General features: G+C 35.3%; 4 protein-coding genes and 2 long non-coding RNA genes across 8 annotated transcripts; 2 read left to right on the top strand and 4 right to left on the bottom strand.

Annotated features, from left to right (window-relative positions):
• Positions 1-20,277: 20,277 nt before the first annotated feature.
• LOC141380505 (uncharacterized) lies at positions 20,278-26,726 on the bottom strand. The gene is made up of 3 exons (XR_012398571.1): positions 25,310-26,726; positions 20,972-24,277; positions 20,278-20,886 (listed from the first exon to the last, which is right to left on the bottom strand). It is a non-coding gene; the product is annotated as an uncharacterized lncRNA (long non-coding RNA).
• Positions 26,727-29,831: 3,105 nt separating this feature from the next.
• Positions 29,832-41,178, bottom strand: LOC141380504 (uncharacterized). Its single transcript, XR_012398570.1, has 4 exons — positions 41,096-41,178; positions 35,955-36,031; positions 32,496-32,621; positions 29,832-32,306 (listed from the first exon to the last, which is right to left on the bottom strand). It is a non-coding gene; the product is annotated as an uncharacterized lncRNA (long non-coding RNA).
• Positions 39,561-41,490, top strand: tac3a (tachykinin precursor 3a). Of its 2 annotated transcripts, XM_005162221.6 has the most exons (7): positions 39,561-39,724; positions 39,972-40,087; positions 40,176-40,275; positions 40,389-40,418; positions 40,486-40,539; positions 41,114-41,186; positions 41,304-41,490. In XM_005162221.6, exons 2-7 carry the CDS (start codon positions 39,986-39,988, stop codon positions 41,320-41,322), a joined length of 378 nt encoding a protein of 125 aa, XP_005162278.1. In that variant the 5' UTR covers positions 39,561-39,724; positions 39,972-39,985; the 3' UTR covers positions 41,323-41,490.
• Positions 41,491-44,322: 2,832 nt separating this feature from the next.
• c1galt1la (core 1 synthase, glycoprotein-N-acetylgalactosamine 3-beta-galactosyltransferase 1, like a) lies at positions 44,323-91,675 on the bottom strand. 2 transcript variants are annotated; one of them, XM_005162255.6, is made up of 4 exons: positions 55,017-55,382; positions 52,399-52,658; positions 49,462-50,126; positions 44,323-44,926 (listed from the first exon to the last, which is right to left on the bottom strand). In XM_005162255.6, exons 2-4 carry the CDS (start codon positions 52,631-52,633, stop codon positions 44,600-44,602), a joined length of 1,227 nt encoding a protein of 408 aa, XP_005162312.2. In that variant the 5' UTR covers positions 52,634-52,658; positions 55,017-55,382; the 3' UTR covers positions 44,323-44,599.
• On the top strand, positions 60,968-87,032 carry b4galnt1a (beta-1,4-N-acetyl-galactosaminyl transferase 1a). Its single transcript, NM_001080570.1, is given in 11 exon segments — positions 60,968-61,014; positions 72,485-72,702; positions 72,922-73,101; positions 73,546-73,652; positions 74,135-74,175; positions 75,319-75,499; positions 77,342-77,434; positions 77,514-77,701; positions 77,790-77,930; positions 85,638-85,875; positions 86,426-87,032. Coding segments are annotated over 10 exon segments (1,599 nt in total). The 5' UTR covers positions 60,968-61,014; positions 72,485-72,490; the 3' UTR covers positions 86,644-87,032.
• Positions 91,676-92,009: 334 nt separating the features above from the next.
• On the bottom strand, positions 92,010-106,079 carry slc26a10 (solute carrier family 26 member 10). The gene is made up of 18 exons (XM_001921731.9): positions 105,541-106,079; positions 104,136-104,246; positions 103,745-103,902; positions 103,494-103,658; positions 103,265-103,417; positions 102,913-102,995; positions 102,290-102,437; positions 102,077-102,190; positions 101,793-101,870; positions 100,635-100,730; positions 100,419-100,525; positions 97,641-97,710; positions 95,910-96,089; positions 94,430-94,484; positions 94,258-94,346; positions 94,124-94,178; positions 92,968-93,074; positions 92,010-92,890 (listed from the first exon to the last, which is right to left on the bottom strand). The coding sequence occupies exons 1-18, from the start codon at positions 105,803-105,805 to the stop codon at positions 92,852-92,854; spliced, it is 2,073 nt and encodes a 690-aa protein (XP_001921766.4). The 5' UTR covers positions 105,806-106,079; the 3' UTR covers positions 92,010-92,851.
• Between the last annotated feature and the right edge of the window lie 8,876 nt (positions 106,080-114,955).

Below are 114,955 nucleotides of genomic sequence, written 5' to 3'. Positions count from 1 at the left end.
CAGACATGAGGGGTTTATAAGCTGTAGAAAATTAACACACACACAGGTGAACACAATTAACTAATAATGGGTTAACAAGTAGGGTGGGACTAGACAATAGAAGGGAGAGCACGACACAGAGAGACAACACAAGCCAAGCGCTCATATAAAACGAGACTAGAACACGCAGCTAATGAGATAACTCATTAACCGCGTGTTCATGACAACACAAACACATAGTTCATGTAAACACGCACCATGTGCTAGACACAACACCAACAGAAGACTGAACGCAAGACACGAGTTTTATGTCTGACACAGTTTTATGTCTGATTTTTATGTTTTGTGGTAAGTAGTCATTCAAAATGTAGCATTAAAGTACATCCAGTAGGTTGTACTTTATCCCTTACTTAACTAATGGAACCTTATTGTAAAGTGTGACCCTTTTATAACTCTAAATAATAAATATTCATTTTTGACATTCAACTAATTTGTCACTAAACTGTTAGTACAGTATTATTGTAAAATTGAGGAAAAACAACAATTGTCCATGGAATCTAAGCATTATCAGAGCTATAATCTTCTCCATAACACTTGAGAGTGGGACGCAGCTCTGCTAAAATACACCTACTGGATTATAGATGATGGTTGAACGGAAGAGAGGATGTGGCAGACGCGCAACTCAAAAGGACAATGTGTCAGAGTTTGAAAGGTCCACGCGTCGCGCTCTGCAAATGGAGAACTCCATTAGCTCAAAAAAAAATGTGCCTGTGCTTTTACCAAAGATTTTAGCACCATCCTAACAGGTCTTATGGGCATAATTACACCGCAAAAAACACATTTGTTCAACAACAGCAAATCAGCAAGACATCCAGAGAAGGCAGAAAGAAAACAGGGCAGAGTGATTAATGTGGTATTACAGACTTGACACCTACGAAATATGATGATCCTGACAACAAAACTAAACACAACAGTGACAGTGCTGAACCTGATGAGTTCTTTATGTAAGCTTATTCATGAACATAAGGAATAATGAGAATTGAATGCTTTCCTTATGATAATGGCACAACGAGGGGATTTAATTAGTTTCTTTCGTTACACATTCAACAACTAACAGGAAATTGAGTCCTCACGGTGCACCACTGTAAAAGGCTTAAATTGATTTTATGTCTTACTATGGTCCACTGCGGCCCTCGATTAAATGTAAAACCCAAAGTGCAGTACTGGCTAAAAGTTTAGAGAAATTAAGGCCACGCACACACTAAGTGAAGTTTATTTGTAAACTAATTTCGAGAGGATCACGTGCTTATGATTGAACATAGCTGGTCATGCAATAGCCAATTCATCATTCACCAATTACACGATTCCTAAGTCACTCTAAATTCCCTAAGCTCCATATAACAGAAATCATCATTCTATAGAATCCCCCTTCCACCCCTACTACTCCTCTTTTCCTAGATGGGTGGCACGGTGGCCCAGTGGTTAGCACGTTACTGGTTCTAGTCTTTACCGAGCAAGCTGACGTTTCTGTGTGGAGTTTTTATGTTCTCCCTGTGCTCACGTGGGTTTCCCCCAGGCCCCGTTGTGTTATACACACACAGTCTGCTAACTTACAGGAGTGACAGCTTTCAACATTTAACACTAAGCATTCAACATTAAACACTAAAACCTGAACCACACTGTTCCAGTTACTGAACCACACTGTTCCAGTTACTATGACCATTTATGTGAAGCTGCTTTGACACAATCTACATTGTAAAAGCGCTATACAAATAAAGCTGAATTGAATTGAATTGAACATTTAATTAACTATTCAACAAGCGAATTAGTTGTGTGTATTGAGCTAAGCTCATCATAAGATATTTCAATGCACCTCAAAGATTTTATTTCTTCAGTATGCACTCAATAATTAAGAAATGTACAGAAAAAGAATACACAGGAAAGATAATGGGTCTACCTATTTTTGTTGCCAGATCCTGTAAGAAAAAAGGCTAACATCTAACATCTAATATCTTGTCTTACCCTTATGATTTCATATAATTCAAGTCACTCATTTCATATATCACTCTGCAAGAAATAATTAAGTTATATTAAATAATCAAACCAATTTAAATAATAAAAACTATTTTGGTACAAAAGTTGCTGTATTAGAGTGACTAATTATTTTTTAAACTTTTTCTTTAATAGCTACTTTCTCTGCAAAGTTTGCATAATCATGAATGCTTCATATTGAAACCTTAAATCACTAATCATTATTTAAGAAAGATTTAACATGAGCGGCCCAGATAGTAATGCTTTAGAAATGACAGACACTTTTAGAAGAGTAAATTCCCTAAATTGTTCAGTGTTTGCAGCCTACAGAACGCAACAAAAATGCATTGTTTGGCACCGTGGTAACTGACTGTAAGCATGCTTGGTATTTGCAAATTTTGGCCAATTTAATATTACAACAACAAACCTGCCAAAAGATGTGTCATGATTTGTGCATGCCTGCAGTGTTGTCATGTCCACTTACTAAAAGCATATGTTTGTTCTTCAGACTAGGCTAATATATCGATCATGTTTGTTAGAGTTATTAGCTGTGTATAGTGATATATTGATTTAATTTTCCATATTAGGCATTTGGATATATCTCAGTCTATAATGAACTGGAGATGTTTGCTTTACAGTATATTATTAAAGAAAAGGCAACATGAATGAGTCACATCTGTATTATTTATTTTTTCTCAGTTGATTAATGCATGTGTATTATAACAAGTCACTAACCATTTATTGTTTAGCCTGGTTAAGTACAAACCGTTTTACCATAGCTGTGATTTATTTTTATTATTTTTTATTCAGAATCATAGATTTATTTACTTGATATTTACATTCCTTTTCAGTATGGTAAAAACTCAAAGAAAATACACTTAACCGGCCACTTTATTAGGTACACCTTGTTAGTACCGCGTTGGACCCCTTTTTGTCTTCAGAACCGCCATAATCCTTCGTGGTATAGATTCAACAAGGTACTGGAGATATTTTTCCGAGATTTTGGTCCATATTGACATGATAGCATCACGCAGTTGCAGCAGATTTGCACCCGGTGTGGTTTTTTGCTGCTGTAGCTCATCTGCCTCAAGGTTCGACATGTTGTGTGTTCAGAGATGCTCTTCTGCATACCTCAGTTGTAACAAGTGGTTATTTGAGTTACTGTTGCCTTTCTATCAGCTTGAACTGGTCTGGCCATTCTCCTCTGACCTCTGGCACTTAAATCACCTTTTTTCCCCTTTCTGACAAGCAGTTAGACAGGTGAACCTAATAAAGTGGCCGGGGGTGTATATAAATATTAGGGAGAATCAATAAATAATGAATAACCTGCTATTGTGTGAACATATGTAATCGATACTCTAAGTATGAGTACTTAACATTATGATTACATTAACCAAACTGCATGTAAACAGTTACTTCCCACCTTTGCTTAAGCTCAAATGTTTCCTGTATTAAATGTGCAGTTGATCTCAAACCACCTCAATTCTAACAAATTGATTTTTCCCTTAACCCACAGCTCTCATCATCCCCATAGATATGTGTTTTCCTCTGCTATGATGCTCTGTTTGCTTCATCCCTGTAAAAGTGAGCCTGGCTTTATGTACCCCATCCAATCCCAGCAGTGGCATCAAACATAGAACGAATGCTGGAGGCTGCACTTCTCTGGAGCTTTCAACCTCTCGGTTTGACACCCATCCGAGTGAGAGAGAAACAATACAGAGATACCTCGCATCCCAGAGGGGTCGGGGGTGTTCTGATGGCTGTTTGAAAGGACATTTGACAATATTTTTTTCCCCCAGTCACGATTATTTTGGACGCTACCTCAAACACCAATGTGGATCATGTTTCTAACTTGCTTGCAGACCGACTTCAAAGGAAACCAAACAATGATAATTGGAGAGGGTGTAATTTGTTATATAATGAAAAGCAAAAAGGTTCATTATGTAATAACAACTCTAATCATCTAAATGAATTAATATCCTAGACTTGCGCTGCCTCAAGTGGTCACTGCATGAGGGTCATATAAAAATGATAAACACAAATGTAGGTTCATCATTAACAGATACAAAAGGGGTTGCAGCTCTTCATGTAAATTCATCTGAGTACATTTTTGAGTGACTTAAAAAGAAAAATTTGAAGTGTAAAAAAAGCAAATAAAAAAATAACTAAATCTGAAGTATCTAACTTTTCCTGTTCCAAATTACCCAAATTTATTTAATGAGCTAATACATAATGAATATATCTCCTGAACTATAGTAATGTCTTCTCCTGAATTACTCTGATGAGCCTATAAAAAGTTTTCTAATTAGACTACAATATCAAAAACAACCATCTGCACAAATAACACATTTTTAAATTCAGTGAAGTCAAAGGCCCCTTTTACACTAATACATTTTAGTTTTAAAACGACGTTTTAGAATGAAAACGATCCACGTTCACGTTCATGTCGGACTGTTCATCAAGGATCTACTGCTGGATCTCATCTAACTATATTTGTTAAACGTGATATTTAATTCATCTTGTCTCTAACAACATATTCCTCAACTTTGGTCTTTTGAATCTGTTACTTGTTCTCAGGTACCAGAGGCTGAATATAATGGTGCTTTGTACATTGTATAAATGATCAATTTTTGCAATAAAAATTCCTTATATATTTGTGTTTTTGATATTTAGAAGATCTGATATAGTGCAGTAATGTCACACAACAATATAATTCTATCATATTAAGTGTTCTTGATTTTAAATATGTGACAGAAAAAAATGGTCTCTGGGTACATTTCACTTAATCATTTTGTAAATGAATATCACTTCAGTTTTAATTTAAATGTGTATTCTCATTTGCGGTAAACCAAATAACGATACGCAAGTACTGTAAAACATTTGACTGGCTTCTCTCCTGTGAGATTTCACTTTAATATTTTTGAAATGTGAAATCTAAAAAAGTGAAATCTAAAACCTTGTCTAGAACCTCTTATTGAATCTGTGTGGTTTGAATTATTTTCAGAAACTTTAACAAATAAAAATGGCATAAATACCACAAATAAAAAAACAACTTTAGTTTTGATTGTTGTGTGTTTGTGTGTGCCCCTATTGCACCAAATGTCCCCATAAGTTTAGCAATACACGCAATATTTGCCTTTCTGGGGGCATTTTTTGGTCCCCATGACAAACACTGCACAAAAATAACACAGAATTAAGTAGTTTGAAAATGTAAAATAAAGCAAATGGTTTCCTTTCAGTGTTGGATATAGGGGTATGGGTCTAGAATATACAGTTTTTTTACAGCATGAAAATCATTGGGCCCTATCATACACAAGGCGCAATAAGACATCATGTCTGGCACGATTTGTTGCTATTTTCGGACCAGCGCAACCCTAATTTTTACATTTTGCGTCATGTTGTTTAAATAGAAAATCCATTTACACCACTTTGTGGACTTGTGGGCATGCTGGTCTAAAATAGAGGTCTGTTAAGCTGGTCTAAAGTCCAGCGCAGAGCATGTTAGTTATGCTTATATGCGGGCCCAAACGACAGACATTGCCTGATATTCACAGGATGTACAGAAATACACAAAAATCTTTACATATGAAAAAATTAAAGGATTAAAATGTTACAAAAATGACTATTTTCGACATAAGTATAAAAACCACTGCCTTCATGCCTTCTTCATGCCTCCATGCCTTTTTTTTTTCAATTCATTCATGACCATTTGCATCTGTATAATGTTATTATTATTAGCAGTATTATTTATTATATGCATATTTATATTTGTTTTAATAAAAACAAGTTTAGATTTGTCCATCTGTAAGAATTGTAGAATTTATTGTCCACCTATAAGAATGGGACATTTGTTTGGACCACACTTTGTAATAATTGTTCATTTATTAGTTTGCTGGAGCTGAATTTAGGACTGAATTTAGAAATAGTTTCGAAACAAATCTTTGCGCTTAAATGAAATAAAAATGTCGGCTCATGGATGTCTTCAGTAGAGTGCGTACAACAGCATTTCCTCATTCCAAAGAAGTAAAGAGGAAAAGTAAAAAGAAAGTAAAGAGGCTGAATGCAAGAGGATCATTCTTTATCCTCGCGCTGCAGATGATCTGTTAAATTGTTTTCTCGATATTGAAGCGTTAAGTTTATTCACTTACAAAATCCACCATGTGAATAGCATATACTCCATTGCGTGACACAACTGATTCTTAAAGGGAATGAGAGATGAAACTCTGATTGGTTTGATGAAAGTTATGCTCAAAACACACCCATAACTCGTCGTTGCCAATAGCCTAGTGGTTAAGTGTGCCGACATATAGCACCATGGTGCTCATGGCGACCCGAGTTCGATTCCCGGCTAGAGGTCCTATGCCGACCCTTCCCCTCTCTCTGTCTGTCCTCCACTATCCTATCTTAATAAAAGTTGAAAATACCCTAAAACATAATAAAAAAAAAATCACACACACACCCATAACTCATTAAGATAATAAGCACAACCCTGTTAGACCATGTGCGAAAGCGCAAACTGTATTTTTCCATCCTTAAAATAGCAAAAGTGGATTCGGACACACCGTTATTGCTATTGTGCCATGTGCTTTATACTTTGCACCTAGATCGTTAAAATAGAGCCCGTTACGTCTATGATAAGTGTGTGTGTGTGTGTGTGTGTTGTGCAACCATAGAGTACTCTTTCATACTTAAAGTGCAAAGATTGGGCTGATTAAGCTATTTTCAGAGAAGAGGACTGCATACACACATTTGTGTTCTAGATGGCTAAATAGAGAACGCATAATAATCTCGCTCAGCTTTCCCAGGATGCTTCAGCCAAACAAAAGATGGCAGGTTCAGGTGTTCGTGTTACATTCTGATAATTCCACACATCCTCTCACAAAAGAAGCTTCTGACAGACACAAACAGTTGTTGTCTTTTCTTTCCAAAGCCTCTGATGGATCAGCCTCTAATAGACTCATTTGCAGGCAGAATTGTCTATTTGCTTCTCAACAACTGGTGGAGACAATGGACTACAACCCAAGTGGGGCTTAAATGGAAAAATTGATAGATGTAGAGACAGATAGCTGGAGGGATGTAATCGCATACTGATAGATCTGCTTCAGCAATCATAGGTTTGCGGTGTGCAGCTTGCAACAATGCACCTGGACTTGCAAAATGAATTCTCAGAGCTAGATCCCATTGCAAATATATGCTTGAGCCTCACAGGACTTACTGTACTGTTATTGCAGTGTAATGTAATTTCAAAGAAGAGAGGTGAGTTGATTTGGTACTGTGCACACTCTCAATCGCAGTGAACATCTCAAGGACATTCAGCTTTTTCCCGGCATGCATTGTGGATGAAACCACAAAAGCACACAGGAAAGAAGAATAGTGTCTCTCATGGATGTCATCTTCTGTATGCAAATGCATGGAGTTTGAAAGAAACATTATTCTATAAAAAATATTGTTTTACTATTGATAAATGCACATGTGTAATAATCACATCGCAGGATCGGCAGTGTCGAGCCAGGTTTATGTTTCGATCAGGCTCCACAGTTTAGAAAGCATACCAATTGTGGGTCATTAAAGAGTTTCATCTTAATAGAGTGAAAGTTCATGATATTTATGTTTTTAGGGCCTGCATCTACTGTAGCATTTCAAACGCCTTTGTAGCTTTAACAGAGATTCTGTGTATTTATCTATTTATTATGAAATGTGTTTTATAAGATTATTTGCAAGATTATTTCACATGTGATTATTACATTTTCTTACCTAAAAATTATTAGACTTACCAAAAACCATAAAGCTCTATTTATTTCAGTTGTATTTTTGCTCTGTTGTATGTTTCTATGTTTGTGATTTTGTTTATTATATTTTATGCAGATTTACTCTTGTACACATTAAACCAAATCAATATATAATTGCAAATTCTTTCCAAATAGAGCAATTCATTTGATTTGATGAAATTGTATCCATATCCTATATTGCAGGAAAAGTTGCTGACAAAACTGCAAATTATTGGAAATAGTAAGAAAAACTAGAATTTAAGCTCTGGGTTATAAATGAAAATAGAATAGATTAAATTCAGTAATAATTCTGCAAACATTAAAATTAAAAAATATATATATAACATGAAACATGTGGCGACGCAGTGGCGCAGTAGGTAGTGCTGTTGCCTCACAGCAAGAAGGTCGCTGGGTCACTGGCTCAATCCTCGGCTCAGTTGGTGTTTCTGTGTGGAGTTTGCATGTTCTCCCCCGGTTCCCTGCGTGGGTTTCCTCCAGGTGCTCCGGTTTACCCCACAGTCCAAAGACAAGCGGAACAGGTGAATTGGGCCGGCTAAATTGTCCGTAGTGTATGAGTGTGTGTGTGATGAGAGATGGGTTGCGGCAGGAAGGGCATCTACTGCTTAAAAATGTGCTGGATAAGATGGCGGTTCATTCCGCTGTGGTGGCCCCGGATTAATAAAGGGACTAAGCCGACAAGAAAATGAATGAATGAATGTGCCTTGTTACATATTAAAGGGGTGGTCCAGAGTGTATTTTTAAGGCTTGGTTGTGTTTATAAGACGCAAAGCTATGTGTGCTCATGCTTCATTTGTAGAAAATTAAGTTTTTTGTTCATATGCGATTCGCGGTTCAGCTCCACGTCACCAGTAAGCACAATGCCTCTACTAGAATGTGTCTTGCCTCTGTTGTTTAAATACTGTCAGTCAGCATATCCACAGCAATTTAAACCTAAATCAGATCGAAAAGATAAAATGAAGAGGACACAGCTGAACCTTGTGCCTGCTGTCTAAAAATCTGAAATGTGTCTTTCACATATTTTTCTTTGAGCGCATTACATTCAGAGATGTGTTTATGTTCACGCAAACATTACACATTACAAAGTTTAAAACATGATATCGTAGTGGAGCATCCCTTTAACAAACCAAAACTGCTCCCTAATTATTTGCAACCTTGTTAAAAATAGAAACAAATTACACAAACCTGTATTTTAATATATATATTAAGATGCATTTTCTATTTTTATTATTATTAATTCACTTTAATTTTAATACATCTTTTTTGTTTAGTGAAGACTTTTACATTATGTTGTTAGTATTCTCATGGTCACTTGTATTAGTATTTTTATTAGTATGTTTATTTGTTATTTGAAATGAAATATCTATGCCATTTTATTTTAGTTAGCGTTTATGTTGTCAAGAAACTGATAACATTAACTCTAATAACAATCCATAGAGAGTTCAGCATTCAGCCTCTAGTTTCACATTTAATTTTAAAAAAGTACTTCTTTCACTGACTTTGACTGAAAAATACAATTTTTCTGAACAATCCATGACAATACTTTGGTGTTCTAGGTGGTCTCTGATAGATGGATAGAGGAAAGGCTGTTTACTGTCATGGTGTGCGTTATGACAATAATCAAATCATCATGCACTGGGCAGCTCGTATGGCAGTTGTCCATTATAAAGGGACATCCATTTGGGAAGCCAATGGTCATCAATCTTGTCTGTGCATTTGCGTGTATTAATGTATTGCATTTGCATACATATGCGCATGTAGAGCGTAGGCGATGGAATAATGAGATCAACAACTTGTCAGCCTTTCCCCTGGAACATTCTACACAAGAAAACGAATGTAAGGACACAGAAAAAAACACAATGTGCCGATAAAGATCTAGAACAATGAGCGCATCTGCTTAAGAGTATCATAGCGAGTAATGAATAATCCGAGAGCTGCGAATGCGCACCAGATAATATAAAGCTGTCATCATCTCTCATAATGCACAGTAATATGAAGTGACACAAAGGACATCGTTAGCTACATCTCTAATTGAAAATTTAACTCAGCTAATGAGGCAGAGGACGATCAGATACAAACTGCGTTCGTTTCTTTCTGTTTGCACAGACAACTTAATGAGACATTTCCAAGGCTCTTACAAATAAAACAAGCTGCATTATATTTTATAAAATTAGTCAATTAGACGTTTCACTCAGGCCATGGTAACGCATCATCACCGCACCGTTAATCTCACTCCCTATTTATGCATCTTAGCCATGTCAAGGCTGTTGACAGACTACATTCACCATGTTATTTATTTATTTTCCTCTATCTTTCTCGACCAGCGTGACCCTACAAGTGAAAGGCATCAATTAAACTCGAATTTAGCCTAAAGCATCAATATCTACAGCCCTACAAAGGCATCTATTCACACGCTGGGCATCTTTATCCTAACTGACAGGCCTCCAACCAGTGAATACAACAACAACAGTGTGAGCCAAAACCAATCACAGCCACTTCAGATGCGAGTTTTGTTAGGAAAACTTCACACTCTTCTATATACAGAGAACATAAAGCTTCAAACCATGCAGCAAGCTCAACAGAAGAGAGACAGATTTCTTAATGGCGTATTCATGGAAAAATTTTATTATGACAGCTCCCTCGGTGGACCATAGCTTACTTGAAATCTGTATGAGCAATATGACCCGCGCTTCATTGCAAAAGCTTAATGAGAGATTTGAAGGGCAGAGCGCGAGGAGAAGTTCTCCACTGTGTTCTGTCAGAAACCATTAGGCAACGTTTTCCAAGCAATAATCATACCTGTGTGTACGTAATGGATCTGGAGTCCATAGAGCTGCATGAATAATGTCTTTAATAGGCACTCAATTCTTTTGTCCTCTTCCAAAAAGGAAACAAAAGAGAAAAATGTCAAAAGTAATGAGCAGGTGAGAGCTGTATTATTGCTTTGGAAATTACTTTTACACCCATGGCCTTTACCCCTAGAGAAGGCGTGTGTTGCCTTAGCAATAAATCACCTTCCGGAGTGCCGCGGGGCCTACTGGTTATTCACAAGTCTGACCACGTTGTTTATTGGTGCATTCATCGTTCAGTCTCGGAGACGCATTCAACTCAAAGCTAATGTGAGCCTGGAACAATGTTGATCATCACAAAATGGTACGATCTGGAAGCGATCGCTCTTGAATAATTGCACAATTGAGAAGCATCTTAATATTTAATGGACGTTGCCGGCTGCAACCGATTGGCCGCCGAAAGGAATGCGGCCCGTAGGTGTCAAACAATGTGCAACATCAGAGCTGGAACAGATTGAGCACGCAGAAAAAGGGACGAGAACAAATCTGGTAAAGATTGATCTCCCTCCTGCAATCAGCCAATGCATAATGGCAGTCAGATAAGTTTAATCCCTTCCAATCTGACTTGCAGTTATTGCTTGGCCTATACTGATCCCTGTCGTATTGCAATTTCCTTTAAACATTTTAGATGAGTGCTGAAGGAAATAAAAGAGGTGTAGAGGAGTTGAAAGCGTTGAGGCCCTCTTGAAGGAGCCGGTTGAGAAAGGATGGGTCAGTCATGGATGGTGTAATATGACTGGAATAAGGCACTGGGTTATTTTGCATCTTAAGAGCCCTTTGCACTTTGATTGAGCCACAACACCATTTCCTGTCTGAAGGGGTAGGAAGTATGTACCGACATAGGCGTTCCAGCATGAAACATCCTTTTCAAATATGGCAGAAACCCGACATGTGAAAACTGATCACCCGATGAAAGTCATCAGTAACCTAGTATAGATAATAAGTCTGAATTGATGGAAGTGGTATTAAAAGATGCTGACCTCATTATAACATTGAGACATTTCTACATCTAATGGGTAATGTGGGCAGTACATTTATTTTTGAATGTAATTTTCAGTTAAGATGACAGAACTGTTTAATAAGACGTAGGTCTAGGGGGCAGATGCAATTTCGAAGGAGTCCTTGGACCAGGCTATCGTATAACATCACAAAGACACAATGAACAAACTAATGCGCCTGATGTGGATCACAAGTATGTTTCAATTGGCATGATGCATATGCAGGGGACTTTGATAGGAGACAAATCATTAAAGTATTCTGGGGGCGCTACTGAGCAGGCGATGGAGTAAGGTAAAAGTCGGGTGAGCTCTGCAAAAAACGTAATATAACTTATAAATTTAAGGCGCTTTAATCGAAAATATGAGATGCTACATCTATCTAAGACTTTACTACTTCACATAAAGCAGCTGGGTTCTCTATAAATCCAAATGGCGGGCAAACTACGTAAATATAAGTACACGGGGAAAACCGCTGCTAATCAAGAGGATGCTAATACACCTAGCATGATGTCCGAGCCAGCCGAACACACTGACATTTTGGAGATTAAAGCTGAGCTGATCTCATCGATCAAAACGGAAATAACCTCGCTCTTTCAAAAAGAACTGAAAACTGCACTGTCAAACGAATTTGAAATGGTCAAAGCTGAATTACAAGCAGTTAAATCCGAGATAGCAAGCAACGCTTCGGCTGTTCGCTCAGATCTTGAGGCAATTAAAACGACAGTGTCAGACATGGAACGAGGCTTATCCAGCTGCTCAGACGATGTTACAGAACTGCAAAACACCGTGCGCAAACTGGAGAAAAATGTAGTAACCCTACAAGAGAAATGCTTGGACATGGAAGGGCGAATGAGGAGGTCAAACATTAGAATACTGAATGTAGCCGAAGATCCTGGCGCATGTACTCCAGCCTCAGTGTCGAAGCTGCTCAAAGACACCCTCAAAATGGATAAAGATATACTGATCGATAGATCTCATCGCACTCTCCAGGCAAAACGTGCAGATGGTAAACCCAGGGCCATTGTTGCAAAATTGCATTACTACCAGGACTGTGTGGAAATTCTACGCCGGGTTCGTGAAACCGGACCCCTTCATCATAACGGCGCAACTATATTCATCTTCCCCGACTACCCGCCGAGCGTGGCCCGTGCAAGATCGGCTTTTAACGAAGTCCGAAAACTACTACGAGGAAAAGATGGTGTTCGTTATGGCATTCTTCACCCGGCCAGGCTCCGAATCACACACAACGGGACGGAAAAGCAGTTCCAAGATGCAGCGGAAGCCCTGACTTATGTGAAAAATAATATTCTTTAAGACGGCTCGACCGTCTCTGATTGAGTAGTACCAAGCCACTTCAGTGACTTTGTTTTTTTTCATACACTCACACTCCCATCTAAATGACCATGTTTGAGTGAGTATATGAACATTACATCTATGCAGAGACTGACTGAATTCCTATTTCATGGATGAGGAGTGAAAAACAATATTACTGATACAAAATCACTTACTATTTTCAGTTAAACTTAAAAGCAGGAAATATAATTGGGACAGTACAATTACTGAGTTTATTATTATCATTACTATGCTGTTATGTAACTGTCACCCTTGTTTTAATAGGTGATTGTTAATAATATGCGCCAATTTAATTTATTATTTTTTAATTTCATTTTTGTTTTCTTTCTTTAATAATGTGCAGAGCAACTTGTGAGGTTAAAACTCCCCAAGTAAGCACTTTATGTGTGGATATTGTTGCGAGGGGTTAAAGTTGCACAATGTTCTATTTGGTGTTTGGGAATGGGTAAATGTCGCACTTCATTTTATACTTCTTGTTTTGTTTTCTACAATCTTATTGGAAGGGTCTTTTCTGTTATATTTAAACGAAGCGTTTGTATGTAAGCTTACATTTTTAAAGACGTATGGTTAAACCACACAATGTTAACGCATCAGGCGTTTGCCAGGTGAATCTTATAAGTTGGAATGTTAAATCTTTGAATCATCCAGTGAAACGTGGAAAGGTTCTCTCACACTTAAAACAGTTAAATACAGATATCGCTTTCCTACAAGAAACCCACCTGAAAACTTTTGATCACTTTAGACTAAGAGGAGGATGGGTGGGACAACTCTTTCACTCGACTTTTCACTCCAAATCTAGAGGAACAGCAATTCTCATTAGTAAAACGGTTTCATTTGAGGCATCAAAAATCGAAGCTGATCCAGCAGGCCGTTATATAATGGTAGTGGGTAGACTAAATAATACTCCGGTAGTTATGGTAAATGTATATGCACCCAATTGGGATGACAGTGCATTCTTTACGGGTCTCTTCTCACGAATACCTAATATAGATACTCATCATCTTATATTAGGAGGAGATATTAATTGCGTACTATCACCCTCACTGGATCGCAGCTCTCTCAAACCAATGATACCAAGTCGTACAACTCAAGTGATTAACCAACTTCTTAAAACCTATGGAATGATTGATGTTTGGAGATTCCAAAATCCTGGGTGTAGAGGTTATTCATTTTATTCACCAGTTCATAAGACATATTCACGTATAGATTATTTTTTTCTGGACAGTGAACTACTTCCTCTAGTTAGTGAATGCAAATATAATGCAATAGTGATATCAGATCATGCGCCATTATTAATCACTCTAGATATGCCAATTACATCAAACAACTATCGGCCATGGCGATTTAATACACTACTTCTCTCTGATGTGGAGTTTGTTAAATTTATATCATCAGAAATTAGAGAATATTTAGTGCACAATCAGACTCCAGGAATATCTTCTAGTCTTATTTGGGAATCTCTTAAAGCCTATCTTCGAGGCCAAATTATATCATATAGTGCCAGATTAAAGAAAAAACAACATGAGCGGCTTAAAAAAATTGAAAATGATATTTTAAAACTTGATGAAATTTTGGCACACTCATCTACACCTGACATGTTTAGACAGCGTTTAGCTCTTCAGTCTGAATTTAATTTATTATGTACAAAACAAACAGAAAATCTTTTAATTAAGTCCAGGCATAAGATGTATGAACATGGTGAAAAGATAGGGAAGATCTTAGCTCACCAACTTCGACAACAAAATGCAGCACATTCCATTATGTCAGTTAATGATAACACTGGCACTAAATTGACGAATCCCTTAGAGATCAACCATCGGTTTAGAGAATACTATTCACAATTATATACTTCGGAGTCTTGTAAAGATGAGTCATTATTTGATTCTTTTTTTAAGAAAATTAGTCTACCCACTATTGATCAAGAGTTCGCTCTAGACATGGAGAATCCATTTTCAAAAGACGAATTTATTAGAGCAGTGTCATCTATGCAAAACGGAAAATCACCAGGCCCAGACGGTTTTCCAAGTGAATTCTTTAAAAAGTTCTCTGGCGATCTTGCCCCTATTCTACTTTCCCTATATGAAGAATCCTCAGTCACGGGCTCCTTGCCAGAGACTATGAATCAAGCAATTATTTCTCTAATCTATAAAAAAGATAAAAATCCATCAGAATGCAGCTCTTATCGACCAATTTCATTGCTGAATGTTGACAGTAAGATATTCGCCAAAATATTAGCGCATCGGCTGGAAATAGTGCTACCTACAATAGTTTCTGGTGACCAGACAGGCTTTATTAAAAACCGATATTCATTCTATAATATACGCAGACTTCTAAATATCCTCCACCATCCCACTCCATCTGATGTCCCGGAAGTCCTTCTCTCACTTGATGCTGAGAAGGCTTTTGATCGGGTGGAGTGGGACTACCTCTTTTACACTCTTAAAAAATTTGGATTTGGCACAAAGTTCATTTCATGGATTAAAATCTTATACTCATCACCTATGGCAGCAATACGTACAAATTGTCACATTTCTCCTTTCTTTTCGTTAGAAAGGGGAACCAGACAAGGCTGCCCTCTGTCCCCCTTATTATTTGCATTGGTAATTGAACCTCTGTCCATTGCGATACGAAATGATATCAATATCAAGGGTATACAGAGGGACAACTTTGAACATAAAATTTCTCTCTATGCAGATGACACCCTCCTATATATATCTGAACCACTAACAACTCTACCACAAATTATGACATTACTGACTGCCTTTGGGAAAATATCAGGTTATAAAATAAATATGCAAAAAAGTGAGCTTATGCCCATTAATAATGCTGGTAGAAAGATTATTTTTACCTCACTACCATTTAAAATAACTAAAGACAAATTCAAATATTTAGGTATATGGATCACTAATAAATACAAACATTTGTACAAAGTTAATTTCCCTCCACTGATAGATTCCATAAAAAAAGACCTTGAACGTTGGAATCCGTTACCATTGTCACTGGGAGGTAGAATAAACACTATAAAAATGAATATATTACCCAGATGTTTATATCTTTTTCAGTGCATACCCGTATTCTTAACAAAATCATTTTTCTTACTTTTAGATAAATTAATATCATCTTTTATATGGAATGGAAAAAATGCACGTATCCGTAAAAATATTTTACAACGACACCGAGACCATGGAGGATTGTCATTACCCAACATTCAGCAGTATTACTGGGCAGCTAATATTCGAGCAATGCTACACTGGTCAAATCCATCATATGACAGTGGCCCTAATTGGTTATCTTTAGAAAACACATCAAATTTTTCAACCTCTCTCCATGCTCTGCTATGCTCAAATTTTCCGACACCTGAACCTTTATCTAAATACTCTTTAAACCCAGTTGTCAAACACTCACTCAAAATATGGGCACAATTTAGAAGAAGTTTTGCACTTAAAGGACTATCAGCCTATGCCCCCATAGCAAGAAATCATATGTTCACCCCCTCTACTATAGACAAAACTTTTGACATCTGGTCTATGAAAGGTCTTAAGATATTAAAAGATATGTTTATTGATGGGCAATTTGCTTCATTTCAACAAGTAAAAGTTAAGTTTCAAATTCCAAATTCCCACTTCTTTAGATACCTCCAGCTGCGAAGTTTTGTGTCCTCCTCAATGAGTCACTATCCCTCACTGCCTCCCCCCTCCCTGCTTGACTCTATTATGGAGCTAAGCCCATATTCAAAAGGACTTATTGGCAAAATATATTCTATAATTAATTCCCACAATCTGGAACCCCTAGTAAAATTAAAAAGAAAATGGGAGGTGGAGCTAGAGATAGAACTATCAGAAGATATGTGGCAATCCGTTTTAGACAATATCCACTCATCTTCAATTTGTTTAAAACATAGAGTTATACAATTTAAAGTAGTACATAGATTACATTGGTCCAAAGTGAAACTAGCCAAATTTAAACCAAATATAGACCCTAACTGTGACCGGTGTAGCATTGAGCCAGCTACTTTATCTCATATGTTTTGGGCTTGTTCAAAATTAAAGAAATTCTGGCAGCTAATATTCAAATTCCTCTCGGACGCATTAAATACCTATGTAGAACCTGAGGCCATAATTTCAATTTTTGGAATCACACCACAGTCCTTATGTTTTAACAAAAGCAAGATAAATGTGATTGCCTTTGCTACGCTTTTAGCTAGAAGATTAATATTGCTGAAATGGAAGGAAAAACTTCCTCCAACCTTTAAGCAATGGCTTATGGAACTTCTACACCACCTGACCTTAGAAAAAATACGATACACTTTAGGAGGCTGTACTGATATGTTTTTTCTCACCTGGCAACCTGTTTTAGATCACGTAAAAAAGATGGACCCCTCAGTCATTTCAGAAGAGTAGAACCTTTCCTTGTTTGTTTGTTTGTTTGTTTGTTTTTTTTTTTTTTCTCTTTTCTCTTCAATTTTTTGTATTTTCTTTTTTCTCCCCTTATTAATGAGAGTAACATATGTTTTACTTATTATAACTATTTATTTGTATTTTTTCTTAATATTATTTATTTATTTTTTTTCTAGAACCTAAATGTATGTGCGGCAGGTTTTGTTTGTTGTGTAAAAAAAAAATTTAAAAAGCTATTTTGTAATGTATGTTTCATATCTAATATGTTCAATAAAAATACTTTTGGAAAAAAAAAAAAAAGTATTCTTCAATGCTCAAAAATATCAACTTCAAAATAACTACTACGGTCACAAGTAGGCATGGGATGATAACCGTTTTCAAGGTATGCTGCAGTTTGGAAAAGTCAAAGTTTTAAAACTGCCAAAATTGTCTGCTATACTGTTCCTAAGGTACTGTATGTGTAAGGTTTTTTTATTTACATTTTTTATTATTTTTTTTTAGTTTTAGGACAAAGGTATCTCCAGCAGAAAAGATATCCAAAGAAACCGTTTTAAATAGTAAAAAAATCTAGGAAAATGAATGAGTGAATGAATTAATGAAAATCTCTTTGTTTTAAGTATGTACAGATAGGTGGAGATGAGGCATCTCATTTTGGTGTCAACAAGTACAAAAAAAGAAAAGAAAGCAAGCAAAGCATCTACTTTAACATTTCAAAAATGTTTGTGAAATGGCAAAATATCTTAATGTTCCATATGTTTATGCAGAAATTAAACATACCTAATGCACTGGCCTGTACTTATTAAAACACTTAAAAAATAAGTGATAATGCTAAATAGTATTATATTTTAATTGATTTGTGTGTGTTTAAAAAAACTTCTTGCAGAAAAGTGGGTAAAATCAATTAGAATTTTAGGACTGCAATGTGATCTTTAAATTTTCAAGGCAAGCTGTATTATTTTCATTCCTATAATAAAGATTAAATAACATTTCCATCTAAATTGGTCGACTCAAAAAAATGTTTGCTGCTTGTTCAAACTACTTATTTAAAATGAGTTGAAACAACACAATTTTGGAGACTTTTTTGTGTTCAATCCACTAAAATTTTTACATTAACTTAATCGATTTGTGTTGGGACAACATGAATGAACTGTGCTTTTTAAAATTGCATTAAAAGTTTATTTATTAATAAATGTATGTTTATTAATGCCAACCACTGTGCAACAACAGCTCTTGGTCAAGGAATGATGACATAAAAGTGCATTAAAGCGTTTATAATGATGGTTAATATCTCCCTCTCTTTCACTCTTCATTGCTCCAATGCCCTCAATTTGGAGGTATTACGAAATCCGGCAAAGGAATTATTATTTCTGTACAGAATACAGCCTGCAAAGACTGAAAATGTAGAAAAGTAACCAATAGGTTATGTTAAGCACAAACTTTGTCAACACGACTATGAAAAGTGTAGAGATCATAGACTGTAAAAAAAAATTAGAGACGGGCAGCACGGTGGCTTAGTGGTTAGCCTCAAATCAAGAAGGTCACTGATTCTAGTTTAAAAAAAAAAACTATTCAATTAAAGGTTAAATAAAAATTGCCATCTAGATTGGTCTATACACATTAAAAAATTCTGAGATATACTTTACAATCGAAAAAACTTTCTGTGAGAAGTTTGCATGTTCTCCTCGTGTTTGTGTGGGTTTCCTCCGGGTGCTCCGGTTTCCCCCACAGTCCAAAGACATGCAATTTACGTAGGTGAATTGAATAAAATAACTGGCCATAATTTATATATGTTTGTGTGTATAAGACTGTAATGTAAGAGCGTGTTTTCCCAATACTAATAGTAGACCAATCTGACGAAAAATGAATAAATAAAGAATAAAGATATTATAAAAAGCTTTTCTATGATCTTTTCTCTTTTCGTCCTCTGCCACAATTTCTGCACCATTAGCTCTATCAACAAAGGTAAATCCACAAATGTATTTATTAACATAAAATAGAGCAAATTGGAGGTAAATAGGGTCAAGTGGTACACATTAAAAAGCACACACTTTAAAATGTTTATACAAATTAGAATGAGATTAGAATAATTAATTAAAAATTAATACTTAAAAAAGTACAAGCTTCAAGTTTCAACATTTAAATTCCCCAAAGCGTTAGCCTCATCTAATTAAAATGTATTCCTGAAGGACAAGTCAAAATTATTTCCTGAAGTAATCAACATGCCAGCATCAAAAAAGCTTTCAGAAAATAATAAAAGAATGATTAATCACAGGATAATTTAAATTCTTTTACTCACCCTTACCCATTTGATTTTCTCCCTTCCTGATAAACACTAAAAGAAAAAGTTAAGCAAAATGTCTGAGCTACCCGCTTCCATACAATACAAACAAAATATGTAATATTACAAAAAAAACTCTATAGTTTAAATTAAAGTATTTCAGTACCAATGGTGTAGTACTAATAAAAAAGTGGTGTACTATTACCCACCCAATCCAAATTTTAAAAGTAGGCAAAGAACGACAAAAATCTGTTTCTTTGATTTATCAGCTAGCTCTATATATATATATATATACACACACACACACACACACACACACACACACACACACACACACACACACACACACACACACACACACACACACACACACACACACACACACACACACTAAACATCAGTTATCTGTACCTATTGACTTCTGCAGAAGAAAAACAAATACTATAGAAGTGAATGGTTACAGGTCCAGCTTTCTTTGAAATATCTTCTTTTTTGTTCAACAGAATAAACAGAATTTAAAAAGACAAACCGATTTGGAACAAGTAAAGGTTGAGTAAATGATGACAATTTTCATTTTTTTTTTGTGAACTATCCCTATAAAAAGGGATTTTAATCCCAATTCAATGATTTATGCTTAGCTAACAGTGACCGCAGCAGACCCAAAAATTGTCTGAGTATATACAGTTAAAGTGAGAATTATTAGCCACCCTTTCAATTATTTTTTCTTTTTTAAATATTTCCCAAATTAAGTTTAACAGAGCAAGGAAATTCTCACAGTATGTCTGATAATATTTTTTTTCTTCTGGGGAGAGTCTTATTTGTTTTATTTTGCCTAGAATAAAAGCAGTTTTAAAGTTTTTAAACACCATTTTAAGTACAAAATTATTGGCCCCTTTAGGCTATTTTTTTCCCTCAAAAGTCTACAGAACAAACCATCGTTATACAATAAATTGCCTAATTACCATAACCTGCACAGTTAACCTAACTAACCTAGTTAAGCCTTTAAATGTCACTTTAAGCTGTACAGAAGTGTCTTGAAAAATATCTAGTAAAATATTATTTACTGTCATAGCAAAGATAAAATAAATAACTTATTAGAAATAAGTTATTAAAGTTATTATGTTTACAAATGTGATGGAAAAATCTGCTCTTTGTGGCACAGAAAATGGGAAAAAAATAAATAGGGGGGCTAATAATTCAGGGGGGACAATAATTCTGACTTATATGATATATATATATTTATATATAAATAGATTTTTTTTTTCTAGAAAACAAAAGCAAAGCACACTTCTTCAAAAACCCGAAATCTAGCCAACACTCAAGTACATTTTTTCCATGTATTAAATAAAACTGCCACTTTTTAAAATCATAATGGCATAAATATAAACATATTAAAATCGTAATAAGTCATAATAGGAAATAATTTTAAATATGATACAACATTTGATGTTTGCCACTGATGTCACTTGAATGCAGTTAAAACTAGTACATTCGTACATTAAAACGAGTGGTTCTGTCACTGTGTTTAATTCTTTGCATGAATGTATGATATAGTTAATGCCACATGCACTGTGTTTTATTTTCATGGTTAATTGTGAAATAAACAGCAACATGTCTGTTAAGAGTTACATTTTCGCTGGAAAAAAACAGCTGTGCTAATGAGGAGAGCGCCAAAGAAAAAAGTGTTTCTATAGCAAAGAACTGCAAATATGCAGATATTCTAACAATCTTTTGATAAACACACCTTGTGCTCACGGTCTGCACTGCTGTGCTTTGCTGACTAAATAAAAACCAAGTTGAAAACGGAGTAGCAGAATTCTGCCTTCGTTTTTATATCAAATTTAAAGGGGACTTAGGCGATCATTACTACTATACAGTTCATGAGATAACCACAAAAGTTTTAGGGGGGGCTGAATGAAAATATTGGAGGGCTAAAGTGACGTCCATTCATGCTGTTTTATAATTTTACCTGAGCGTTTCAGTGAGACATCATTCAGTTGATTTGTTGTGATTTTCGAAAAACTCACAAACTGTTCTCACAGCTGCTGTGGTTGTCAGGGGTGGGAAATGGCACAAATTAAACATAAATGGACCAATTGCAAAAAAATTAAGATGCGAGTTAAAAAATATTTGGTATTCAGTTAAAGGAGACGCGAATACACATAAATTAAGGAAGTCAAATCACCAAAACAAGCGAGTATACAGAAGGTATATTCAATTATTGATCCTCAGAAGTCATAATACCCAAACAGCTCATGGAAAAAAGTAGACATACTGAGTATACGTGCGTATAGCAAGGACTACAACACTGTTCAGTACCACATCAACTTACTTCAAGAAGACTTCAGACAAAAGATTTAACCTTATTTGTGCTTTTTAAATCACATAATAGAATATTTCACTGCACTTTCAGGAAACTCAAGTCTGCTGGTTGTAGAAAACAACCTAAAAGTAACTTTCTTAACTCTCCGTGCACATCAAAAACTTTAGTTGAATCTATTACACATCAGAACATTGTTCCCTCTCCAAAATCCATGTGTTTTATATTTATAGAGTAGTGCACCCAGGTGATGCCTGTGAGGAGCCTTGCTCAATACACAGGATCTGTTTACTGTGACAATCACTGTGACTGAGCTTGTCCCTGCTGCTCTAATCAGCACCTAAATACCTTAATTACAGATCACTGAAAAAATACAGAATTTAAAGGGCACCATCATCTCAGATCTGCACAAAATTAATGTGAATGACATCTCTGATTTCGTATTGTTAATTCATTTTGGGACTGCATTCTTCCTATGAAAAAAACAAAGAAGACACAAAAGGCTTTTATTTTTTGCTTCATGTGTAGATGCATTGAAAACAAATGCATCAATGGCAAAACATTATGCTTATGCAAGGAATAATTGAAGATGAGCTTTTGAATAATTTGAAAAAAAAAACAATGCAGTGTGCATTATTTTAGATGGGGGTCAAGTATTTCTGTGCATACCACACCTAAAGACACTGTTCAGATGTTGTATTTCAAAATATTTGTCAGGCTTTTGTCCGATGCTGTATTGATCTTTTTCTGTAATCACTAGCTTACCATTATAACCATTTCAGAATTATTAAGTAAAAGCCTGACAAGTATAGATATGTTTACAAGATGCGCTAATTTAAATGTTTCCTCCTGTGCATTTTTAAAAAATTGTTGTAGATCCCTGATTCTCACAGTTTCATGAATTCAATATTCAGAACACCATATACATGCACACATAATGGTTTCATGAACATGGAAGTAAATACAAACGATCAAGATTGGCCATTAAGCAGCATAACCACCACATATAGCTCACCATTGTTGTTTTGGTTGACATTAAAATTTAAAGAATGAATGACCAAAAACGTGCCGTAAAAATAAAAAGGATCTTATTTTACTTAAGATGCCAATTTTTCCATCCATACACTATAAAACAGGGGTCTCACACTGCCGGCCATTAACGGCCCGCCCTCCCTTCTCCCTCCATCAAAGGGAGACGTCAAAGCTATAATGAGATTTAGCCTGCCAAAACATATATTTTTGAACCTCTATCATTGTTGTGCAGTCGCGTCTTGCCACTTGTGGTTTTGACCCACCACCTAGTCGACATTTAAAGCACTGCATTCAGACTAGTTTTACTTTCATTTTCTCTCAGTGTACGGTTGAGAGTAACACGAGTTTTACTTATGGGGATGATTTAAATATTAAATGTATGTCCATAAGTGCTTTATTTTTACTAAAGCTATATTTTTGTAAATATTCAAGGGTCGTTTGATGATTATCAGTTTTATACAACTAGTATGTTGTTGTACAAACACTTCTTCGTGGCTTACGCATTAAGCTGCTAGTGGTGTAATAAATATGACAATTTTGCTAATGTTCGATTCAAATGGTCCTATTTAATAGATTTTCCCCATATGCTTAATAAGATTTGCATAAAAACTACATACATTAGCAAAAATGTACTGCTGGTTGAACTTGTTATAGTAAATGTGAATATGCACATACTTTTCCCCTCTTTGTTGTAGTTTTACAAAAAGGAAAGATATTGAGAAGAACGATTTCCAGTAAAGGCACTTAAGTTACCAAAACTGCTTAGTGCTGTTCTTACGCTATTGGGACAATACAATTGGTTGGGACGGAAAAATTACTTTGCATATTATTTGTAGTATTTTCATACACTGTAAAACCCAAAAGCCAACTTAGTCAAATGAAATGAGTGTAGTTAACTCAAAATTTACTAAAAGTTAATTCTACTCATTTGAAGAGTTTGAACTATTTTTAGTTTGAGCATTTCTGTTTAAATACCTCTTTACTTCATCTTAAATTGAGTAAGTTCACAGTACTCAAATAGATTAGTCTTTTTTAACTCAAATGGTTTGTTGCAATCGGTTTCTTCAGATGGTTTGAGTTGACTTAACTTATTGAGTTTTACAGTACTGGAGATCGTGGAGATCACTCACACACACTTCTGTGCTGAGTCTTGTTATAGTGTCATTGTGAACATTATGATGCTTTTTCCTTGCGTTGCTTTGCCGTGTTTTTGACCCTTGCCTTGTTTGCTTGTTTATGTTGTCTGCTGCTTGCCTGGGGTCCGTTCTTCGTACATGGATTTCTCACTTAGCTGGATTTGGATATTGACGATTTGACACGATCCAGGATCATTTCGTTCTTCAAAGCTGATCCGAGAGTTGTTGTTATAGCAACAGTTCTGCTAGCTTAAACCTGATCGGGAGCAGGTTCAAATCATATAAACAGGATTAGATCGGCTCGGTTCAAGCAAAGAAAATAGATATATATATATATATATATATATATATATATATATATATATATATAAAGTTATAGTTATTAATAAAATAAATAAAGTTATATAAATATAAAACGTATGCAATCTGCACCCTCGAAATGAAAGTGCAAAGACTGCCACCTCGTGGTGCAAAAAGAAAACTTATTGATATGAACTTTTTAGATCGCTTTAGTACAAATTGTGTGTGATAATAGAAATGTACAACATAAAAAAATAAATAATACATTAATGCAGTCGTAAAGATGTTTTAATAATTAATATGCCATTGATTTGATGCTTCACGAAAGTTGCAGACGCCTTTACCAATATCAAAATGCTTTTGTAAACAACCAGTTATTCTTTACACCGATTAAAAAACGGCTACTATAATAAAGAAAATCTTTTCTACATGTAGAACTAAATACACTGATATGCACTGAAACACATGATGAATACTCTTGACACGTGAAAGTGTAAAGCCTGCAGCTCACAACACATGTGGAAGGTTATTGCGTGTCATATTTAACAAGCCGTTTACTGCTAATTTGATGTAATTTTGCTCACATGGATAATTGAATATTAATCAGATGATGTCATTAAGCTGCTGTGGCATCAGCCAATCGCTGCATTGCTGATCATGATTTCGAGGATCGATAGATCTGTCCTTCACAACACACGCAGCGATCTCAGATCAGTTTATCCAGACATTCTAATCTGATTCGCGAACTTGTTTGAAGAACCAAATTAGCGAGAGATCAGTTATCAAGATGAATAGATCCAGGATCTGCCAAATCATCTTAGATCATTTAAGCGAGGTACGAAGAACGGACCCCTGTATTGACCACTTGCCTGTTATTTGACAACAACTCCAGATTTCCTGAGTACATCTGTTTGCCCATGTGTTGGTTGTTGCCTGCCTAACCATTCTCATAATAAACCTGCGTTTGGATCCGCACTCAGCGTCCCGCTTCACATTACAATAGTATTCTATGACAGACTGAACAGACTGAATATATATCTCTAAACAGCATTCTTAAGGGTTGAACGCTACGCACAAAGACGGATCCATTCTCTGCCGTAAAACTCTGTGATGAGGTGATATGCATGCAACAGATGGGCAATGCAGCTTAACGACAAACCACGCTGCCTAACAACCCTAAATGCCTTTAAGTGCAGAACGTTCAATTCTTTCGATAAGAGAGGCCGCAATCAGACTTAAATTAACATTTAGATGACCATAAAACTCTGAAAGCTGGCAATGTGAGATCGCAGTTTGTCCCTCAGACCTGTGGGCACAAGCAGCTCAAAAGGGGGATATGACTAAGTCTCACAAGTTATTCCAGCTAATCAATCAAATTAGCGTAACGCCTGTGTGAGGTCACACATGCAGGGGAAAGGACTGGGCTTCCTCTTGTCTGTTTTATTTATATCTCTGCCGTGTCGCCTCTGGGTGACATGAGCAGCGGGGGATTCTCGGCTACATTGAGCTCACCCCACTGTCAGACACGTCCCTTACACACCGCAGCCACCATTGGCCATCAACCCTTGGATGCCCCGTCGAAACCTGTCTTCACATTTAGCTCCCTTAAGCCTCAATACTTTGTTGATCCTCCTCCAGTCTGGCTTTTAATAACGCTCTAGTTTTTAATCGGCTTTCTTCAACACTCTCTTGCCTCTTTTTGACACTTGCTTCTTTGCTGCTTTTCCTCCGGTGTGCATGAAAAACCTGTGAGGGGAAGCAAGGTTGAGGACAGACTGTCATTCTGTCCTTGAGCTCGAGTCCATTCTGACGCTTCAATAGACACGAGGCTTTGAACTGAAATATGTGGAAAGTCCAATACAAAGTCTCAGAAATAGGGGTTTTGTGGCCTTCCGTAGTAACTGCCAACACAGCAGAGGCGATGGACAACAGCCCCCTGCCTCCATAATTTGATACATTATAGACGCGATCTGCACAGACGTGAAGGTCATGTTGTTCTTCTTTATTTGTTATTGGCAGGTCAAGAATTTAATTTATTGAGGTTGCAGTTAAGAACACTTACATTACATAAAATGTTCTTGAATTTAGCTGCATTTTATGACTAGGCGTAAGGCAATTCACACACACACAATAAAAACATGATTAGATTTATTTGAAAGCATTATTACTTTTTATTTTTGGTTGTAATGTGTTCATTGTTCTTACGTCTGAATGAGAGTCATGCTTACTGTTTTAAGGCAGATGTGAAGGCGGCATTATCTTTAGGTGTGCAAGGCTGTTTTTGACTCCACCTCTCTCATGTCAAGTCCAATCGGAAGTCTGATTGTAGGGTGGCAATAGAACAAATGAGGGCAGCATTGCTGACGTAAGGGGACGCTTCTGACAGACTTCACTGCGTCATGTAGAACAAGTGTTTTTTTTCTTTCTCTCTCTCTCGCTCTCTCTCATTTCAAGAAGTCATAAATATGATAATAATCCCTTGATGGACAGTTTTCTTAATCTATAAAGTTTAAGTAAAATGTTTTACAAAATTGTCAAAAATAACAATAATAATTATAATATTAATTATACCATTTTTCCTTAAAAATTAAATATGGCTATGGTAATTCATCTTGAACATTATGATCATTTTAACACACATTTGTTAACTATAAAAATAATAATTGTAAAAAAAAAAAAAAAAACAACAGCAATTGTTGCACATCAAAATCCTCTGAGTTAAATTTACAGAGTTTAGGGAGTGTTTGGTCCCTCTTTATAATAAGGCTAACAGATTAGTAATAAGTAAAGCTGCTGTTTGTGGAGTTGCTTATTAGCTGAGTTGATCCTTTGCTGGAATTTTGAGAGATTCAATTTATTATATTTCAGCTGATTTCAGGTTGTAACTAAAGACAGTAGTAGTTTTCTGTTTCTCTTCCTTGTTTCTGCTTAATAACAGCCGGTGTTCATCATCAGTCCTCTATCATCAGCTAATTAATCCTTTCATTGTCTCATTAACTCAAGTAACATTAACTCAATTTAGAGGTGCACCAAATTTACTAAATAATACTAAATAAACTAAATTTAAAAAAATTACTAAATAAAATAAACTGACTAAATTTTACTGTGTGCCAATTTCATGATGTTTGATCAGTTGTTTGAACTTAAAATGAAATATTATTGCCACGTTTGTCTATAGTGAACGTTAAAATAATTAACTTAATCTAACTTTATTAATATATTATGTGCAAACTTTGACTTTTGAATACCTAAAGTCAATACCAATAATTAAAATGTACTTTTTTTTAATTGTCAATGTCAATTTTATTTATATAGCACTATTAAACACAACCAGAGGTTGACCAAGGTGCTGCACAATACACATCACAACAAAGAAAAATATAAAATTTTAGCTAAAAGGAACAATTTTCACTGATAAAATGCCAAATTAAAGAGGTAAGGTTTTGACCTAGATTTAAAAACAGACAGAAATAAAACAGATCTACAGAGGGCCAGAGCATTCCACAACCTAGGGCCAGCTACAGCGAAGGCAAGGTCACCTCTGCATTTCAGCCTGAACTTAGGGATGCATAACATTCTCTGGTTGATGACCAAAGAGACCGACCAGCCTGATACTCAATCAACATGTCTGACAGATAAGAAGGTGCCAGGCCATTTACAGATTTAAAAACCAGGAGAACAATTTAAAAAGTGACCAGTGCAAAAATGGGTAAAACTGGTGTAATGTGGTCATGTTTCTTAGTACCTTAAAAGCCTTGCAGCAGCATTTTGAACTAATTGCAAGCGGGATATGGTTTACTGATTAATCCCAAAGTATTATGAATTACAATAACCTAGTGGTAATAAAAGCATTATTTTCAAAATGTTTTCTAGATAGAATAGATTAAACTGTTTTTAAGAGTCGAAGCTGAAAGAAGCAGGATTTAACCACTGCATTTATCTGATTGTCAAAGCTCAAGCCATCGTAAAGAATAACACCCAGATTTTGTACATAGGGCATCATAGAAAAGCTTGATTTTTCAAGATTAACTATAAGTGCTCTAGAACGGACCGAATTATTAATGTAATCCGTTGTAAAAACAAACAACCACAAAAAAATGCTATGTTTTATTATGTAATTTTTATTCCCAAAAATACATATAGTAATTGCAATTGTACTAACATAATTTGTCAAACACTATCTCACAAAAGTATCTACTCATCATTTTCCGACAAGATTTTGGAAAGCAAAACACAAAAATCACACTATTATCCAATTTGTTCAATGCAAATATTCAAACAATTATGTTAAATATATTTCATCAACTTCCCTAAACATACATTAATTACGCTAAGTATGTTTAAATGCTAACTTGGTACCTGGTGAGTCACTTTGGCCAAAAGCGTTTGCTAAATGATTATAATGTTATAAACAATTAAACATTTAAATATTTAACTGACCTTTTGCAGTGGACCGGGCTCTGATATAGTTCTCTATACAACATTACAACTACAGGATAATATTAAAACATAGATAACTTTTTAACAGGTACATGCATCTTTAAAAACCATTTGTGCCCTGGCATAACATACTTTTTCTATAGCAAATCTAATCATCACACTTCATTTTTCCTCAGCAGTGTTTATTGGTTCTCATCACTCTTTGAGGCTCCAATTAATACATTTCTTGCTATGTTTTTGACCAGGTTTGCAACACACCATCTCCAACAGCCTGTTGTTCCAGTGCAAGTATGCAACCCATAATTTGACTTGTCAGTGACTATCCCATCAGGTGTCAAATCTCATTTACTTCCCTCTTAGACAGACACGGGTTTATAAAACAATTCCTGTTAGTTATCTAAAAGCCATGACAGTGATCAAACAAGGAGCCTAGCCCTAGACCATCTGAAAAACCATGCCATATCGAACATCATCAAATCTTTTTGGAGTTCATAATGGGAGATCGAAAAAAGCAATCTTTTCTAAACATACCATAGAACTACCATTGGTCTGTGGTGAGAATTCCTGAACTGTGAAAATTATGTGATCTTCACTGGACCTGCATGTAGTTTGTGCCACTGTAAAGAACAAAAGTCAATCCCTGACAGCCTCGTTGTTGTGCGTGTTCAATTTAATTTGCCATCTAAAGATCTTTTCACACTGAACGCAATTAAATTCTGTAAATATACAACATGATGACGCTCTTAAATCAAAACAATAGATCCCTATGGAGCTATTCACACCATGCGCTGCAAGATTAAGTGATTTTTCTTGTTCAAGCAGTGTGTCAATAAAATGTGCCGCCCAGTTAGTTTTCAGCTTTAGATCACATGTCTGCAATTGCACAAAAGGTAAAGCAGAGACTGATGGGAATAACTCGGATAGATTTTTTTCAAGTAAAGTTTTTGTTATCTTTGGTGTCTGAGAAGTGAGAAAAATACTATATATAGTATAATACAAAAACAAAGTAATTAAATTAAGGGGATATTAATTGCATGGTCTATTACACAATCAAATACTATCGAAGATTTTATTTTAAAAGTTTAGCTGTTAAACCTTACTCTAAAAAATCATTTTAAAATAGATAATTCTTTAAAAAATAAGTCTTTACTAATATTTTTCGTGCAAATGCTAAAAAAAGAAAAGATAAATACATTTAAATTGTGCTTTGTTATCATAGTGTCACTGTACTGAAGCAAACTGATAAACTTTATAAAAAATATATATTTTTGTCCACAGATGTTTTTTGTTTGTTTGTTTTTTAACATTATAGTTCCAAGTAATTGCTACTAGATTTTCTGACCTGAAAGCATGAATGGAATTTTATTATTCTAAAAAAAGAACTAATTAAGCTAATTTTAAAACAATTGTGATTTGATGTCTTAGAACAGGGTCTACAAACACATAAAAAGTCAGGAAGATTGTAAGAATGACAGGTAGTTTCAGGTGTTTCTGTTGTTAACCTCATTCTATTTTAATGTAATATATTGGGCAGTGGCAGTGAAAATGCATAGTTGTGGTAAGCAAAGATTTAGCCGTGGGCAATCTGTTGTTTGAAGTGTGAAAGTGCAGTCTGTCTGCAATTAGCCTCATTTTATCACATCACCCTCAGTGTAATGCATTTACATTACAGAATTATTATTTTTCATACATTTTTATTCCGATTGAGGTGTTTGAATTTGGATTTTTAAACTAATTAAAATACTAAATGTAAAAATCCCTTGTGCAAAAGGGTCTTACCCTATAGTTCACAAAAAATAAAAACAACCTGTTTATTTGTTATCCCGCATTGGTGGTTTTATACCTTTAGGAGTTTCTTTTCATCTATTGAACACAAAAATAATTTAGAAAAATGCTGGTTGCTGAAAAGAAGTATGGAAAAAATAACTATGGAAGTCAGTGGGCAAGCCAGGGCTTGACATTAACACCTGCCAACTCGCCAAATGTCGGTAGATTACAGCTGTGGCAGGTTACATAGTCACTTCCACTAGCCATTTTGGTTTTCAGTTTTCATAAAAAGTAGACTTTAAAAAATAAGGAGGGGCCAGCATTAGAGATAACAATAATAACTGTATTTACGTGAGCAAAAGGTAGCAGGTGAATACCGAATGAGAGGATGATCACACGACTCACCAATGAGGGCTTTAGTGTCAAGACTGATTTTAGGTAATGTGATGTGCGCGAGTGTTTAAAATTTTCAAAAAGACGGTTTCTGATCGGTTCTCTTTTAAATAGAATGGACAAAAAGTGACGTTCGTGTACCCACAGTCCTGCTACTTTCAAGAGTTTAGGATTTTTAAAGGTCTTTTTGTAAGCAGCCGGTTGCTTTTGTTTTAGCCTTTCATGTGATCATCCTTGCGTTATTGCACAAGGTGTGTTTTTCTTCTGCTTTCTTTTACTTGCATTTATTTTGGTCTAAGAAATGTGTGTTTTTTTATTTTTGGTTTGGGTAGAGAAAATTTTGGTAAATCCTTAGTGTTGACCCCTAAAAAGTCACATGAAATAAAAACTAATTGCAATGTGCCACTATGAAACTACAACCCATTTGCTCATGCTCATTGAGCAAGGTCATACACAACACAAAAAAGTGAAATGGAAGAGGAGGCATGTGGAAAAACAAAATCTAAATGAAGTAATTTTAGCAAGCCAAAGTCCAATTTTATGCATATAAAATATATTTTCTCAACAACAAGTTTGTGGCTAGTGAAAATGGCGAGTGTCTAGTAATGTTGGAAAACTACTAGCCACAGTGGCTGGAAATCAAAAAAGCTAATGTCAAGCTGTGGTGCAAGCTACTGGCATTTAACTTCTTTTGGACAAGCGAAGGGTGATTAAATATTGGCAGAGTTATTATTTTTAGGTGAACTATCCCACTAGTGGTAGTTTGGAGTACAGGCACCCACAGTCAGCCATTACTAAGAGTTAAAACAAACAAATCATGCAAAGCGTGTGAAGGGCTCAAGACATTAGCCAGCACTGATAAGACAATTTCCAAACACCAGCTGCCACAAATAAAGTAACTGCTTCATTTCACATCAAGCTAAAAAAAAAATCATTCTCACAGGAAATCAATAGAAACGTGAACATCAGGACTGCGTTTGTCTGCGATGATTCACGTTTCTCTTCGGTAAACATACTGTATGCTTTAGATGATAACCCAAGATAATTGCAGCAAACACTTTCTTAGCTCCCTCTCACGTTTTGAGTGCACTTAATGGTACCTAATGCTGATAGCGAACGATGTCCTGAGTTTACCGTTAAGGCATCCTCTTCCTGTCGTCATCCTCTCAGCGGCAGGGCCCTCCACCCTAGCATGCTCCAAATAAACAGCCCTATGGTGTTCTCATTGATACTCCCAGGATGTGGCTCTGTGATTAAGGGAAAGAAGAAGTCATTAATTATGGAAGAATGCAATTAATTACTTTTTCTTGCCCTACTGCTGCTCCCATCCATCCCCATATCCTTAATCTGACCTGCTGCGAGATCCACGCAGAGCAGGAAGAGACATATATGGGATGGGACTCATTACTAAAACATCAGAATGCTAATCCGCTAACCTTTGGGAAAACCAGCTATTTGGAACTCCGACCTGCCCTTGTTGTTGTAGGCAGCTGGGTCTGCCCTGAACACTAGGAGTGATGGTCTCCTGTGGATCAACACATCCTGCGATGAAGTCCAAACATCTGCATCAAAGCATTGTGAAAGACACATTGTTTGTATAGTAGAGAAACAGCACATTTGCCAACATCGAGGCAGTGAGATATAATTGGCATGTGGGTAGAGGCCTGGCTCCTTCGCTTACTTTATTAGCTTAATGCCAAGATAACCAGACATACCTGTGACATGCTAAATTTAAACAAAATTGGACTGTAAATTTGATTCATATTTAGAACATCCCAATGTTTTTTTTAGGCCACAGAGGTTTTCTCTGTAGGGCTCCCAATCAACAGATGCTCTTGACTGTCATTTACAACATGCCCTCTATTTGCAAAGTAATTTGCATGCAGATATTTATTCTCCCCTATCAACACTACAAAAAACATTAAGCATTTCAAAGTCTCATTAAATACTGATCGCAAAAAGGTAGAGATAGGACTGAGTGATTTGATCTAAAATAAAAAAATCTCGATTAATTGAACATTTTAACTAGATTGTGATTAAATATTAAATATTGTACCAATTATTACATTTAATTGACTACATACAAAGCCCTGAATGGCTTAGCTCCCCGGTATTTGGTGTATTATAGCCCCTCACGATTGTCTTCAGAAACATTTGTTGTTGTGCTGGTTGAAAGTCTCTTCACATTCCAATAGTAATGATTAAAGTAAATGATCTAAATGCATTTATATGTATTTGTATATTTTGGGTAAGGCATAAAACTAAAAAATGTTCATCCAATTAAATAGAGTTGGGCCGACATCTCCCATAATTCCGATAAGTGGGTCAAACTGTCTGTCAGCAAATGCAGATTTGAACAACTGCGCAGCCGTTTGAATGCAGCTCCGCTGACCGCTGTTTGTGCATAGATGTGCGTCACGTTCACGAGAGAGAGAGAGAGCACACGCGTGTGTGCTTGATCTGCAAAAATATGCTGAATCAAAACTATTTAAAAACCTGAATCAATATTGGAGTCACCTTTGCACGCTGAAGAAAGGATGACACCCATTGCTGAAGAATTTCTCTTAGACAGGTAATGTTTTGTTTTAAAACCATTTTAGCTTCACGCAAAGCTGATGTAACCTTGGATGTTGTTGTTACAAATGGGTTATATCTTCACAGAAGTGTTGTTCAGCCACTAAAATCATCCGGTGTAAGATTGATAAGACTATTTTTAGTTTCATAAGGCATCAATAATGTAGATTTTATTTAGTTTAACAACACAACACAAGTAAAGACTATTCTGCCTAGTCTCTCCCAATATTTTTTACCATGCAACTCTAAATATTCGCTCTGAAATAGCATGTCAGTTTTGCTTAGTAATGAGTGTAATTCCTGCACTCCACCAGACAAGCACTAGTCTCTTTTAATACATGAGAGAGGGTTCTTTTGCTGTCATCTTTAAGGTGCGCATGCTCCTGTTTCAGGAGGCATGGCTCTGGACGATAGGGGAGGGACTGTGATTCAGAGAATTATGCTAAGCTGTTAGCATTGTGGAATATCACCTACTGCACCTTTAATTCTGGACAATTGATTATCACCAGAATATCAAAATCAACTGTAGGCGGCAGATCTTTCTCATATCTGATACATAAAATCTGGAATAGCCTTTCAGGAAGCACAGTTTAAGAAGCAGACACACTCTGTCAGTTTAAAACTAGATACATTTTTTTGCATTAGCATACACATAAAACACAAATGCTTTTGAAATCCAAATCCTCTAAAGGATTGTTAGTCTGCATTATTTAGGGCAACCGGAGCTGGGAACACTTCCCAAAAGACATAATTTGAACGGCATCTTCACTTATTTTAGTCTTTTTTTATTATTCCCAAGGTTTCCATAATCCTGGACCAGGCCGCCTCCTGAGCAGCTGCTGTCATGGTCATGGAAAAGTGGAGAGCAGGAGATAGATTCCTGTAAGACCATAGTGACAGACGAGTATTCACACTGATCTTGAAGGGCCAGCCTGAACAACAGCCGGTACTCTCTCCTCCTGCAGCTTCTCCACAATAAATGTCCAGCTTTCTCCAGCGCCTAGACTACAGCTCTGCACAAGAAGTTTGGCCAGAGAAGAAATGGTTATGCTTAACTGAGCCTGGTTTCTCTTGAGTTTTTTTCCTTCACTTTCGTCAATTGGTAAAGTTTGTTCCTTGCTGCTGTTGCCATAATGGCTTGCATGGTTTGGGACTTGAGGAGCTGCACATAAATGGATTTGTTCTTCAGTGTTTGGACTTTCAGCAGTAAAAATTAAACCACAGTGAACTCAACTCTGCTGGCACTGTTTTAATTTACTATAATCTTCTACGTCAAGCTGCTCTAGCACAATTTACATTGTAAAAGCGCTATGGAAAATTAGATTAACTGAAAACATGAATAATTGAATCAAATAATAAACAATTATTTTATTTATTTCATGTTTGCCTTCATAGTTCACTGACAAGTTTTGTACAGTACACACATTACAATGATTGAAGGAATATTGGACAAATTGAAGGAAACACACCATCTACTATCTATGAGTATTTGTTAAACTTCAACATTAAACAACTGAAATATAAAAAAAAAAAGTGAAAATAAATAACTTGCACTTTTGGAAACAAATTTGATTTTTTCAATGTTTTCAAAAGAAGAATAAAGCAGTATCTCTTCTAAATAAAATGATGTATATATAATTATGTATATATAATATTTTAAACAGTGCATTTCTTGAATCTTCTGTAAACAAATATTTTCATGTAAATAAAAACTTTATTGTAATAGAAAATATGTCACCTCAAGGCATCTCTGGTGCATTATATCGATTATAGGTTCTTAATGTCGATTTCAATTACTTTTCAAATAATCGCCCAGCCTTAGGTAGAGAGCAACATTATTTATAATGTCACAAACCTCTAATCTTCAGGGTTTCTCAAGGTCAGTTTAAGACTTTTTTTTTTCAAGACCAAGAAAAGAAAATGTGTTCTCTCCAAATTATTCATTATAAAATGTCAATAAGTTATCTAGAAATCAATTTCCAGGGAGCACAAAATGAGTTGTAGGTACTCCTTATTCCTTTTTAAATTGTTACAAAAATACCTTAAGGTTTGAATAACTACCAATGTGAATATAAATTCTACTGAAGCTTCTGATAACACTGTAACAAAGCAATGTTCCTCAGAATTTAATTCTTTTTTTTTTGTCATGTTTTTAAAGTTGTCCAGTGTCTATTAAAGAAACATAATAGCATGACAAAAGAGTCTTGTTTTCAGAAAAAGAACAAAATGAAGCATGAAGTTCATGATGAAAACAAGAACAAATATCTACCAGAAGGCTGAGGATAGAAAAATCATTTCGAACAGAAAAGTAATTTTCATACCATTTGTTCTTGAAATAAGCATCATTTCTGGTAGAATATTTCCATCCCAATCTGCATCTCACATAAATGTATCTATCCTAGGATTGAAAAACAAATATAATGATGAGAAAGACATACAATTTTGAAGTACAAGATTTAACAACATGATTATAGTGTACAAATCTAAAAGTTTCAGCTCTGCCTTCAGGCATTAAATGTCCCGTGAAAATAAGATCAAGTTCTTTTGATGTTAGTATTATTATGTTAGTCTTAAGAATATATATAGAAGTTAGTCTACTCCAAAATAGTGACAAAAATATAAAAGAATATAAACCTTCAAAGCTTGCAGTTTGTCATTTTCACCTACATTTTTTGACATCACCTTATACTTCAGTTTCATGTCAACTATACTGACCAATCAAATGCTCTCTAGTATCTGACATGTCCCGCCCCTTTCAAGACACTTCACATTTACTTTTCATTTATTGTGCTTGAGCGCAACCACTTTCACTGGCAGAGCTAGGACAAAAGCTAAACACTATTGGCTGTTTTTAAAAAGGGGAGGGGCTAATATATGTTCCTTTAATGTATTCATGTATCAGTTGAGATAATGTCAAACATTGAATAAACATTTCAAAGTACATCACGAGACCTTAAAATTGAGGCATAGTGAATTAAGTTTAAAAACCCAGGTCTTTTTAAGCAACTTTATTTTACTGTATATACAGTATATTACATATTGACATACAGTAAGCTACATTTATGCATTTGGCATCTATCATGAGTGTACAGAGTTCATGCAGAATAAACACTTCTGTGTTGAAATGATTCTTATTTAAATGACTAAACAGCTACTAACCGCAATTGTTGATTAAATTAAATTTGTGCTTCGTGGGGTGATTAGAAACCAATTGTCATTGACTAGCCATCTATGGCCTAACACTGTTAGCCATGTGGGGAAAGAGCAGGTGATCATAACTTTTAACGAAATACATGAGCTACAATAGCAACTGCACAGACTCTAGCTCCAAATGACATCAGCAGCACAAGACTGTCAACAGCCATCTTTGTGACATGTGGCTGCATTTTCAACAGTTAACAGAAGTGGAGATGCTTGTTTAATTTTAAGATCATAATTATGCAAATACCGAGAATAAAAAACTAAAAGAAAAACTGACACTTTTCATTCAGTTTTACGTTTGTCTTCAGTCATGCCGTAAAGCAGTTTAGTTTAACTTTACAGGGCATTTTTGTTAATTTATTTAATTCAAACATTATATTTTCTTATGATTACAATGGTCCTCATGTTTGTTATGTTGTAAAACTGCCATCAATTCATTTGATTATTAAAATTAGTGACTACTAGTTTGAGTCATAGAGTGCAATTATCAACCAAAACCAATCTGCACCGATTGATTAGAGAATGCCTACATTAAAGGGCACCTATTATGAAAATCATCTTTTAGAAGCTGTTTGGACAAAACTGTGTGTAGTTATTAGGCATGGGCCGGTAAGATTCTGACGGTATGATAACCTTAGATAAAAAAAAAATCACGGTTTCACAGTATCATGGTATTGGGATTACAGCTCTAAAATATATTCTTTTTAAATGTCTGTGTAAAAAAACAAAACCTTTTTCCCTTTTGAAAAAATATATTTTAATTTGGAAAACTTTTCAAATATTTTGGAACAGTAAACATGTCAGGCTAAATAATTCAAATGAATTATTGACTTCTGCTGTCTTAATTTGTTTCAGAAACACAGATTTGTTTTACAATTTAAAACGGCATCTTTGGATATCTTTACTGCTGGAGATACTGTTGTCCTAAAAAACAAAAGAAAAATGTAAATAAAAAAATTGTACACATATGTTAGAAACAACCTTACTCACACCTTATAACAGAAAATTATGACGGTTTTAAAACCTTGACTTTTCCAAAACACGACATACCTTGAACATGGTTATTGTCCCATGCCTAGTAGGTATAGTGTGTCCACAGTCATATTTGGGTAATATAAACCCATTAAGTCCCTTTATTTTAATTTCCTGATACTGATTCCCACCGTAAAGTGACGTAGGAGTGCCGTCTTCCCCACCTACCGAATTGATTGACAGCCGTGTATTAACATGTCTCTGTAGTAAATTAGTAGGAATTAGTGATTTTAGTGTCTTTACTTTATCACCACAGCTGCATGTCAGTACAAATAGAAAAGAAGATGCTTCAATCCCAGTTTGTGGACGTTACATCAGGTTAATTGTGTGCATTAACAGAACAGATATCCATACAGCAGTGGATATAAACATGTATCCTGTCATATTTGTCCAACAAAAACAGTGCAAATTTAAACACACACGCTGTCTGTGTGCGTGAACTTTTATAACAACATGTCTCCACAACAAATACATCAAATAATCATTGGGAAAATTCTTACTGTAGTATTTCTCATACTACATGAGATCTGCTACCTTCATGTCTGTCACTGTGCTGTTTATCTGACACAGCCAGAAATTGAGGCACACTTTGACAGGCATGTGGCAATGGTGGGTGGGGGAACTAGAATTAAAGGCACACGCAACAAAAACAGCTACATTTTTTGTGTTCAGAGCAAAAAATTCTAATATTCTAAAAAAGGAATAATAAATAATCTGATGGGTGTTTTGAGCTGAAACTTTACAGACACATTCTGGAGACACAAAAGACTTCTCTTAAATCTTGAAGAAGAGGTAAAATAGGTGTCCTTTAATTCAACTGTAATCTAAAAGACATTGTCAGTTTGGTTTATGCTATAGTAAAGTACAATGCACAACCAAAACGTAAACATCGTCCACAATCAAAAGTTAAAGTTTTTGTTGAGGATATGCTAGTGTAGGTAAATAAAAAAGTTCAATAATAGCGAACTTGAGTGTTGACAACTATGTCGGAGTCTCACAGGTTTTATTATGCTGATGTACAAGTGGGTTAGTACTGTCTGGGCTGTTGTAATCATTTGCTTCTGTTGATGAACTGATCAAATCTGCTCTCCAACAGGAACTTCAAAGCGCAGCTGCCCTTTTGCATGCTGCATACTGAGTGTGGGCAGCGACTAATGGATGTTCCCACTAATCAACCCTGCATGTCGCCAGGCCAGTTAGATGCACCCTCAAGATGTCCATAGAGTCCGTGATACACCGTCCTCATCATCCACCGCTCCATCTGTGTAATTGCTTCCTTGAGAGATTACATTCTCGCCAGCGACAGCACCAATTAGGCAGTCAGGAGGAAAATATGACAATAAGGCCCTACTTAGCACAGAAAAGTAGCATTCGGATACATATCAGCATAATCTTAATGAGTCAACAAACATGACATTTAGATGTGCTCTCGTGCAAATGTTTGAGTTGGATGTGGGAGATCATGTTTCATGACTGATATTCGTTGAACTAGTACGGGGAAAAAATCTGGCAAAGTTTCAGATTTTGGATTAAAGTTACAAGAATTCATGTGAGTAATTGAAGGTAGGGGGTTGACAAAAGGGGCTTTGGTTTGTCCTTTTAAGGAATGCCTCACGCCTATGATGTCAGGATCTCAATTGCATGGTCATCGCTGATGCAGACTACAAAGCCTTAAACCACACCTACACTGCGACATCCGATTGGATTTACGCACATGTTGCTATCATTTAACAATCAGACAGGAGAGAATCCCTGTCTCTGTGTCTTGTCTGATAGATAGTCCATCACAAAAGGATTTAACTCTGCAAGCAGAAACTGGAACTGAGCTCTTTTCTACAGATCTTCATCCTCAGCTCAGGTGAGTAAAATACCTGTAAAATTTTCTGGATTGCCTGTATTTTATACTACAGTTTTATTAAAATGTTTTAGTTTATCTTTCTTTCTAATCAATTTGACAAAGGTTTCATCAGCAAATGAAATGACAATGACAGCAGTTTTTTTATTATTATTATTTGAATTTCACCAAGTAAAATGTGGTATAATAAATGAATGATTTGATAAAAATGTGAAAAATTGCTTTAGTGTTCTGCATATTTTCTCCACAGAGTAATCTGTAAAGATGTACCGTGGACTTGTGTTACTGTTCTTGGTTTTGGTGCTGGAAACCCGATGGAGTGAGTCGAGCTGTCAGCAGTCAGAGTCTCAAAGATCAGTTTCAAGCGTAAGTGACAGATTATGAGCATCTCACAGCTGTAAATGTACAGGATTAGTACCCTGGTTTTAAAACAGAATCTTATTTATACGCACAGGAGAGTCCAAGTTTTCGGATGTCGACTCATAACTTGCTGAAGAGGTATAATGACATAGATTATGACAGTTTCGTCGGATTAATGGGGCGCAGAAACGCCGGTGAGTAAACTGATTTGTTCTTGTTGATGTTGTAATTTTGTGACAATTTCGCTTAATTTTCCTGTTGACGTGTCTTAAATGTGTGTGTGTGTGTTTTTTTTTTTTTTTTACAGAAACAGATGATATACCACCCCAACGTAAAAGTAAGATATTTTTGGTGTGTGTGCTCTCATATTGTCTGTTCAGGTAATAATACATGTTGTCTTCCAGGGGAAATGCACGATATCTTTGTTGGACTCATGGGTCGACGAAGCGCTGAACCTGGTAAACAGCTTTTCGCTTCATTTCACTGATGTTTGTGAAAGACAAAAGTGACTGTACCTTTAGATGACTGTTATGAACTTGATAGTTTGCCGTTTATATTTAAGCGAATAGTCATTTGGGGACGTCTTCAAATCCAACTTGGACCCAAAGCGGGTTTAGGAGTTTGATTCACAAACGACTCCTATGAGTCGATTCTTTGTGAGGAATCAAACACAAAGTTGCTTTAGGACAACTAACAAATAACTTTGAAAATTGATCATAAAGACACAAGAGAATTTAATTAATGCGGTACTTTGCATGATCTATCAGTGACTGAATCGATATCTGACTCACTTAGACTTGACGTTTTTATTACTTTCACTGAGGTACCGACTCGAAATTGATTACTTTTTTGTGTTAATATGCTATAGTGCGATTTAAACTAGTTCCGACTGTCTATATTTAAGGTGTAGTGAGAATAACACTTGCAAAGATTTTTTAAACTGAACATATTTGCCTATATTGTAGCCTAGTATTAATGCGAATGGTGTCGATCTATCAAGCTTCTCAAACTTACTGTTATTTGTGTTGTCAGAATCCGGACGTCAATGGAGGAAAGAGTACCCAGAACCAAGCGGAGGAATCTTCTTCAACAAATGCAAACTGAGGTGAGCGTCTGCGATTATTCAGCAAGGCTGTTCTGCCACCTGCAGGCTTTCTGAAGACGTTACAACAAATGTCATTTCCTATCTGTTACTAATTTGTGCTCCTCACAATTTTTACAGGTTTCGTCGTGGGTTATAGGCAAAAAAATATTTCATATCCACTGAATCGTCTGCACCACCCTGTCACGACAGCTTCTTTTCAATAAACTTCTTTGGAGCAACAACAAGAAGTCATAATCTATTTTACAAAAGTGATAGAGCAACAGCAATTTATACAAGATAAATCTAATAAACATGATTTCCTATGGTGTGATTTGTTTCATTGTACTGCAAATTATACATTTGATTACATCTTACAAGGCCAAATTGAAATCTCCATTTACATCCCATGCATTTCTATACATATTTATTCAAAGTTATTTTTGCTGTCTAATGTATAAAACATGAATTTTGTAAATAAAGATATTATCTAGGCTACCTGATCTTACGTTTTGACTTAATGTTCACAACAGACTCTCAATCAACCAAATAAAAATTGTGCAATCAGATACATTTGCCAAAGCACTGAGGATTTGACTCATGAAAAACTGTATACTGCCTTTTGTCTCATTGCTAAAAAACTAAAGCTCTTTGTCTATGAATTAATAGAACAAATTTAATAACACGTTCTATATTTGGATTAGAAGGCAAAAAACTATTTATTCCAACAGCAAGAGACATACAGAAGCAAACATGTATCCAAAGTGACTTGCAGTTACATTTATTACCAGCATACTGTAACAAGCCTTGATCAAGAGCAATACAGACGAAGTTTGATGTTTGATGATTATTGAACCTACATTATATAGTGCCCTCAACTAATATTGGCACACTTGGTAAATATGAAAAGACTTTTAAAAAATGTCTTTTCACGCCTTTGCTCAAAATATTAGGATGCTTAAGTTTGTTTTGGGTAAGAGCTTAAGCATTTTTTTTTAATTTATGCAATTATCCAGCAGTGATTACTGGAGATTTTCTTTTTTTTTTTTTTTTTTTTTGGCCATTAGGTCCATTATTTTACATTCAGTTAAGACAAAATGAACTTAAATCAAATAAGAAAATGCTTTGAAAAAATGTCAGCCTTTTTAATCCTTTGCTCAAAATATTAGGATGTTTAAGTTTGCTTTGGTTTAGAGCTCAAGGTTTTTTCTTCAAACATCTGCAATTATTCAGCAGTGATTAATGAAGATTTTTTGGCCATTTGAACCATCGTTCTACATTCAGTAAAGACCAAATTAACACTTGTCCTCTTCCAGGCTGATCCATAACATCTCCGTTTGGACTGATACCATTTTATCAAAACTGTTGCCCTGATAGTTAAAATGTCAGTGTTTCTACTTTCTTATACTTACTTCTCATTTTGTGTAGCTTAATAACCTTTTGTCACCTTATTTATGTTATGAAGAAGAACTGAGAGTTTGGTCAATGTGTTACCTCTCATCTACAGATCTCAAAAACAGGAAGTCATGAATAATTTCCTCTTCATGTTCACCTACACTGTTAAATGCGATTCGTTGATTTTACTTATCTTGATCTCACTTACCAAATGCCTTAAAGAGACTGTTCACCCAAAAATGAATATTTCATCATTTACACAGTTTACTTGTTTCAAACCCGTTATGAGTTTATTGCATCTGTTAAACACTAAAGAATATATTGGAAGAAATCTAAAAACATGTAACTATTGCCTTCCATAGTATTTGTTTTCCTCTGAAAGTCCATGGTTACAGGTTTTCAGCTTTCTTTAAAACATCTTCTTTGATGTTCAACAGAAGAAAGGAACTCTTAAAAGTTTATAACCACTTGAGATTAAGTAAATAGTGAGTAAATGTTAATTTTGGGGTGAACTATGCCTTTAAATCTAAGTAATTTAACTGTGAATAAATTTATAAAAATTAGGTATAATTTGTTGTTAATGTCAACTTTTTGTCAAGACAAGTTTTCAAGTCAACTTAAAAGTCACCTATTTTACCTCTTTTTCAAGATTTAAAAGAAGTCTTTTGTGTCTCCAGAATATGTCTGTAAAGTTTCAGCTTAAAACACCCATCAAATTATTTATTACTTTCAGAATATTGGAATTTTCTGCTACACAAAAATGTAGCCTGTGCCTTTGATGTTAGTTCTCCCCGCCCACCTTTCCCACATGCCTGTCATAATCTCTGCCTCAGATAAACAGCACAGTGACAGACATCTAGGAAGCAGATCTCACGCAACGTTTGTGAGAAATACTTCAGTAAGAACTTTCCTAATGGTTATTTGATGCATTTGTTGTAGAGTTAATTCAAGCCTTTCTAAAACGATGAGTCACAACAATTTTGTTACAAATTTCACAGACACACACACAGCGTGCGTTTAACTTTGCACTGTTTTTGCACTGTGAATGTGACATGGTACACGGTAATATCCACTGCTGTATGAATATACGTTATGTTAATGTACAAAATAAACCTGATTTAATGTCCACAAATCAGGATTGAAGCCTCTTCTTTTCTAATTGTACTGAAATGCAGCTGTGGTGATGAATTACAGTGAATTTACCGTCTTTAACTTACTTTATTACAAACATGTACTGTTTTCAAAAAAGTTTTAAACTTGTCAAACTCATTCTTGATCACATTTGATGATCATAGCGAGCTGAACAGATCTTTTAATCCCGGTTGCTTTGTGCTCGTCCTGCCTTGTTGATATGATTATATGCATTACTATGGAGACATGCTAATATGTGGCTGTCAATCAATTTGGTGGGAAACTGCACTCCCACGTCAAGTTGGGCCTTAAAATGGAAGGGATATATATCCTATTTTCACATCAGGAAATTAAAAAAAAAAGACTTCTTGTGTTTCTATCACCCTAATATGACTGTGGAAACACAATGCCTAAACACAGTTCTGTCCAAACAACTCACAAAAGATGATTTTCATCCTAAACTGCCCTTTAAAGCTTTTAAGGCATGAGATTTACATTCCTTTTTAAGAAACGAACTGCTTTTTACAGTGAAGGTGCATTACAAAACTTATCAACGGGAATATACTTCAATAATAGCTGGAAATAATTGTGATACACATATACTTAACAGATTTTTGAATTTGATTAAACTGTGTTGTGATTTTTAACGTGTTTTTAATGTTGAAAAGATGAAAAAGATCACAAGGTTAAATGAAAAGATCAAATGGTTAATCAATAAAGGCAATTTTTCATGTTAACCAAGGTTTCCAATGTTAATGGAGCACACTTTACCTTTTGGTAATCAGCTGAAATCTGTACCCAATACAACACATGCTTATAGTACACAGAAAATGCTACACAACTTTACCATTCACATTAGTCAGTCCCTTCATTTCAGACTTACAGAACACTCCATTCACCAAGACACACAATCACCCTGCACTTCTGTGGGTTGTGTTTCTCTCCTGGGCAGCATTTGTGATTTTGTAACTTGTTTCAGTTGTCTGTACTTCTTCAGCTCTGGGATTCACTGAGTTTGTTAAAGCTGGTTTTTCTTTAGCGCCCTCCTCCGATCTCTGAGTTTCTGTGGTGGTTTTCACAGTTTGGGACAGTAATGACAGGACAGCAGGCACTGGAGGCTGGTAGCGGTGCTGGTAGCCAAACGGCCTCAGATGGTAAGTGTAGTATTCAAGGGTGTACATGAGCACAGGATCTACGTAGTGGAAAGAAACTGCCAGATCAGAGCAGCACTGAGGGCCCTGTAGGGGTAAAACAGACACAAGAGATTCTGAGATGATAATATTTTTACAACTGATCAAAGATAATTTGCTTTAAAGAAATATTTTAGGTTTAGCAGCTTGTGTCATAATGTTGATAAGCACAGGGGTCTCCAGATCCCAATAGAGTACTTTTTCTTTTTTTTTAAAAAAGTCAGATATTAAGGAATAGTTTATTAATGCCATTAAAAATAGAATTAAATAAACAATTTAGTAAAATAAACATATATGCACAACAATAAAATATAAATAATCAGTTTTCAAAATTGTAATATTTATAATATTTTTGTTTTATAAAAAATAAATAATAAAAAAATAACTAAAACATGATTAAATTGTTATCAAATTTTTCCAAAATTTTATTACGATAAATTAAAAATAAAATGAAAATAAAATAAAGCAAATATATAAAAGTGAGTTCTAAAAAGGTTAATAAATGTCAAATAAATATACAAAATTAAACAATTATATAGTATAACTTCATAGAAACAGTCTTTTCTTTTCAGCAAACTTTCTTAAAAAATAAATAGTGACAAAACTAAAGCCCCACTCATTGGGACTAAAAGTGTCTTAGATAAATTAGATCCTTTTAAAATAGACATTGATAATAGTACAATTTGTCCTGCTCTACAGGTCAAGAGTTTGGGTGTCATCTGGAAAAGCACACCCTCGTTTGAAAGGCATATTAATAATATTATGCATACTGCATACTTCCACCTGCATAATATTACTCACCTCCGCTCCTCTCTCACATCCAATAATACAGCAAGTCTTATCCATGCATTAGTTACTTCACGTCTTGACTACTGTAATGCACTTCTCACTAGGCTTCCTTCTAAAATTCTCCATAAACTCCAACTGATTCAGAAACATTTGTTTTGGTTTATCTGTTGATGCTTGTTGTAAGGTGACCTTATAGGTGTCCAGAAAGGCAAAGTTTATAAATAAAATTAATTATTATTATTATTATTATTATTGTTATTATTATTATTATCCCAGTGATGGATTGCAGCTGTAAGGGCATCTGCTGTGTAAAACATATGCTGGGTAAGTTGACGGTTCATTCCACTGTAGCGACACCCAGATTAATAAAAGGACTAAGCCAAAAAGAAAAATTTATATTATTATTATTACTATTATTATTATTATCAAAAATAAACAAATACATGTAATATCTTACAAAATAAAACAGAATAAAACTAAGAATTACAAATTAGATTGAAATTAGAGTTCACAAGACTTTTGATTAGAATTTTGAATTGATTTGATGTTTTCTGTGATTAATCAAAAGATTCACAGGTAAATCACAGTTAAAACAATTATAAAAATAACTGCTAGCTCCAGTGCTATTTAAATTCCTTGCTTTTTTGTTTTGTCTTTACAAAAATGTTGTCTTTAACATGCAGAACACAAAAGAAGATATTTTGAAGAATGCTGATAACCAAACAATTAATGGTTCATATTGACTTCAATAGAAAGGGGGGAAAACTATGTGGATTATTATTTACTTACCAGCATTCTTCAAAATATCTTCTTTTGTGTACAGAAATAGTAGAAAACATAAGTAAGAAAGTTTGGATTAAGTGGAGTGGATTTAAATGATAAAAAAACATTTTTCAAGTATTCCCAAAAGGCTATTATTTTCAGAAAGAAATACACTCATTCATCATTAATCATATTAGTTTTTATAAACACACTTTATAAAACACTGAAACAGCATTTGTGCCCTTTCTCGTTGCCATTCCGATTACCATAAAAAGTACTAAATTGTTAGTATCTTAGGTTTTGTATTGTTATTCATTAGCTGTCTAGTCACGAATCTCAATCATCACGTAAAAACTATTGACAAATGCTGCCCCCATCAAACCTACCCATTGTGGGTTTCACTTGCAATCACCTGAACGAGGTTGCTAAAATGATGAGAGGTAATTTCATTCTCAAGTACATTTCTCAAACAATGTTGTTGATTTTTATTCACACCCATCTTAAATGGAAAATCACTTTTTTTGCTTAAATTGTTTTCTCTGCTCAGTGGCACTCACGTTTTTAAAAACGTATCAAATTATATGTTTAAGTTTTGCCAAAGAAAAAGAAGTCCTAATTAGCTTGCTGCATTTAGGAAATGAGAGGCTACTGAATGTAGAGGAATGTCATAAAGGACACAAAATGTTTTAAAGTTTGTAACTTTTTTATTTAGCATATTTTTTAGCAGTTTTTATTTAGAAAATATTAAAATAATTAAAAGTGAAAGGATTTTATTCATTCATTCATTCATTTTCTTGTCGGCTTAGTCCTTTTATTAATCCGGGGTCGCCACAGCGGAATGAACCGCCAACTTATCCAACAAGTTTTTACACAGTGGATGCCTTTCCAGTCGCAACCTATCTCTGGGAAACATCCACACACACTACAGACAATTTAGCCTACCCAATTCACCTGTACCACAGGTCTTTGGACTGTGGGGGAAACCGGAGCACCCAGAGGAAACCCACGCGAACACAGGGAGAACATGCAAACTCCACACAGAAACACCAACTGGGCCGAGGCTCGAACCAGCGACCTTCTTGCTGTGAGGCGACAGCACTACCTACTGCACCACTGCTTCGCCGAAAGGATTTAATATTGTTTCAAAATATTTTAATGACAGATAATTGTTGTTCTTTTACCTTTATTTTTTAAGAAGAATCCCGAAAATGCTTAACTTAAATTTTTTTTTAAGTTTGTAACTTTTTTTTTTTAGCAGGAATATATAAAAATAATTAAAAGCGAAAGCACTGTATAATGTTTCATAATATTTTAATGGCAAACCAATTTAGATATTTTGAACTATTTATTTTTCAAAAAAGAATCCTAAAGAAAGTTTCATGTTTTAATGATAACAACTTAAGCTTGCTATTTCTGAAGTTTTTTTCTTTCTTTCTAAACAACAGTTTTTACCATGACAAAACTATTAAAGATGTAGGTTTAATTGTGCTGAGGATAATGACAGGGTTTTTACATTTTCATAGTGGTGCACAGAGCACCGAAAAATCATACTTACAGTAAGTAAAAGTACAGTTACTTGCCATAAAATGTTGAGCAAGTACAGTAAAAATATATTTTGCAAATATTACGCATTTACATGTCATTTGTGGATGTGTGTAAATGTAACATGCACTGTATTGCGTTTAGGTATTGCCCAACAGGCACACAACGTCATAAGACTTTAATGTTAGGTTAGATTTAGGTTGTGATGTCAGGTTTAAGAATTCAATGTCTAGTCATCATCTAAGGACAATGTTATTTTGATGTCCAATAATGACATGAAATGACGTTGATTTTAGGTTGTTAGAAAGTGACCAAAATCCAACGCAGAGCAAACATCTTAAACCAACGTCATATTGATGTGAAATGCTCACATTTATTCATCAGATAAAATCCAACATCTGATAGACGTCATAGTGGTAAAGTCCAAAAACATCAAGCTGTAACATCATTATATGTTGAAATTTGGTTAATTTTAGGTTTGACAATGTCGGCCTGACGTTGGGTTCTGATGTCAACCCGATTTCATTTCCAAACAAAATGTAATGTCTCCACAATGTTGGGGTACAAAGTCAATCTGAGGTCATGTTGACATCTTGTGCCTGCTGTGCGTTTAAGGCCATTCCGGTCATTATACAGTAAACATTCTTCATCTTCTCATCAGTGACATGCATCTAAACAGTCTCTGGGTCATAGCGTAGAAAGATTTGGACACCAACTTGGACACTTTTAATGCTTCCAAACAGTTTGATGCAATTAAAAATCACCCATGTCTCAAGGTAGTTCATTATGTTTGTTTATGTGCGATTTGATTGGACAGGAATCACAGGACTGATTTTTCTAATCCCCATAGAAAAGAAAAAGTAGTGACTGGATGTTGAAGGAAAGTAGTGGAGTAAAAGTACAGATACAGTACTAAATATGTACTCTGTGGAAAGTAAAAGTGCACATATTTAAAACTACTAAGTAAATTACAATCCCTGAGAAAAACTACTCAATTACAGTAATTTGAGTGTTTGTAATTACCACTGCCTTTTTAATAAAGAAAAACAATCTAAGAGCCAAATGAATGTCATGTTCCTTTACAGAACAACACCATTTTAGGAATATTTTAGGATGAAATCTTTTTTTTCACTGTATTTATGTTTTTATTTCAGTTAATGTATATGTTTCTGATAGAATGTTCTGTATAATGGCTTCAGTAGAATTAATAAGTGTTGATGGTAATAAGAAATGTAAAAAAATTTATAAGAATAATAAAAGCATGAATAATTAACACTGGAGTAAAAACTTAGCTTTGCATCACCGTAATAAATTACATTTTGAAATATACTTAAAAAGAAAACCATTATTTTGAATTGTAACAATATTTCACCAAACATATCTTTTAGCTGTATAAAATAAACCCTGCCTGACTTTTTTTTTTTTAAATCTCACCAACCAAACTCATTTAAATGCTAGTGTTTAAAAAAAAAAACAAGTGTCTGACTTACTTCTACAATTGGGTAATAGCAATAATTCCAGTACCAGAAGGTCTTGGAGAACTTTCCAGTAAGATGATGCTCGGGAATAAAAGGATGAAAGGTTTCTCTGTGCAGCGAGTCCCTCGAGTCTCCAGCCAGGACCCCCATTTTCTCCAGACACTGCCCCATCGCCAGATCCTCCACCGGTGTAGTATGAGTGCACACTTTAGTGCTAAACCCCTCCACAAACCTTCTTAGAGCTTCTTTACTGAGCACATACCCTGCGCCACCGCTCATGTAGCCCTGCTTGGTGTACGGCTTAAATCGCTTGCCAAAATATATAGGCTGCTCCGGTGTGTAGTTCGACAGGATCCATCGCAAATTGTCCACAACAACAAAAGTATCATCGTCTGCTTTGAGGAACCAGTCTGCCTCATGGCCGTGGTTCTTTAGGGCGTAGTGGAAGGCACGGATGGTCTTCCAGTACAGTTGGTCTCGGCCTTCACCAGTGCCGAGGCCAACCGTGGGGAAACTGCGGTCTTCTTCTGAGCTCATAAATAGCACTACGTTACAGTGGCGACTCCATGTGTTCTTCACGTGCTGAGCTTTTGACTGGAGGTTACTGGGTCCGGTCATCACCCAGCACAGGATTCGCACTTTCTTGAACAGCTCATCGGCTATGTGACCGTCCTCTCCTGTGACATTTAAAAATGGAAAGTTTACAGGGTAACACTTTTATTTAGGTCACAATTTATGGTATTAACATACATTAAATACCACTACTAGCTTAATAAGCTACTAATTAGCTATTTATTAATAGTTAGGTAAAAGTTGAGTTTAGGTTTTGGGTAGGATTAGGAAAACAGATTTAGATCATACTTTATAGTTACAAATGAACAGTTAATAACAATAATAGGCAGGTAATAAGCCAGTAAATAATAGTTTGAACTGTGACTAAAGTGTTACCGTTTATTGTTAAGGAGCAGTGGAGTTTAAAACAATCAATGGAGGATTATTGGTGATTTTCTTGAAAAAACATCTTATTATTTTCTTTATTGAAAAAAAATGTTTAATATAAAGTACAGGTATGGAACACTAAAGGATTTATAATGTGTTTGCATAAAAACATGATCTTTGTTTTATTCTGCAAACTTCTAATGAGGCTTCTTTCATTATATATATATATAATTTTTGTTTTTAGTCGAATGTATTGCCATTGCTTTTAAGTATAATGATGATACTTTTGTTTGAAATTTGAATAAAAACTGTTATCAGACAATTATAGACTAAAATAGATATTAGCACTTTGCTCAAATCCATACCTAGTAAATACAGTACATGCTATCAATTCAATTCAATTCATGTTTTTTTTCTATAGCGCTTTTACTATGTAGATTGTGTCAAAGCAGCTTAGCATAGAGGTTCTAGTAAATTCAAATTGAATTGTGTCAGTCCAGTTTTCAGAGTCAATAAGTCAATAAATGCTGCAAATGCTGAGTTTCTTTTAATTGTCAGTTGTTAACCTGGAAAATTAATCAAAAACAAATATTATAACGTAAAACTATCAATATCCTCATATAATATATTAAAAGAAAGTTAACCGTTTAACTATCATAATAACTGCCTGATTGACCATCTAGGTCAGTGGTCACCAAACTTGTTCCTGGAGGGCCGGTGTCCAGCAGATTTTAGCTCCAACCCTAATCAAACACACCTGAACAGGCTAATCAAGGTCTTACTAGGTATACTTGAAACATCCAGGCAGGTGTGTTGAGCCAAGATGGAGCTAAACCCTGTAGGGACACCGGCCCTTTAGGACCAGGATTGGTGAACCCCCGATCTAGGTAATCATTATAATCATTATATTAAATCATAGTAAACTATTACAAGAGGGAAATAACCCCAAAAGATGCATTTCTGCAGCAATATCAGATTAAATACCACTGTTGTAAAATGTGTCTTTATTATAGAAGCTAATTTAATCTTTCCTTTATCATAAATGTTCATCGCCATTGAGTCATAACATTTCAAAGTGATTTATGTAATCTGTCAGGCAACAAACACTGTATTTACCTGCTTTATCTGAGATGCGTCCATGTTATCGGACACTTACACTCCATGTAATACATTAATCATGGCTGACAGTGAATACAGTGGCATTGGTAACTTAAAACACTTTCTTCTGCACAATGCTGCAGCTACACATTGTGTTTCAGTCCAATACCAAACTGCTTATTTACAGTTTGTTGACCCCCTTTAGATCAACAAACTGTAGTGTCCTGCATTCACTAGTATAAAATAGCAAAAAAAAAAAAAAAAGAGTGGATGTCAAAATTGTTAGCCCTCCTGTAATTTTTCTTTTTCAAATATTCCCCAAATGTTTAACAGAGGAAGACATTTTTAACATTATTTCCTATAATATTTTTCTTTTTCCAAGTAGAAAGTCTTACTTGTTTTATTTCGGCTAGAATAAAAGCAGTTTTTTTTAATATCCATTTTAAGGTCAAAATTATTTGCCCCCTTAAGCAATATATATATATATATATATATATATATATATATATATATATATATATATATATATATATATATATTTATTTATTTCTTTTTTCTTCAGTTGTCTACAGAACAAATTGTTATACAATGACTTGCTTAATTACACTTATTTACCTAGTTAACATAATTAACCAAGTTAAACCTTTAAATTGCACTTTAAGCTCATTTCTAACATCTTGAATGACTAAAAATATTAAGTACAATAATATCTCCAGTCACAATGGCAAAGATAAAATAAATCAGTTATTAAAAATATTATGTTTAAAATGTGTTGAAAACGAATCTCTTATTTTGATCAAACAGACATCGGGAACAAAAATGTATTTTATAAATCTGCCTTTAACCGTATATCTGGGGTGGGATTTTTTACATTTTTTTATTTGATTGTATATAAAGATAAATGGTACACACCTGGCTGGTTAGGATGCTTGAGGTTGATCAGGGCAGATCCTTCAACTCTCCAGGTAAGGTTGGAGGAGTTTTGCTCTTGGCTTATTGGTGGAGACGGGCTGCTCCTGCCATTGCTCTGCCAGCTGAAGCTCTCCTCAAACCAAACCTGCCTCAGGAAGACGTACAAACTACAGCTGCCCACCAGGAAACCCAGGGAGAAGGCGCACCTTGAACTGCCTGCTTTCATGATGACCATTCAGGGAGCCCACCTGGGTCAGTCACTGCAAGGTTAGAAAAATCACAAATCAAGAATGACATTAATGACAATAAATATAATAGGAGTTGACAAATACACAATATTTTCAAATGATTGGAACTTATTAGGGTGTCACAGTGGCGCAGTGGGTAGCACGATAACCTTACAGCAACAAGGTTGCTGGTTTGAGCCCCGGCTGGGTCAGTTGGCATTTTGTGTGGAGTTTGCATGTTCTCCCCGTGTTCACGTGGGTTTCCTCCGGGTGCTCCAGTTTCCCCCACAGCCCAAAAACATGTGGTATAGTGAACTGTTTTAACTAAATTGGCGGTAGTGTACATGTGCAAATGCAAGAGTGTATGGGTGTTTCCCAGTGATGTGTTTCGGCTGAAAGGGCATCCACTGCTGTGACGACCCCTGATTAATAAAGGGACTAAGCAGAAAAGAAAATGAATGAATGAATGAATGAATGAATGAATGAATGAATGAATCAATCAATCAATCAATCAATCAATCAATCAATCAATCAAATTCAATTCAATTCAGCTTTATTTGTATAGCGCTTTTACAATGTAGATTGTGTCAAAGCAGCTTCACATAAATGGTCATAGTAACTGGATCAGGGTAGTTCCGTTTTTAGTGTTTAAGTTCAGTTCAGTTTAGCTCAGTTCAGTGTGGTTTGAAGTCATTATTGAGAGTCCAAACACTGAAGAGCAAATTCATCGATGCATAGCTTTTCAGATCCTGAACCATGCAAGCCAGTGGCGACAGCGGAGAGGGAAAAAAAAAATTCACCAATAGGAGAGTGAAGAAAAAAAACCTTGAGAGAAGCACGACCATTTTAATTTCTCCGCTGGCCATAAGTCTTGTGTAGAGCTGCAGTCTCAGCAGTGGAGGCTGGAAGCTGGCCTCAGCGAAGACTCAATCAATCTTATTAACATAAACATTAACCGTCAAATCTAATATGTATGACACCTTTTGTGAATCTGCAGGAGAGTTTTCATGAAGATCTGATATATAGAAAAATTACTCAGAATTCACTCCTATATTTACAAAGGTTTAATGAATAAGGCCAAAAAGTATTTTTATGCTGTTGTTTTTTTAAGTGTAAGGTGCAGTTGTTCTGCCTGTCAAAAATACTGAAGCTCTTGAAAGCAGATTCTGATAGGGTTTCAAAGTTTTTTAATTATATCTTCATCATCATTTAACAGTCTAATAATTATTTTTAAATAATAATTTAAATAATAATTTAAAGTTTAGACTAAAAAGTATTAAAACATTAACTAAAATATAAACTAAAATTATAAAATAAATGTTAAATTAATATAATATTGAATAGATAAAATAGTTAATTGCATATAAAAATTAACAAAAACACACAGGAATATTTAAAAAACAAATAAATTATTTAAAAAAATGTAAAAGACAAAATCACACAAATAAATTATTTAAAGTGTGAACACTGACTGTCAAATTTTATCTGTAAAATAAAAAAAACTATCTGTAAATTTTTCGTAAAATTAAAATGTAATCTAAATCTAAAAAAATACATACTCTTATTAATGAAAACGTGTTTCAATTATATAAAAATAACAAGCATATATCCCTCCCATTAGGCATGAAACAATAACCATTTTCAAGGTTTACCGCTGTTTGGAAAGTCAAGGTTTGACAACTGCCAGAATTTTCTGCTATATCGTTCTTAGGGTATGTGTAAGATTTTTTATTTATTTTGTTTGTTTGTTTGTTTAGGACAACAGTGTCTCCAGCTGAAAAGATATCCAAAGATGCTGTTTAAAATTGTAAAGAAATCAAAAACATAAAAATTGACTTTTTTCTGTTTCTCTGCTGATCATTTTAAGCATGTTAATGCCATTTTCTACTTAGGATTTTGCTGTTACTAGGTTACAATAGTTCATAAGCTGGTTACCTTGTGTGCCTGATAAATCTTGTTTCTAACCCTCATTTCCCAGAGTTAAGCACCTGCTGCTGCCAGGCCCTCAGACATGCTGAAATGTCAACCTTACAAAACTGACATTCAGCTTGCGTGTAATCACCTATTCATATGTTTGCCTTAAAGAAATCAGTTTTATATTACTTAAACTAAATCTCTAAGTGTTTGACCTTATGTTTTTACCGAAGTATTCAAATTGAGTGTTTGGTTTAGAAAAATATTCCCCCAAAAAAACAAACACCCACAAATCCTGCTCTAATCTGTACTTTTGCCAATACTATTAGAATACAGATTTCTGCATAGAAATGTACTTATATATTATGGACTATATCATCTAATGAAATTATAAAAAGAATAATTCTCTATAATATTGTTTTATGTGGTCAACAAACAATAAAATCTGCATTAGATTGCCAAGACAAAGGCCCGTACCTTGCATTCCTTATCTCCCCTGTACATTTCGCTCGTAGTCCCACAGAATGATCCCAGCTCCGGTCAGATTCATGCCTTCAGTCTTTATTCTTCTCAGTATCGGCGTTTTGAGAGGAGAGGGGACCGTCTGGTTGCTTTCGAGCGCGCACTGTGACGTCTGCACGTAAACACGGGGATTCGATTCTTCGGTTAAAGGCCCGGGTGTGTGCAAGGCATTTTACCCCGAATTAGTATACGACTTGTATTTCACCGTATGGTTAACAGACCTGTTTATTTGTGCGTTGCTATCGGACAACAGACCCCTGTCATGAACAAACAAGCGGCCTGTGTCATCAGCGGCATCACACACACGGGCCGCTGCATTGAGATGTTTGATTGGAGGAATGGCCGGTTTGTTGCCATGGGTGACTCCTCCCACTAGGGCATTCGCTCTTCACATTTGATGTTAATAATTATTTACAACGAAAAAATTACTTTTATGTTTCGAGTGTAGGTTACTAAAAGTACAATAAATTATTAATAATTTATTTTGTATTATATAAAAAACTGTGACTGTGAAAATAATGCCCGATAACATTCAGACAATAAAAAGAAAAAACGCTAGACTTAGTATGGTGAAGAAGATACAGCAATAATACAAATAAATATTTTTAGTTCACATTCCCTTTTTAATTTTTATGTACCAAAATCAAAGCACAAAGTAATCCTATACAGAGCTAAGCATAATTGAGTACACCCCATTTAAAAAAATGAATATTTTTATAAATTTCTCAGTAAATATAGGCAATGTAGGCTATTTTGGTGCATTTAAACAAAAAAGATTTATTAAACAGATATATCTATTAAAATTATTTTTTAGTCACCAAACATATTTAGAAATTAAAAGATAATACAATTAAATTCAAGCAAAATATTGTAAAATAATTACAACCTACAAAATTTCAACAAAACTTTAGAATTTTTTTTTTTTTTTTTGCTTCTCTTGAGTTTCTCTCTTTTTTAAATTTGTATTTAATATTTTTCTATAACATATGAATTTGGGTGTACTAGTTTTTTGGACCTTTATCGTGAGTTAAGTAAGTTATTTTGTTAGACAAGCTCCAGATTTGGCTTCAGTGGTGACTATTTAATGTACATGTAGCCTATATTACAAATATAATATTGTATAGCTTCCTATTAAAAAAGAATTTAAAAGATAGATTTGTGAGGAGTGCACTTATACAGTTTGTGTTGCATAATCTATCTATCTATCTATCTATCTATCTATCTATCTATCTATCTATCTATCTATCTATCTATCTATCTATCTATCTATCTATCTATCTGTCTATCTGTCTGTCTGTCTGTCTGTCTGTCTGTCTGTCTGTCTGTCTGTCTGTCTGTCTGTCTGTCTGTCTGTCTGTCTGTCTCTATCAACTGTAACTATATGAACTTTGGTGAAACTGACCTCCATACGGAGATTTGTATGCATTTCCTAATTTTAAATTTTTTATATATTTATTTTATTTTTTGTTTTTCACGCTTTCTACGTAAAATGAGTCAGTTTTGTAAGAGACGCGCCTTTCAGTTCTTTTACGGGTAAAATTCCCTAAAATTCAGCATGTTTTGCATTATAACGGAAGTAGCCACTAGATGTCCCTATTCACTCGATTTTCAGGGTCAGACCTGAGAGGATTATCTAGTTAACGTCTAGTCAAATAAAATAGAAGAGGAAAAAAACACTACTCTAGTAAAATATATACATTGAAATGCATTTTTATTAGTAAAATATTAACATTTCTGCAAGGCTTTGCTCAACCATATTGAAAATATTGAATAATTGCATTATAGCCTATAAATAGACAGTAGACAGTGGAGGACTTATAGTCTGCTAATAAATCATCCTGTTAATAATTCATATGAATTTTCAGGAAGCATGTTTATTTTCTGGCAAATGTAATTAATCAGATATTAAGAATAATTAACCAGTTTAGGTTGCACATTTACTCGACGTGCTAGTAAACTTTCCACTTTTGTCCTTTTCCAGCAACACATGGGCTAATTTATTACAAACTATTCTAAACGAGTAGCCTAGCTATTGACAATTTGTTTTAATCTATTTAATTTTTCTCTTAACTCAGTACGTCTTGTCGGTGAATGTTAGACGTGTTAATGTGCGTAACATCTCCATGCTGTCACTGCTAAAGCAGGCGGAAGAGACTCGTCCACTCATAATCTTTCACTCTCTTCACACGCGCCTGTGCTCTTGAGGCAATTAAATGGATTTTGGATTTACTCGGTTTTTAGGGTAAGGCATTACACTATTAACTATGTTATTAATTTAACATTTACAATGTACGTGATTGACTTTTAAAAACGAAGCCTTACTTGACGTCCTCAAAAGACATTGGAATTGTCACATTGTGGATGTAGCCCATGACTTTTTAACATCTAAAATCTATTGAGTTGTCCTATTTGTACCTGATCAAAGTTGATATTTTTCTTCACTTCAGGCAAAATAAAATATAAAAATAAAGCATGTGAAATTTAACAACAACTTTTCCCCTAAATGCTCATTTTGTACTCAATATGATGAAACACTAAATCATTTAATTGAGTGCACTTACTCTAAAGTGTTTTGACTGTTACAATTGTATTTCAAAATTATTATTTCCCCAAAAATGTATTATTTGGTTACTCTCTAAACTTAGAATCTTCTCATCGTAAATTTATTGTTAACTTATTGCTTCTTCTGGCTAAATTTTACATCCATAAATGTACATTTTCTAAAAGAGGATTTAGATTTATATGTGAACTCCTTAAAAGACTAATAATTTATTGCACTTGTTTAATTTGCTGGAATTTTATTTATGTAATCCTTTTTGACTCTTTGTTCATAGTGTATCTTTGTAAATGATCTTTCTTGCATAAAAAATAAATAAATAAAAACGAGATTATTTACATGTAAGAAATGCTTTATTTAAATGTTTCAATAGCCTACAGAAAATTTATATACCAGAATATGTAATAACACAAAAAAAAATAATATGAGCAAAGTATACAACAGGTAGTTTATGTATTATTTATCTTTAACACACAGCCTAGATATGAAGCACTACTGATTAATCGATATCAACATTCATTTGTTGCCCTGCATACATGCCCTTTGGTACTCAAGTGTGTCTGTATTTGATGTATTTTTAGTTGTTGTTGTTGTTGTTTTTTTTACCTCTACAAGGTTTTGATTTCCTCATCAGATTTGATAAATGTTAGATTTGTTTTTAAAACTCATTATTTAAATGTGTGTGTTTAGGGGTTTGGCTATATTTATGAAGGCTAAATGTACTTACTATTTAAACTACAAAGCCTAAACTACATGGACTTATGAAATAGGCCACTGTGTTAAAAAAAAAATAGCTTATTAGTCTTACAAACATCTGCATGTGTGAGCACATGGATAGTTAAAGCTTGTAGTAAGCATTGGTTAATGATTGCTTACAGCAAAAAGTTATTTAGAAATTTATTATTTCTATTAATGTTGATACAGTTGCAATGTTGGCCCAATCTCAACTCTATTTTTTTTACCCCTTTCCCTTCCTCTTCCGCTTCATCTTGACTCTTGAAACAGAGTGTGAAACGGAAGGGCTTTAACAACAATGACTGCTGTAGTTATTCCAGCTGCATTATTTATTTGGTATTTTTTTTCAGGACATCACTGAAGGCAACTAAATCATGTTATCATAACATTATAATGTTGCAATAAGCTCATAAGTGTTCTGTGCATTTACACTTTGGTCATATTAATCTAAACACACAAAAACATCATTAATGGTTTACCAGACACTGTAAAAAAGCTCCTTCCCAGCCACTAGACTTTTCTGACAAGGTATTTGAGTGTCATTAAGTGGCAGATGTGAAAGTACAGTATGTTGTGGGACAAAGTTGTTATTAAGGATTATAGATATAAATCTTTTTTTAAAGCATGCCGGTAAAACACAAACGTCATTATTGCGTATTAAAATGTATTAAAACATGTGCTTGTTTGTTGTAAAAATTCATAACAATGACAAAAAATAATAATTTGTGCATCTCTTGGCTTCCCTGTGCAGCCAATTTGCTCTTGTAGATGATGTATTCTGGGTATTTTTCGTAACCCTTGGCTTCGAGTGTGGTCCTGACAAATCTTTATTTCCAGGGCGCCTTAGCCCTATGCACCTTAAATCTAAAAAGAATTGGGACACCCATATCCCTTTACGTGAACACGCAAAATTAAGATTAAGGGGAAGAGCTAAGGGGTACAATTGGGCCTTAAAAGTTTTTTTTTTTTTTTTTTTTTTACAGTTGTTGAGACAACTCAAAGTTCTTACTGCATCAAGTTGCCTTATTTTTTTATGTTTTCTAAACAGTTTATTTTTTACAGTGTAGTCTTGACCACCTTGATTATTTTGGATCAGCTGTGTTTGATTGGGGTTGGAGGAAAACTGTAAAGAGCTGTGGCCATCCATTCGAGTTTGAGACCTATGATGTAGATGTAACTGCTAAATTCAATTGAAAATATATATTTTAGTTCCTTTCATAAATGTTTATTTTATGTTATGAATGTTTATTTGTATTCCAATTATGAACTAAAGTGTCAATAGTTATGGAATGATATGAGGGTGACAGTGATAATGACAGCATTTTTATTTGGGGTTAAACTAACCCTTTAGAGTACTGCCTCAAACATTATCCGCTTGTTAACTATGACGTCATGCAAAGTGACTTTCGGGTCCAAGCGCTCTATTCAAATGTATGGGGAGACTCATGAAGTGGTAATTATAAACGTTTACGAAGCGATTTAATTCTTTCGAAAATAACGATCGCAATATATATGTCCATGCCTAATATCTGATGGCCAGAAAGTCATTCCTTTTTTGTAAATTGTCAAAATTTTGGTATTTGTGATGCAGCAAGCTGTGTACAATATGACTTTATATAAAATTAACTTTAATGTGTGATATTAATTAAAAGTGATCATAAACAAATAGTTTCTCAACTCAAATGAGTGGCGGATTGGACCCGGAAACAGTATTAAATACTTTTACCAACACGTCATCACTTAACAAGCAGATTTGAGGCATATGAAGATTCAGTTTGTTCTAGATTCTCGATGTTGTCTTCACAGATAGAAAGTATTTTATGGCATCTGGGTTTGACATGAAACCACATTAGCTCTGTTGTTTCCAGACAGCTAATGGTTGATGCTGGTGGTTTACTTTAAACTAGAACAGAAATGTCAAACTCAATTCCTGGAGGGCTGCAGCTCTGCACAGTTTTGTTCCAACCCTAATTAAACACACCTGATCAAACTAATTGAGTCCTTCAGGCTTAATTGAAACCTACAGGTAAGTGTGTTGGAGCAGGGTTGGAACTAAACTGTGCAGGCCTGCGGCCCAACGGGAATTGAGTTTGACATCCCTGTAGTAACTAGAACACGGTGAGGAAGAGATGACAAAGCTTAATTCCAAACAAAATCACCACAGAAAGTTCACACCATTAACTGAGGATGCACTGGAGAATTATGCTGTAAAACTCAAATTTAATTTTGATTGAAAAACAAAAACGGCCTTAAATCATTTAAGTTTAAAGCTGGCTTGCGATGCCCATTTTACACAAGTTGATATTATTTTTAATGAAATGTCTATAACTTGCTCTGTTTAATTTGTCAGTAGTGTCAATAAACATCCCTTTAACCCAGTCAAAAAGGCCTCAATCCACAGTAAACCACTTAATTCGTATCCCTTTAAATACATTTTTCCTGCGGATCTACCCTCCTGCAGATTTCAGTTGCAAAAGATATCAAACACACCTGCATGCAATTATCAAGCGCTGTTTAGGTCCTAATTAATTCAGTTCAGGTGTGTTTGATAAGGTGTGATTGGAGCTGAACTCTACAGGAAGGTAGATCTCCGAGAATAGGGTTGAGCACCTCTGCTTTAAATGCTTATGAACTGCTGCTCACTTTGCTGCTCTCTGAGAGGTAGGATGACAAATGGCTTTGATCCTAGAGCTTCTGCTGAATTTTGTCAGTATGACTAGTGTGGAGGAGTATTTGAAGCTGTTACCACACATTGTAATGATAAAATGTGAGATTGTGATGGAACATCCATCTCCCACATGTATAATCGACGTAGTTGATTATTGTTTAACGTTGCATTATTATCAATGTAAAATGTATTTATAAAAAAATCTTCCTATGAAAAGTGATACTGCTCTATTCAACAAATGAGCTCAGCTACAGTCTCTGAGGTTGCTGCTACTTAACCACAGCACAACACTCGCAAACACACTCTGCATATGCATGATGATCTGATTCTTAACACCAGTGCACTGAAGCAGGCATTTGGTATATATAAACAAACAAAACAAGCAAGAATTGATAAACCTTATGTGCTATCTTTTAAACTTTTCTTACTCTTTCTGTGATATTCCCTTCACATGAAACATTCATACATCTGTTACCTGGATCTGTTTAAGGATTACTGTGAGCCTCTAGATCTGAACACAGAGCAGAAAAAACATTTGCTTTTTGTTTAAAAAAAAAAGAAAAAGAAGAAGTATGAGGAGGACATGGTCTATAGATTGTTGCAGGTGTAAAAGGCTTGCTAGTCATATAAACCAGCAGGAAACACTAAAATAATTTCAAGAGTTCACACTTAGCTGATGATTAATTATAAGCTTGTTTGGCATGCTGTCCCGGGAGAGAGCCCTGAGCTCATGAGATCCTCGAGCCCAGGACTCCCTCCCGTTGCAAAGCGGGAGGGGAGTTTGAGCTCAGGTAGATCTCGAGAACTCCCCTGCTGTAGCAAGTGAATGCTCTTGAAACTAATTACTAACTAGGAGCGTGTCTATGTTGACAATTTGGCTTGTTCAATTGGCTTAATTGCATGTTTTTGGGCGGTGGGAGGAAACCGGGGAACCCGGGGGAAACCCACGTGAGCACGGGGAGAAGTGCAAAACTCCGCACAGAAATGTCTGCTAGTTTTGGTAGAGCCAGGAACCAGAGACATTCTTGCTGTGAGGCGACAGTGCTAGGCACTGGGCCACCGTGTCACCCGTCTAAGAAGGAGGCGTAGGGGAGGAAGGGGGGACTCTTCAAAACGAAGATAGCAATGGAATAAACCCCAGGGTATTTATAGTAGTTTAGGAGTCATCTGATTGGATAGTAGTGAATTGGATAATGCGGGTCAGCTGCTAGCAATCATAAGCACGTGATCCTCTCGAAATTTGTTTATACATAAACTTCACTTCAAGAGTTCACACTTAGCTGATGATTAATTATAAGCTTGTTTGGCATGCTGTCCCGGGAGAGAGCCCTGAGCTCATGAGATCCTCGAGCCCAGGACTCCCTCCCGTTGCAAAGCGGGAGGGGAGTTTGAGCTCAGGTAGATCTCGAGAACTCCCCAAAAATGCCTTTGAATAGCTCGGGACAGCAGCCGCGTATTGAAGAGCCCCCCAAAAAGGCAGGTGTAACAAGCCATATCCGGCTGCTGGATATAGCGTTGATAGCTTAGGAAGAGAAGCTTCTAAGGGAGCAGAGCAAAGTAGGCTGCTAGAGCCTAGGCGGGGTGAGGGCAGGGCTGGATTGACTCCGCGGGAGTCAAGGCTCAAATATATACACCCCTGCGGGGGTGGGAGCTGGGGTTAGTTTGCTCAAGCAAGAGTCGGGAAGATTTGGGCGGTGGAGACTCTTGCGTGAGAGGGTGGGAGGTGGCCAGGGCCTGAACTCCGGCGGGAGTTGAAGCTCGTTTTAGTCGCCCCTGCGGGGGCTAGAGCTGAGGATTGAGGGCCTATGCGTAAGGAAGAACATAGCGAAAGAGTGACGCTGAAAGAAAGACAGTTAGCGGAGAACTCAACGCTGGAAAAGAATTGAGGAAATAGGAGGGTAAGGAGATAAGGGGGAAGATCAGAGAAGGGTAAAAGTAGCGGAAGCACTCACGCTGTAAGGAAGAAAGAAGGGGCAAATAATTGCCAGGCGGAGAATCTCAACGCCAGAAAGAAGAAAAGGAGAATATAGAAGTATATATGCATATATAAATATATATGAATATATATGGTTATTACATGGTAAGGGCCGGGCATGGGTGGTGATTGACTCTTGCGAGAGTCGAAGCTCGGAGCGACCCCTGCGGGGGTCAGAGCTGCTGTGGGCATTTCCCCTGCTGAAGTCTGGGAAAGGGAGGGGGTGGTGGAGACTGCAGCAGGGGGTGGCCGGGGCGGGACTCTTGCGAGAGTCGAAGCTCGTTTTAGTCACTCCTGCGGGAGTTAGAGCTGAGGATTGATGGCCTATGAGAAAGGAAGAAAAGAGAGGGCGGAGGAACTCGACGCCAAAGGAAGAAAAGGAGAGAGGGAATAACCTGCGTGCGTGAGCATGCACGTGCGTCTATTCCTGTTTCGGCATGTGCATGCACACGCATCGGAACAGGTATACATCGGATGATATGCGCATAACATGCGCATACCATTTCTAATGGCCTGGGTGGGGCGGCGCAAATGGTGACTCTTGCGAGAGTCGAAGCTCAGCGCGACCCCTGCGGGGGTCAGAGCTATGGGGGGGGGGGGGGGGGGGGGGCAGTAAGAGTCGGGAAGAGGGAGGGGGTAGTGCAGGCTCTTACTGGAGGTGGTAGTGAAGGGGTGGCCGGGGATGGGCTAGGGGTGACTCGCGAGAGTCGAAGCTCAGATTGGACCCCTGCGGGGGTCAGAGCATGGTGAGAGAAGGAGCATAGCAGATTGAAAGGAAAGTTGATAGCATAAATGCAAGCTGCACAACATGTAATGCCCATGGGCTCACATACTCATTTGCTTGCACGTGCATATGCATACCTAGACGTACGCCCACACCCATATACATATCCACGTGCAAATAAGCATGTATACGTGTGCAAACGCACGCTGTATCTGCGCGAGCAACCTCACACATTTCCATGCGCACCCGTACACAAGCACACACGCACACGTACTCCAGCCTACTTAGGGTCGAGCTCGTACCCCTAGTTGGAGTTTGGAATTTAGCTGATTAGGGCTAGCTGGGCTGTCTTGAGGTGGGATCGGCTGAGGCGAATGTAAGCTTTGAAGGCATCGGAGGACCAGCGGCCTAGGGTCTGGATTTGGTGCGAGGATAGACCTTTGTGAGCTGCTGTGGTGGCTGCGTCAATTCTAAATGAATGCTGGAATACAATTCGGGGGAACGCCCGAAAGGCGAAGGACTTCTTTCAGATGTTTTTGAAACCAAAAACGGGTTACTGGACGGTTAGCGTCATCAGTAAAAAGTGGGGCATGTGGGTCTGACTCCTTTGCTCTCCTTGAATGGAGAAAGGCTAGGAGAGTTTGGAATGGCTGTGTGGGGGAAAAATGTTAAATATGTAAATAAAATGCCCTTTGCTTGTCTGATCTGTTTTGCTTTGCTTAATGAAAAAGGCGAGTGTTTCAGCATTCAGCAGTGTTAGAACAGATATAGTGGGGTGTATTGCGGGATTGAAATTGGATGTGATAGCCATTTCTGAATATGACTCAAGGGTCCTTGGTGCGACAGCGTGAAGGATCAGGGATATGGAAGTTTTATGGCAATATCATTTGTGAATAGAGTGGAACAGGTGTTGGATGCTGGTCTGCTTCCGGTACCAAGAGCCGAAATTTCTGGAAAAGAAAGTGAGAGAGAGAATCAGCAATTTGATTTTGCAAACTGGAACATGTCTAGCAGTCATAATGAATTGCTTTTTGGCTGCCGTCCAAACGAGGCGTCTTAATAAGGGCATAATTGGAAGTGCGTGTGAGCGTCCTTTATTAATGCAATAAACGGTGGCTTCGTTGTCGCAATGAACGAGAATGCTAGAGGCGGACCATTCATCTACCCATAAAAGCACTGCTGCGACTATGGGGTAGAGTTCGAAAGCGCAGATGATTGCTGATTTCTGGGTAGACTGAGCATCTGCGGGGGCCACGTTGAAGTAAACCAGTGACCTTGGTAAAAGCCGCCGAACCCGACTGAGGGGGCAGGGTCAGTGAATAAATTAATATCCACCGGGGAAGAAATTAGGTCGCTATAGAAAAAGGAACAGCCGTTCCATTGCTTAAGGAAGGAGATCCATAAGCTGCGTTCATTGCGACTGGGTTTAGAAAGATATATGGTATCTTCTAAACCGGGGACCGAGGAGGAGAGCTGAAGGAGGTGAGTAATAAACGGGCGGCCTTGAGGAATTATGCGCATCGCGAAATTGAAATGCGCGAGAATAGATAGCAGTTCGCGTTTGGTGCATGATGGTTTCTCGAGGAAATTTTGAGATAAAGAGATTATACGGTCAATCTTTTCTTTGGGAAGGGATGCTTGAAATTTATTCGAATCTAAGTTGATGCCCAGAAATTCTATGGAAGTGCTGGGACCGGCTGTTTCTCCTCTGCGAGGGGGATGCCTAGATTTTCGAAAACCTTTTGGGTGATCGATAGGTGTTTAGCTGGGGGTGAAGAAGGTAGGGAAATAAGGAAAAAATCATTGAGGAGATGGATGATATGCGGGATTTCGTAGTTATTAGATAAAATCCAGCATAATGCTTCTTAAGCATATCGAAAATTTTAGGACTACTTTTGCAGCCGAAAGTTTATCGAACTGCAAAATTGTGAGCGCCAATAAATGCCAAAAAGGTGCCAGAAGTCTGGGTGAATTGGCGTGATTTTAAAGGCGGATGAAATGTCGATTTTTGCAAGCCAAGCTTTGCGGCCGGCTAAACTGATGAGCGAAATTGCTTGGTCTATATCATGATAATTCAGCGAGTATTCGTCTGATGGAATGGTGCTGTTAATGCTAGGAATATAGAATTGTGAGGAGCGGAGACCAATAATCAAGGGTTTTTGCTAGAGAATTCTCAAGTCGCAATGTCAATGGGACTAATACGAGAACGCTGAACAGTGGGGCAAGAATAGTACTATCATGAGTTTATTATCGATTCTTTTTGATTAACGAATTCACTGTTGCAGGTTCGGTAGTCGCAGATTGTAGATTGGAGCAGAATAAAGTTAAGGAAGGGAGAGCTGAAACGCCCGGGTTAGATCCTTGGGTTAGATCTGAAATCAGAAATCAGAAGTTAGTATCAGGGTGACAATGCAATTCAAGCAATTTGAGAAATATGGCATCGTGGATGTGAGCTATGTGAGTGGAAATGCATCCTTTATGTAGAGTGTGATTGTATTTGAAGAGCATATAAAATGTAATGGGTTGGATGAGGGTCAGGTTCTGCAGCCAAATGTCATGGTCTTTTTATTAATGCATGGTCTGATAGCTTGATGTCGCTACGTGCAAGGATGGTAGAGGTGAGCATTCATCCCCCCACAGAATGGCAACTGGAAGGAGAGCTGAGGATAAGGGGTATGGTTTGTCTGGTGGTCCTGGAAGTGTTTATTGAAGATCCGTTGTCAGAAATGTCCTCCTATTCATAGCAGCCAATCAGGAAGTTGTTTGTTGCTGTTTCACATCCAACTGACTTGCCATTATAAGCTTACATAAGACACTAGTTGTATGAATAAATGAGTCACTGGTTTAGTGTAATTGGACCCCAGTGCTTTGTGTATAAATTTTTTTTTTTTTTTTTTTTTTTTTTAATTTTATTTTATTTATTTATTTATTTATTTTTTTTTTTTGCTAACATCGAACTCTGAACTCTATAAGACTTCGAGGGCGATGTCACCACTTAGTAAAACTGTGAATGGAATGTTAGTAATTGGCTTTACTTTAATCCATGAATAACATTTGTTGATATCTTAACTTCATTCACAAGCTTGTCTGGTCCAAATTCATTCATAAGACTTGCAACAGAGTCAAGAGAGAGGGCAGGACCTTCTCCAGAGAGCTTATTGGGTGGTGACGCTTCTCCTTACAGCTATTGGCTTAAAGGAGAGCCAGTCAAGCGTGCCAAAGGTGAAAAAGCCCGGCGGCCATTTTGTTGATCAAGTTCACCATTGTTTATGACTTGAGCTGTTGCTTGCTGAACATTCCAGCAAACAAGCTGTTAAATGTTATGGATCAGTGGACGGGCAAGAGGCAAGTATCTTTAGTTAAAATCATTGTTTACACTAGTCTTGTTATTCAAAAGATTTATAAATGTTTTAGTCTAAATGTTTGGTAAAGTTATTTTGCAAAGCTTCCCTTCATGTGCATAGCATGTGCACCGCTAGGAAAAAGGTAATGGTTCAGTTTCATTGCAATGGCTTTGGAGTTTTTGGCTGTCATTTGCTGGAGAATAGGGTTGAAGACACAGCAGATGCGTTGAAGTAGAAGGTTTGATGTTTGTTGAAGTCGTTGATGCAATTGTTGGAGTTGTTTTGAAGTAGTAGTTGTTGTTGCTGCAGTTGTTGTTGCTGCAGTTGTTGTTGTTGCAGTTGTTGTTGTTGCAGTTGTTGTTGTTGCTGCTGTAGATTGTAGCTTGTAAATTATAGCTAGTAGCTTGTAGATTATAGCTGGTAATTTGAAGATGGTAGCTGGTAGATTGTAGCTGGTAGGTGATAGCTGGTAGGTGATAGCTTGTAGATGCTTTGGTTGTCCATGCTGGTTTAGAGTAGGTTCTTCAACGGAGCTAGCTACGGTGAAGCTGCCTCTTCAAAACGAAGATAGCAATGGAATAAACCCCAGGGTATTTATAGTAGTTTAGGAGTCATCTGATTGGATAGTAGTGAATTGGATAATGCGGGTCAGCTGCTAGCAATCATAAGCACGTGATCCTCTCGAAATTTGTTTATACATAAACTTCACCTAACTACATGTTTTCTATTCATCTTGCTGTGTCTGATCTGGTAGAATCTTTTATCACCAAAGTGCACTGAAAAACAGGATTTCTGCAAGATTGTTGCAAACAATTGATATGGATTGAATTTAAACAAAGGCAGCACAGTGGTGCAGTGAGTAGCACAATCGCCTAACAGCAAGAAGGTCGCTGGTTCAAGCTCTGGCTGGGTCAATTGGCATTTCTGTGTGGAGTTTGCATGTTCTCCCCATGTTAGCGTGGGTTTCCTCTGGGTGCTCCGGTTTCCCCCACAGTCCAAAGAAATGTGGTATAGGTGAATTAGATAAGCTAAATTGGCTGTAGTGTATGTGTGTATGACTGTTTCCCAGTGTTGGGTTGCAGCTGGAAGGGCATCCACTACATAAAACATATACTGGATAAATTAGCGATTCATTCTGCTGTGGTGACCCATGATAAAAGGGACTAAGCTGAAAAGAAAATGAATGAATGAATTTAATGTTCAACTTAACTTGTTTGTTTAAATTCAGCCCAAATAAATTTACAACCACTTACATAAAAAAAAAAAAAATTGTAAATTCAAGGAATCATCTTTGAATCATTTATTTCAGTGTAGCTCTTGTGGAATAAAAAAGTTTGGGTGTTAAAGCATAAACTTTAACAAAAAGATGATTTAAAAAAAAAAAAGATTACAGTGGATCTAAGAGCTGTATGGAAGTGTTTTCGCCCATAATATTTCCAGATTTATTGTCAAAAGTCAGATTTTCAGTCCATAATATTGTAGTAATATTACTGTAAACTTAGTAACTAAATCATTTTGACTAAGGTATGTCTTTAAAAACTGAAAGAGTACTTCTGACGATACAAACTAACTTTGCCATCTGATTAAACTTAAACAAAACACTGATCACACACTTTCCGAATCTGCAGAGACAGAACAATCAGCATGAACTGGAACCACGTCTTTTATATAAAAAAAGACAAGAGGCAAATCTGGATTTCGAAAAGTTCTCAGTTAAAAAAAAAAACATTTCAAAAACATTCATTACAAACATATTTTTTCACATGTTAGCAGACCCCTGTAATCCACACCTGGGGGTCCACACGCTACTTGTGCTCTCATTGCAGGGAAATCGAAACAAAAACTTAGTTGCAGCACATTTATAAACAAAACACTGACGATTCATGGCTCCGAACAATTCTTCTTTCACTTGTTTGACTTATGGTTGGCAACACAACATGCCGCCTCTCTGAACCCTGTAAGAGGTAAAAACAGTCTTCGAAGCTTTATCATGCATATTAATGAAGTTGCATCTCGTTCACAATAGAGCGTGCTGATTGGTTCGAGCTAAGTCTTTCTCAACAAACAGATGTGCTGAGAACTCAATGACGTCACTTTGTACCGGCTGGAATCTCCACACTGGATCTCATCGCCATGCTGCAGATTCAAAATTTCTTTTCAAACCAGAAAAACGAATTTGCTCTAAACAACACAAAAACAAACAATTTTCACTTTTTAGTGAACCGTATGTCTCAATAGTGTTTTTAACAACATGATACATGTTAGACTGTCAACATCTCAAATGCAATTTGGTGTTTTGTGACCCTTTAAAGCAGGGGTCACCAATCTTGGTCCTGGAGGGCCGGTGTCCCTGCAGGGTTTAGCTCCAACTTGCCTCAACACACCTGCCTGGCTGTTTCAAGTATACCTAGTAAGACCTTGATGAGCTTGTTCAGGTGTGTTTGATTAGGGTTGGAGCTAAAATCTGCAGGACACCGGCCCTCCAGGAACAAGTTTGGTGACCACTGCTTTAAAGCATAGGTCTCAGACTCGATTCCTTGATTCCCGCAGCTTTGCACAATTTTTCTCCAACCCTAATCAAACATAACTGATGCAACTAATCAAGGTGTTCATGACTACTAGAGACTATTAAGCAGGTGTGAGTTGGAGGTGGTTGGAGATAAACTATACAGAGCGTTTGAGACCATTGCTTTAAAGCAGGGATGTCCAAATTCGGTCCTGGAGGGCCGGTGTGCTGCAGATTTTAGAACTTGCCTCAACACACCTGTAAAGATGTTTCTATAAAGCCTAGTAAGAGCTTGATTAGCTAGCCCAGGTGTGACTGATTGGGGTTGGAACTAAACTTTGCAGGACACTGGCCCTCCAGGACCGAGTTTGGACATGCCTTCTTTAAAAGTTCTACACGCAACAATGTTAATTGATAACCTTTTAAGTTTTGTGCTTTAAATGTAGCATTTTTGGTCATACATTTGAGTTTTTGATCAGAAAATAATAAATGATTTGAGTTTTGGAGACACTGCTTGTTTAACCTGCAGCAGACATGCTACATCCCTTTGCACTGCCAGAGAAATACAAATGTAGGTAAATTAGCCAGGTCTTTGCTTTGCATCTAAACTGAAGCTGCAGTTGATTGGCTTGTGTTTAGGTGTGACATGCAGAGATCTTTCCTGACCAAAGTAAAAGATAAATGCAAAGCATGGACCGGATGGTTAAGTACTGTTACGGTCGTTAATATCAATAAGGTGTATGTTTTAAAATAAGGTCTAAATAAATAATGTGATAGTATAGATTTATAAAATCCATGTTTTAATTGCAATGTATGGTATAGAATATAAAGTCATGGTGCAGTGGAAAAATAATTAATATTGTGTTTGACTCCCATGAGCTTGGATGACTGTACAACTGAAAAATGTACATTATGACTTCCTAGAGCACAAGTCTGGCAGATGACTTATGAGAATCATTATACTCTTGTCTTACACTACCTGTCAAAAGACTTGTTGTGACTTCAAGTTGATCGTTTAAAAAAAAAAGTGGCAGAAGGTCAAATTTTTTTATAATTTTTTTTCTCTCTGATGAATCATCTGTGAGCTGCATCCCAATCACAAATACTACAGAAGAGCTTTTGGAACCTGCAAGGACTCAAGATTCTCACAGAAATCAGTCAAGTTTGGTAGAGGAGAAATAATTTTTTGGTTTTGGTTTGGGGTTAGATTCAGTATGGGTGCGCAAGAGATCTGCAGAGTGGATGGCAACATCAACAGTCTGAGGTATCAAGTCATTGATGTTGCCCATTAAATTACAAATCACAGGAGAGGGCAAATTTTTCAGCAAAATAGTGCTCTTTGTAATACTTCAGCCTCAACATCAAAATTCCCGAAAGCAAAGAAGGTCAAGGTGCTCCAGGGTTGGTCAGCCTAGTCACCAGACAGGATCATTATTAAGCATGTCTAAGGTAAGATAGAGGAGGCATTGAAGATCAATCCAAAGAATCTTGATGAATTCTGGGAGTCCTGCAAGAAAGCTTTGTGCCATTCCAGATGACTTTATCAATAAATTATTGTCATTGCAGAGATGTATGGATGCAGTCCTTCAATCTCATATGAGTCATACACAATATTAATTATTTTTCCACTGCACCATGACTTTATATTCTATACTGTACTTTATTTCTGTTAAGTGATAAGACTTTGTCTCAACAAAGTCAGACCTTAATGTCGTAATTAAATAATTCAAAATCAAGGCATGATCATATTTTATTTTAGTAAAACAAGCGTAATATAGAGGACTTTGCCTTTCATATAATACACTTCTGATACCAAATGATCAAATAGAAATAAGGCTATTATTTGTTGTTCATAAAACCTGGATAGGCGACAAGACTTTTGTCAGGTATTGTACTGACCATTGCCAGATCCCAAAATAATGTAAATGCTAAGTTCAAGGCACATCTATGTGGTTCTGGGCAATACTGTCAGGCTGATTGGACTAGTACCTATGAATTTGACTGTTTTCTTAGTTATATCAGGATGAGTGAAACTTGATAGTCTGGACAAGACTTTTAACTATTGTTGGACTTTGGTCTGAGGCTTCAAATAAGTTTTAAATTAATTATGAATCAAATGTATAAAGCATACAGAGCGCTCTGGGCAGCAGAATAAACTCTTTATAGTGTGAGGTTTACATGTGGGCATTCCACAATACTCTCTAACCTTCGCCGCCAAGTATATATTGTAGATTTCCCTTCTGCCTCACCCAGGGGCTCTCCAGTAAGAAAGATACTCCATCCAGATCAGTTCAAACATCAGTTCAATCATCAGTTGTTAGGCAGAACAGCAAACCTGCACAGAAAAAAATTATGCATTCACATAACAGAGCCTGCAAGAGAGTGAGCTTAAGCCCCTCCCGTCTGTTATTGTTCCTGTAATGAGCACACTCTGGAAGAAAAGATGTAACATTCTGTTGATAAGTACCGAGGAGTTAACTTCTCAATAATCAGTCACACAAAGGCACGGCTGTTATGGTTTTATAAGGTTTATAAGTTTTTATAAGGTTTTATGAGGATAAACGCATCAGCATAAGTTCATGTAATTAGTTAAAAACAGAATTAAACTATTAATGCAAGGATTAGTTTATTAATGCATAGGATGAAGTTAAAATCACCAAACATTCCTTCACTATCCACCTCAATTACATTTTTTGTTAGTTTCTAAAAGTCAGTTTATTTATCTCTGCCTATACGCACTGACCCTACTAAAAATGTATATAAAACAGTGCAACACTCTACTTGCTAAACTTCTTAGACTTTTTCATGGATGCAGCAACAAAGAGTCAATAAGACTGCCGCTTGAAAAAAGTTCATTCTTTTGAGCTGCGCTTAAGTTCATACTAATTCAAAATCTTTCCTCTGTGTGTTTCAGGCAATTATGCGTGCTGTAAATAGGAAAGCAGTGGTGGTTTTGCTGGTGCTTTTGCCACTTACAGCTATGTACTTTTACTACTGGAATTTAAACAGCATTACAACCATCAATGTGCTCCAAGGACCTGACTCTTTAAAAATGATTTTAGAGAAAAGGTCACAAAGTTTGCAACACACAAATGACCACATCCCTTACCAAATCAAAGACGACGTCTTCAAGTAAGAAAAGCTCTTGCACACATGCTTCAAAAAGCTATAGAAATCACAAAACACCGTCTCTGTGCCAATATAAAGAAGTCTTTTGTTCTCAGTATAAAATAAAAAACTCATTTGAAATAAACATTGCCTCTTAATTTTACACTCTTTTATTGCTAGTAAATGTAATTAAAGGCATATGATGTGTGACTAAACTTTCAAATATGCTTTTTACCTTTTAAGCAGAAGTCTTGCCTTAAACGGGTGTGTCTGTGAAGGCAACAAACCAGGCATCACGTTCCCATTTTCGAAACTGTTGTTCCCTGAAATATCGGCTACTAGGCTAGAAGCAATGTTTGACGATTCAGACCTGCAAAAAGCAAAGCAATACAGAAGTAAAGAGTACCAGCGTTATCGTAAAAGGTAGTGCATCGTTTCACATTATTTTTATAGTTTTAAAAAAAAAAACATTAAGAAGGTTTTAACTTTCTTACACACTTAATTGAAATGCACACTTAAAAAAACATTCTGTGGTAAAGTTTATGACCATTATGACAAACAATTGACATTTTTCTTTGGTAAAGCACAAAAAAAGACATTTTGAAGAATGCTTGGGCATTGGACTTCTGAGTAAAATGTGGGTGAGTAACTGGGTTACATTGGTAATTAAACAGTTACTCGCCTACATTGACTACTGTAGTATTTTTTTTCATAAAATGGAAGTCAATGGGAACTGGCATTTGGTATTCACATATTACAAAATGTCTTCACATAAAGACACACACATGTTTTGGAACAATTTTTAAGTTGTGTTTTCATTTTTTGGGTGGATCTCTTGAAATGTTAGATAAGTTTTTTTGTTTTCAGGGCATATACAGCTGCAGATTCCCTCATCTTATCTGAAGCCAACAGCCCTCTTCAGTACCCTACGCAGGGTGTGGAAGTCAGACCTACAAGGTCCATTCTAATTCCAGGTAAAAAAAAAATATGTTTATATATATATATATATATATATATATATATATATATATATATATATATATATATATATATATATATATATATATATATATATATATATATATTCAAAATCTGATAAAAAGTCTAAATTATCATGAGAATCCAATTCCTTAAAACCACCAGCGGGATTGTAAATTCTATAGATGTCTACTGTAAATCTGTGTTTTAAAAGTACACAGATGCAGCAATGTCATTTTCATAATGACCAACACAATCACAATCAATTTCTGGTCTGAATTTTAATCTTTTTTTTTTTTTTTTTTTTAACCCAACATTGCAAAATACAGTTTTTAAACTGCATTTGAACCCTCAGTATACTTCTGTTTAATTTAACAAAGTATGATGTTAATGTAAATCAACTCTGATTGTAAATCATTATCATATTCATGCGTAAAAGCACAAGATTACACATCAAGTCTGTTATTATGTTTTCAAGGTTTAAGTCTGAACCAAAAATCAGAAAAGGGCCCTTATTTGGTAAGCACAACATTGTCTTTATTGCTTCATAAATATTAATGTATGCTATGTGTCTGAGGAAGTAAGTCATTTTGGCTAGAAATTACGCTTACTGCAGGAGAAAAAAAAATGCTTAGAAAAAAAATACCTGCAAATAAGGAAACATCTTCATTGGTTTGACAGCACATGCACTGCAAATCCTCACACCAATAGATAAACATGCTCCAAATCTTCACAAAGCATGCAAATACCACTGACCACAAGGGAAATGTATAAAATGATGAACTGAAAAAAGTGACCTTCCTTTTTATCTTTTGCATATTATTGATTGGCTGATGATTATCTTTGAATCATTATTAGTTAGCTAAATTAACCAAATATCCTCAACTAAATTAAAATGAGGACAAATTAAATTGCAGATAAGAATAATAGGCTATTTTTTAAAAAACTGTAAAAAAAAATCAGGCTCTTTTAGTAAACTGTAAAACCCAAAAAGGTAACTAGAACCATTTGAGGTAACCTATTGCAACAAACCATTTAGGTTCAAAAACTAATCCTAATGAGTACTGTGAACTTAGTTCATTTGAGTAATCGAAGCAATTTGAGCACAGAACTCAAACCAACTGAGTACTGTAAAACCTAGTAAGTTAAGTCAACTCAAACCATTTGAGTGAAAGTAATCTAAATGAGTACTGTGAACTAACTCCATTAAAGTTTAATTAATAAGGGAATTTAATTAACTAATTTCCTTCAACACTGAGTTCAAAACTCTTTATTAGTATATTGAGTTAACTACTGTACACATTTCATTTGATAAAGTTGACAGTTGGCTTTTACAGTGTAGGCTAATGATGGAAAGGACAAAATAATACAAATAAAATTTGCTAACTTTAGTAATTTGTTTTAAAAATATTTGTCGATCAAAATATGCATGTGCTTTGAGGATTTGCAGCATGTTTTTTTTAATGTTTATGTGTTGTAACGATTTGCAGCACGTTTTTCTTTTTGTACCTGCAAGATTTGCAGTGTGTGCACTGTCAAAGCGATGTCGAATTTTATTTTATTATTTTTTTTTTTTCTAATTTGCTGATGTTTTATTTTGCAGCTATTAGGCTGTCGGGCACCGTACATAAGAAATCTATTTTAATACAATCTCATTTGCAGGTAGATCTGATTGCTACTATGGGAATATTCAGCACAGCAGCAGTGGTCGATGGAGTACAAGTGGAAGGGGAAGGAGAGATGCAGATTCATTTTATGAGCAGATCACTTGCTTCACTAAACAGACAACTCGAGTTTGTTACCTATACAAACACACGTTTCCATCCCAACACAGCAGACGTTGGTGAGAACCCAAAACAAGTTTCCGCATCACATTAGAAAATGTTTGATCTGCAAAAAAAGCAACCCTTCAATGTCAACATCTACGACAAACATCAGAACAGAGCAAACAACCTCATTATTCACTGTGCTTATTCATAAATTTATAATAGAGTAGTCATTTTGTGGCCAGCATATGTTCCCTTTTGTCTTGTAAAAAAGGTTGCTATGAGTATTTTGTTTCGACACTGAGGGGCCAGTGCCATGGGGGTTTTGTGGAGCAGAAAATAACTGCATTAAACAAGCCAAAAAATGTAACAAGTGATTGTTACAGCATTGCTGATGGCTGGAAATAGAACAGTATTCAGTTTCCAGTCATCTGACATGGCACAGAGAACAGGAGATAAAACATCTAGAGGCTTGCACTACAGACCTGTCAGGTTTTAAGCCGCAGATAATTAATGATCTGTCAACAAAAAAATGTAAACAGAAGACAGGTTTTGAGCTTTTGTGATCCATCTACATCAATCAAAAGTTCAGTATACATTTTAGTGATGACAAGCAGATGAGCCCACAATGTGAACACTCTCTCTTAATGGATCGAATCATATTAAGCATATTTATTATGTTTGTTTACTTAACACAGAGTTTATCATGTTGCCCCAAACCTTAACCATACAAAATTGAATCTTATCATATCACTTTCATACCACTTTCACAGATGTGGACTTGTAATTTATTTAATTATTTTATTATTATTAATTTATTTTTTATTTTTTTTAGTTTTTAAAGTTTATTCATAAAATTTATTAAAGATAGAAATTAAGTGAACTAAAAAAAAGTTCTGTGAAACTAGCTTTAGGGCTTTCAGAGCAGAAATGAAAGCAGCAGCTGCTGCTTCAACTTTTTGTTGTCCTGTTTTCCATTCATTTGTAAACTCCATGAGCTTATTTCACAATATTAGAATAAGAATTAGAAATCAGGTTGACAAACAAAACGTAATGAAACACCATATGTATATGTGAATAGGGCTCGCTCATACTTGTTATCCATAACCAAAATACATCTTAAAATAAGACTGTGACATCACAAGAAAATGAATTAAAACAGATTCATGTAAAATGTTTTAGCACTGTAAAACCCAAAAAGTAAAGGTAACTCAAACCATTTGAGAAAACCGATTGCAACAAACCATTTAAGTTCAAAACTAATCCTAATGAGTACTTTGAACTTTTGAGTAAACAAAATCCATTTGAGGAAACAAAGCAATATGAGCACAGTACAAACCAATAAATGAAGATAGCTGAAAACCAACTGAGTATTGTAAAACCCAAGTTAAGGCAACTCAAACCATTTGAGGAAACCGATTGTTATGAACCAGGGGTCACCAATCTTGTTCCTGGAGGTCCGGTGCACTGCATGGTTTAGCTCCAACTTGCCTCAACAAACCTGCCTGGGTGTTTCAAGTACACCTTGATTAGCTTGTTCAGGAGTGTTTGATAGGGTTTGATAGGGATCTGCAAAACACCGGCCCTCCAGGAACAAGTTTGGTGATCCCTGCTATAAACCATTTGAGTTAAACTAATCCATGTGAGTAATGTGAACCTGCTCCATTTAGGTTGAAGCAATGAGGCATTTAATTAACTCATTACCTTCAACACGGAGTTCAAAACTCTTTTCAAATAAGTAGAATTACCCTTCAGGAATTTGAGTTAACTATACATTTCATTAGATTAAGTTAACTGTTGGGTTTTACAGTGTATTTGATATAAACCAAATATATTAACAGAAAGATACAATAATGTAAAATAAGCATGTTTATGTCCTTCATTTTATTTAAGTACAACCTTTCCTTTATCTGTAACAGTCCAGTTTAAATCAGGTGCATTCCAGGCGTCCTTTACCATCAAGATTAGACATCCACCAATGCCCAAATTCTATAATCCAGCACCAACGCAAGGTAAACCATAACAATCAATATCTTTTCTACATAATTCATTTCACAGTATTCATGTTTTATGTTGTTGTTCTTCTTACAGAATACAATGTAAACACTTTGGTCACCATTGCCACCAAAACATTTCTACGCTATGATAAACTTCAGGATTTGATCAACAGCATTCGACAGTTTTACCCCACTACAACTATAGTAATAGCTGATGACACAAAGGAGCCTAAGCCTGTAACTGGACCCCACATCGAACATTATATCATGCCCTTTGGAAAGGTTTGAATATACTCTTATAAATAATCTCAGTATTTTTTTAAGTCAGAAAAACTAGATTTTGTTTTAAAATTCTGTGTTTTAATTACAGGGCTGGTTTGCTGGTCGTAACTTGGCAATCTCCCAAGTAACTACCAAATACGTGCTTTGGGTGGATGATGACTTTATTTTCACCTCAAACACCAAACTGGAAAAAATGGTGGATCTTTTGGAGAAAACCACTTTGGACCTGGTGAGAAAGCCTTTTGTAATTACTTGTTCAGACAAAGACGTTATAGAAAGAATGTTTAGCATGAAAATGTTTTGACATGTCAGAAGAGAAAGAGCAGGAAGCAATAAGGAATGTTATTTGCTCACACAGCCAGACCTGACTAGTCTCATGATTCCCACAATTACTTCCTCTTAAACATAGAAACCGCACATTTGGTATTTAGAAACATGAATCTTATTAGAAACTGCTTTGCAATCATTTACAAATGTTGTGTTAAATCCAGCCATGCAATCATGGAGCTTATAGGTTTCAAAAATAAAGTGTTGGCTCAATATTTGGTTGAGCAATGGGTTGTAAAATCATGGAACATAATTTTTTTTTTTTTTTAAAGTACGCAGCCTTACCTTGGTAATTCCATATAGCAATAGCATATTATTAGTATGGAGCCAGATCAGTCTCAAAAATAATACATTTACAAAATAAAGTTCATACATGCACAGCACAATTCACATTTACAAAGTCTAATTTGTAAATTCAAAACACGGTTCATAAATACAACAAACAATTTGTGAATTCACAAGTAAAAATATTTTTGCCAAATGAATTGGATTTGTGTATTAACGATTCACGTTTTGAATATATGAATTGTATTTGTATATTTTTTTAATCGTGTTTTGAATTTTGATTTAGATCTTGTATTTACGAATCAGATTATAAATTTACGATTTGGATTTGTGTATTCATGAATCTTATTGTGAATTTACGTTTAGTACTTGTGTATTATCAAATCGTGTATTGAATTTCCGATTTGGATTTGTGTATTTACAAATCGTGCTTTAAGTTTACACATTGTATTTGTGTATTTTTGAATCGTGTTGAATTTGATTTGAGTATTCACAAATCACAATTTAAATTTACACATTGGATTTGTGTATTTATTAATCGTGTTTTAAATTTACACATTGGATTTTATTTTTATGAATCATGTTTTGAATTTACGACTTTGATTTGAGTATTTACGAATCACGTTTTGAATTTACAAATTGGATTTGTGTATTTACAAATCGCAACTTTAAATTTACAAATTGATTTTGTTTTTACGAATCATTATATTTTGAATTTAAGATTTGTATTTGAGTATTTACGAATCACGTTATGAATTTACGAATTGGATTAGTGTATTTACAAATCATGATTTAAATTTACACATTGGATTTGTGTATTGATAAATCGTATTTTAAATTTACACATTCGATTTGTGCTTGAATCGTTTTTTTTTTACGAATTGAATTTGTATATTTTTTTAATTGTGTTTTGGAAAATGAATTTTACGAATTGGATGTGTATTTTACAAATTGTGTTTTGAATTTATAATTTAAATGTGTATTTTTGAAAAGTGTTTTGAATTTACGAATGGGATTTGTTTATTTTTCAATTGTTTTTAATTTACAATTTGGATTTGTGTATTTACGAATCACGTTTTGAATTTAGGATTTGAATTTGTGTATTTACAATTGGTGTTTTGAATTTATGAATTGAATTTGTATATTTACTTACTTATATTTATCGTATTTTTTAAATGTGATCTGTCTTGTGGATGTATGAATTATAATTTGTAAATGTATTATTTTTGGAACTGATCTGACTCCATATATCAGTAGACTCCTTAAACACATTTTAAGGTGAACATTACTACACAACTACATAACTTCATGGAGCAAAAAAAAAAGTGAAATTGAATCAAAGAATACCTACTGCAATGCAAATATTTCTCACAACACAAAGTTTTGTTTTCTGTTTGGATGTGGCAAGCAAATGAGTTGCAAAGAAAACTTAAACTAGTAAGATGCAAATGAAGCAGGGGTGTCCTGCACCTAGGGTCTGGTTTTACCTGACTTAGTATTAGCAAACTCCAACAATAAGTTAAAGGCTGTTGGATTTAGCATGTAGAGACACGTCATAATTGCACATAAATACCCCCATGATTAACGTATTCTCGGGTGGAGTTGTTTTTTTGGGGCGAGGAAAACACCTATTACACTTGTGCAACTTAAGAAACATTGGTCATGATTAACTTAAGAGGAGTGACCAGACAAAAAAAAAAAAGATTTTTAGGAGGAATTGCTCAACCAAGGAATTTCTCCTACTTGCCTTCTGTCACAAAAAATAGTCAAATCTGTTGTAGCATTCACATCATATATATTTTGAAGAACAAAATTACCATCCAATTAAATTTCTATTTTGACCTTTTGCATTTAGTGAAAGCTGGACCTGTGCCATCTTGCATCAGGATACATCCAGTAATTTTACTAAATCTTTTCAATTTAGAAGGAGTGTAATGGTATACACGCGTTCAAATTGAACAATACCAAGGATTTCAGTTTGGTATGCACTACAAATCAAACCATTTACTACAGCTATTTGGATAATACATATTTGTAAAATAAAATAGCCTAAAGTTTGTAATAAGGTTCTCAGTGCCACTTCTTTTAACGAGGCAGCCGAAATGGTGTACTGTAACAGATAACGTGTGGCATGCCCCTGCTACCCTCTAAAAAAAACATCTCCAACAACTCCAGTCAGACATACACTGGACAAGCTACGATATATCTAACTAACTGACTGACTTACTTAGTTACTAACTAACTTCCTAACTAACTTACTAACTAACTAACTAACTTCCTAACCTACTTATTGATTCATTCATTTTGTTTTTCGGCTTAGTCCCTTTATTAATCCGGGGTCGCCACAACAAAATTAACCTCCAACTTATCCAGCACATGTTTTTATGCAGCGGATGCCCTTCCAGCTGCAACCCATCTCTGGGAAACATCTATACACACTCATACACTATGGACAATTTAGCTTACCCAATTCACCTGTACCGCATGTCTTTGGACTGTGTGGGAAGCCGGAGCACCCGGAGGAAACCCACATGCATGCAGGGAAAACAGGGAGAACGCAGGGAAAACTCCACACAGAAACACCAACTGCCTTAGCCAAGCCTCGAACCAGTGACCTTTTTGCTGTGAGGCGACAGCACAACCTACTGCGCCACTGAGTTGCCAGGCATTAACCTACTTAACCTTCTAACCTACTAACATACTAATTAACTTCCTAACCTACTTACCAATCAACTAACTAACCTACTAACTTACATACTTACTAACTAACCTACTAACTTACCAACCAACCTACTTACTAACATACTTAACTTGCTTACTAACCTACTTACTAATGTAATAACCTATTTACTAACTTACCAATTAACCTACATACTAACTAAACTACTTCCTATCTTACTAACCTAACCTACTAACCTACTAACTTACTAACCTATTTACTAAGTTATTAAGCTACTTACTAACTTCCTTTTATATCAAAGTTGATATTTAGCCACACCATGTTGGTGTTTTGTAACATCTAATTTTATGAGGTAAACCTGGAGGACCAGGATATACACGCATACATTACTGATAATTTAGCTCACCCAATTCACCTATAGCGCATATCTTTGGACTGTGGGGGAAACCGGAGAACCCGGAGAAAACCCATGCGAACTCGAACAGAACATGCAAACTCCACACAGAAATGCCAACTGACCCAGCCGGGGCTTGAACCAGCGACCTTCTTGCTGTCAACAGCACTACTCCCTGTGCCACCATGCCACCCACAATATTCATTAATGCAATTCTCAGAACATATTGTACACCAAACTATTTTTGCAGTGCCTGGCTGTGGGATTTCAGTGGTTTCATAAGTCTTTGGTGTTATGCTTTTAGTTTGTTTGCTAATGTATTGTAGGCTTGATTTCCTGTCATGTTCATGAACAAAAGCTTTTAGACACTTGACCAAATTGAATACAATAAAGACCAACTGTTACAATGGAATACTTAGAACACAATTACTGGATTACAGTCAAATTTTTGGAGCCTGAAATCTATCTATCATGAGGATGCATTCAACTCTGCGACAAGAGAAAGGCTGTGTAAGAAACCAAAATCAATCAAAAAGTGCTTCTAGGGTAATTAATGTGTTGGTTCTATTTGGGTAAGAGATACATTAAGATAAACAGCAAAATTATAAGCCCAAGGCTTATAATGCAAACTTCATGCGACTTCGGTAATATTGAAAAAAATTAATATTGCGGTATGACGGTATTTACAATACCGTTACATCCCTATTAAAATCTAATCATCTTGTTTAATCCCATCCCTTTTCACAGCACCGTACTTCAACGATTCACTCTGAATGATTTGTTCATCAATCATTTGAATCAGTGAGTTGTTAACGGGAGACTCACTCTAAATGAATTGTTTGAATCAATGGGTTGTTAACTGGAGAGTCACTCTGAATGAATCAATGTTTTCACAAACCTTTCCACATACCAGATCACTTCTGCATTACATAAATCTTTACAAACAGCCAACGTATAAAACTGTTTCTTTCCACTTTCCCTCATCCTTCCTCTCTGTCTCTCACTTCAAGAGGTTAATAGTGCAACAAACACATTCTGTTCCGCTTTAACCTCCCGTCTAGACAATATATGTCTTCTCTCCTCCAGGCCAGTGCATACAACTCCCTCTAATACCTGGCTTTCTGATGTTCTGTGTCAACACAGAACAGCACTCAGGTTAGCAGAGAGAAAATGCCACAAATCCAAACATCTTGCTGACCTGAACAGACTACAGTCCAAACTCACAGCATTCGTCACACGCGTTCATTCTGCCAAAATTCAATGCTACAAAACAAAGTCACCTTCACTTCAGACATTAGTAAACTCTTCAAATTCCTCCTCATCCACTTCCTCCGACCACCTCCTTATTTGCTTATAAGTTTACCTCTTTTTTTTTTACTAATAAAGTGACACAAATTATCAATCGTTTCACACGCCATCCATTTCACATTCACAAAGAAAATCTCTCTTCCTCCCTCTTCTCAGTAGTAGTAGTAGTAGTAGTAGTAGTAGTAGTAGTATCCAGACAACTTCTCTATGGACATCCATAGACATCTGTTCACTACAACCTGTTGCCTAACACATCCTACAGGACATTTCCTCAACCATAGTGCCTGCGCCATCCATCTAGCTTGGACCACAGGCAACTAAATAGAAAGTTCTAAAACAATCACAAAAATGAATGCACTTCCGCATTGTAGAGTAAGGTCAATACTGTCAACGATGAGTTCTGATGTTCCAGTATAGTAAGAGAACTTCGATGGCTGTTTCCACTAAGCAGAATGGTACATGCTGAAACACCGCATTATAATATTTACAATGACAGTACTCCGCTATGAGCCATGCTCAAACAAAGCTTATTGATTTCTTGTGGCAAACATCCACATAAGTAGTAAGTTCAGCATCTTTTGCATGTCCTCCATTGTTTACAATGACATTCACATGTCATGTGGAAAGTGCAAGGGGGCTTGCCGCTCATCAATACTTATAACACATTTGTGAATGCCTGAACACACCAAACATGAAAAAAAGAAACTGAAATGAGAAGGAACTTTCTATACCTACGTAGGAGGATGCATTTCCATACTCACAAGTAGCAGTTTCTCTGTGGTCATTTCATCAAAGGAAACCAAAACTCATGGGGCTCACAAACAAACTGTAAAAATAAATAAATAAATAAAAGCTTTACATTAACTCTTTTTTTTTTATGTGTTTACAATTAATTCTGTAGTGGAGAAGTTGAAGTGGACAGTGGATAAAGTGATGCTTAATTTGTGAACACTTTTATGTACCATTTTCACATTGACAGCAAATGACAGCAGGCCTTTTTGCATTCCTTATTGACTTGCATTGTTTGCTCTAAATGGTGCTGCATTTCTCTTAATAATCCGTTGACAAATCCTATGGCACTTCTTGTAACAAGAGTGGGTGTAACCCATGTATTTTGGTTAAATTTGCTCTGATTCACCTTGGCTCTCTGCTTTGACTGCTCCACCTACACTTAAATTTGCTTTTGTGCCAGTTTTGGCAGCCTCCACCCTTTATACCTGCTGATACCTCTCCAGGAATAGGTGAATTTTCTGCAATTGGATGTTTTTAATTTTATGGTTTGTAGCATGATTGCAGAATAAGCATTGCTTTACTGTCATTCAAAAATCCTCACTTATGTCCTCATGTAATCTTTGGAAGAATGTGGCACTGTACATTCTATGACTTCTCGGCAGAACAAGTATGCAGTGTACGTAAGCCCTGATAAATAATAGAATGTTCCTTCTGTACTGCACATGCGTGAAGTGTGAGCGCTTTTACTCAATACTCTACCAGACAGTGTTTCCAACTTAGTGATTTTTCAGACCCCCTTAGCGCCAAATTTTTAAAAAGGCGACTAGCGAATGTTTTTAAGTTTTAACGTTACTTGAGATTTTTAGAGAATTTTTGTCCATGCTGTACCATTCCTAACCTTACTCTTCGTGACTAGCTCCAGGTGATGCCGTCGGCTTCTCCCCCACCTTAGAGCACTCAAAGGTGACACAATGCCACACAGCTATCTCTCACACCTGCAGCCTCGAGGGCATATCAATGCTCTTCATACTGACGGCAAATGTTTTAGCACCGTGAGCGTGAGGTATTTCCCTGGTACAGTCAAACTGTTCTGCTGTTTTAAATGTAATAATTTGGTTGTTCAGAATCGCAGTGATTTTAGTGACACCAGTCTGCCAGTGATCAGAGCAGAGGCAGGTAGTCTGCAAGAGTGAGAATTTTGAGAACATTTTGGGGGAAAAGTAGAAATACGACAAACAATGAAACAGATGATAAACGTTGTGAGCCTATTAAGGGAGGGCCTGTTCAAATAACATTTTCCAGTTAAACGGCCGCCAATTCGCAAACAGAAATTATTCATACCCATATGAAGAATGTTGAATATATACAGTTGAAGTCAGAATTATTAGCCCCCCTGTTTATTTTTTTTCTCTAATTTCTGTTTAATAGGGGGAAGATTTTTTTCAGCACATTTCTAAGCATAATAATTTTAAAAAACTATTTCTAATAATTTGTCTTAATAATTTTTACCTATTTGTCATGATGACAGTAAAAAATATTTTACTTGATATTTTTCAAGACACTTCTATACAGCTTAAAGTGACATTTAAAGGCTTAACTAGGTTAATTAGGTTAACTAAGCAGGTTAGGGTAATTAGGCAAGTTATTCTATAATGATGGTTTGTTCTGTAAACTATCGGGAAAAAAATTAGAGGGGCTAACAATTTTGTCCCAAAAAATGGTTTTTAAAAAATTAAAAACTGCTTTCATTCCAACCAAAATAAAACAAATAAGACTTTCTTGTGAAGAAAACACATTATCAGACATACTGTGAAAATTTCCTTGCTCTGTTAAAACATCATTTGGGAAATATTTAAAAAATAAAAAAAATAAAATAAAAAGGGGGCTAATAATTCTGACTTCAACTGTATGTAATATGGACATACTACTCATCTAACGTCATCTTCCGCTTTCACCTATATAGCGAGGAAAGTAGACATATTTGCATGCAAATCAGTGGTTTTGTTGATATTTTAATGTTGTTGTTGTTGGTCGTGTCTAATAAATCAAAACTCTCACACATTTGATGTTAACTTCTGCTTTACAAAGTAAGGTGAAGAGCAAGTTTTTGTATGACATGTTTTGAAATGGCTGCTTGAAAGAAGTGTTGTGATCATGGTACTATAAATGTACTTTGAATAATCACAATGTGAATTGTGTTTGCTTTGTAGGTGGGAGGGGCAGTCAGAGAAGTGACAGGATACACTGCCACCTATCGACACATGCTCTCCACAGACGCTGGTGATGAAGAGGGAGACTGCCTACACATTAGGACAGGATTCCACCATGTCATTGAAGGATTTCCCAATTGTGTGGTTACAGATGCAGTCATTAATTTCTTTATGGCTCGCACAGAAAAGATACAACAAGTGGGCTTCGACCCGAGGCTGGCTCGGGTTGGTCATTTAGGTAAGAGGCCATGTACATTGCTCCACATAAATGATTGAAAATGAATTTGTATCAATTTCTCAGTGAATATAGTTCATATATTTTGGTGCATTTACACTAAACAGATTTAATAAACCGATATATTTATGAAATAATATTTCTGTCACCAAACCATTTGTTCTTCTTTAGAAATTGGAAAGTTTATACATTTAAATTCATGTGAAATATTGGAAATATAAATTACAAACTACGAAATTTCAACTAAATTTGATCATTTTTTTGTTTCTTTCTCTTGAATTTTGCTCTTTTTAAACTTTTTATTTTATATTTTTCCTTGATATAAATTTGGGTGTATTAATTATGGATCGTTGTCATAAATTATTTTGTTTGATGAACTGCAGGGTTGGCTTCAGAACTAACTAATCTGTTGTATATGCACAAATATAATATTGTAAAGCTTCCTATAGAAGTCATTTAAATGAGAGATTTGTGAGATTTACTCTTATAGGTCGAGCACTATATATATACTATACATGTATATATAATGTATGTATTTTTATGTCTTCTTCAGGATTTTTTATTGATGGACTGGGCTCCCTCCACGTGGGCTCCTGTAATGATGTTATTATTAATCATGCATCAAAGATCAAGGCAATGCTGCCATGGGGACAGTCTGATATTGACAAAGCCTATTCTAAGTTCCGCTATCATTCCACTAAAGAGACATCTATGAACGAATATGATCTTTATTACCTCAAAAATCATTTTCAATGTGTCACTAGTGACTAAATATGGACTGTTAAAACTTAGAAAAAGCACTTTCAGGGTCACTCCCAACAAATAGCCGACGAACATTTATAAACCATAACAGGAAAATGAGCAAATGACCACACACACACACACATGCTTTTTTTTTTTTTTTTTTGGTTGTCCACAGATGGCACAGCACATTTAACATCTACTGCATATTTAAAACACTTTTAATGTTGTTTTTGTATTTAATTTGAATATCAGCATTTGTGAGATCTGCTCAGGTTATTTGTGTAAATGTGACTTTTTTTTTTTTTTGTCTTTTTGTTAATGAGGTAACACAGATTTTATTTTGACCCTTGGAAAATGAAGAAATGGCACAGCATGGCATATTGTTTCTAGTGTTATTAGACGTTTTATTTAATACTTTTTGTGTTTGAGTATTAAAAAAGGTATTATTGAATAATTCTAGAAGTTAGATGTACGTCTACACAATTTTCTATTTATTATATCATATACTGTAGATGAAAAGTTCATAGATCACATTATATTTTACACTTTATAGTGTTGCTCAGTTAAATTATTGTCAATTAAATGGACATATGTACATGTATGTACAGCATGATTGTAAATGTCAGAATATATATTAATTCATTTTCTTTTCGGCTTAGTCCCTTTATAAATCAGGGATCGCCACAGCGGAATGAACTGCCAACTTATCCAGCATATGTTTTACACAGCGGATGCCCTTCCAGCTGCAACTTAACCCTGGAAAACAGCCATACACTCCCATTCATCCACATACTACGGACAAGTTAGTTTCTTCAATTCACTTACAGTATAGCGCATGTCTTTGGACTTGTGGGGGAAACTGGAACACCACGAGGAAACCCACATGAACACAGAAAGAACATGCAAACTCCACACAAAAATTCCAAGGCTCAAACCAGTGACCTTGCTGCAAGACAACAGTGCTACCCACATCGCCACCGTGCCACTCGGAATGTATATAATTACATATCAATTTTGAATTTTCTTTACTGGGATTCTGTCATGTTTTGTCTTCTTTTTTTATTGCAAGCTTGAGCTTGCTAGCCTCTGTGATTGTATTCTTCTAAAAGTTTATGTATAGCTATATTTTTTCCAAAAGTTGTTCTATCTTGTCCGTCATTGGATCAGTTTTTTAAAAGAGTCATCTTATCCTGTGGTGACCTTTTTTCCATTTTGTAACACAGTGGCTGATTATTTATTAACAAAAATTTTATTTGCTAGCTACAATTTAAAGGCCACTGCACTTAACGTCTGTTAGACAATAAAACACACCTTCAATATTTAGTTAACTTACTAGGGGAAAAGCAGACTGTATTCTTTTAGCGGCACAATACATCAAGGCCTTACACAAAAAGGGAGAGGAGACCAATAAAAAGTTTAATTGAATAGAGGGAGAAAGAGAAACTGACACACTTTATTAAAAAATCTAAAACCAAAGCTTACATTACACCTCACACAAATTAATTATAATCAAAAATAAAACGAAATAATTAATAGTGAGCTAATAACAATAAATAATTTCACCTAAAAAAGTTAATCATTTATCACCAATTGAATATTATTTTCCCATCCTCACAAAGTGACAATAAAGCCGCATTAGCACACCATTTGAACTCGAACTCAAGTAAATTATTTGTCATTATGAAGAATCTTCCACTCTTATTCTGGATTCCACTAAGGCTGAGAGAGAGAGCATTTCGGATTAGCTTAATTTTGTTTTTTGTTCATTTCATTTTCAAGCCACAAGATGGCGGCAGCTTATCAAGACTTAGTAGACTACATTATAAGGTTTGATTTTCATTCATATCGATATTTCTCAGTGTTGTCTATGGTCACAAAAAAGGCTATAGTTATGTACAGAATCTCTTGATTTCTAAAATGTTTTCCACATGTGTTTCTAACATTTCTATTTTAATGTTTCTGTTATATCTTAATAAACCTCAGGATGATCATGCTATAATTGATCAATATCATGTTAACTGTTTTGTTCAATATGTACAACCCATCATAAATGTATTTGAACAAAGCCTATATAATAAATGTTTGCTTCATGGCTTGGTTCAAAAAGCAGTATTAGTTTAGCATCAATCACACCATATGCTATACTATTGGATACGTCTTTTGTAAAGCATCAACACTGTGGCTATAATAAGAGATGCCAAGAGTGCCAGCTGGGCAGTCCTGTGAACTAGTAATACGGGCTGCTTTCCATCCAGCCAATTAGTGTAATATTTCTTGAGCTTTAAAGAGAAAGCTGGTGTCCTCCTGAGAATTGTCTTTGAAATACCCCAGGAAAAAAAGCAGACATCAAACATTAAACAGATCAAATTATTTCAAAATGTTATAATCTGTGTCCTAACAGTAGACTAGCCTATTTATCAGGTCAAGGCAACTGAGCAGGTTTTAATGAGGTATATGAGTGAACTTTGATCCAAATTTGACAATATATGCTTTGTCATTAAATACAATGTGTTTTTTTGTACGAGCTTAATATTTGAAAACCACTCAGAAAGCAGATGGAACCTATAGTTCCAAAGCTGTGTTACGTATTTTGTCTACACAAGAGTTAGCAGTGCTAGCAACGTCTTATCAGCATGTGGGTAATTCTATTTGGCATTTTAAAAGTTAAAAAAATAACTCTTTATAAACTGCAATACTTGCCAGTGTCTTATTGAGAGTATACTCTTTTTCATTCTATTAATTCAGTGCTTGCAAATCACAAATTATTATTTTTTTAGGGAAAAATTGTTATTTTTAAACAAATTTTACAGTTGAAGACAGTGTTATTAGCACCCCTGAATTATTAGCCCCCCTGTCTGTTTGTTTTCCCCAATTTCTGTTTAACAAAGAGATTTTTTCAACATATTTCTAAACATAAGTTTTAATAATTAATTTCTAATAACCGATTTATTTTATCTTTGCCATGATGACAGTAAATAATATTTGACTAGATATTTTTCAAGACACTTCTTTACAGCTTAAAAAGACATTTAAAGGCTTAATTAATTAGGTTAACTAGGCAGGTTAGGGTAATTAGGCAAGTTATTGTATAACCATGGTTTGTTCTTTTGTACGATCAAAAAATATATACAGCTAAAAAAGGGGCTAATAATTTTGACCTTGTAATGTTTTTTTAAAAAGTTAAAACCTGCTTTCATTCTAGCCAAAATAAAACAAATAAAACTTTCTCCACAAGAAAAAATTTATTAGACATACTGTGAAAATTTCCTTGCTTTGTTACACATCATGTGGGATTATTTAAAAAAAGAAAAAAATGCAAACGGGGCTAATAATTCTTAGTTCAACTGTACATATAATTGTTTGTCAACTCAATTTATTAATGCCAATGACTAATTTGGTAATGTGTAGAAAATATTAATAAATCGTTAATATTAATTAAAAAAAAAATCTTTTTTTTCCATTAAATAAACAGTCCTAACTTGAAACCAAGATGACATTTCACCTGTGGAAACACAAGCTCTCTTAATCTCACACATACATGACTGTCAATTATGTTACCTAAAGTGTTGCTCTAAATTAGTAACAGTAAAAGAATTGACAATTTTACAACTTTTTAGCCGAAATGGCCACTTGCTAGCATAAATTAAAGAACATGGCACTAATGAAATGAAGATTCAAATATTTGTAAATCAACCAATGTGTATGAAATATTCCCCTTTCCTTGTGAAATTGTAGTAACAGTATTGAGAGTTTACAAAATAATTTTCTCAAAGAGCATACACACAACTTTCAATGCTTCACATCTTATCAGTGAGGGAAATTGACAACATTATCAGTTTTTTACATAGTTGTGGAAGATAATTTCACCAATTTTAAGGCAAAGTATGGTATGGTAACAGAATTGAAGCAAGACACGGACATGTATTTTTGGTTAGAAAAATGATATATTTTTTAAACAATTTAATGTCATGGAATTGTGAAGAATTTCCATTTAGAGCTTAGAAATACAAAAAACTATTTCCCAAAAGAAAAGTAAAATAATTTTGTAATAAGTAGGCCTAACACATTTTTTAAAATAATCAAAACTATATGTATTCCTCTCAAATATTTTTTTAAAAAGATGTTTAAAAAATGGCTTTGAACTCGTGCCTTGTGTAAAGTTGGTTTTATATTAGCACATTCGGAAGTTTTTTAATCAGCTATTAAAATGCTAAATTCGGTTATTTATTGTTGTAGTAAATTATGAGCAATATGTCCCAACATGGGCATTGTTGTGCTTTTATCCTATAACAAAATTAAGTGTCCGTGGAGGGGTGAAAAAGGCACACAACAACACCAAGCAAAACGTTTATAACACTGACAGCAGCGGGGTATAATGCTCTCGCCCAGTGCAGAGGAGTTTCTTAACCATTCACACTGGAAGCTGCGAGCATACAACTTAACTAAAATCACACACAACAGTCAACTAACTTCCCGCGTGATGACAAAACAGCATGGGATTGGCTAATGCACAACTTGGACTTAACGTAAGTAGCTGTAAGGTTAATAAAAATCTTCTTTTCTTTTAATTAATAAACACTACAACAGTATACATACAGTACGTAGTGGGCCTAGCCTATAACGTTAGTTATTTTTATGATAAGAGTCATTTTGCCGAACCAAGGATGTGACGTTTAACTTACTTGTACTCATGTCAAAAACCTACAATAAACTGTAATTTCAATTTAATACGCAAAGTAGTGAGATTTGCAGGGCATTCGTTAAAATTTTGTCTCATATTACCGTCACCAGATCTGTAACGAGAATTTGTTTCAATTTTAGACTTACACACGACCGTATTATATATTTGAGACTCTCGAATATACTTTATCATATTGTCTTAACAGTAATTTTAATTACCTTATCTTTCACACGATAATAGTAAATTGTTGAGCTTGGCAAGTGTATTCATGTTAGATACTTTCTTCGAAAAGTACCTTGAAACAAGCTGCTCTCTTCTTAGTGTGATATTAACGGCGGTTGGCAACCAGCTTAAGCTGCTTTCAGTGTGTTGACTGATAATTAAACAGGAAGACAGGGCGGAACTTATTGAGTAGCCACTCCCCTTATCTTCAATACAATAGCGTTTAATATACATTCTTCTCCATATACCTTATAATTCCTATAGCACCGTGTCTGCCATTAAACACACAGTAATTATATAAATAACTGACCACAGCAGTATTTTGTAGATTCTAAAGAGCATTTTAATATAGAGCATTTAATGTAGGCCTAGATTGATCTCATCAAAAAAGTTACAGCAAATTGGCAGAAGTGTATTTTCAATCATCTAAACGTGAACTTTGTCACTGATTTGCAGTACACTAGTCCACACATTTCACAGGGAGTTCTCACAGCTGACACATTTGTTGTGTGTTTATTTGGTTATTGAAAGGAAAAAGTGCAGCACATATTTGTTTGTCTAAACTGTGTTTCCAGCAGAGTGGACAGTTTCTTGATTTCTTTACCAGTACATTGTTAAAAGGTATTTTACACTTCTACAAAATAATGAAAATGAGGCATGAGTATATCAGGACACTGAATCATGTTCAGTCTCTTCTATATTACGTACAGGTATGCTTATGTACAACTGCGAGCACAAGCATTGACAGCCACTGGTGTTCATGAATAACAATGGTTTCTGATCGGTAAACCCTTTAAGGACAGTTTACATGGAAATGTCAGTGGCACTTGCAGGAAAGTGGAGAAATCAAGGGAGGGAAGCAGAAATACACAAAGAGCTGCATTGCAACCTGTCACTGAGCAGGAAGCCAAACAGTACACCAAACTCATACAGACATTCAGACTTTTGCATCCCATATTTTGTTTGCCATCAAGGTATAGTTTTCTATCGTTGGCCTGAATCTTATTGGTTTGGCAGTATTCTTAGCAGTGCATTGTAAAAGAGATTAGAACACCTCTTCATAAATTAAACAAAAATCAATCACATTATCTGTCATTCATTGGAATTAAATCAATGTTTCACACCAAACATTTGTCATGGTGTGAAAATAATTTAGCCACTGCAGCTCTATACTTCTGTTTGACACCATAAGGTGCCCTGACAAACTCATCACGGCATATAGAGGCAAAATAAATGTTCCTTCTGACACACTTGCAGTCAAACGCTGGTTCTTCAGTTCCTGCTTCGAGTCTCAGTCCAAATAAATCTTGAATTATGGTTGTTTCAAATAAATCACACCCACACCATTGTGTTGGTCTCTGGAGGTTTCTCCTGTCAAACCAAATGATGAAGTGTTAATGGAATTTTTTTTTGCTGTAACAGAGTATGTTTGTGAAATGGCATCTTACTCTCTGCTGTTGGATGTAGACCACGGCATCATGGATTGTTACAAAGATATGCTGAGGATTCATGTAGTTCATCAGCCCGCTGGATGTGAGAATCTTTAGTACGCTCTCTATAGATGACAGAAAATATTGCTTAACATATTATTTGAAAAGTTTGTGCAGGTATATGGTTGAAAACTATTATCCCTCCTGTGGATTTTTTAAAAATATTTTCCAAATTATGTTTAACAGAGAAAGGATTTTTATAACAGTATTTTCTATAATATTTTTTCTTCTGGAGAAAGTCTGATTTGTTTTATTTTGGCTAGGATAAAAGCATTTTTAAAAACCATATTAAGGTTTAAATGTTTTTTTTATTTTATTTTAAAGATTTATAAACATTATAATATACAATATTCTTATATTAATAATCATTTTAACTATTAATAGCCCTCTTAAGCATTTTTTTCACTGATTGTCAACAGAACACACCACTGTTATAAACTGACTTGTCTAATTACCCTCACTTGCCTAATTAACCTAGATAAGTCTTTAAATTGCCCTTTAACCTCTTGAAGTTAAGTGCTATTTTGGGGTTTCCGCTTGGATTTTGCCTACCCAAATTTTTTTGTAAACTCAAATTTGAAAGTGCACCTTTTTAGGTTCTGTGTAGTCTATTGCTGTAATAGTTTTGGTGATTTCTGAACCATGTCAGTAATCATAGGAAAAAAGAATTATGTCTCGATCAAAATTTATGCAAAAGTTATCCTATTTCAAATGATTAGAGAACGGAACTACTTATGGGGATATTGGGCCAGTACAGACCTTTCAAATTGAATAAATATGGAAGTAAATGACGTCCCATGATTTTATATCAAATTCACTTTAATGTGTGATAGGACTAAAGAGTGACCATGAACTAATATTTTCTCAATTCAAACAAGTAGCGACTTTGACCAGGAAACAGTATATCATAAGTCCAGACTAAGCAAGCGGATGCTAGAATCTTGAAAAATATTTAGTACAATTATCAAGGCAAAGATAAAAGAAATCAGCTATTAAAACTAATATGTTTAGAAATGTGTTAAAAGAAGTCTTCTTTCTGTTGAAAAGAATTTAGGGGAAAAAATAAACAGGCGGGCTAATCATTCTGACTTCAACTGTATCTGTGAAAACTAACCATTGCAGTTAGCCAGGTATATCCGTACCCCAATCTTCTGGCACTCCATGCACATCTGTGGCAGGATAAATGTATGTCATTATTTTTGATAATACCAAATGGTGTCAAAATAATATCCTTAAAGCCCAGCTCACTTGTATAAATAACCGAGCTCCTGCGATATCCACAAAAATGACGCTGCTGCAGTCTATCAGCACAGCCTGGACTTCACCTTCAGCCATCTCTACAAGTGATAAATATGCGATACATTTGAAATAAAAACTTTTCTTTAACCATTTGTTTATTCCACCAGAAGTGGCAACACACCTGATGTGAACAAGTCATTCTTTGAAGAAAATGAACTGTCTGCAACTCCTTGCTCCTTGGAAAAAACAAAACAGTAATGCAGTCAGAAATTGTCCTTCAATAATCCATTATTTTGTTCAAACACATATCAGTTTAATACAGGACTGATTACAGTAAAAGCAAAGGCATTTAGAGGTTATGAAGGGATGGTCATTGTAATGTTAAATATACAGTGCTAAAAATTATTTGGTTACACTTTAAAAATAAAGGTCCAAGAGTTATTAGTAATCAAGTAATTTGCCTTAATCTGAATGAGACAATAATATGATTAAGGTGTTTACATGAGTTGCTTTTTGAATGTTCCTTTCATGATCCCATTTTACATTTTAAAGCACATAATTCGATTAACATCATTGCGTCACATCGCTATCCACATTTTCTCCGGAGTTTCCTGCAATTTTAGGTGTTTTATTTTTAATTTGTCGACTTTAACTGCAGTTTGGCACTTTCACTTTCATTCAGGAACATTCCATTCATGCCCCTGTGACAAACGAAACATTGGATGAGAGTATGAACTGCTGGAGGAGTGTTGTTTAAAAAGAGGAATTATTTGGTAATAATTTGTTTAAGGTGTTTATATGTCTGTACTGCACTTCAATAATTCGACTAAAGTCGACATACTCTACATGTCTTAATCCAGTTTCTGTTTGCCTTAATTATGACTTTAGTGGATTAATGTAATCAAAAATCACTGTTTACATGGTCGACTCTTAATCAGAGTATTGTCTAGACTTAATCGAATTAAAATCGGACTATTGGTTTCTATGTAAACGTACTCATTAAGGCACTTATTAACCATAATTCAACATGTACTGTTGCATTATTAAAATTCAAACATGTGCTTGTTACATTAATTTATGCACTGTGAGTTAACAAGAACTCAAAATGAATGATTTATTTTACTACCTAACATTAACAATGAATAAAAACTAAAATAGATGTGCTGTTCATTCCTCTTAGCAAATACCTTCAACAACTACACTGTAAAAAGCAAATAGGATACATTACTTTACTAGTTACGTTAAACCTGTTGGCATAGAAACAACAAGTTGACTTTACTTAAAGTGGGTAAACCTACAGTAAATTAGAACTGTTATGTTTACTTAAACAATTATTCTTTACAATTGTACACAGTTTTTTGACTTAATTTTAAGGCAACAAGTTTACTCACTTTTTAAAGTAAAGTCAACTAATCACTTTTTTAAATGTAACATTATTTTTTTTTTTCAATTGTTACCAAATATTCTAAATGCAAAATAATAATTTAATGAATTATGACAATGTTGGGTATAATCAGAATAAGGCACAATTTTAAATGATCTGAGATTCTCTATTAGCTTAATTAAATATAAAATACCAGTGGACCTTTTAGGATGAATAAAGAAAATCAATTAGAAAAAATCTCAAACTTGAAGAGCACATTACATCTGGATCATCTTACTACAGTGCTAATGGCCTCTCTTTCCCTCTTCTCAATAGCCTTCAGGGCTTTTTCTCGACTGCGTATCCTCTCAGGGGTGAGTCCCAGTAGCTGAGCCATATCCGCCTTGAAAAAGCTACGGTTGCCATAATAGATGGGCCCATTGTAGGTCAGGATCTTCACACCGGGCACTTCATAGCACTATGGAAAAGAGACAGAGGGTCATCAGTTAATCAACAGAAATAGGATAAAATTGATATTTTCTTCCCTAGTGGAAAGTATATCTGAGTGAAAAAGCTATCCTTGAATAGGAAAATTTATTTCAGTAGAGATTAATCCATAGGGAAATGAAACATTGGGGTTTAGTGACAGTTTGTCCCACCTTTACGCTGGTAAACACGTCACTAGAGAAAAGATGTCATTGCTAGAGGGAGTCATTATGATTGAAGTATTTATAGTAAACACTGCAATACAAGAACTGCGCTGATATTTGGTGACAGCTTTGTATGTGGCAAAAAAGAAGAAGAAGAAAAAAAAACGAATCGCCTCAAGTATTTCAAAACCTTTATGAGGGTGATGGCGTGGATTTTCTGATGTATGCTCCAGGAAGGAGTAACACATATCCTTTCTTATGTCTTTGATATTATAAATAAATTTGAATGTTTAAGAGGCTAGAATATATGATGACCTCAGTGGAGTGGTGTCCAAACTCGGTCCTGGAGGGCCAGTGTCCTGAAGAGTTTAGCTCCAATCCTAATCAAACACACCTGTACCAGCTAATCAAGCTCGCAGTAGATATACTAGAAACTTCCTGCAGATGTTTTGACACAAGTTGGAGCTAAATTCAGCAGGACACAGGCACTAGTTTGGACATGCCTGCCTCAGTGTCATCCCACTTCAGAGTAAAACTGGAATAATATGTGTGAGATAGCTTTTCTCTATGCCAAATGATTTGTTTCCTCAGGATCTACCCAGCCAGGTCAGAGGTCGTGGAGACCTCTTGAGTGAAATTGGACTCTTAAAGAATTGGAAACAACCGTTTCCTGAGTTATTTGCCGTGTTATGTGTTAAATATTTTAAAGTTAATTTCTTTTTGTATGTAATCTGCCTGTATGGATGTAGATTGTACCAGTTTTTAACCAGCTTTGATAACACGGGTAAGACTACACTCAGCCTTGGAAAAGAAATAGATTGCACTTTAAATGTGTGTGTTTTTTATTCCTTTGTGGACCATTTCACAGGTCTGGCATCAGCTCTGAACAGTCTAGTGGCTGTGTGACGTTTGTAAGCTTGAGATATTCAGATATCGTTTAGAATTGTATGTATACACACACATGGAAATTTTCTTACTCTATCTGTGTTTTAACCAATGAGATTATGTGAGAGTATAATTGCGAGTGTTAAAGCTGTTGAAACTGCAAACTATTTCAGCAAACTTTCTTTTTAATTGAATCTCTGACTCTGGCTCTTCTATGGAAGCCGATAGCCTTTGACTTGCATAGTAGGATGTCAATGTCAACTATGGATGTCAATGGCAATCAGTTTTTCAAAATATCTGCTTTCAACAGAAAAAAGAAACTTAAAATAGTTTTTTGAAAAAGTGGAGGGTGAGTAAATGATAACAGATCTTTCAATAAGACAGATATAGCTGAGCAGAGGTTTCCAAACGCACAAGGTCCAGTTCTAATCATAGTAAATGACATTACGTGTGGCAATAAGAAAAGAAAGTTAATATGATAATTGTTGACTCACTTTATTATGGTTGTTGATGGATCTGTAGATCTCCGTGTTGGCAGCTCTTCCTAACACAGAGCAGCTGGCCCTGAAAACAGAAAGTTTACTATGAGTTCAGGGACATCTTTTTGTCTCAACTTTATCTTCCCTTTTCCTTAAATGTGAATTTCAGATCCGCCAGGAGAGGAAGGTTGTTTTGGAACACGAGGGTCTGTAAGGGATACTGGTTCGCTGTTTTTATACAGCCCCTGAGCTTTGGAACGCATAATTAAAGGATATAGTAAACACGATTATTAAAGCAGATAAATACACAAATCTAATTAGGTAGTTTCAATCTCAATTATATTATGTGCTCAATGTCTTGTTTCACTGGGGCTGCTCCAGTTGGATTGATAATATCGTTATATCCATCATCCACATGCTCTATTTCAGTGGTTCCCAGTTTTTTTCTCCCAGAGGATGCCTTTTTTAAATGTTTTTGTTTCATAAACCTTCTTAAAGGAAATCACATATGGTTTACCCTGCATTCACAGAAAAAATATTATCAAGGTAAACTGCAAGTCAATTCATTTTAATAAGATACCTGTGCATCCATTCAACCATACTAAACTTTGATTTTTATTTACTTTTATTTACAAGTTTAACAATGCACATTAGAAATATAAAAATAAAAGAATTTATATATGCTTCAATAGATACATATACCTTCATATCATATACATATACAAAAATATATACAGTTGAAGTCAGAATTATTAGCCCCCCTTTGATTTTTTATTCTTTTTTAAATATTTCCAAAACAATGTTTAACAGAGCAAGAAAAGTTTTACAGTATGTCTGATAATATTTTTTCTTCTGGAGAAAGTCTCAGTTGTTGTATTTCGACTAAAATAAAAGCAGTTTTTAATTTTTTAAAAAACATTTTAAGGACAAAATTATTAGCTTTTAAGCTATATATATTTTTTGATAGTCTACAGAACAAACCATCATTATACAATGACTTGCCTAATTACCCTAACCTGCCTAGTTAACCTAATTAACCTAATTAAGCCTTTAAATGTCACTTTAAGCTGTATTGAAGTGTCTTGAAAAACATTTAGTAACGTTTTATTTACAGTCATCATGGCAAAGATAAAATAAATCAGTTATTAGAAATGAGTTAATAAAACTATTATGTTTAGAAATGTGTTGAAACAAATCTCTCCGTTAAATAAAAATTGAGAGAAAAAAATAAACGGTGGCTAATAATTCAGGGGGGGAAATATATATATGCACACTCACCAGCCACTTTTTTAGATACACCTGTCCAACTGTTCGTTAATGCAAATTTCTAATCAGCCAATCACATGGCAGCAACTCAATGCATTTAGGCATGCAGACATGTTCAAGACGATCTGCTGCAGTTCAAACCGAGCATCAGAATGAGGAAGAAAGGGGATGTAAGAGACTTTGAATGTGACATTGGTTGTTGCTGCCAGACAGGCTGGTCTGAGTATTTCAGAAACTGCTCATCTACTGAGATTTTCATGCACAACAATCACTAGGGTTTACGGAGAATGGTTCGAAAAAAAAGAAAATATGCAGTGAGCAGCAGTTTTGTGGATGCAAATGCCTTGTTGATGCCAGAGGTCAGAAGGTAATGGCCAGACTGGTTCAAGCTGATAGAAAGGCAACAGTAACTTAAATAACCACTTGTTACAACCGAGGTGTGCAGAAGAGCATCTCTGAACGCACAACATGTCCAACCTTGAGGTGGATATTACAGCAGCAGAAGACCACAACGGGTACCACTCCTGTCAGCTAAGAATAGAAAACTGAGGCTACAATTCACACAGGCTCACCAAAATTGGACAATGCAAGATTGGAAAAACATTGCCTTGTCTGATGAGTCTCCATTTCTGCTGCAACATTCTGATGGTAGGGTCAGAGTTTGACATCAACAACATGAACGCATGGATCCATTCTGCCTTGTATCAACGGTTCAGGCTGGTGCTTATAGTGTAATGGTGTGGGGGATCTTTCTTTGGCACACTTCGAGCCCATTAGTACCAATTCAGCATTGTGTCAACGCCACAGCCAAGAATTGTTGCTGACCGTGTCCATCTTTTTATGACCACAGTGTACCCATCTTCTAATGGCTACCTCCAGCAGGATAACGCGCCATGTCATGAAGTGTGAATCATCTCAGACTGGTTTCTTGAACATGACAATGAGTTCTCAAATGGCCTCCACAGTCACCAGACTCAGTCCAATAGAGCACCTTCGGGATGAATGTGCAGCCGACAAATCTGCAGCAACTGCGTGATGCTATGTCAATATGGACCAAAATTTCCAGTACCCTGTCGAATCTATGCAACAAATTATTAAGGCAGTCCTGAAGGCAAAAGGGGGTCCAGCCAGGTACTAGTAATATGTACCTAATAAAGTGGCCGGTGAGTGTATATACACACACACATCTCATGTATAACAACAAAGCCAATCATGTAAGGTTATCATTTCTGTGACAATTATAGTTACAGTAAATAAATTTACAATTTATTTTATTGTTTGCCATACAACCTTTTTGCTAAATGCTTATAATTTCTTGACAGGTGTAGAGCCGCATTAAGGTTTAGCCGCTAATACTTAAATCATAATCATTTATTTTAAAATGAAGCATGTTTGGTGACTGCTAAGAAACCTAGTGATCCTTAATAGGCCAGTCGATCACATGCTCTACATTACATCAACCATATAAAAAGACCAAATGGAAATTGCCAAATTTAATCCAATAGAAAGGAGTTATCCATACAATACCTCTGTGTGCGACAGACGACTGTCATCATGGAAAAGACCATCCCAATGGCCAACCCCAGGTCTACATTCAGCACAACTACAGACAGCCAGGTCACAAGCCACACCATCTGCTCAGATGTACACAAGAACTGATATCACTCAGCTGAACACAATGTCATTTAAGAAATTAAAGATATTTAGCATTTGCTTGTGGAACGAGAGATTGTAAAAACCTACAAAGTCAATTTTGCTAATTCTCCATAGTTCAGGGAGATCCTGAAACTGTAGGAACATCTGTCTCAGGCTGGTCACATTTATACATGCCAGCACTGCCTAGGTGGAGAGATGAGAGAGGTTGTTGGTTAATAATTCAAAGAGCATGAAATCAAAATCTACCCTTTGTGATTGGTTAGTAAATGTTTACAACCCATAAATCCATATTTACATGAATGAATTCATCAATCAGCAGACACTTACATCCAAAGTAACTTAAAGTGCTCCATTATACTATTTCAAAAGCCCCTAAGTTTGTTTCTGCAGTTTCACACATTAGGTTTATATCCATCCAAGATCATAAAACACTTTTTATTTTCTAATATACACTACAGCAGGGGTGTCAAACTCAATTCCTGGAGGGACGAAGCCCTGCACAGTTTAGTTCCAACCCTGCTCCAACACACTTACCTGTAGGTTTTAAACAAGACTGAAGGACTCAATTAGTTTGATCAGGTGTGTTTAATTAGGGTTGGAACTAAACTGTGCAGAGCTGCGGCCCTTTTGGAACTGAGTTTGACACCTGTGCACTACAGCATCTATTTTCCCCCACAGTGTCTTAAACAGTTCAAGAATCCAGTCTTTCTAAAGCCTTCTTTTCTTGATTTTTTTTTTATTTGATTTGGTATAAGATCTGGAGGCTTCCTCATCACTTGTTAACAATGATAGAAACAGTAACAATGGATTTCATTTTACAGTATCAATTCAAGCTCAAGTTCTTCTTTTTTTGGAAATACATGCAATGTGGATTTGTTTTCACTGTGCAAAAACAACACAAACCAAACTAGTGTCTGAGGATTAAAAACAGACATTGTTTGTGAGCAGCCAATAAAGACCATAAACTGGCATAATACAAATGTGTTACAAACTTCTGTAGGTTTGTGCAGGAAGTAATACTGGAATTACTGGTGACTTGTTCCAGGCCGTTTAAAATCTGTGATTTAGTTTCAGTCAAAACAACTCATACATCGTTCACTGTCATCTGTGAAAATTTGCAGATCTTTTACATTCACAAACAACATTAAATGAAAGATAAAATACGAAATGGAGAACTTGTAGGGGAAAAATATTACATAGCTCTGAGTCCTATTGTAGATATCTCAATAGTAAAGTGACTCTTACCTTGGGTAAAAAGTAAAACAGAGGTCCTATCAGCAGAAGTACAATAAGAACAACCAGACTTGTGAATAGTCCTGCAAGCTGTTCAAGTACAGAAAAAGCCTTATTAAATCCTAACTATGTTAAAAAAAAAATCAGACAAAATTTGTACAGAAAATTGTTTTCATATATTTATCAGTGAATATACTGTGAAAAAAGCTCATTGCATTATCTTAATATTACATTTTCATTGTAGAACTGCTTCATTTTGCAGCATGGGCTAAGTGGTTGAACAAGCACACCAGTACCTGCGTGTGACCTCCAGCACTCTCTAGTATGTTTGTAGTGGCCAGTGTAGCTGAATTGGGGAAGCAAGTGAACAGAGATGACACAGTGTTGGAGATCCCATGTGCTAGAAGCTCCTACAATAAAATTAATATAGTCTTAGGATGGCACATTTACAATGAAAATCACCTGCCTTTATACGTTTTATAACCTCAATTAATTAATATGATATAAACCTGATTTGGATCGATGGAGTATCCATGCTTATCAGCATATATCATGGCTAGAGATACAGACACAGCATAGGCGACGAGTGTGATAGCTACTGTGTCACCAGCAATTTCTGGAACTGTCTCTAATGCAGGCAGTCGTGGTTCTGGAAAACTGAAAATTAGTAAACATTTCACTTTAAATTATAGTTAAATTGCAGTTTATATACATTTTAAATTTGCATTAAATATATTTGAATATATACACACATATTATTTCAAACCTGCCAGTAAAGACTTCCAAATCAGCATATAAGAATGACTTGTGTGACATTGAAAAATGAAGTATGCTACAATAATTAGCTTTTTAAAAACAGGAAAAAACATTTTTTTAAATGAATTTACCGGGAAATATTTTAAAAATACATTAAATATATATATATATATATATATATATATATATATATATATATATATATATATATATATATATATATATATATATATTATTAATTAAATTTACAAGGTTGCATTCTTTGATCAAATAAATGTAGTATGAAAGGTTTCCTTCTTTTTGAACAGTTACATATTCGATACTGCTAGTATTTATGACTATCATGAATAATGCATCACATATAAGAATATATTACCCTGCAGGAATATGTCCTACAATCTGTATGTCATACTTGGAATCCAGAGAAAAGGCATATGTGATTCCTGTTGCAATTATTACCTGCAAGAGCCACAATAAAAACATGTTTTTCAGAATGCAGGCAACAAAAAAAAGAATAGAAAAGAGGGTTGATGAAACTCTCATTACAGCGAATAAACTGACTGGTATGGCAAATATTTGTACAAAAGTTCAGTTGCTTTATTTACTGTATGTCTCACATGGCATGACAGAAAGTGGAAAGAAAAGAAACCCAAAGATAAGTAAATGTTTTGACTGCTCCACGTGCTTTCTAAACCGTCTCAAATGTCTGTTTTGAAGTGCAAACTCACAGTGATAATCTCCACAGGGATTGGAGTCCGCAGACGCTCCCGAAAGCGGGAATTGACCTCTTTAACAGGCACCAGAACAGCCAGGCAGAGCAGTGAGATCACCAGCTCAGCCAAATTAGTGTGGGGCACGTTTTCCATCACTGAAGCCAACGTCTGTAGGTTTAATTAGAACTTTTGATTAATTTGTGCTCAGTTATACTCAGTGATCCTGAAAAAAGCAAATTCTGACCTTAAAAAGAGAAAAGGCACCAGCATATCGGGGTAACCGTAATCCCAACATGCTTTGCAGCTGTGAGACAGTCACGTGGAAGGCGGCTGCACTTGTGAACGCCTTAACAATTGGTTCTGAGAGATATGTAGAAAGGAAACCCAACTGGAGTCCACACATACAGAGCTAGGACAATAAAAACATGCAGCATACTCTTTTAATTCAACTTAAATCTATAGATGTCTGTTTTACATAGAGGAGATGTGTTTTACCATCATTATGCCTGAGAGAAAGGCTACGGCTGATGCCACTCCAATCCTCTGGGCCTCAAACTCTGCAGCCTCTGGGCTACTGCTATTCAGTGCGAGTGGGATGGGGACCAGCTGCTCCACAACTGAGCCAGTCATCAGACTCAACACAGCAAAGGTACCTGCAGAGGCCAAAGCCATGAATAATAACATTTCATTTTCTTAATTGAGCATTACAACTACATTAACTTATTATACTGGGACACTACAAAAGTGACAGGTGTTTGGTTATGCAAACATGTCAGGATGATTAAACAAATTTGTGGAAAATCTGACATTTTTATATTTAAATAAACCACATAAATGTTTTTTACAGTGCAAAAATCTGGTAAATTATTGTTAGATATTTTTTTACCTGTGGAAACATGATGACCAGTGCCAAAAAGCATATAAAGGACCACTGGGAAAAAAGATGTGTAAAGCCCATAGACAGGAGCCACTGATGTCAACAAAGCAAACGCCATCCCTTGAAGTAAAAAGTGACAACATTTCTTATGTTTATGTACTTTTCTGATGTTTATAGACTTTATATACATTTCATTGACTCTCAAAAAATGTATTTTGCTGCTTGTTCAAACTACGCATTTAGAATGAGCTGAAACGAGTTGAGTTTTTGGGGGGCAATTTAATTGTTTTACATTCAATCTATTTGAATTTGAGCCACGCATTTTTTACAGTGCTTTTCAATAATATAAGCCTGAAATATTTGTATTTCCTTGATTTTAGTGACATTTTAAACAGCAATTTGTGCTGTATAAGTTTGTCGGATGGTTATCAATACCACACTTTTTGATGCAACAAAAATACTTCCTAAATTTTTATAAGTTTGCTTATTTGCAGTGCTTATCATTACTATTTTTTGTTAACAAAAATGTATTTTTATTCACAAATGTGCATTTAAACAGGTTATTAGTTTCATATCTAATGTATTTCAATTAGAATGTTAGAAATCTGAAAAAAATACTTATTTTTTAAATACAAATTTATTATCATCCATCATAAAAAACAAATAAAGAAAATAAAATTGGCAATCTATCAAAACTTGTTTTAAATTGAAAACTGTATATATATATATATATATATATATATATATATATATATATATATATATATATATATATATATATATATATATTTTTTTTTTTTTTTTTTTTTTAATTGGTTATTCTTCTTAAAGTCTTCTTCAGTTGGGTATTTTCACAATTTATGATGGTATACTGTCAAAAATGGGACAAATGAGCTCATATTGGAGCTAAACTCTGGACCTTGTCAGCAGGGGGCTGGGTCTTTCAAACTACCCGAGCCCCCCGCTGGCTACCGGCCTGGTGAAATTATCAATTTCAGAATAATTTTCACATTTCAATAATAATCTCAATCCTAACTAAAAGCCTGACCCATGTTCATAACGCCAAATGCAATCAATCGCACATTTTCACCGTTCTATTGGGTGTTTTAAAATAGACCTCACAATATACACACTATTTTTAATGCAAAGGCGGATTTCTGTAACTTAAATGTGCAAAATATGAACACACACACGCGTGTATATGTAATATAAATTTTCATAAGAAATATTTAAAGGTTTAATGTTACATTAATACAAATACTAATCGATTTAAGTTTCTCTCATCTTTCTGGTCGTTGAATATCAAAACAAATGTGTTCATCCTAAATATGGTATTTAGCCAACCATATCCTCTTCGCACCTCAACTTTAGGCGACGTCATAAGTAAGAAAAATGAATCAACTTTATTTTTTACCTTGGGGAATGTGTACTATTCCAACAGTCAGTCCGGCTATGATATCTCCTAAGAGCCATTTTCTGAGCTTGTACTTTGGCAGCCAGCTGCACACGGGCAGTCTCTTGTGAAGCAGGTGAACGCACTCCACCTGCGAGCAGCTGCATCTCTGCGCCAGCCGGTCCCGGAGCCGCTCTCTCCCGCCAGACTGGTCTTCCGTACCGTACGTCTGTCGGAACCGATCCTCAGTGTATATGTTTCTGTAAATAGCCACCGACGCGCTCATGTTGTCCTAAAGTGTTCTTCACAGAGCAAGGTAAATAATCGGCAAAGTTAAACTGATCCAAACTTCTGCCCAGCCCCTAATTTATAGTAGGAGTCGCTAAAATTTGACATCAGGAACAATTGCATTTTCCTGTCAAGTGCTGGAACCAATTGAGCATGAGGGTCTTTTTTTCAGTAAAGCATCCAGCTTTTATGGAACAGGCTTTGTGTTATTACAAACCTTATTGTTAAATGCCCTGTACGTCTTCCAGGTCCTACTGCTAAAGGCTTTCTCTAAAACAATGACATGAAGGCTCTCATCTTTAACACCACAGCCCTGCTCTCAATCCCTCCTTCTCATCATGGCCCAATACTCTTTAAACAAGATCCTTTCTTCATCGATATGAAATGGCGTATAGAAAGTGTACAATGTAAAGCTCTGTGCAACATCCACATTGGGATCAAAGTTCTATTGTTTACATATTGAAGGTGAAACCTCAAACCACAACTATTGCTGATTAGAGGTCATTTCCGAGAAGGGGTCAATTTCTCCTTTCCTTTGGTGTCTTCGTAGGCTTTGGGAACCAAAGCTGCCTTATGAAGTGAAATCATATATGTTTCTTTGCATCGCTGATCAAACAGCAACAGGTCTCTGGTGAGTTTAGCGTTTAGTCAGTAATCACTATGTCCAAAATTGTAGTTCAAGGGTTTGTTTAACCCAAAATGAAAATTGTGTGGTCATTTATATATATATATATAGCTTGCATTTATTTACCTTCGTGTTGTTCCATAAGAAAATTGTTCTTATTTAGCACAAATCTGCATATCAGTTTAATCCAAGTCTTCTGAAGAGAAATGATCGCCTCACGTGATGCTTTTTTAAGCTTAATATATCAAGGAAGCTCAATCTTGCTTGCTAGATGCGCAAAAAACCAATACTGTTTGTTCTGCAGCAAACATGATTTTATGCAAGAACCAATCAAGTTCATTCTTGCATGATACATGGCACATTTGAGCTTCTAAGACTGGTGTCAAACTCAATTCCTGGAGGGTCGCAGCCCTGTATAGTTTAGTTGCAACCCTGCTGCAAAGCACTTACCTCCAGGTCTCAAACAAGCCTTTTATCAGGTGTGTTAAATTAGGGTTCCCATCAGGCATAGAACGTCAACATGATGTCAGATTAACATTGTACCCCAACATCATAGGATGTTGCATTCTAATTCAGAAATGAAAATCAGGTCGACATCAGAACCCAACGTGAGGTTAATGTTAAGACAGACACTGCATTTTGGTTACTATCTACAACCTAAAAACAACATATGAAGTTGTGTGGACGTTATAATGTCTATCAAACATTGGATTTTGGTTGCCATACCTGATGAATAAATGTTAGTATTTAATGTCCATATGACGTTGGTTTAGGATGTTGGCTCGATGTTGGATTTTGGTCATTTCACGTCATCATTGGACATCAAAATAACATTGTCCCTAAACGCTGGTGACCTAAATCTAACCTAATTATAACGTCTCATAACATTGTGTCTCTGCTTGGTTAGAAATAAACTGTGCAGAACTGCGGGCCTCCAGGAGTTTTACACCTGTATTCTAAGAGAACCAATGAGGTTTGTAGTGTTTACTGTTTTTTAGGCTAAAAGATGAAACCATTTTGAAAGATGTAAGAAACACAGTGACTGCTAGCCAGTTTTTGAGGAAAACCAACACAACCTCATGGCAATTCGTAATTTTTTCATTTAGTGGCTAATTCGTATGAATTCGTACGGTCTAATTTGTACAATTTAGTACGATTTGCTCATCCCCCAATGACGGTTGGGGTTAGGGGTGGGGTTAGGTGCCATGCCTCCTTTTTAAAATCGTACCATTTCGTACGACTGAACTCATACGAATTCGTACGAATTAGCCACTAAACTGGCAAAACGTAAAATACTTACGTTTTCTCGTGAGATCAGGCTGGGAAAACATGACACAGCGGGGTTAGTTGTAACTGGGTGTTACAATTAAGCCACACACTGTTGGACAGCAATTAAACAAACACAATTTTTAAGTTTTGAGTGTAATGTTGAGAACTTTTTAAATAAAAATGTTTTTTTATATTGTTTTAATAGAAAAAAATATTTTATTGCTAATAATTTACATAAATGCATTGTATAATAATGCATAAATGGATGATAATAAATAGATTCAAATGAGTTTATCCAATAAACAAATAAATACAAAAGCATACTGAGGAAGTATAGCTACTATTTAAAGCAAACTGAATTTAAATTAGTTGTGTGAAATTTGCCTTTAAATGCATGTGTTATAACTAACCCTCTGTCTGTTACAGCTTGCCCCGCAGGTGGGGTAAATAGTATGAAATAGTTTACTCCTGGCACTTTTGGCAAGACTGCACAGAAACCATAGGTTCGGCGATCATAATTCCAAAGCTTATTTGTAGGAGAAGCTTGTGTGTTGTTGGTAAAAAAAAATATTGTTTGTCTAACCCTATTATTTTTTTGTTCATTTTTTGACCAAAACCAAAAAGTGTTACTTTGTGCCCCACTCTCCCTTAAATTTATCCACCCTGATCTCACAAGGAAACGTAACTACTTCACGTTTTGTCAGTTTAGTGGCTAATTCATACAAATTAGTATAAGTTTAGTCGTATGAAAATGTACGATTTAAAAAAGCAGGTGTGGCACCAAACCCCTCCCCAGAACCCAACCGTCATTAGGGGATAAGCAAATCGCACTAAATTGTATGAATGAGATCGTACAAATTCATATGAATTAGCCACTAAATCAAAAAGTTATGCATGTGAGATTGTGTTGGTTTATCACATGAAGTGATTGTGTCTCTTCTGAAGACTTATTCATTTAATATTTTAAATTATATATTATCTTAAATTGTCTATTATCTTTATGAACATTTAGAAGTGAATAGACTTTCATTAAATGAATTAAGCCTTGTTGATTCATTTAAAAAAATAAAATAAAATCTTATTTTGGGGAACAAACCCTTTATAGAGACAGACACACAGTGTCAATTTGGAGTAATACTTTGTGATTTCATAGTGAGACTATGGCGTACGAAAAGTAAAACAAACATTTGATACAAGGCGTTCTTAAAACAGTCTTGTACTTTCTATTGTCTGAAATGAAACTTGCGTCAATAATACTGATTGAGAAATGGGTGAGACTTTGAGTTTCAGTGTGAACGTGGTGGAGATCACTGTAGCACTGGCTCAGCCAACAAAACCACTGCCGCTTGTACCTCCAGACAATGTCATGGGTGTCTGAGATCGCAATCTCACAGAATGTACAGGCCCTAAAACAAAGAGTGATACAAAATAAGTGGAGCAGTTGTTTTGGTAATAGCCCAGTATTAGGACGCATGAATGAACCTCTTCCTGGCCATGTTGTTTGCTGGTTCGTGCAGAATGCCACACACCTGTGCTGGATGACACTGGGTAAATCCCACTGGGTAAAGTCACTGAAAACTGTGGTGCTGGTATTGCTCTGTTATGTCTCAGTGTGGCCATTAATTAATGCAATTAAATGAACATAATATTATAAAATGAAAACTGTATATAAAAAATAGTTATTTGGCACTTTGTTGTTATATCTTGTAGCTGAACGTTCATGTAAATTTTGTGTTATGCCAAAGATGTGTTCATGTTCATGTAAAAAGTTCAAGTCAATTAATTTAGCTCAGTAGAAATAACTTTTACAATAAACATAGCATAAAAAAATATAAAAATATTTTCCTCACAAAACAAAATGTATGTTTAAAACATTATCTTGAATTATTCTAAAAAAGCTTTCATGAGTTATTTTACAAATAATTACAAAGAATTACCAAGTAACAAACAAAGAATTACCAAGTAACAAACTGAATAATATGATACATTTTGAAGTAGAAAGACTAAAGTTTTATTACAATTAAAACTATATAGAAAGAAAAAAATAAAAAAGCATTTTGTTTTGTATATACAGTTGCAATCAGAGTTATTATCCCCGTTTATTTTTTTCCCCAATTTCTGTTTAACGAAGAGATTTTTTCCAACACATTTTTAAACATAATAGTTTTAATAACTCATCTCTAATAAGGGATTTATTTTATCTTTGCCATGATGACAGTAAATAATATTTGACTAGATATTTTTCAAGACACTTCTACACAGCTTAAAGTGACATTTAAAGACTTAATTAGGTTATCTAGGCAGGTTAGGGTAATTCGGCAAGTTATTGTATAATGATGGTTTGTTCTGCAAACTATCGAATAAAAATATAGCTTACAGGGGCTAATCATTTTGACCTTAAAATTCATTCATTCATTGATTCATTCATTTTCTTTTCAGCTTAGTCCCTTTATTAATCTGGGGTCGCCACCGCGGAATAAACCACCAACTTATCCAACACAAGTTCTACGCAGGGAAAGACCCATACACTCTCATTTACATACACACACTATGGACAATTTTAGCTTACCCAATTCACCTGTACCGCATGTCTTTGGGCGGTGGGGGAAACTCAAGCGAATGTTAGGAGAACATGCAAACTCCAGACAGATATGACAAATGACCCAGCCGTGGCTGGAACCAGCAACCTTCTTGCTGTGAGGCGACAGCCTATTGTGCCACCGCGTTGCCCTGACTTTAAAATGATTTTTAAAAAGTTAAAATTTAAAAAAAAAAATTATTTAGCTGAAATAAAACAAATAAGACTTTCTAGAAGAAAAAATATAATTAGACATACTGTGAAAATTTCCTTGCACTCTTTAACATCATTTGGGAAATATAAAAAAAAATAAAAATTCATTGGGTGGTTAATAATTAACCGGTCACAAGTTTGCATTTAATTTTATTTAATCAAAAGTACAGTACAAATGGTAAAACTGTAAAATGTTATTGCATTATAAAATAACTGTCAACCTAAAAGTAGTTTATAATTTAATAATTCATGCAGGGATTTTAAAGATGAATTTTCAGCTTCATTACTTCAGTCAGTTATTATTAATATTATTATTATTATTATTATTAATAGTAATAAAAGCCATAATGACTGGAGTAATAATTTGATTTGAAATTACATACAATAAGAACGCAGTTATTTAAAATTTTAATAAATATTATAGAAATATAAATATATTTTATAAATATATGCCACCTTGATGAACAGAATCATTTTCTTTGAATTGAGAAAACATGAGAGAAAAAAACTGACCCCAAACTTTTGACCGGTAATGTATTATCTATTTTTTTATTTTATTTTACAGATGTTTATTTTTTATTTGAACAGTATTTATTTATTATGTATGTATTACAGATTTTATTTTTATTAAACAGATATATTTACTAAAAATAATATTTGTCACCGAACATCTTTAGAAATAGAAAGACAATACATTTAAGTTCAAGCTAAATATTGCACAAACTAAAGTTTTAACAAAAAGTTTTATATGTACACACAACACATTTCTAACCATAATATTTTTAATTACTAATTTAAAAATGATTTCTTTTATCTTTGCCATGATGACAGTAACAGTATATAATATTTTATTTGATATTATTCAAGATACAAGTTTTCCGCTTAAAGTGCAATTAACAGGCTTAACTAGGTTAATAAGGTAAGTTGGAATAACTAGGCAAATCGTTGTATAATGATGGTTTCTTATGTAGAAAATCTAAAAAATATATTATTTAAGAGGGCTAAAAATATTGACCTAAAATGTTTTTTTTAATTAAAAACTTTTATTCTAGCCAAAATAAAACAAATAAGACTTAGTTCAGAAGAAAAAATGCAATACGAAATACTGTTATAATTCCTTGCTCTGTTAAACATCATTTGAAAAAAAAAAAAAAAAAAAAAATATATATATATATATATATATATATATATATATATATATATATATATATATATATATATATATATATATAAAAGATTCACAGGAGGGCTAATAATTTTGACTTTAACTGTCGTAAGGTATTTTGCTAGATTAGCTCCAGATTTGGCTTGGTACTGACTAATGTATATGCACAAATATAAATAAAGTCTGAAATTATTCATTCCACAAGAGGGTATATCACATGTATGCTTAAAAATAAGCATATTTTCCCTGAGTGCATTAAGCTAATTTCATTGGAACATCCTGCTGCTGGGTATATAGATGCTTTCTCTGACTTGACTGAAAAACAGTGGCTAAAGTGCATGAACACTTATTACTAAATAACTCACTCATTCTTTAACAGATTCTTCCCAAATTACACAAACCTTTTATAATAGACATTCGTTTCGTAAGCTCTTTGTGTCACTGTGGTCGTATTGCTAAAGACAAAGCAAAAGCCAAGCAGAAGGGGATGTCTTCACCATTGGGTTCATTCCAGAATGTGAAAAGTGTGTCCATTTTGGGCTTATGTTTAATTATAAGAGGAAAATACAGTTGTTTTGATCCCATATTCCAGGAATCCCTAGGTCTCTGTAGATACGCTGTGATATGCAGAGACTTTTTTTGTCAAGGAATGTAGCTATTGTGTTCATCAACTCAGGAGAATTTATGGACACACTGATGGCGTGTTGCGTCTGCTGGCTGTTTAAACAAGATATTAATCAGCGGTGAAAGGAACAATGCGCTGAATGGAAGAGGATATGGAGTGTTAACCCCCCCTAAAAAGCGAGACGAAGCCTAAGCACTTGGAGAAAAGACAGGTTATGATAAAGCAGAACAATATAAACACCAGTGACACTTTGACTGGATTGTGTTTATAGTGTAATCTTGATGTTTTGAGCCGACAAGCGTTGAGTCATGAACATATTCACACACTGACTGACCAATAGTTCTGTAGTGCTGCTGTGTAAACACACACATGAAAACAATGTTTGGGATTTTTCTTTTTTTTTGTGTGTATATATACTGTATATAACAGTTTGTTTATGAGTAATTCTTCTATGTATTTTTTTTAAGCTTCTTAATGCAGTCAGAAATTGTATAATATCGTAACATTCTGAAGAATTGTTTAAGCTATTTCTTTTGTTTTAAACTATGAGTACATTTAATGGAGTTAAAATTTAAAGTAAAATGTGACCGTGGACCACTTTTTTAAAATTGAGATTTATATATTACATAGAAACTTTACTAAGATTTGTATTTATGTATATTCTGTTAGTATATTAGATAAAACTAAGCTAGATCTAAATAATATTATTACTGAGAAAATCACCTTCATAGATGTTAAAATCTATAAAAGGTCTTAATGTCATGTATAAATGTATAAAAAATGTCATATATGTCATAAAATGTACAAAATGTCTTCATGGACCATGATCTTTATTTTAGGGTGCTGTGGGTAAGTTTTTGACTCTACTTAACCATAAAAACATCATAATTGTACAAGAAGCACTCCATTAAATCACATTTTTCCCCATCATGTCTTTAAAATATATATATTTTTTTACCCTAGTATATTCAATGGAGCTTCTGCACTTTCTGACAGGCACGTTTACGCTTTAACAACTAAATGAATGCTGTCTATTTGAATGAGCCTATTTAACTGATTGTATTTTAACTACATTACAACATCGATGCTGTAAAAGGAACCATATAAAATGGAAAAAAGTCACGTTAACCTTTCACTGGAAGTGTATCAGTATGGGAAGAGACACTACCTCGGCATATACTCTATTAGCAAACAATATAAAAATTAGGAATGTAAACATTAGGTGAACAGGTTACATTGTAACCGCGTGTCCTGACAACACACTAGAGGAGATGTGACAAATTTAAATACAGCCATTCGGAAGCACAGAATATGCACTCACTCTTGAAATGGTAAGGTTTATAATCTATTTAATACATATTAAACCTGTTTACATTAATAAATGCACATGCTGAATCACTGATGTGTTGGCTTGCACTGAGTCACAGCTCTGAAATTTAATTTTAAACGTTTGTTTTATTTTTAAGATTAGAGGTAAACTATCTGCTGCTTTAGAAACCATTTCTCAAATATAAATTCCAGGTGTTGGTTAGGACAAAAACCTTTTAATTTGAAAATATTCCTTCATTGCTTTTATTTAGAAAATTATTTAAATCAGATTTAAATCAGCGTTCAGGCTGGACAGTCAGGCACACTGTTGGTCCTCAATCTGGCAACCTCCGTTTGCGTTTGTTTTGATCCAGGAATGCAATACTTAGTTCAACCACTGGTTGTCAAACTTACACTGCAATTTTAATATTCTAAAGGTTGAATGAGTGTTTATGGGTTTACCAGTGATGGGTTGTGGCTGGAAGGGCATCCGCTTGATAAAACATGCTGGATAAATTGGCGGTTCATTCTGCTGTGGCGACCCCAGATTAATTATGGGAATAAGCCGAAAAGAAAATGAATGAATGAATAAATAAATAAATAAATACTATCAGACCTTTGTAGGAAAATGTCAAATCCAAACAAATTTCTTGGAGAATTATAACTGATTGCTCAAAAACATTCCAAATTTATGGACCTTACAAAAACAACAATGAAACAAAAATCTAAATTTTCACTTTCAGATGATTTTTCATGCTGCGATTCGTTATCTACAGCATTTAGTCACAAAATTGTGTTAGATATTGGAAAAAGGCTAAATATATATAGATTTTTTTAACACCAACATAATTTTTAAATAGATTTTTATCATTTGAAAAGGTGTTCCATAATTGGATCCAAAATGTAATGCAAAAAAAAGGATCTGTGGTTGCATTGAACTTTATAGTTTACACTGCATTAAATTAAACCTATCAAATGATAATCTTTCATAAGGGACGCAAAATTAGTTTTGATTTCCCTAGTTGTATATGCAATAATCGCATTAGAATATTTAACCTCACGCTGAGAGTAAATCAGGCTCCCTCATCATTGCCGTCTGCTTCATCATGCTTCATTCTTGTTTAGGGAGGGGTGTCATAATTATTTGTCAAATTTCTATAGTTCCTCTCATTGTTCCTTATCTTTTTTATGGGCTACTTGAGCTGCCCCCCACTGGTATGTCCTTTACTGTGACCTCGGCATCAGGACGGGTGCTGAACCGATCTTTCTGTCGCCATCGGACCACCTCTCCCTTCCTGTCTCATCACTAATGCGTCTCCATGTTCAGTTTATGAGAAATAATGACAAAATGATTCATTCTGTTTG

The sequence above is a fragment of the Danio rerio genome, chromosome 23, assembly GCF_049306965.1.
Source record: "Danio rerio strain Tuebingen ecotype United States chromosome 23, GRCz12tu, whole genome shotgun sequence".
Classification (NCBI taxonomy): domain Eukaryota; kingdom Metazoa; phylum Chordata; class Actinopteri; order Cypriniformes; family Danionidae; genus Danio; species Danio rerio.
Note: the sequence above shows the minus strand (reverse complement) of the source record. Positions and strands in the feature narration are given on the sequence as shown.

Excerpts from the sequence above, each read along its gene's own strand:
- tac3a (XM_005162221.6), top strand. The coding sequence starts at position 39,986 with ATGTACCGTGGACTTGTGTTACTGTTCTTGGTTTTGGTGCTGGAAACC. Across the intron at positions 40,419-40,485 it reads TATACCACCCCAACGTAAAA|GGGAAATGCACGATATCTTT; the intron begins GTAAGATATTTT and ends GTTGTCTTCCAG. Across the intron at positions 40,540-41,113 it reads TCGACGAAGCGCTGAACCTG|AATCCGGACGTCAATGGAGG; the intron begins GTAAACAGCTTT and ends TTGTGTTGTCAG.
- c1galt1la (XM_005162255.6), bottom strand. The coding sequence starts at position 52,633 with ATGGTCATCATGAAAGCAGGCAGTTCAAGGTGCGCCTTCTCCCTGGGT. Across the intron at positions 50,127-52,398 it reads CAAGCATCCTAACCAGCCAG|GAGAGGACGGTCACATAGCC; the intron begins GTGTGTACCATT and ends TAAATGTCACAG. Across the intron at positions 44,927-49,461 it reads GCTATTACCCAATTGTAGAA|GGCCCTCAGTGCTGCTCTGA; the intron begins GTAAGTCAGACA and ends TTACCCCTACAG.
- slc26a10 (XM_001921731.9), bottom strand. The coding sequence starts at position 105,805 with ATGAGCGCGTCGGTGGCTATTTACAGAAACATATACACTGAGGATCGG. Across the intron at positions 103,659-103,744 it reads TTCTCTCAGGCATAATGATG|CTCTGTATGTGTGGACTCCA; the intron begins GTAAAACACATC and ends TTATTGTCCTAG. Across the intron at positions 93,075-94,123 it reads ATACCTGGCTAACTGCAATG|AGAGCGTACTAAAGATTCTC; the intron begins GTTAGTTTTCAC and ends TGTCATCTATAG.